Source organism: Nelumbo lutea, chromosome 1 (assembly GCF_056320005.1).
Source record: "Nelumbo lutea isolate HS-2025 chromosome 1, American lotus-T2T, whole genome shotgun sequence".
NCBI lineage: Eukaryota > Viridiplantae > Streptophyta > Magnoliopsida > Proteales > Nelumbonaceae > Nelumbo > Nelumbo lutea.
This window is the reverse complement of record NC_142684.1, coordinates 105,600,299-105,730,000: the sequence shown is the minus strand read 5'-3', so window position 1 is coordinate 105,730,000 and position 129,702 is coordinate 105,600,299. Positions and strand designations below refer to the sequence as shown.

The 129,702-nt window shown below is 38.9% G+C and overlaps 6 protein-coding genes across 15 annotated transcripts; 3 read left to right on the top strand and 3 right to left on the bottom strand.

Annotated features, from left to right (window-relative positions):
* Window positions 1-20,424: 20,424 nt before the first annotated feature.
* Window positions 20,425-24,438, top strand: LOC148876597 (uncharacterized). The gene is made up of 2 exons (XM_088971858.1): window positions 20,425-21,900; window positions 23,874-24,438. The coding sequence occupies exons 1-2, from the start codon at window positions 21,435-21,437 to the stop codon at window positions 23,921-23,923; spliced, it is 516 nt and encodes a 171-aa protein (XP_088827984.1). The 5' UTR covers window positions 20,425-21,434; the 3' UTR covers window positions 23,924-24,438.
* Window positions 24,439-27,995: 3,557 nt separating this feature from the next.
* Window positions 27,996-31,359, bottom strand: LOC148876596 (uncharacterized). Of its 2 annotated transcripts, XM_088965409.1 has the most exons (3): window positions 31,210-31,359; window positions 28,685-30,547; window positions 27,996-28,605 (listed from the first exon to the last, which is right to left on the bottom strand). In XM_088965409.1, exons 2-3 carry the CDS (start codon window positions 30,459-30,461, stop codon window positions 28,292-28,294), a joined length of 2,091 nt encoding a protein of 696 aa, XP_088821535.1. In that variant the 5' UTR covers window positions 30,462-30,547; window positions 31,210-31,359; the 3' UTR covers window positions 27,996-28,291. The 2 variants fall into 2 exon arrangements, with proteins under 2 accessions (XP_088821535.1, XP_088821534.1); XM_088965408.1 differs by having other exon boundaries at window positions 28,685-31,359.
* Window positions 31,360-42,516: 11,157 nt separating this feature from the next.
* LOC148876595 (protein NETWORKED 2D-like) lies at window positions 42,517-47,734 on the top strand. Of its 2 annotated transcripts, none has more exons than XM_088972209.1 (2): window positions 42,517-42,846; window positions 44,248-47,734. In XM_088972209.1, the coding sequence occupies exons 1-2, from the start codon at window positions 42,750-42,752 to the stop codon at window positions 47,505-47,507; spliced, it is 3,357 nt and encodes a 1,118-aa protein (XP_088828335.1). In that variant the 5' UTR covers window positions 42,517-42,749; the 3' UTR covers window positions 47,508-47,734. The 2 variants fall into 2 exon arrangements, with proteins under 2 accessions (XP_088828335.1, XP_088828267.1); XM_088972141.1 differs by having other exon boundaries at window positions 42,573-42,846; window positions 44,237-47,734.
* A 1,220-nt stretch (window positions 47,735-48,954) lies between these two features.
* On the bottom strand, window positions 48,955-51,708 carry NIC1 (nicotinamidase 1). Of its 5 annotated transcripts, none has more exons than XM_088972430.1 (6): window positions 51,563-51,708; window positions 51,028-51,180; window positions 50,441-50,624; window positions 50,217-50,350; window positions 49,898-50,083; window positions 48,955-49,228 (listed from the first exon to the last, which is right to left on the bottom strand). In XM_088972430.1, the coding sequence occupies exons 2-6, from the start codon at window positions 51,166-51,168 to the stop codon at window positions 49,136-49,138; spliced, it is 738 nt and encodes a 245-aa protein (XP_088828556.1). In that variant the 5' UTR covers window positions 51,169-51,180; window positions 51,563-51,708; the 3' UTR covers window positions 48,955-49,135. The 5 variants fall into 5 exon arrangements, with proteins under 5 accessions (XP_088828556.1, XP_088828429.1, XP_088828698.1 ...); XM_088972303.1 differs by having other exon boundaries at window positions 51,503-51,664; XM_088972572.1 differs by having other exon boundaries at window positions 50,441-50,768; window positions 51,563-51,637.
* Window positions 51,709-53,182: 1,474 nt separating this feature from the next.
* LOC148876593 (uncharacterized) lies at window positions 53,183-87,575 on the bottom strand. 2 transcript variants are annotated; one of them, XM_088972029.1, is made up of 6 exons: window positions 86,857-87,575; window positions 86,369-86,561; window positions 83,821-83,907; window positions 77,383-77,766; window positions 55,005-55,152; window positions 53,183-54,457 (listed from the first exon to the last, which is right to left on the bottom strand). In XM_088972029.1, the coding sequence occupies exons 1-6, from the start codon at window positions 86,925-86,927 to the stop codon at window positions 53,304-53,306; spliced, it is 2,037 nt and encodes a 678-aa protein (XP_088828155.1). In that variant the 5' UTR covers window positions 86,928-87,575; the 3' UTR covers window positions 53,183-53,303. The 2 variants fall into 2 exon arrangements, with proteins under 2 accessions (XP_088828155.1, XP_088828085.1); XM_088971959.1 differs by having other exon boundaries at window positions 77,383-77,940; window positions 86,857-87,569.
* Window positions 87,576-94,283: 6,708 nt separating this feature from the next.
* On the top strand, window positions 94,284-105,469 carry LOC148876592 (pentatricopeptide repeat-containing protein At3g16610-like). 3 transcript variants are annotated; one of them, XM_088979686.1, is made up of 4 exons: window positions 94,284-97,299; window positions 97,389-97,587; window positions 97,941-98,114; window positions 102,736-103,367. In XM_088979686.1, the coding sequence occupies exon 1, from the start codon at window positions 94,580-94,582 to the stop codon at window positions 97,052-97,054; it is 2,475 nt and encodes an 824-aa protein (XP_088835812.1). In that variant the 5' UTR covers window positions 94,284-94,579; the 3' UTR covers window positions 97,055-97,299; window positions 97,389-97,587; window positions 97,941-98,114; window positions 102,736-103,367. The 3 variants fall into 3 exon arrangements, with proteins under 3 accessions (XP_088835812.1, XP_088835799.1, XP_088835805.1); XM_088979673.1 differs by having other exon boundaries at window positions 94,289-97,299; window positions 97,941-98,117; window positions 102,736-105,469; XM_088979679.1 differs by having other exon boundaries at window positions 94,331-97,303; window positions 97,941-98,117; window positions 102,736-105,469.
* The last annotated feature ends 24,233 nt before the right edge of the window (window positions 105,470-129,702 follow it).

Genomic DNA, 129,702 nt, shown 5'->3' with positions numbered 1-129,702 from the left:
AAAGGAAGTAGGTAGTCGTCCTTCAAACGTGAACAACAAAATAATGCTTTCGTTTTCTACTGGAAGAAGGAGAACTTTCAATCGGAACAAGCCTACAACAACAAGAATAATCTTGTTCATTGTTTAATGTTTTTATTTTGACGTTCATTTCTTCTTTATTCTATTGGGAATTTTGCAGTGCAGATAGAAGTCATTATCCAATGTCGATTTCAGCTAGACTTGGACTAGATCAGGTGGTTGAACCGGTGAACCTATAACCAGACCAATGAGCTTTCCACATCCTGATTTATAGGAATTGGGATCTGCTCCTTACAGTATGTTCTGACCATACATGGGAAACATCTCCTGTACTTGTATTTATTATTCATGAGGAGATGCTCCCCTATACAGGGCGGGATGTGGCCATAAGGTTGGTGTGAGACATGTTTTGTGAGGAGCATATCATGGATAGGGGTGAGCATATTTCATTTAAAATTGAAAAACCCAATTGAAATCTTGGTTGATTTTTTTTGTTAACTTATTTTGGTTATTGCTTTTTGTTCTCATATTTGAAAATTTAATTAACCAAAAAAAATCTGAAAAACATGATTATATATAATTATATATTGAAATTCGTTTTAACTGAGATAACCAAATAAGAAATTTGGTTCGATTATTTCGGTATTCCCTTAATCATATCTGGTTCTTTTTCGGTTTCTCTTCTTAGAATTTTGATTAATTCTATTTTTTGCTTTAACCAAATAAATAAAATGCTCAATCCTACTTTGGGAGTGTATAAAAATAAACACTTATTTGAATAAGCATTTATTTACATTTAAAAAATAAACTCGAATAAGTGCTTATTCCTTTCTACCTGATTCCATCCCACCACAACATTTTGAAAATACCTTTACTTGCCCTTGTTTGAAATAAGTTTTTTTTTTCACCATATTCTTATAATCAATTATTAGAATAGGCACTTTTTTTGGTATAAATAATAAACAATTATTTTTACGCATTTATTCAAAAATCACTCCCAATTTCCACCTCATTTGTTGATGATTGAACTGACCGGCAGTAGTTAAACTGGTAAAACCATGACCGGGGTCCAAATCTGACAAGATTGAAATTTCTTTGCCAATAAGGAGAAATAAGTTTGAAGTTTGAACCAGTGGGGCTGAGTCAGATGACAACTGGTCATGAAGCAGAATTGTTAAGCTGACATATGGCAAGAAGCAGTTGCCACATAAAAGATACCCTTCCTTGTAAGGGTGGTAGCCGTTGAATTCTACGTTAGGCAGTTACGTTAGAGGCTTTGAGCTGGGTAGTCATCTCATACTCAACATATATACTGAATCTGTCATCCCATCAAATATTATATTATATCTGAACGCGCGTGCAATTAATGCACTGATATTTCGTTATTTTAATGTCCAAACTCCAAAGAAGAAAAGTCTGTTAGTTACTTAGTTAGTTCTGATATTAAACCAACTTTAAAAAACCGTGTTAACTCTGTAAATTAATATTATAATAATACTAGCATTAGCATATCTTATTTGAATTTGAGAAATGGAAATTCTGGCACATTTTCCTCCTTTATCTTTTTTTCTATTTTATGTAGATGACTGGAAATGGGTAAGGGAAGTGGTGTTTGATTTGATCTTTTCTTTCTTATAACCCATGTTTGGCACAACGAAAGAAAAGATCTCATTGATGTCCACATCACAAAGAAATCTGTGTTCTTACAGCAACTCAGATCCTCCTTTGTTTTCTTATTTATTATTTGGGTCTCTCTCTCTCTGCCTGCAGGTTGGCCGGAGGCATGGGAATTACTAGTGACGACAAGGTGGCTCAACACTATTGGGTCTAGACATGCCGACACTTCGAAAGATGGAATTCAACAAACAACTGCGGCTACCTAACAATCTTGCCTCTTGTACAAATTGGAATTTGCATAGACTCCCCACAGAGCGTGTCCATACATGCTCCACATGTACATCTAACCGTGCATTGGAAATATCTCCCATCATTTTGATGCGCCTGTGGAGAGCCCATCCTGTGGCTAATTTAATGGTGGTGCTGCTCCTCGGATTTGATAGCTAGCGGTTGAAATGTTGACACCTGTGATAATCTTGATACCTAGAATGACTTAATACAATGGGCCATGCAAAAAAAAACCCAAATTTCTAGAACCATCAATTAAACTATGTTCGGTTTGAAGAAAAAAATAGAAAAGAAAGGAAAAAGTAGGAAAACCTATAAAAAGTTTATAAAGGTTTTCCTATTTTTTCCTTCATTTCTTTACTTTTTCCTTCAAACCAAACACAGTCTTAGTGTTTTTTTGCTAGTGAACTACAGAGTATTTTTCCCATAAAACTAAATATGCATTTACAAATTAATTTTAATGCTATATACGTTCATTGGTGCTTGGACATCAAATAGACGGTGATTGTATGTTTCATGGTTTTTAAAACTGAACCAGTGACCGAATTGGTCAGGGGTCCAGTTATTGGTTTGAATGCTCCGGCCGTTTGACTCATTCTGACAAAAAATAAAAAAAAAAATTGAAAAACGGTCAAAACTATTTGAATGATTAACCAGCCAATTCAACAGTTTATTGACCAAAATCAATGATTTTAAGAAAAAAACAGTTTTAGAAAAAAATGAAATACGTAAATGACTGATTCCCGATTTTTCCAGTCCAACCATCCGGTCCGATCCGATTTTGAAAACCATGATATGCTTCTCATTTTGGAAAGTGACTCTCTCCAATCTCCATACAGAATTACAGAAACTGGGGAGAAGATCAATCACTGTACAGAAAAGATGGCTGATTAGTGATTAGCTTGGAGTTGCTTTTACCCATTGAATACATCTAGATCTATCCAAGGTGTTCAACTCCAATTTGGGATAGCTATTTACAATTTTTTATTCAACCACTTATTTTTACCTCAAGAATCTCCTTGACAAGTGGTGAATCAGACAAAAATGAAAAATAATTGGTCGGCCTCAAATCATTGTAGAGCTGAATAGTTGTTTTCTTGATGTAATACAATATGAATAAACAAATAGTGTATACTATCAGCCTTGTCTTTTTAGGCCCCTATAAGCTATATATCCCCACATTGGGCCAATTTGAGCCAGTTGAATAGAATTACTGTTTCACTGGGAATGATATAACTGTTGAAACCAATAATAAAGCTAGTTTGATTTGTAGGGAGGTTGGTCTGCAAAAGAGGGCATCTTGTTTTGTTCGTCAAAAAGCTGGAGCCTGGGGCAACAGCTCACAGGACCCATTAAGCTAGTTTGATTTGTAGGGAGGTTGGATCCCAGCTGGAGACTAACTGGGATGAGAAATCAGCTTTACAAATAATGCATAAATCAGGTGTTTATACGTTTAATTTTGTCAAAAGATTCAATTAATCTTGGTACTACTTTGGCATTTTATCAAACACGTTCATTTCTTGGGTCCTAAGCTGCCTTTGTTGAGTTGAGACTTGTCGAGACTTTCCGGCCGACCTCATATTTTGACCAAGATGGGCTTTGGCACAACAGAGAAGAAGAGAAAAGAAGGAAAACTTGATATCCAAGCAAAGTGTTTTAGGATCCGTTTGATTTGCAATTGGAATTGGAAATTAGAATGTTTTTTTATAGTTTGTTTGGTTCAGATAAGAATTGAAATGAAATTAAAATAAATTGAAATGAAATTTTATTTCTAAGGAGGAAATGCCATTGCACTAAAAATAAAAATGAAATTCGAATTTCATCCAACCAAAGAATTGAAATGTTGAATTTGTGGGAATTAGCCAGCAGAAGCAATGGTGAACAAGGCCCAACAGAACCTTCTGATAAAAGATTTGAAGGCAGCCTGGGATTGAATCCTGTTTTCAACTTGCCCACTCACAAATAACAATATAATAATCCATTTTATGATTAAATTATTTTACAAGAAAACTTGATCCAATTACAATAGCTCTTATGGTGGGACACCTAGCTCTTCCATAAGCTGTGCTATTATGAATCTTGTTAATTGTACCACGAAATCTTGAGGGTGCAATTTTGTCGTCTTGGTGGGACAGCTAATGTGTTGTGATTGGGACCCACCTTTTGATTAAGATAATATTTTTTAATTGGATTAAAAAATAGTTAATAAACCCAAGAGTTTGAAATCTTTGATGTTATGATGCCAAGATCCAATTTGTCAAATTGCTCACAATTTGCCAGCTTTTCCTTCATATTGTTCTCCCAGCAGCTTTCTAAGGGTTGAAGAATCATCAATTGTACACGTAAAAGGTCACTTGCATCATGATGAAAGCTGGTATTTTGACCCTAGTTAATCTCTGGGGTGGGTCCCAATCCTTTGCTTATGTGGCAAATTGTGGGCCCCAGTCTTGTTTAATTGTGAAACAGGTGAGATTTGCATACCCATGTCCAACCCTCTACTGCAATTTAAATTCAAACAGTTTGTTCATATTCCATGTATCAGTCTCATCTTAAAACTAAAAGATTGGATTATTTATTGAAAAGTTATAGTGGTTCAGATATTTTGATAACTAATATTTCCAAAAACCCATGAAAGATGTCTGAGAAAATGACCACGCCAGTAATCAAGTGAGAATCAAACACTGAAATTGATTGGTGAAGACGAGAACACTTCTTCACAAGTACATGTAATATAAATATAAGAAAACTGACCATTGCAACAGACTGGGCCCAAAGTAGCAGCCAAACAGCCAAAGTTCTCGGATGAATGTGTGGATGTTAAACAAATCAAGAACAACTATGGCCATGTTTGGCACTCTGGAGTCTAGACAAAGTTGGTTACTTATTGAATTAAGCTTTTTTGTTTTAGAATGATGATTTTGTCAGAGAGCTCTCGTTAAGTCATAAATAAGCAGATTCCTGTTCATCAATTCTTGCTTAAAACTTGGACAAAATAATTGTGTTCTTTTCCAGTTTGGGTCCAAGAGTGATGATTGATGCCCAGTGAGCGTGAGTGAGATCACTGTATTACTTGCATTAGTCAGACGCTACAGCCATGAATAATAATATATTCTCTTTTTTTTTTTTTTTTTTGGATATTTGGTGATATTCATCACCTAATAAATCCCCTCTCCAATTAATTACGGGAATGGAATCCATGTCTGTACCGGAAAGAATCAACTAACATACCAATTGAGCCCCACCCGTCAGTTGGCATGAACGACAATATATAAATACTATAGTAAATCCTGAACTACTACTAGTAAAATGCTTTATGTACCTAGTGGTGCTTATAAAAACCGAAAAACAAAATTAAACCAACTAGTATATATTTTATATATATTATATACATTTTTCATATGTTATGCATTATCTATATTTTACATATAAAATATATATGCATTATATATTTATATATTTATTTATAGTATATTATAAATATAAAACCAAAAAATCAAAGAATCAAACCAGTAAAAGCCAAACTGATCAATTGGTTTCGGTTCACAGTTTCTAAAAACTAAAAAACTGATTGATTTATATAAGAAGGCCCATGATGACCAAACCTTGAATACCCCTATCCACAAGATACTATAATCACACATGGGAAACATCTCTCATGAATGACAACATCAAGGTTCAAAATATCGATATGTCAGTTGTGTGTCGGGCAGTATTGTAATTCTTTTTTTATTTTTTATTTTTTTCGAATTTAGTTCAAAGAGACCGATTTAAAACCTGCCCACCCTCTGAATTGGTCAAAACCCCGAAACACCCCCTATAAAGACATATCAAGAAGCTCCCAATACAATTTATATCAATCAATACAACCCGATACATATCAATATTTTGAACCTTAAACAACATACAAGTACAAAATATATTCTCAATAAGCCACTGTAGTGTTTTGTGGATAATAGATTAGATCCGGGGTCCCTTCCATTAACCCAAAGTTGAAAGAGGTAAAGGGAGACAATAAAGAAGATTTGTAAATCAACTTTTCATCTTTCGGTGGTCTAGGGCACAGGGAAATGCCCCTAACCTAAGTGGAGACGAGACGTTCACTGAGACAAATCTAATTGGGCAAAGCAAGTGGGCAACGTATTGCTTTTGGAGTTTGGGTGGATTACTGGTGACTCTCCTGAGTCTGTGATGGAGTAAAAAAAAAATCTCCTTTTGTGAAATGGGCATCATTGATGTTGATTTTCCTTTTCTTTTCTTGTTGAACCACCAGATATAGATATAATGCTTTAGGGCATGATTCAATAAAAAAGGGAGCTCACAAAAGCAACTCCTTGTTCATGCTTAGTCATTTCTATTACAATCTCATAAGTCACGTGCATTGCACGTGCTGATGGTGGACAGAAAAAGGTAAGAAATCCCCCTTTTACATAGATCAATGGGGTATTCACTTCATAGTTGATATACTAATGGAATAATAGATAGAGAGATAGAATTAGAATTAAAGGGAATGTTATCAGAGAAGAGGGCATAAAATGAGAATTTCAACTTGATAACCATTATTTTACAATAATAATAAAATAATAATAAATTCTACCCATTCATAAGTAGGGTGTCAAATATTGGACTGGATTTGGTCCAATGGAGGCAATTATACACAACCTACACATAAAAGAAGAGATGAGACCCACATGGACCATTTCTCTTACCTCATTGTGAAGCATCAGATGGAGAGGGAGGGAGAGAGAGCCACATACATAAAATAAAATATCATAAAAAGAATGCAAGTGCGCAATACACCCACGTAAGAGAGCCCATTTGGCCACTTGTTCATGGGTCAGGGGCCAGTGCAACAGTCATGGACTTTGATGTCACTGGGTTGTTCTTGAATTATCGGTCTCTATTTTATTTAATTATTAATATATTGTTTAGCCTTGCCTCCTGGCATTGCATTACATTGGTCTTACGGATTCTGATCAAAGGCTGAGATCATCCAATGAACAAGCTTCACTGGCAAGCTTACAGTGGCGTCGCTACAGTTTTTTTTCTTAATTTGTCGAAGAAATAATTTGACGTGTAGTTTACCAAGTGAGAAAATTGAGGTGGGCCCCAACTAGAGAATGATAAAGCCCTTTCCCCCTCTGAAATTGTCCCTTTGTTCATTCATTCATTCAATTGAGGGCATTTAGTGTCATTTATGTCAAACCCTTCAAAATCCTCAAATGATGAACTTGGCGGGCACGTTTCGTTTGTGGTTTCTAACTTTGTATACTCTCTCTCTCTTTCAGCCTTTAGAAAGCGTTCCGTGTTGCTGTGGGGTTATTAATTATTTTCTTCTAACCAAGGATGGAGAGTAGTTCATGTCATATTGTCATCTAACAATTAACTACCCCGACTCTCCTGGAACCCGGCTTCATACTGAGAGAGTTGGGATCACCTGCTAAGTGCCAATAAAACAAGTTCTAATATTCTACCAACTTGATCTAACACCGTATGTCTTGCTATAAAACTGTTAAACTGGGGCCATTATAAAAGTGGAATCTATTGTATATGAGATGTGCGGTGTTAAATATTATTGGTAAAGATGTAACGTATTTTGTTGGCAAGTGATTCGCACTCAGACTTTGACAAAAAGTGGGACCAATCCGCAAATTCGATCTGACCCGAAAAACGAGTTAGGGTCTCCTATGTACTGATAGTGACTTGGGCTACAGGTGACATGACCCGACCTGACCCGAAAATGATTTGGATGGGGTTGGATCACAGGTCATTGTTGGGTCACATCTTCTTATACCAACATTTTTAAACCGATATTGATCTACACGGTTGAACTCTACGAATTGAATGGTTAAGCCTCTATTTTTCATAAAAAAATCATTGACTTGGTCAATGAACAGCCAAATAGTGTTGTTAAATGATTGACCTGTATGATCAAGTGTTTTTGAATCGTCGTTGATTTAGACGATCAGATTGTTCAGCCTGAGAATTATTTAGGCAATCAGCTCTGTTTTATCCTAAAATTATTTTTTGGCCAAAATTCATTGAATTAGTTAGCAATGAGAATTATCTAGGCATGCAGCTCCGTTTTACCCTAAAACCATTTCTTGGCGAAAAATTATTGAATTAGTTAGCAACCCGCTGATTCGGGTGATTGAATCATCAACTCATTCGACCCGCTCAACAGTTTGACCATTTTTTGTTTTAATTAATTTTTAGTTTCTTTTATTTTTTAATTTATAAGTTGAAATGAATCGTTCATTCAAACTGGACAATCAAACCATCGATTCAGAAATTGATAGCTAGAACGTTTCAATTCTAGGTCGGTTTTTAAAACTTGGTGATGTATCAATTTTTTGTGCTAAGTATCTCGTCATTTGGTCTGCTTCCAAGGGGTTGATGACTCAGAGGCCGAAGTGAACTTTTGCTGGATGAGGACCTAGATGCCGAGCTGACCAGGCCGAGCTGGGGGCAGATTAGGTGCCGAGTTAACTGGGTCGAGTTGGGCAGGTTAGGTGCCGAACTGACTGGGCCTGTTGCATTTGGACCTGAATGGCCCGAACGCAGTGCACCAGGTCGTCAAGCTGGGATTGCCCGACTCCAGGGGGAACCACAGATGATTCAACGAATGTCGCGCCGACTACAGGAAGGAGTGGCGCGTTCACTTGTGCAGTCGCTTGGGGCATGGTTAGCGTTAGGACCCCAGTAGCAATAAGCGGTATGGTGAATTGACCTATGCAAACAGATGGGATCTGAGACTGCCCCCCAGAGATGTTTGCCTCATTGTTTTGTCTGGCGTTGCTGGAAGATGTCATTGCTGTTGTTATTGGTGGAAAAGGCTTTTCTGTAACGTTTTCCACAGACGGCGCCAAATGTCGTAGCGTGATCTAGCTGCTCCCCGCTGGAGGTGACCTGGCTTCCAGTCAGACGACGGACGAGGTTGATATGCAAGGAGACGATCAGAGAACCCAGGTTGACTAGCCCGGCGAGGTCGCTCCGATGCTTAAGTTACTTGTTGCGAGCTGAAATAGTTTGAGAATATAGAGAGCTAGAGAGCAGAGAAATCACGCGTACCTTGTGCCCTCGGGGTTGGAGCCTTTAAATAGTGAAGTCCTCGCGGGTTTTTCGGAGTAGTTCCGGGATCCTCGTTACGACGAGATCGGTTTCCGCATTAATTGGGAGATAACGTTGCCAACTGATAAGGCTTATCTATTCCACCCAAACTGGGCGGGGAGGAAGATAAGGCTTTCCGTTACAAGGTGTGATCCCGTAAGGTTCGGAATCTGATGGTGAAGTTTCTGGGGTCATCGAGTAGTGGTTTGAGTCGATATCCCCGAATTGATGCTCTTTAGTCCCGAATTGGAGTAAAACCCCGAAGTGTCTTGGGACTGAGGTGGTTCTGATGCAACCTTGTACTGAGGTGACCCATGCCGAGGTAATTTGATTATCCGAGTTTGATCTGTTGCGGTCTTAATATATCGGACTGAGCTGTCATCTATTAGTCAGGTCGTATCCACATGTCCCCCTATTACTAAGTCGGGACAAATCATCCTTCGTCACCTGCTATAACCTGATTCCAACCTGAATATTTAGGATTAGGGTCTAATGTTTATCGACCCCAAAACCAGCCCAGCCGTACCCGATCCAATTACAAAGTCTAATTTTAATGGAAGACTTTTTTACGCACTTGAAATTGAAAATAAACAAACAAACAAATAAAAAAACCCTTAAATGTTGTTTCAAAGTGTGACCACATACGCCTTACCTATTGTAGAGAATCATTGACAATTTGTATTTAAATACTCTGAACGATGATAACATTAAAGGAATTCTTTAACAAAGATACATGCACCATGACCATGTATTGAACAAAGCATCCTCATTTGATTTTTTTGTCGTTTTGTACTTTGCATACCTCTATAGCTTCAATCGTTTGTGCTTGAGCCTCCAACTAAGCGTCATGTAGGGTTTTTTTTTTCGGCTTTATCAAACCATAAGGATGTTTTGTTGGGCGGATATGAATTTAATTGTTTGCATTATCAGTTATGTGCAAGTTACTTTTGAAGGAAGCACTTTTTTTAATTTTTCTTATTCACTTGGGGGGTTTTCACTTCTGATGTCTTATGTGGCACCCAATGGTGTTGACAAAATTAGGTGGCTACGTTGTGTTTGGTACCATTTCTATTTTTAGTTCACACGTTGTTTGATTGTTTGAGGTATATTAATACAAAATTTTGAAAAATTTGCCTTGTAGCATCATATAAGATAGCTACTTGCACCATAAAAATATATAAATATATACATGGGATTGATCGTTAGTATTTATGATGGAGACATCTTTTCATTGTATTAATCAATACAAAACACTTGGGGTGGAAAAAAAGTCCTTTCACAAATTTGTATTGACCAATCCAAATATTGTGGGCGGAAATGACAATGGTACCAAACAAAACCCTTAATTTACTGATGTGGTTCAAGCTGAGTGGACAAGCATTGGAAGAGAACATTCTAGGCCAAGCAGGTGGAGTTAAGCCCGTCATAGCTGAGCAAGTGAATTTGATGATTTCAAATCAGCCCCCACAAGATTGATCCCACAGCACATCCTCACTGTGTATTGAAAATATTTCTAAATGATATAATCATTTCTGGTACTATTATCTGAAAATATTTCTAATACATGACAGGGATGTGCTGTGAAACATTGTGGGGCACAGTCTTGTGGGGGCTGATTTGAACTCGAATTTGATAAGCAATATAGAAGCAACAGAGGGCAGAGGAGCAAAAGTTTTCAAAGAACAAGTTCACATCTCCGCCCCACAGCACATTTCTGCTGTATATTGAGAATATTTCCTGATGATGAAATCATTGATTCTGATATATCATCCGTAGATGTTTCCAATTCATGGCAGGGATGCACTGTGGGGCGTTGTGGGCTGGCCCCGGGTGGAGATGTAACCTCTCAAAGAACATAGAAGAATCTTTTTACCTTGGGCGGCATGCCCTTTAGGGAGTGAACTGCACACCACAGGACAAGGAGTTTGAGGGCAATTGGTGCCCAGCTTTGCGGAGGAATGGAATCTACTCCTCACACTTGGGCGCCTCACATGTACATCCACTGTGCATTGGGAACATCTCCCGTGAAAAATAACTTATAAGTACGGGAGATGTTCTCAATGTACGGTAGGATTTGCGTGTGAGGCAGGTGTAAGGCGCCATAAGTGAGGAGCAGATCCGGTTTCCTTTGCGGAATCTGGGCTACGTGCGTTAACATTCACCGTGTGTCCTTATACGTCAGTAACATGCAATGTTCACAAATGTGGGGTCACACACTATGTCGATGTGGCTTCGCTTGTTTGAGGCAAGGGTACATATCAGTCCTCAACCTAATGAGAGTCTTCAGATTTATGCAGATTTATTCACGTACCGATCAACCCAAGCCCGAAGGGATACAAATGCAAATATATAGAGTATAAAACTTTATATTTTGTACATGATTTTCAAAACTGGATTGGACTAGACGGTTATACTGGAAAATCAGGAACTGGTCAACGATTGGTTCTGTTTTACCCTAGAATCGTTATTTTGCTAAAAACTATTGATTTAATCAGTAAATCGCTAATTCGGGCTTTTGAACCGTTCAATAGTTTTAGTCATTTTTTAAATTTTTTTATTTTTTTCAGAATGGACCGTCTATTCAGTTCGAACAACTGGACCGGAATCGAACCCCTAACCAGTTTATTATCCAATTCGGTTTTAAAACCTTAAGTTTGTATTATTTTATATGTATATACATTGTATATATTTGTACTTAAAGGAGCCTTATCTCAATTGATTGGGGTCAGTGTTTATGGAAATGTTCTAAAAATGTAAAACCAAGAGGGGCAACTCTCGAATCAAAGGGAATTGGTAGGCAACAAGTTCTTCAGGGATTCACTTCTTAATCCCACAAAGTTCATCAGGTTACCATTCGGGATTATTTTATTTTTCTGCAGGGTTTGTTTTACTTTATCTACATTACAAACAAACCAAAGCAAAAATAAACGTATTTTCATGTTTTTTTTATCAGTGTAAATGAAATTGCATTTCAATCAAACCAGCGGATCTTACAAACAAGATTTTCATTACTAAAACCCCTAGGCCTAATTCATTAGTGCAATGCAAATTCATTTGCAATGTTACAAAAAACATGAGAGTGCAAACGACTTGAATGCAACTTATATTTTTAGTTTTGTTTTAAATTTTATTTTGATTTGTTTGCTTGCAATTAAAATGAAATAAACAAAATCTTAAACAATGTGAAATAAAATACAACATAAAAACAAGCCAAAATCAAAAGTTATGCTCTCTTAATTTGCAATCCCCTATATTTGTATTAATGCAAATAAAATTGCATTACAATTTATAAATGGAGCCATAATTTTGCTCTTCAAACGAGAGCCAAAGAAATTATTTTCTTTAAGACTGCGTTTTGATTGAGGTGTAAATGAGAACCGAGATAAATTTTACACCCCGCTCCAATTTTATAGGCATTTGGTAGAGGTGTTAATATACCTGGTAAGGTGTAAAAGTCCATTCATGTTAATATTTTTCTCGAAAAATCAATGAAAAGTTTACATAGATAAAATCGATGTAAACTTAACATTCTTCTCCATCCAACAGTCTCCTCTACCTTCTTCTCTTTGTCCTGCAACAGTCTCCTCTCTTCTATGATCTGATTCGGGATGGCACACCTTGCATCTACCTTCCCTTACCTCAAGATGCTAAAAGTGGGGGTTTTATTGAGTTTGAACTTGTTTCCAACAGCAACAAGCTGATGGAGGCTGCCAGTGAAGCCAATGGAATCTCTTCCTTCATTCACACTTACATGGGTATCTCTGCATTTTTCGTATCTCCTTAAGGCTGTGTTGGAAACAATGCAAATAAGTGTGAATGCAAATTTATAGTGTAAAAGGTTCATATAAATTGTAAAATTGGGTTAGTTTTGCACTAACAAATTTATCTTTTGACTTTTAGCTGTAATGGATGCAAATATGAATTCCAATAAAAACATATGCTTTTTTTTTTATCAAAAACACACTTGAATGCAAATTTACTTCTTTCTTATTGATGTATTTTTACATATTATTATCAATATAAATATGCATTAATCTATCACTTGTCAATGCATAAATATAATGTTGTCAAGCACAGATAAAAGCAAATCAGAGTACAAATTTATCCTGAACCAGGATTTACACTCCATTTGCATTATTTCCAAACGCAACCTAAGTCATTACCATTTCGGGCAATGCATCTTTGAGAGTTGCAATTTATGATCATAAATCAAGTCCATTGTTGGTTAACAGAAGCCTTTCATCAGGGTACATTCGGAATCCATTTGGGTTCAACGGAAGGGAGAATTTTTACAGTGTGACAACCAACAGCTTAAAATTCAAAAACAACCCCGTTCCATTTTCTATCAATCACTGAATCAGAACTTCCTTTTTCAACGATGTAAAAATGAATTCACACCTAAAATAGCCTATGAGTGTTGCTGTATTGATTTAATTCAAGTGAAAAAAAATATACAACAAAAAAGAGAGCCACGAGGAGAAACACGTGGGCCCAAGGATAAAAATGGGACCAGATCTAGTAGGCATGATAAAGTGCTCATTCAACGTGATAAAAATACCTTCATCTATCTATATCTATATATAATTATATATTAAAGTAAACCTTGCCATGTCAGTAGTTTGGTTATCTAAACCTATCAATTCTAGAGGAGGTGCAAGATTCTCTCTAAAAGCATTAGCCATTAGGGGTTACCACCTAACATGCCTTATCTTCTTTTTTTCCTCTCCTTTTAATTAGGAAACTAACTATCCACTTTCTCCTAAATTATCTTTATCCCTCCCTAATTCTTATTTATCTCCTAAATTATCTCTAATTCCTATTTATCCTCTCCCCAAATTTTCATCTATATCTATCTAAAGAAAGTTTGAATTAAAACATTTAACAATTATTTAAATATTATAATGAAATTATGTTAATAATTTTAAAATATTTATTAAAAATACAAAAAAATATAATAGAATTAATAATTTTCATATTATTAATAATTTTATATTTTTATGAAATTCATAATGAAATTATATAATAACAATATAAATTATAATTTTATGGATTATTCAATTTAATAACTAAATAATATTTTAAAAACATAAATAAAAATTATTTAAATGACAAAATATTAAAATAGCTAAATAATTATGTAACAAAATATTTAAAATTACATAATAACTTTAAAGAAATAAAATTTAAATAAAAAAAGATTAAACATTTTATATATTATTTAAATATATAAATAATGAAATATTTAACATAATTAAATTTTAAATAGTTAAAATAATGAAATCATGTAATAATAGTATAAATTATAATTTCATGGATTATTAAATTTAATAAATAATTAATATTTTAAAATTTTAAATAATGATATTATTTAAATAATTAAATAATATTAATAACTAAATCATATCATATTAATAGCAAAATTATGTTATAACTTTAAAAATTTATTAAAAGCACAAAAGTATTTGTAAATGGCGGGGCCCCATGTGATGCACGGGATGTGGCACCCCTCCCTATCCCTCGCTATTGTAGTCAATAAACTCTACCCCGTCCTTGGTGGCTAGGCGGGTTGGAGGCAAGGCACCCATTCCTCGTTGGATGGAGAATCCCCAACTTTTCCCAACCTCAAGGCAATCACCTAAAAATAATCTAATTTGTGGATATTTTACAAATAGGATAATGGGAATTTTGGGTATTTTAGAAATTGAATTATGACAAATTGGGAGCATATTATAAATGGAATTGTGGGATCCTAGGATTATAAGAACATGAGGAAAAACTTAGAGATATTTTAAAAGTTACTATTAAATCTACTGATATCTTACTAATTTATCATCGGGTTTGGGGAATTATATGCAAACCCCGTCTCTTCCCCGTCCCTGACTTGGAGCAAAAATATTTTCCCCATCCCCACCCAGTCTCTTCCCCATCTCTATTTAAGATTCGAGAAACTTGCTCCGTTCGGGGTGGGGCAGGGTATTTTTATGTTTTATATATTATTTTTTAATAATTATTTATGTTTTATATACTATTTTTAAATAAAATTTAAATGTTTTCAATATAAAAAAAATTGAGTACTAAATAATATTTTAAACATTATTTAAAAACAAAAAAGGTAGAGTAAATAACAAAATTTTGTAGTAACGTTAATAAGAATATGAGATATAAATAAATGAAAAAATAAATATTATTGAAATAGTGGAAGTAGATTAAATAACTAAGAGGTATTAAAGCTTTTTATTAGTTATTTATTGTATTTTCATTATAAATATATTTTCAACAATTGTGTATTTTTGCTATAAATTTTCAATAATTATTGGACATTAAACTATTGTTATTTGTTAGAGATTAGACCATTAATTTAGCTGAAATTAGGAGTATTAACTAGGCAATTCAGTTTGGTTGGTGTTTGTTTGGCTAGCCAAACTGATTTGGTTGGGTTAGGGAGTTGGTCACTCGAAACCGACCAACCATTAGTGAAAACTAACCTTTGGTTAATTAATAAATGTTCAAATTTTTAATGTCTAGCGTAATTTACATTAATCATTTTAATTTGATAAAATTTCATTAAATTTTTACAACAATTATTTATTCAAAAATATATTACTAATTAGCATAATTTACTAATTTTTATAAAGAATAATTATAGTTAAAATTATCAAATAATTCAAGGAAACTCTTTAACTAATAATCCATAATTTTTAAATAAATAATAATTAAAAATTGGGAAATTAATCTACAAAAAAACATTATCCAAAACTATTTAAATAATAGTCCATTATTATTATTCTACTAAATAATTATTAAAAAATTGGAAATTAATCTATCAGGAATTATTTCATATTTATTTAATTAAAAATCCAAAATTATTATTTTAATAAATAATTATGAAATAATTTAGGAAAATTATTAAATCTATCCACACCGGTCTAGACCACTTGGTTGACTTCAACCACTCTTGGTTTTACATTAATTAACAATAAATGATTTACTTTTAATTAAAATTAATGTAATTAACCTAATTACATTAATTTACTATAATTACATCATATTGATTAATAGTAAATAATTTAGGATTAAAAGTAAATAATTTACATGAATTCATATTAATTTATTGTTATTATAAATAACTAATTCACTGTACATGTTTGTTAATCAACAACAATTTCAATAATTTTTGAAAACTATCATAAAATATTGTTATTTAATTCACTATTAGTTAATTAGTTATAGAAAATTATTAGAATCGTAGGGATGGAAATTTTCCCTATAAAACTAGGGCCCTACCCTACCCCACCCGAATGGGGCAAGTTTTCTCGAATTTTAAATAGGGATGGTGAAGAGATAGAGTGGGGACGGGAAAAATAGTTTTTCTCCAAATCAGGGACGGGGTTTGCGTATAAATCCCCAAACCTGATGGTAACTTAGTAAAATATCTATAGATTTAATGTTGATTTTTAAAATATCTCTACATTTTCCTCATATTCTTATAATCCTATGATGCCACAATTTCATTTAAAAAATACCGATAAATTTCCATAATCCTATTTGTAAAATATCCACAAATTAGATTATTTTTAGGTGGTTGCATTAGGGTGGGAAAATTTTGGGGATTCCCTATCCCCAATAGGGAATGGATGCCTCGTCTCAAACCCACCCCACTACCGAGGATGGGGCAGGGATGGGGTAGAGTGTCTTGACCACGGGGGCGAGGGACAAGTAGAAATGCCCCATCCCGTGCGATAGTATATATTAAAGTAGAACATGCTCCGCTGGATGGCCTCTCCTTGCTCTATTACCTTAATGAAGAAATTCTAGAGGGGGATCAAAATTGCCTTTAGAAGCCCATAGAGTTGCCACCTTAGCATGGCTTATCTCCCTTTTTCCTCTCCTTTTTATTTGGAAACTAACTATCCCCCAATTTCTAACAAATTATCTCTATCACTAACTCCTATTTATCTCCTAAATGATCTCTAATTCCTATTTATCCTCTCCTCTACTTTTCATTTATATCTATCTAAAGAAAGTTTCAATTAAAAATTTTAATAATTATTTAAATTTTATAATGAAATTATATAATAATTCTAAAATATTTATTAGAAACACAAAAGTAATTATAATATATTTAATAATACTCATATTATTAATAATTTTATATTTTTATGAAATCCATAAATATGTAATAACAATATAAATTATAATTTTATGAATTGTTCAATTTAATAACTAAAATATTTAAAATATAGATAAATAATTATTTAAGTTATTCAAATAATAAAAATTAAAATTAGAAAATAAAATACTATTTAATTATTTCAATAACTAAATATTTTACATAACAACATACTAAAAATATCTAAATAATTTTATAACAAAATATTTAAAATTACATAGTAAATTTAAAGGAATTAAAATTTAAATAACAAAAAAATTAAATATACTACATATTACTAAAATATTTAACACAACTAAATTTTAAATAGTTAAAATAACGAAATTATGTAATAAATTTAAAAATTTTCTTAAGAGTAGAAAAATAATTATAATAGATTTAATAATATTTGAATTTATAATAATCTTATATTTTACAAAATTAATAACGAAATTATGTATTGATAGTACAAATTATAATTTTATGGATTATTACATTTAATAAATAATTAATATTTTAAAAATTAAATAATGGTTTTATTTGAATAATTAAATAATATTGTAAATAAATAATTCTCAAATACTTTAAATATCAAACAATTAATAGCTAAATTATATTTTATATATTATTTCAAAAACAAAAAAAAAAAGATTAAATAATGACATCATTTTATAACTTTAAAAAATTATCCAAAACACAAAAATGATTGTAATAGATTTAATAATATTTTTTAATAAGAATATATAATATAAATAGTTTAAAAAATTACTAAATAATATTTTAAATAACTTATTTTTAAATGTTTTAAATATATGAAATTTATTATGAAATTATATTTTAAACATTATTTAAAAACACAAAATATATTAAATAGTGAAATTATGTTATAACTTTAAAAATTTATCAAAGACACAAAATTAATTATAATAGATTTAATAATATTCGACAATGAGAATTTAAAATATAAATAATTGATAAAATTTAAATATTATTGAAATAGTGAAGGTAGATTAAATAACTTAAAGGTATCGAAGCTTTATTAGTTATTTATTGTATTTTTACTATAAATTTTAAATAATTATTAGAGATTAAACTATTGTTATTTGTTAGAGATTGGACTATCAATTTAATTGAAATTATGAGTGTTCACTAGGCGGTTTAGATCGGTTGCAAATTGTTTGGCCAGCCAAACTGATTTGGTCGGGTTGGGGATTGGTTACTAAATGACCAACTCGAGTTGTATTGGTAAATGTCCTAAAAACCAACCTGAAGACCAACCTGCTTTTGCATATGGATTGTGGTCACCGGTTCAACCATCCTGGTCAAACAGGTCTGACCATTCCACGTCTACACTATATATTTAAATAAATATATATTTATATACATATATTTATGTGTATATACGTACATATGTGTGAAAATACATATTTTATATATAAATAGTGTATAATTGTGTTTAACATATAATATATGTATTATTTTATATTTTATTTATATTTTAATTTGATTTTATAAAAAATGTTAAAAATTGAATTTAAGGACAAAAAAGGGTCTTTTCGCAAAAATAGCAAGGCAAGGCACCTACAACACCTTAGGACATAGATCTTGAAAAGTTACGTAAAATAAAAAAAAATCACCTCATTCAAATATCGGAGTGCAAAGTTATGGCCTCCGGAAGTTTGCACATGCATTAGGTATGCAACCTATAACCCAGTGACCGAGTCAAATGGGTCAATAGTTGAACCCTCCAAGTTGGGTTGCTTTTTACCAAGTCAACGGTTTTTTACCAAAGGGCAGTTTTCAAGGTCGGGTGGCAATTCAAATGGTTCAACCTGTCGGGTCAATGGCGGGTTGAAAACATTCGTATCGATTTTGGCTGATTTTCAATTTGATTGGTCGGTTCAAAAGATTTAAACTTAAAAAATCAAATTACATTTAAAAAATATAATGATATTATTGAAAGAATAATTTAGAATTTTAAGTTTACAATATAAAAAATTGTATTTGAAATATAAAATATTAATATATATATTTATATTTATTTATTTATTTATAATTGGTTTGGTTCAATTTTGATTGATTTACAAATGACCAAACCAAAACTAATCTAATTTGGTTGGGTTGGAAAATTGCTGAACCAAAGTTAGCCAAAAATACTAAAAAATAACCAACTCGGGTCATGTTGGGTCAATTGCATCAGTTAGATGAACATCCTTAAATGAATTCAGTTTGATGGACATCTTTAAAAATATTAAATATAATATATAAAAATATTAATAATTATTAATTATTTAAAATTAAATTATAAAACAATTGTTCATTCTTATCTATTTCTATTATTTAACTTTTGTTTAATATAATTTCTGCATCGCACGAGTCCTCCCTAATTTACAATAATAAAACTAGGGCAATATAAATGAATATTGTCCTCTCTTTAAAAGGAGTTTTGACGATAAATGCCATCACGAAGGGAGGTTACGTGACTAATCCCATCCTTCTATTAAGCAATAAATGAGATCACATCTGTGCCCCCACAGAGGGCGCCCCACATGCACATCTTGACCATCTCCCAAAATTGTCAATGGGAGATGTTTTCAATACACGGCTGGTATATGCTATAGGGCGTTGGAGCGGAGATGTGAATTCGCAATAAATTTACCTTTTTAAACACATATAATAAGTTAATTAAATCCTCATACAAAAATTTTAAATATACGGTAATATCAAGCTATTTCAAGTGGGTTCCAACTGCCAACTGTCAACTGCCGTTAATCTGGGCCCCGTGCACAATATTCTAAATATACGGTATGAGATGGATTTGTAAAGCTCAGGATTTACCCAAAAGGAGCACCAGGTTCTTACTGAGTGGAAGGCAGATAAGATTGTCACCCAGGAAAAAAAAAAAAGAGGAACTCTGGGAACCAAAAACTAACGGCCGATGTACCGTACTATACACGTGGCATTTACTTGCACCGCACACACGCAATGATTGGGCACGGGTAACCCCACGTCAGCAAATCCTCGTGGCAGATATAATTTCCTTCTTTTTCCTTTTATTTTCTCCCAATAATCCAAATAAATAAATTCCGTATGAAATAAAATGTCCAGTATTGGAGAATCGTGGAACTATCAGAGGGTTCCAAATGTCAGATCTGGAGTACGAACGATCTCAGCCGTTCGATGTGCCTTGATGAAAATCCAAAATAACAGGGCCTATAAATCATATTTAGTCAAGTCGACGAGCTGTCAACTGATAGAAAAGATCAGAGATAGAACAGGTTCAACAGAAACCAGAGAGCGAGAGGAAGGGGGGAAGGAGCAAAACTAGGGTTTCGACTTTCGATCTCTCTGTGATTGTATACTTTTCGGATAAATGTTACTGTTTGGTGATTTCGAGGACGAGATCACCATTGCGCCTTGGAGAAACTCTCCGTTAGTCCCGGTTTCAGCTTGAACATCGCCGGGTTCAAGCATTCATTTTTTGCTTCGATCTTCGCATCTCGTTCGAAGTTCTTTGGAACGAGCCAAAGAGGAAGTAGAGTGTTTTGCTACCTGGATTTGGGCAGTTTTTAGGGAGGGAATGATTTGAGGACCTCAAGGGTTCCGTTTCTAAGAAGAAACGCAAAAGTTTTGATTTTTTATATTTATGGGTTGTCTTTACGAGTTCGTTCCGAGGATTTTAGGATTGTCTTGATCAGTAGCATCGAGAGAACTAGTTTTCGTATATCTTTCCTGGTTTGTTGAAGGATATTCGTGTTTGAGCTCTTCCTTGGTTTCTTCCCTTCAGTTCTGTTCAATATATTTTTAGCTTTTGAGGTTCTTTTTACGGTGAAGCTGCGTTTGCTTATTTTGAGAAAAAAAGGTAGGTCTTTATTAGTTCTAACGAGTTGGATTTATAGACTTTTTAGGCCGATGTTTTTTTGGGGGATCGGATAAATCCTTAGAAACTCTTATTGTTTCATTTATGATGGTTTGATTATTTCGCTTTTGGGTTTAGAGTTTTCTAAATACAGGTTTTTTGCTGCTCTACGGTCATCTCTGTTTTTTCCATCCATCTTCTCTATTCCTGCCTCGATTTATATGTTATATCATCCCATTTGTTCATTAGTTGTTTCCACCTAATTTGTTTGCTTCAAACAAGCTGGAATTATTTACATTCTTTCTCAATAAATCCTTGTTCTCGGGCTTCCCGTTCCGAATCGCTTCATAGCTTTGCCAGTTTTTTGTTTTCTTTGCACCCCACTGGCTCCGTAAAATGGCTGTAGCCTTCACTCGGTTTTCTTGGTGGTTGTGGGGTGGGAAGGATCATGAGCCCACTGTATCTTCTGGCTCTTCTTTGAATTCTTCATCGGATTTAGGGATGCGGGAACCGGATACGGTGAAGTTTCCCTCTGTTATGGGCGGAAAGATACCATCCACACCGAGGAGGACTAAACGGAAATGGCACAGCCGAGAAGAACGGAGAATTGACAGGGAATATGACGTGGTTTTGGTTCCATCCGATGGTGGATGCTTGTCGGGATCTGAATCAGACGATTCAGACTGGTCTATTGGGTGGTTGGAGCCACATGCCCCTGATTTCCTGAGTGACGATGAAGCAGAGAGCAGCTTTGCTGTCCTTGTTCCCTGCTATGGACGTGGTCGTAGTAAGGAGATAGTGGACAATTCAAAGAATCAGATTTTGGGTGCTCTGGTGAACCTTTCTAACGGGTATTCTGCTGGTAAGAGGCCTTCTGCTTGGACTTTGGAATCCTTAATTCTTTACCCTCTTAATTTGGTTTGATGCAACTCCTGTAGTTTTCAATCATTTTTTCTTTTTCCTGTTGTCACTGCTGTCTCCACTTTTGAGGCTTTATACAGAGTAAATATTTCTTGCTTTGTTATTTTCTTTTTATAAAGCATGAGCATGAAATATTAATTCTAGATTTGGATTTGATTTGGTTAATAAACCACTGGAGTTGTTCTCTTGTTTTGGCGGGCCTTTGTGCTGTCAATTCTGGTGACTGTTCATTCTTGAGCCTTTGTAGTTGGTTCAAATTTCATGGTTAAGAGGGGGGGGGTATCAACAGTAACCAAAATTTTACATCCTAAATGCATATTGAAGTCTGATATTACTTCAGATCTTTGCGGAGTTATCCACAGGCCATGCAAAGTAAGGGGCAAAAGAAGCTCATATGCTTTTTAATTCCACCTTCCTTTGTCATCATCATCTTTGTTTGTATTTTGTTTTCGTTTTTAGCACTTTCTCTGGCTTGCGATCCCAGTTTTTGGGTTCTTCTATTGTGTCCTTGTTTTCTATGTTTTTGCTATAGAAATAGGAACGTAGAAGTAAATCTTGATTCTTTTATTATTTCTTTCTTTGGTTTTTCCATGGGCATTCATCACTTGCAAAATCCTTTCTGTGATCCCAGTACTTGGGCCCCTCTCTGTGTCCTGTTGTTCCTATCTTTTAACTATAGAAATAGGAATCACCATCATCATCTAAGCTTTATCCCAACTATATGGGGTCGGCTAAATGGGCATTGTTCCTATCTTTTCCATGGGCATTCACCATTTGGCAAAAACCTTTCTTTTCTCACTGTTCTTTTTCCATGGGCATTGGTACTTTTAAGAGATCCATGGATGATTTCTCTTGCAAATTTTTGTTGGACCTTGCAGCTATTTTCAGTCATTTTAACTCCCTTTTTTTTGGTTGGGGAGGAAAGGGATAGGGTCAGAGCAGGGTGCACGTGAAGTCCACTGACTTTACCATGGAGAGACTGCAGATATGTGGGTTTGATCCTGTGCCTCCATATTATGGAGGGATGCCAAGTGACCATCTCAGCTACTGGGTCATCGGCATTTAAATTCCCTAGTTTCAATTCCTTCCATGGTTTGTATCATTATTGTTATGAGGTGTTGCTATCTTTTTGCTTTTCTACTTATTTTAGTTTTGATCTGTACCCTTATCTATTGTTGTATTTAGTGTTGTAGAAGGGGGGGGGGTGTTGTTTTGGAAAAAGATGAGTTCTATTGTATCGAAATTCTACATTCAATGCTCCACTAGATTGGTTGGCTAGCAACCAGCTATTTGTGGCATTTCTACAATTCTTTTTCTTATCAAATTCCTTTTATGTAGCTCTTGAAATGGGATCATCTTCCCACACTAAAGTGTTCCTTGGTTACTAGTTCTACTAAACAATAAGTAATCTTACATGTGGCAAATTACTGTGGAGCTTAAAAGCAGAATCCAAGCTCCTTTCTTCATGGAAAAAATTGTCCTAGAACACCTATCCTCTATGCAAAATAAGCCAATTTTATAGGTAACAATTATATTCAAAAATTAAAACTTTGAACAGCAAACTTAATTATGAAAACTACCAATCTAAGGTGGTGAATCCTGGGATTGAACATGTTACCAATCCAATAGGCTTCCTATGATGGATGTGGTGTGGATTGGCCGTAAGATCCCTACACATGGCAGGAATGGGTGGGTTCGTGAGCGAAGCTCCTTATTTGACCCCACTAGTGAACCTTTTTTCCATATCTTATTTTCGTGATTAATGTATCCTTGGAGATTTTCTTTTTTCCTGTGCTTATTTATTATTACCGCTGAATGGTTTCTAAATCTTACTGCTGCATGAACTATGGACTTGTCTTCAACCGTTTTATTTGCAGATGCTAAGTCATGCCTTGCATCTTGGTTTATTTGCAGATGGCAAAAAGTATATAGAACAGTGGCTTTCTTCTCTACAAAACAACTGAGATCAAGGGATATCAGATTGGCCCTATGCTTCTGCTGCTGCTACTACCACTATTTAGCTTGAGGACTATCTTGTTTAGATGAAAGAAAATATATAAAAAGAGGAGCAGAAAGTAGTAAAGAACGGGGAGAGTAGCTTATCAGATCAGCTGGTTTTGTGAATGGAAGCTTAGGAGGGTGCCCAGTGCCCACCGAAGGGGGGGAAAAAGGAAGATTGGAAGGATCAGCTTTTGTGGAGACAGCAATTCACGAGGGCATGAAAACGGAAACAAAGTGGCGAACATGGGAGAGTCTCTCAGGGCATCACGCCCCAATTTCCTCATTTGGTGTCTTCTGCTCCTGCATCCTGCCTTGCTCTCTTTTCAAAATGGGGGACATAAATGGTGAAAGGATGTTTTCGTTTTTTTTTTTTCTGTATATACATGCAAATTCTTTAATGTAAATAGCCATGTTGTACATATGAAAACTTATTATTACTGTAAATAATACAAACTTCTTTTTTGTTTATGACATCAAAGGTCAAGCTGTTTAAGTTTAAGTTAAGTATTAGTTTGTTTTATCTGCCTGCCTGAAGGGACTTGAAATCTTTTAGTACATGTTAGTAGAAGCTCATCTGCAAGTTGTCAGTCATGGCTAGGAGCCAAGAGCTAACAGATATAGATAGATATGCATGATAAGTTATTAAAAGTAAAATGGAGGATAAGAAGTGCAAGGGGAAAGAGGTAGAACTTTTAACTTAATTGACCAGTTAAGGATTCATTCACAGATGACTGACTTGTAGTCCAACTCGTTCATCATCTGAAAATGACCACCCGTATGGAGAAACTTTTTGTATTATTTTGTTTGAGAATTGAGTTTCACCGTTAATGGGGTAATCTGAATTGCGAAATTAATCATAGTTGATGACGTATTGGGACCGAAAGTCTTTTATGGAGTATCTTTTTAATTTAGTTAGGAAACCGAATTACAAAGGTTAGTATGATCTCACATCATTGTTATAGGTAACCATGGGCAATTAAATCATAAGGGCTATGCTGAGTATTCAACCAAGCTGGTTCAATTGTTTTGAGGCGCTCCAGATAGGCTATATACAGCTTGAAAAATCACCTGACTGATGTCTATTTTGGAAAAAAAAAAAAGACTTTTATTGTTTGGTCCACTTAGCCCCTAATTTGTCTTTTTAATTAAAAGAAAATTGATTGTAATTATTCTTTTACCATACACCCATGCTAACAATTCATGCACTAAGCTTTAAAACAGCATAAGCTGCTTTCTCAAACAGCCAAAGTTTGGGTTCTTCGGATTTTTTTTTATTTTTTTACTATACATAGATTAAAAGGCTGTCTGTGTATAGCCTAACTCAGAAAGTCAGAATCCACTGTGCCTCAGCTCTCCCAAATGAGCATCAATGGCCTAATTGATAGGGCTTCTATATTGATTGAGCTGTATCGACTGAGCCACTTTGGAGAAGCTACCTGATCTAGATTTATCCTAAACTCAATTTCTGGATTTTTTACTAAACATAGCTTCGCGCAAAAACCCTCCCAAACGGGCACTAAATGTAACGCCTGTTGTGTCTCTTGATCACACTCGATCGTATCGTGACCGTTGATCTCATCAACGGTGATCAACGGTCAGCAACGCACCAAAACCAAAGCCTACGCCACACCCGCGTGTAAACCGACTAAATTTACTTACTGCAAATGCAATATCAGATCTGGTACAAAGCATAGCATACGTCAAGCTTCCTGCTGCACTAGCATACTCAAATTGTGCAATTGCTCTACTAGTATTTTCTACTAGCTTTATACTAGAATCATATGGCGTGCTATATTCTTTAAACCCTAAATGCTTAAATTTCTCAATTACTTTCTCAATATAATCTTTCATCTTTCATATAAGTATTTCAAAGTGCGCCTCATTGCACCGCACACATGCGTGCGCGCGTGTTACGCGGTATCAAATCTCCATACTTTCCTCTACTAATTCTAAGGAGTGTAAATCAGCTCCTATTGAAATGCTAAAAACAAAACTTATAATTATCCAATGTGGGACAAATTCAAAACTGAGTTTTGTAAGAGAAAAACAGATTTTCAATCAAGTGTGTAGATGCAATTTCTCATGTAATTGATCAATCAAACCCATTGGATTTAATCTCTTATGAGATTAAAATCCAACAAGAAATCTCTAGCTTAGCTTCATCATTAATGAGGGATTCTTTCAAAGGTTTATATAAATACATATAAAAACTAGCTAGTCACCCAATGAGCTTTAGAGAGGTGTGTATCTTTTAAGACTCCAATTTTTCTTAAAGAATAAGCTTCCAATCTTTATTAGAGGTTTTAGGGGTGGTAATTCGTGTTTTTGTGCCTTGTTCATGTCGAATCAATATAGAGAATTAGAGATATTCAAATATATGGATGGACATGAATATGACATGATTAATTTAATCATGCCAAAATTTTAAATGCAAACACAATTTGTTTATCACACGGGTAATGTGAATTAACACAATTAATCTGTTTAAATTAAAAAATAACAAAATTTATATAGTAAAATAAACATTCAATCATCCATTATCTAAACAAATTCATAAAAATCATTTAATGCTATCCTCACTTACTATAATAGTATTTCATCCAAATATAAACATATGATTTAATTGAAACTTTGGGTTATAAACTAATTACTTTTGACTTAAGTGGGTTAATCCAAAATTGGCACATTCATTAATTGTGTTAATTTGTTAAATGGATTGACATAATTTTTGACATGAACACAATTAAAACAAACTCAAACCCACTAATTTTGTGTCGTGTTTGATTCGTATTCATATATAGTGTCAAATATTGCTAGTGATTCAAATGATCAACACTTTCAAATTTTCAATAAATTATGATTGATTAAAAACTAACCATGCAACTTGTTGAAATTATATACACGCACAAAGGTCTCTACTTGTTGAAATCTTGGGTAAACTTTAGATTAGGCTCAGTTAGGAAAGAGTACAAATACAAATATGTACAGGGAAAATACATACAAAATAATATAAAAATACATGATTTTGCACTCTACATATTTGTATTTGTACTCCTTCCAAACTGAGCCTTATCGGGTAGTGAGAAATGACAGTTAGCCCCCTAAGTTTTCATTTTCCACAAACACCCCCTCAATTTTCATATTCTGACACTTCACCCCTATTCTGCTAATAGAATTTATGGAAAAGATAGAATTACTAAACTGCCCATTTGAGATTACTGTATTTTCAAACCATGTCCAAGAAATCCTCGCTTCCAGTTTCACATAGGAGTGTCAATGCATCAGTTTTGGGTTGGACCCCATCCAAATCAAAATCAATTTGGACGGATTTGGACCTGCCAATAAGACACATTGAATTGGATTAATTCAGACTTAATGGTCCAAAGTATACTGGATTAGATTGGACCTGTCCATCCTTAATAAATTTATATTGGATTGAGCCGGATTGAACCAATATCCAGTCCGTTGATAGAAGATAAGAATACATGTGTCGATGGATGATGTTTGGGTTGGGACCAATCTAAATTAAAATCAATTTGAATAGATTGGACATTCAAACGTTGAATTTGACCAGTCTAAAATGGTCCAAAGTATTCATCGGATTGAATTGGACCTTATCCGGTTCAATTGACACCCCTACTTCCAAACCATCAATTCCCACTGACGGAAGCATTTGCCTCTATTAACCTCATTAATTTAATACATATGGCACTACATGATACCCATTCAAGTCAAGTCGGTATGATGGTGGAGAGAACTATTCCTGCATTTCATATCAGCTTATCATTTACCTGTATTCAGATCACATGGCAGTCTACTAAAGCATTAACAAAAGCATCTAAAGTTCAATTCTAATGGACCTAGAAAAAGGAATTAATCCATACAACTGACTGGTCCTTGAAATGTTTACAAAAATGTTGTTTCCCATAAATATTTTTGATTTCCATCCACAAAAGATGGCTGAAGCATTGAGAAGTTGTGTTATCCTGCTTTAGTTTCTGAATCACAAGCAAGCAAATAAGAAGACTTCTCCAGGAATGGAATGAAAGGAATCATATATATACAGTTGGTAGCAATGGGGCTTGTAGAGACAGAGTACTGAAATAGATAGAATTGTTATTACTATTGTCTTCTTTTCATTAATAGAGTTCATGAAAGCATGAGTAAAATGAAGAAAACTAGAACTTAAATCAGCAATGAGTTACAGAAGAAAACAAGTTTGGTGCATACATTATGTTTTCATGGTAGATGGAAGTAATTTACCCATCGTTGATGAATGTTTGGGACGTAGCTGACAGCTACTCTTACCATTAAGTAAATCCCCATTGCACTTATCTGCCTTTGGCATTGAACAGCATTTTCTGCACATTCTTCATATTTGGCCTCACTTCTGGTGAGACACTAATACAAGCTAGAGCAATCTTTAGGACTGATAGCATTTGACCTCGAACTCTAGCTGATGTTTTGCTGATATTAGGATCAAGGATCTTATCCCAGGTCTCACGTTGTGTTGAATTACTCAATACCCACCTAGCCAACTCAATCCCTTCATTAACTGCTGGTTTTCCAGTCAGCAACTCCAGAAGGACAACACCAAAGTTGTAGACATTCCCAGGCATTGTCACCCTCTTTGTGTAGGCGTACTCTGAAAACCATGACAGAATTAGTCAAACAAACAATGAAAACAAGTGATGAAGGTAATAAAATGTTAAAGAGTGCTTCACCTGGAGGAATGTACCCAACAGAACAATCATCTGTTGAAAGACTCCCCATGCTGTTTGAAGGATCAATAACATGACATAGCTCAATATCCCCAATCTGGGGCTCCAGGCATTTCAGTAGGATGTTTTTAGTTGAAAGGTCAAGCATGATAATCGGCCCAGGAGTGGCACAACTATGGAGATAACCCAGACCCTGAGCTACACCAATAGCTATACTGTAACGGCTTGCCCAATCCAAAGAACTTCCCGAGCTTCCATGAAGAAGATTGAAGAGAGTTTCCTTCTGAAAATATTCATAGATGAGATAAGCACAATTATCAGTCAAAACAAAGGCCAGAGGGATCATGATATTTGAGTTGCTTAGCCTCCCTAGGACCTCTAGCTTTTCTTCAAACATTTCACGTCTCCCCAGTTGGGATAAGAATCCACTCCAGTTGAGCTTCTTCACATAATAACTTGTCCCATTAGGCATAATGGCCCTATAATAGGTACAGAATCTGCTCTTCAACAAGATGTTGGCAGGACTAACAACTGCTCCCATGGCTGCACTGAAGTCAATACATGATCTGTGAATCACACTTGTTGTCATCATATGATAGCTGATTACCCGGGGGAAGGGGAATTGGTTTTCAGGTATTGGGCTCTCATTATGGATTCTATAGCAGCGTCTTGCGACTAATATAAGAATCACTCCAATAATCCCAACAGCAACTACAGCACTGCCAACTGAAACAACAATTATGACTGTATCTGAATTTCTTCTCGTCTGCAAAGTATGGGTAGGGCTCAAGTTTGTTGGGTTCAAAGGTGTTGGAGTTGTTATTAAATCCTTATTTCCAGTAGTGTTGAGCAAGATCCCTGGTTGAGTAAAATTTGGACAGGTTCCTGAGAGATTATTATTGGAAAGCAACAACTTTGAAAGACTCCCTAGATGAGTCAGATATATTGGGATCTCACCAGAAAAGTTGTTGTTTGACAGATCTAGAACCTCTAAACCATGTAGTCGGTTAAGAGTTACAGGGATGGGTCCTTCAAAGAGGTTGCTGCTGAGGTTGAGTGTTTGTAGGTGGTCATTTTGCATCATTGGAATATTCCCATTTATCCTGTTGTTTCCCAGCTGGAGTTCCAGCAGATGTTCCAGAACCCCGACTGAATCAGGTATTGAACCACTGAACTTGTTGTCATTTAAGATGAATCTTTCGAGTCTCTTAGAGCTAGAAACTACTGATGGGATTGAACCAAAAAATGAATTTTTGCTTATGTTCAATTCCAACAAGTTCTGTAACCGGGAGAATTGATCAGGAATTTCTCCAACCAGGCTGTTGGATTGTAGCTTAAGAACCTCAAGATGTTGAAGATTACCCAATTCTTTTGGAAATGGACCTATCAGCTTATTGTGTGCAAGGTTCAACAACAATAAACTATTGCAGCTTCCCAATTCTGGGGGAATTGCCCCACTTAATGTATTATTGTCGAGCTCAAGATAGGTTAATTTCCTGAGTGATCCACCAGCTAAAGAAGGGATGCTTCCATTGAGAAAATTGCTCCCTAGTCGCAATCTGGTCAGACTATGGGAAACATTTGTTGGAATTGCCCCCTCTAGCGAATTGTAAGATAGATCAACAAACTGCAAATTTGGAGGTGACAGAAAATCTGAGGGAATCGACCCATTTAACCCATTATAGCTAAGGTCCAATTGCCTCACATACCTTGAAATTCCATGAGGAATTGTACCTGAAAACCGGTTTTGATTTGCACCAAGCCACCGTAGGGTCTCCATTCTAGATATATTCTCAGGAATAACTCCACTCAGATTATTGTCAGACAGGAGGAGCGTTTCCAACCTGGAGAGCTTCCCTATCCTATCTGTAACAGGCCCAGAAAGCTTATTAATACTGAGATCAAGTAAAGTAAGATTTCTGTAATCCATAAGTTTCTTAGGTATTCCACCAATGAATTTATTGGAAGAGAGCTGCAATTCCTCCAAAACCATGGAATTACCAAGGTTGGTTGGAAGAAACCCAGTAAATGTGTTTTTGCTTAGGTTCAGGCTTCTGAGTCCAATCAATCCATCAAACTGAGAAGTAATATTTCCTCCCAACGAATTAGAAGACAAGTCCAAGGTCTGCAACCCACCAAAACCATCAAAAGAAGGTAATATACCAGACAAAGAGTTGCTACTAAAATTCAATGCCTTTAAGCCAGTAAGCCTTCTGCAATTTCTGAGAAACTCTTGTGGGATGGAGCTCAGAAGATTGTTGGAGACATCAAGAAGCTGTAGAGAATAAATCTGGCATACACCATTTGGGAAATCAGAAGTGGAAAGGCTCAAAGCAGATAGGGAAATATGGGTTATGGACCTATTGTCTTTGGTACAAGTGACTCGCTTCCATGAGCAAGGGTCTTGGTTTTCTTCATTAAACAGAGTGGAGAGATTGGCTATGGCTTTCCTCTGGGTTGGAGGGAGTTGACACAACACAATAGTAAAGAATGAGAAAATGAGGAGCACAGAAGACCCATGAACGTACCTGCTCATCTTATAGCCTAACTTGCTCTACTCCACGTATCGACACAACAGAGAAGAAGAAGAAAAAGCATATAAAGGAGGGCAAAAATGTATTGGGACTTGTGGTCTTTAATTTGTTGGAATTTGGATACGTTATAGAATTGAAGGTGTCGTTGACCGGACAAATATAGTTGACTGACTGACTAACACAGAGTTCGTTATCTTCCTTATCTGTCTGCCTAAGGACTTTGGCGATCGTTGCGTTTTTGCTGGGCACCAAGACTGTGAGTTCCACCGCTTGACTCCCACTAACTGAAAGGTTCTGTTTAGGCTGCGTTTGGTTGCATTGCAATCTTATTTGCACTAGTACAAATGTAAATGTATAAGAGTGTAAATGAAAAGAATGCAAATTCTGGTTTAATTTTGTTTTGGATTTTACTTTATTCTGTTCTAGGTCTTATCTTACTTCTTTTGTATTGCAATTAAACAAAATAAGATAAAATTTGAAACAAAAATAAATCAAAATTACACCCAAATCATTTACACCAGTGCAAATATATTTATAACCAAATATGGCCTTAGGCTCAGTTTGGAAATAGTGCAAATACAAATATGTACAAGTAAAGCTTTGTATTTTGTATGTATTTACACTTTACATTTGCATTTGTACTCTTCCCAAACTGAGCCCTATAGTAATTCTTTACTTGTAAATAAAAATAATTAATTATTAAATTTATAATAATGGTAAAAGCCTAATTTTATTTCGGTAGAGAAATATGTTTGAAAAAGTGAAATGATAATTATTCAACTTTTAATCAACAAGTTCAAAGTTCAAATTTCAATGGATAAAATGGATACAAAAGACACAATTATTATTTCAAACAAGTGATCGAATTATGTCAAATAGAACTTTTATGAATCACTCATATATTTTACAGACTCTACTTCAAAATCAATTTAACTATACTTGCAAAAAGGCTTTTATCTTTTTGAAGTTTTAAGTTCTCAAGTCAAAAAGGATGTAAATAAATTATAACAGGTCATATCATATGTTCTCTCAAATTGATCATGATATTAAACAACTAAGTCTTTTCTTTAATATATACAAGCTTTAACAAATGTATGAAACAACCATCTCCAGACTCTAGTTATAGACAAAAAATAATCTCTCCTTGTAGGGCTGTTAATGGGTCAGGTCCGACCCGACATCCGACCCGACAGACCCAAATCGATTGGGTCAGTTTTAGTTTTAGGAACTAGAATCAACGAGTCATTTTAGATCTTGATATAGGGTCCCCATTAATATCAATTCGGAATCAGTTCCACCTAGTGTCGAATCGATTCAGACCAAATATGATATATATATATATATACTAGTAAAAGTGTATGCGCGTTGCACGTGGCAATATCAAATGATGATGACGATGATAGTCAGCAACCATATGACCTTATTGGTTGAACCATTAACCTAGTTAACCAGGAAAATGGACTATGATTAAGACATTAATTCATTTTTTTTCTTCATATTTTAGCCATTTCCATCTTTACTAACAATAATACAATAATTCTTATTTCTTCAAACATATTTTTGTTTAATATGAAGAATATATAATATTAATGCATGTTCAAATTTTTCTATAAAATTTATAAAAAAAGATATTTTTTATTTATTATTATTTAATTTATGAGATAATAAAAATCACTTATTTACCAAGAGAAAATGCAATTTCAATATATTGTTTGAATATTGGTTTTTAATATTGTGGTCAAATCAATTATTTATATAAATATATCATTTATATATAATATATATGTTATTTATTGTTTGTTTATAAATATATTATTTATATTGCATTTTTGTAAACTTCTTATATGATGAAAATGGTTGAAAAAATCCTTATATTTTGTTTTTTTTTTTTATTTTAACTATTATATTTTCTTTTCGTTTTAATAATTTATTGTTTTTTTTTTAATTAAATTGGATCATATCAGATTCGGATATCCCACATCTTGATCAGATTCAGATTCGAATCAGTATTTATGAGATCTGATCAGATGTTCAAATCGAATCAAATTCCTATAATGACCTAGCTAATTAAACCATTGAACCATTTGACATGATTAGTGAGATCATGTGTTAGACATTAATGCTCTTTATTTTTTACCCTAATTCAAATATGATCTAATTTGTTTGCATCCCTACCAAACCACTTGCCTACAATGACCTAGCTAATTAAATTATTGAACCATTTGATATGGTTAGTTGGGTCATGTGTTAGTTCCCAATAGATTTTTGAAATGTCATGTGTTCCCACTTATAATTGATGACAATGCTATTTTTGTATTATTTTATATAACTCTCTTTAACACTTGATGGTTTCTATCTAGTTTGAGAGTATTCTACCATCTCTCTCCCACTTTTTCCCTACAATATTTCTTTCCTCGAGAATGCATGACATCCCTCACTTATATCAACCATCATTTCTTTCTCATTTCTTCCTCTCTTAACCCTTATCTCTCTTAGTTTAGAAGAATCCATAGGCTTTTTATCCTTATTACTTGCAATGTTTTGGAAAAGTTGTTTGAATTAGTTATGTGGTTTATTTGATTTGCTTTTCATTGTAATGACACTAATGTTTCCATTTTCTTTTTTTTTCAGGTTTTCCTTCTTTTTAGGGTGTTCCTTGAAGTATTCTTCAAGTTTGGGTTACAATGGTGGTTTGATTTGAGTTTAGGGTTTTAGTTGTTTTTCATTTTACTTGTCTTTTTATCATTTAACTTGATCTCCTTTGCTATTTGTTTTGTCTTTTTCTGTTCACATGCTTCTTTGTCTATTTTGTAGGTTTTCCTTTTGTTCATTCTATGTTTGCAAGATTCCCTTTCATTCTCTGGTATAGATGGAGTTCAAGGGTGGCTCCTGTGACCATAGAGCATGTGGGTAATTTCTTCATTCTATGTTTGTAGGTTTCCCTTTTGTTTGTGGTACAAATGTAGTTGAAGGGTGGGAACTGATTAGTGATGGGCCTAGAAAACAAGTATGCTTTTTCCTTATGTTTGCTCGGTTTCATGAATGTGTGTTTTAGGGTTCTTCCTTTGTTTGTCTTCCTTCTGCATTTCTATTCAAGTTGATTTGACGCATGTGTTTCTCTTGGTGTTTTGTAGGTCTCCTCTTGTTTTTGCATTTTTATTCAAGTTCATATGTTTGTCTGATTTAAGATTGTCGATTAGGATAGATGGCTTTTCGTATGTTATTTTTCTTTTCCAAATTACTTTGTTTTTTCCCAGCTTGATGATAGCTATGATTATAACCCTAGCAAGTGCACTAGTTATCAAGTAGTATAAAAATATCGTTCCCACGAGGATTTAACAAAATAAGTATTAGAACTACAACATTCCCTAATTATTTGGACAATCGAATTTCAGATTTAAGAGTAAAAGCTACTGAAAAACAGAAAAAGAAAACAAGAGTAAGAGTACCAATGCTGAAGTATGCAACGATTGACTGAATTCGCTAGGACCTTTGGTCCGCCTAACCATTCCAATGAATAGTAATAGATGAGATTATCCAAGATAATTTGTCATTCCCATAAGCTGAAGTCTTTCCAATTTTATTTAATATTTTCTCTCGAGATATACTAAAACTACTTCTATCAGGTAACCCTTCGATCTCTCGACTAGAGTTCTCAAGGTAGAAGTGCATTAAGTTCAAGGAAAAACTATTACATTCAGATGAATCATGTGTATATACCCCTATATACCATTCAATTCACACCATGAATTATGTGGTCTGCTATATGAATTCCTCTCTCGATTCATTCACATAAACCTAATCAATTAAGAGATGGTCACTCCTAATAGCATTAAGCAAGATAACTCATAGACTATATGGAAATCACGATCTTGGATAAATCAAAATAAAAATATATTCATTGTTATGGTTAGGCTTTCCATAGTTCTACCTACAAATAAATCAGTTCATACTAGATGAAATAAAATAAACAAGAGGAAAGAAAGAACTCATGGTGTTGCCCTTAGAGTTGAGGTCTCCTCTTCTCCTTGCCGCCACCTTCTTCTTGCAGTCTTCTTGCTTTCTTGACTGATTGCTCCTCTGCTTCTTGATCCCTCTCTAGTCCGCCCCCCGTCCCTTTATATAGCTTAAAGGGGAGGGGGTGGTCTCCAACTCCTTCTTAGAGTTTATCTTTCAAAAATAGAAAGTCCTAGTCTAATCCTACTCTTATCTCTTTATCTTTCTAAGATTACATCACAAATTTAAATCTGGTAGAACTCTTCTCAGTTTCTTGTTCTTGCATTCGTATTAGGCTTCCTCTCCGAATTAGGCTGCTGTAAAGCTTTTCTGCAAGTTGGGCTTCAGCTGCGAATTGGGCCTTTCTGTGAATTTTCCCCGACTTCGGGCCCGGATTTGACTTCGATGCTGGCCGAATCTGCGAAATCCCAAAACATGAAAGTTGTAGCTTCCTCTCTAATATTTCCGGTGAGTCTTGAATCAGCCTAATCGGATATCGGATACGAGAGTTAGGCCCAGATTACTGAACGGTGCCGAAACTGTGAAAAATCATCCGATTTGCTTTGCTTTTCTCCTGATGACTTTTTTCATGCCCTGAACCGAAATACAAGAAATATGAGTCCAAATAAGTACTAATTCAGTATAAAAGACTGAATATTTGGGGATAAAAATATGATAAATTTTATTCTCATCACTTGATGTGATCTATTTCTCTTTTTTTATGTTTATTCTTTTACAAGATTCGATTCCCTCTGTTTTGCAATTTAAGTATTATTGACTATTGAGGTTGTCTTCATTGTGCCTACTCTATTGTACTTCTGTATTTTCTTTTTCCTTTTTATTTCGATAGTTTCTGGAGGTGTTGAGGTTTGATTTTGTTTCTTCTATATTTGTTTGCAATTGGAATGGAGATTGGTGTGAGATGGTGGTGCTCTTCTCTATTTTATTTTTTATTTAGAATACAATGAGTAACTATTAGGGAGGGAGAACCAGAACTCTCCTTTATCAATCGGTTTATTCTCCTTCAACTTTTATCTTGACTTCTCAGCTTTTCTTCCCACAAGAATTACATCATGATGAACGAACTACGAAGACTGCAACTAGAGTCTAACGATGATATGTAGGAATGTACAAGTTTTGACCAAAGGGAAGACTTTGCAAGATTAGTTGGCTTCTTTCTTAACAATCATATTCTATTGGGTGTAGCCATGTAGGTTGTAGCTGACTAGCCGTATGATGGGGACTTGAGGTCAGTGGGGTGGATATTATTTTCTTATCTAGGAAGAGTGGGATGCACTTCGGATCTAATGTGTTTGGACTCGAAGCCAATCACATTTCAACACGTCACTAGGTGCTAAATTGGAGTAAACCTGAGTTGGATCCTGAGTGTGGGCTGTCAGTGTACCTTTATTTGTATGGCATTGTTATTTTAAATGTATAATTAATTTTATTTGCTGTCTTTCAAATATCTTATCTGTAAATAAAAATTAATAAATGAAAAATTAATTAAAATAGTTTTGACTACAAAGATAGTGTGATAAAAAACTTGAATCATTTTTATCATTTTAGTGAAACTATTAAATTTTTTCCCTTTCAAAGCAAATAGTTTACATTCGACTTTCACAATTCCACTAGGCCTGTAAATAAAAATTAATAAATGAAAAATGAGTTAAAATAGTTTTGACTACAAAGATAGTGATAAAAACTTAGATCATTTTTATAATTTTACTGAAACTATTAAAAAATTTTCCCTCACCCTTTTAAAGCAAATAGTTTACATTGAACTTTCACAATTCCACTAGCCTCTGCAACACAGGGGCCCCTCTGCTAGTTTATCATTAATGAAAATAATTCTCATTAATCACACTTTTTTTAAATGATGAATATATAATATTATAGAATGTGCACGAAATTATTGACAAATTTCTACATTTTCTAGAAATTTATGTATTTTCTTATTTATTAATAACATCCATTTGACATGGATCGTTTAACCACTAACCCACCACTTGGATTGAAAAACCATTTTGCTTTTTCAATTGATTTTTAAATCGTGTATTCTATTTTCTCATAGATAAAAGTAATTCTTATTTTCATATTTATTTTTGTTTAATATGGTGAATATATATGTATGTATGTATGTATGTATGTATGTATTTAATATTCGTTACTTAGTTATGACATCATAGATTGACCCATTTGTCCCAGAATGTAAGATTATTGACCTACCTACCATCTAGATATGGAAATGGTTTCATTTTCAAAGTGCTTTTAAATTTTGTATTTCATTTATATCATTGATAAAATAATTATTATTTATCATACTTATTTTTGTTTATATTATTAGTATATAATATTATAGGTGTGCCCAAATTTGTTACATATTTTTGTACTATTCTATTTAAAAAAAAAATATTTTTAACCTATTTGACCTAAAAGGTTGAACCACTAACCCACCCCCTAGATAGGAAGATGGTTTAATTTCCTATCGGTTTTAAATTGTGTAGTTGATGTCCATCATTAATAAAATTATGTTTATTTTATCATAGTTATGTTTTAATATGAAAAATACATAATAATAGAAACATGTCCATTTTTTTTCAAATTTTATTTTTTTTTCTATGTTTTTTGTATTTTTTATATTTCTAAATTTATTTTATTTACTTATGACAACATGAAATTATCCATTTGCAAATGGTTGAAGTACTTACCCACGACCTAGATGGAAAATATGATTTCATTTTTAGGTTTATTTTAGAAATATAAAATTTCATTCTATTAATAATTATTGTGTATGAATTTGTTAGTGGAATTTAATGATGATAAACAAAAGTATTTTTTATATTTATAAATTTGTATTATTTATTTATGACATCATGGAATTATCCATTTGACACAAATGGTTGAACTAATTACCTATCCCTAGATGAAAAATATGATTTCATTTCTATGTTTATTTTAAAAATATAAAATTCCATTCTGTTAATAATTATTGTGTATGGAATTATGATTTATTAGTGGAATTTAATGATGATAAACAAAAGTATAAATGTCGGATACAATGAGAGATAATGTGATTTATTTAATGACTTAAATGTGAGGCTTAATGAGAGGTAATTGAATGTACTTAATGGTATTCTTTTAATCACATTTTCTTCCCTTTCAATGGAGATGGACTAAATTCAAGAGGAGGGGTATTTCAATAAAGAAAATTTCCAAAAGCCAATACCTCCCCATTCGCACTTTTTTAAGTAGTATATATATTTATTATAACCGGGTTTGTTGGGTTAGACCTGATTGTCTCAAGAACCTATTGATTCAGTTCTAGGTCAAAAAATTACAGACCCTATTGGGTCTGGGTCTGGGTCAAATGTTGGGTCGGTTCCAGTTATCGCTGGTTCCAATCTAGATTCAACCCATTGACAACCCTAATGACATAGAAGGTGTTTCCCGTGAGCATCTAAAGCAGCCAACTTAAATTTGTTTTTAATTGTTTTGTTTTGTTTTACCCCTAAAATAGTATCTGATTCTCAGCTCATAGATCATCACCCCTGACCTTGCTTTCTATACACTGGTTTCACAAACTAAATCTTGGTCTCGAATATATGAAATTGGCCCCTTCACTTCATTGTGGTTGTGAGCAGAGGGGAATCATGGTTGCCTTGGTCTTTCTAGTGTTTAATCTTGTTGTAGGAAATGGTGAATCAAAATGGTGTACAAATACAAGTTCCTTAATTCAGACTCTTGGCTTTGTATTCTAAGATATGTGGTTGGGAATTGATTCTTAGGCTCGTTCACTTTTAGGGAAGTTACTTATCCAGTAACTGTAATATGACAATTACTATTTTAATCATAAAAAAATCTATTATTAAAAGGGACAATTTTGTCCTGCCTAAATATTGTCAACTTTTCCCCCTAGGTGGGAAGGTTATCCACCTAGGGGATGGGTATCACTTAATCGGGTAAGTGATACTTAGGGAAAATAAATTTTCCATGGACCTCACATAAATCTGAAAAAAGAACATGGATTTCTTGGTTTTTAGTAATCCCATTGACCAACTTTCCCCCTCTCAAAATCCAAAAAATGACAGATCTTTTTGGATATGAACATAGCTTTGTTTTTAGTACCAATGTTTTTGAACTGTTGTTGACCCGGATGGTTAGACCGTTTGGCCCAGGGACCATCTAGGCAACTGGTTCCATTTTACCCCAAACCCAATCTCTGGCCAAAAACCATTGAATTGGTCAATGACTCATTGACCCAGGTGATCAAACCACCAACCCATTTGACCTGTTCAATGATTTTTTGCCTTTTTATTATTTTAATAATTGTTTTTAAATTCAATTGGAATGGAGTATGAAGAGCCAGAGTCTCGATGAATCTCTTGGATATTCCGTGGCCTAGGGCATTGATGTTAGGAACAGCAACTGGGTGGGTTTGGGGCAGAGCACCCCCTCCCCATCACTGCCCCATCCCTGGTGGTGGGGTGGGTTTAGGATGAAGAATTCCCAAAATTTCCTCATCCAAACAACCACCTAAAATGCATCTAATTTGGGGGTATTTAGAAATAAAATTATAGGAATTTAAGATTATTTTAATATTATAAAAATTTCATGATATTTTAAAAATGGAATTATGGGATCCTAGGGTTTTAGGAATTTAGGGAAAATTCAAGAATATTTTAAAAATGGATGATTCTCCTATGAATTTTATTGGATTTGTCATATTCTCAGAGACTTATAGTTTTTCTTTCTTTCTTTCTTTCTTTTTTTTTTGGCAACGCCTTTCATAGACTCACATTTGGTTACTTGGGCATCCATGATCTATTTATTCTTAGGGTTTTAAAAGAACCGAAGTTGCTGGGTTTTCATAAATTGGAGGTCATACCAGATTCAGGGAATGTAACCAATTGCTTAATCCCAACTATAAATGCTTAAACATCATCCAATTATTATAATGATAAATGACTAGCATACACTTGTTATCTATAGAAAGATTTATAACCATTTTTAGCAGTTTAGTACTCATGTTATTTAACAAATCCATTGAATATGAACTGTTTTTCTTGTTGTAAATTTTAAAAATAAATTAAAACCATCTGGTTTCAAAATAAATTGGTTCTTAAGGCTTAGTTTGGAAGGAGTATGAATATAAATATGTAGAGTACAAAACCTTGAATTTTGTATATATACTCTTTTCAAACTGAGCCTAAACAAAAATGTGGAAAACATGTTCTTTTTTATTTTCAAAACGAAAAAAAAAAACATATTCTTGAATTTCTTGATTTGAAAAATATATTTTCATCTAATGATATCTCTTCATCTTTCATAGCCCAAGGCCTGGCCCAATTCCAGGCCAATCCAAGTCCAGACTGAGGCAAACGCTCTAACACAACTCCTGCTAAGTTTGGACAGGTTCTAGGACTGAATAATGGATGGTTAGTCTTTATGTAAGTTATTAAGTTGCATTGCATTCAAACCGAATCCTTGGGATAAAATTGAACACTGGAAAATGAATTGATGTGAAACAAATTAGCTGTGTACGCAAAATAAGCATACTTATATATAGATGTTTTATATTGGAAATTTTAAAATTATGAACAGATGACATTAGTTGTGAAAAGTGAAAACCATTAACGCAAAGATCTGGTTTATGACTAAATGGACCTTGGATTAACATGTGACCAATCCAGTGGGCTCCCCTTATCTAATTGATGGTGCAGATTGGCTTCTATATGACCTTAAATAGCTGGGTTCACGGGTTCACAGACAGAAGCTTTCCGACTTGACCCATTTATATATAAAGGATCGGGCTAGAATCTAGATGGGCTGGGTTGAAGCAACATAAAGGCTAAAGCCTCAACCCATGCCAAATCCAAGCTTTATCCACATCTCTGCTAGGACTATCCAACTAACTACCAATTGAACCACCACTCAGTTGTGGGTGGGACAATTGAGCCTCTTTCTCTCTCTCTCTCTCTCTCTCTCTCTCATTTGGTGGGGAACATCTTAACTTAACGTTGAAGAAGCCCTCAATGTCCTTTCGACTTTTGTGAAATCACTCTGTTGAGTCATCATTCTACTCCTATTATAAAAGAAAAAAAGGAAAGATATTTGCTCCTCTCTCTCTCTCTCTCTCTCTCTCTCGTTTGGAGGTGGGGAAGGCACTGCTAGTACCTTTCCTTTTTCTTTTATAATTGGAGTAAAATGATGACTCAAGTGATTTGGCAAAAGCCAAAAGGACATTGAGGGCTTCTTCATTAAGATGCCTTCCGCACCTTCAAATCAGAGAGAGAGAGAGAGAGAGAGAGAGAGAGGCAATAAAACAACATGCCAGATTCAATTTCATGCAGTAAATAGTGGGTGCCGTAACTTTTTGTTTGAAAATTTGAAGAATTAGCAAGGGTAAAAGAGACTTTTGATAATTCTGTTAGACATAATTTTGACCCCGGAGGACTTGGTCCAATTTGAAAAGAGAGAAGAGGATTCAATAATTACAAGGGGAGATTTAAGTCTTTTATCCGGGCTCCATTTAGGGGCCATTGGGTAACAGCTGAAATTGCTGAATTAAAAGACTTCTCATTTTATCTTTTAATTGTTAAAATAATTAAATAATAAAATTTTCAAGGATATAATAATCAACCCAAAATCTTATTCATTAGAAGACAACGACAAGCTTTTCAATTCAGCATTTTTCAGCTGTTGTCAAACCTGTTCCTCTTGACCAGCCATGCACATGCTGAATTTTATGGGTGTACCCAGACCCGATCCAACAATAGCCAATCCGGTCGGGTGATGTTGAAGCAAACGGATCGGATCCTTCCCAATCCAATATCCAAGGCGCAACGAGTAAAAATCTGTAAATGCAGACTGCCGAGGCGAAGGATGAAGGAGAAAATATCCTTTCTTTATTTCTAAAGTGCCCCTCACGTTAGAATTACTTTTTATTTCTTTATTCCTAAAGTGCCCCTCACGTTAGAATTACTTTTTATTTCTTTATTCCTAAAGTGCCCCTCACGTTAGAATTACTTTTTATTTATTTATTCCTAAAGTGCCCCTCATGTGCTCCAGAACTACTTTTTTTTATAACAGAAATACCTGTTATAAAGAACTACTTTCTTTATCATCGATACAACGTAAATAATAATAAAAAGAAGAAAATGGGATCGTCGGCGAGTCGGTGACTTTATGAGAAACTTTTTTGTCAGAAAGAAGAAAAAGAGGAAAACATGCTCTCCTTTATATTTCCTACTACTGCCACCCTGGCAAAATAATTATTAGCCACGTGGACCATCTTAGGTGGTACTTCACTGCTTCCCAAAGGAAACCAGGTATCCCTAGTCTGTAAGCCTAGACTTTCCCTTCCATATGCCAGTAAGTGTTAGTCCAGAGTCCATACTCCAGAGAATCCCATGTTTAAAGCCCAAATGAGTTGTTGATGACGGAGATCTCAGAAAGCTGTCCACAGAAACCCAACCCTTCTTTTTCATTATAGTTCATGTCAACAACCTCAGTCTTTAGATCTTCTGTAGAGAGAGATGATGTTGCAGAGAGCTGCAAGCAATGCATATTCATGGTGGTGGGCGAGCCACATCAGGACAAAGCAGTCAAAATGGCTCGAACAGAACCTTCAAGGTATTATCCTGGTCTGCCAGACAATTGGTTTTGATTGATTTGGTTAATCTGCTATCTGTAATTCAATTTAGATCACATTCAGACACGAACTGTTTGTATTATAAGTTCCAGGTGTTTCACAGTTGCCAGTTATTGGTTTTCTTTCTTCATTGCAAATGAAGCTCTTTAATCAAATCTGAATGGAATTTTTCTTCTTGTCCACCAAAAAGAGAGAATGCATATATACCAGGAATAAGTTTCTTCCCATGATTTTGATGCCGGTTATTGAAAATTGGTTGATTTGGAGATATTGGTCTTGGTGTTCTCTTCTTTTATTCATCTACAAATTTCAAATGGATCACTAACTAGTGAACTTGGACTCCCTGCTATATCTCAAAAGAATTTCCATGTGTTTTTTTCTCATACAATGCTAGTTTTTAGACTGTGGAAATTGATTTTGGTTAATCAGAATCCCCAAAGAAACTCATTCACATGAATGGCCAGTGAGTGGAAAACAAAAACTTGGGAATGAAAACAGGAGATGAGAATCATACCCCTCAACTAATAAGACTTGTCCCAACTATATGAGTTCAGCTACACAAATCCTGTTCTGTCATTCCATTTAGTATTGTCAGGGACAGGACGGTAGAACTCGTGACCTGGTGACTGAACTTATCTGGGTCCCGCTTAATTGATGGTTCCATCTGATTTAACCAGTAAAATCATGGTCCAGTGCGCATTCCAGTTTTCTGTTTGGTCCAACTCTAACATCGGTTTCACTCTATTTATTTCTATATCCATTGTTAAATTATGGACCCTGAATCATTTCTCACTACTTCAATCCATGTCATTTTTGCTTGCCCCTAGCTCTTCTGGCCTTTCGATTTGCAACAGATCATTCTAATTAATGTTGTGGAAAGTCTTTCTGTATGTAACCAAATCATCTTGGTCTATGCTCCCTCATTTTCTTATTGGGTGTACTAAGTTTAATATGAGTGTTCATTTTTTATCCCATCCTTTCTAGTTTTCTCCCTCTTTCTCCTCAACATTAACATTGCTACAATACTAATTTTCTAGACATGTTTCTGAACTCTCCAACACTCCATCCCATACAACATTGTTTACTTCAAAGTTTTGCCTTTAGCCTAAGTTGTATTCTCCTATCACAATGGACTCTACGTGCATCCCTTCATTTTGCCCATCTTGTTAATTCTATGAATGACATCATCAATCTCTTCCTTGTTATGGATTATTGGAGCAAAGTGATGAAAGAAAACCGGAGTATCAGACCATTATATACAAAGAAAAAATGGTAACGTGGATACCTGGCAATTGACTTATTTACATAATATATATGACTCCACCACATATAAGTGATGCTAATTTATATCACCAATTTTTAAATTTGGAGAATATTGGCAGATATGGAGGAGAAGGTGAAATACATTGTTAAACTCATCGAAGAGGATGGAGACTCTTTTGCAAAGAGGGCAGAGATGTATTACAGAAAGAGACCTGAACTCATAAAATTTGTGGAAGAATCTTATCGGGCATACAGAGCCTTAGCTGAGAGGTATGACCACATATCTGGAGAGCTGCAAAATGCCAACAACACTATTGCAACTGTTTTTCCTGAGCAAGTTCAGTTTGCAATGGATGAAGAAGATGAGGATGAATATCTGAAAATATCCAATTCATCACTAAATCCCACTAAACTACCCATGGATTTACCTGAAGTCCCAAAACCAAATATTCCAAAGGTTCCTATGATTCCAAAGAAAGAGCAAAACAGCCCACCCACATTGCTTGCAAAGAAATCACTGCCTAAGAAGACAACTGCATCTACTACTATCACTAGTAGTCCTCGAATGAGCAAAGCTGAGGCACTAGAAGAAGTGGATAGACTCCAAAAAGGAATCTTGGCCCTACAGACTGAGAAAGAGTTCTTTAAGAGCTCATATGAGAGAAGTCATACCAAGTATTGGGAAATTGAGAAGCAGATAACAGAGATGCAGGAGGAGATTTGTAGCTTACAAGATGAATTTAATATTGGAACAGTCATTGAGGATGATGAGGCTCGAACTCTGATGGCTGCTACAGCTCTGAAATCATGCCAGGAGACCTTGATCCAGTTGCAGGAGAAACAAGAGCGATCAGCTGAAGAAGCAAAAATAGAATGCCAACGGGTCAAGGATGCCCATGAAAAGTTGAAAACCCTCAGGTGTGAATTTCTCGGTGATCAGATTGACCAGAAAATACTTTCTGATGAAAAAGAATCTATTAATTTAAATCCAAACCTGAACTTGGCGCAAGAAGAAATCAGTTTGAAACAGGATAGGCTTGAATTGGGGTCAATATGTAACAAGATCATGGACCATTTTGAGGTGAAACCTGGTACATCCCTCACTATGTCAGAATTGGTAGAAAAGATTGATGAACTGGCAAATAAAGTCATCGACTTGGAAGTTGCAGTTTCATGTCAGACTGCTTTGATCATGAGATTAAAGTCAGAAACTGATGAACTTCAGGCACATCTCAGGACCTTGGAAGAGGATAAGTCTACTCTGATCAAAGGTTCAAATAATTTGATAGACAGACTAAGAGAATTGGATTCCCAGTTGCAAGGAATACGGGATCTCAACCGGAATGTTGAAGACCAAAACAACAACCTCAAGAAACATTTTACTGAGTTACACTGTGACCTCAATCATCTTTCTAAAAAGCTGCAGAGTGTGAAGCCTGACGAGGAGGTTGAAATGGCTAGTTCGTTCAAAGAAGTTGGAACTTTTCCCAATGATCAATCAACTAAAAGCTTGGAAGAACAAGAAAAAGTTGTAACTCCTGCTCATGGTTTGATCAATTTAGGGAACAGGATGGAAGTGGAAGAGATAAAAGATGAGGTTCAAAATTCCAGTCACCAAGATGAAGATGTAGTTCAACCAAATTTGATCACCATCACTAGTGATATTTCAGAAAAACATAGTGATGAAAAAGAGCAGGGCAAAGTTGAGAAGCAGGACCCATCACAAACAGAAAACATTGTTGTCAATGTTGAATCACAAGAAGGGGACATTCGGCATGATGATCAACCAAACTGTCAGCAGTTGAAAAGGGTCATTGAACAAAGTGTGAAGCCTGACGAGGAAGTTGAAATGACTAGTTCATTCAAAGAAGTAGGCACTTTTCCCAATGACCAATCAACCAAAAGCTTGGAAGAACAAGAAAAAGTTGTAATTCCTGCTCATGGTTTGGTCAATCTACAGAACAGGATGGAAGTGGAAGAGAAGAAAGATGGGGTTCAAAATTCCAGTTACCAAGATGAGTATGTAGTTCAACCAAAGTTGAACACCATCACTAGTGATATTTTAGAAAAACATAGTGATGAAAAAGAGCAGGGCAAAGTTGAGAAGAAGGATCCATCCCAAGCAGAAGATATTGTTGTCGATGTTAAATCACAAGAAGGCAGCATTCAGCATGATGTTCAACCAAACTGGCAGCAGTTGTTCTTAAATGGATTAGAAGATAGAGAAAAGATTCTATTGACGGAGTACACTTCAATTCTTCAAAACTATAAGGAATTAAAGAAGAAGCTATCTGAAGTAGAGAAGAAAAACCGAGATAGTCAGTTTGAAACAATGATGCAACTAAGAGAACTAAAAACTGCTAATGCCATGAAGGATGAGGAAATCAAATCTTTGCATCAGAAACTAAGTTTTCTGCAAACAAGTTCTGATAAAAACTCAAATATCGACCCCAACGATTTTGATGATTCAAAGCTGGAAATGCCCCATGATGCCATGACAGGAGGAGCCACCTCCCAGTTTACCAATATTCCAACTGTGACTCCAGACCACCAGCCTACAATTGGCAGATCCATTGCAACCAAAACTGCAAAAATCCAGACGACACAAGATGAAGAAGATGATGATGATGATGAAATCAAAGTGATTTTTGTTAATGAACCTCACACTGTTTCAGCCATTGAAGAGAAATTCCGAATGGGCGTTGATAAACTCTTGGAGGAGAACCTGGAGTTCTGGTTGAGGTTCAGCACATCATTCCATAAGATACAGAAGTTCCAGACCATAATACAGGATCTACAAGCTGAGTTCTCAAAGTTGAAGGAAAACAAAAGGAAAGAGGGCAATACAGAGAGGTCTCTAAAATCAGATGCCCGGCCTATATACAAACACTTGAGAGAAATACAAACTGAATTGACAGTCTGGTTGGAGCAGAATGCACTATTAAAAGATGAATTACAGTATAGATTCTCATCTCTGTGCAACATGCAAGAAGAAATATCAAGAGTTTCCAAGGCATGTTCTGAAGCTGAAGAAGTTGAGTTTACCAGTTATCAAGCTGCCAAGTTCCAAGGGGAGGTTCTGAACATGCAACAAGAGAACAATAAAGTTGCAGAAGAACTGCAAGCAGGTCTAGATCATGTGAGAGGACTACGGTTTGAAATTGAGAAAACTCTGTCAAAGTTGAATGAGGAATTTGATCTGTCAGGATCAAAAAACCATCATTCACACATTAAGCATACAACTAGTCGGCCTCGAGTTCCTTTGCGCTCATTCATTTTTGGCGACAAACCAAAAAAGCAGAAGCCATCAATATTCTCATGCATGAATCCAGCATTGCGTAAACAACACAGTAATCTGAGAACCGGACTTCCTATATAAATTGAATTTATTCCAGGTTCTTTATTCTACTAGTTCATTTTATTTTATTCTTTGAGAGAGTATCCTTTTTTCTTGTTTCTGATAGTTTGAAGTTTGAAAAGTTCTAAGATGGACGGAACTTGGAGAGTGTTTTCTTAACTGCTTTTTTTCATATGGGAAATGTAATTCTCTACTTTTAGTTGATTTTTCTGATGAGTATATGAATCTTTTGATCATATGCCATGCCATCTCATTCCCCGTTTTTAATTAACAAGATAAACAGAAATCCCTCGAAGGAAATATCATGATTTTTCATATCTTTCCTCTTGATTTATTTTTTGTTTCAATCCAAAACAAATATAAACTAACCTATTATTTTGAACCTCACTATGATATCAGATACTATTTTGTTAAGAGAGCTTATCTCTCCCTTTACAGACTCCAATTTGGACTAGGATGACCCAAAACAACTCCTCATTGTTTTAAAACTAAGACAAATCCATAACTAACCCATTAGGACAGTTAAATAAGGCTTCCAACTCCCAAACAAGTCTAATAAGATTTTTCAAATCCTACTAAAACTAACTACTTTAAAGACTCTGGAAATTACTAAACATAGTAATTACGTGAGTTACTATAATAGTAAGTCCAAGAGTTACCATAAATAGTAATTTTGAAACAGTGGTAAAACTCTAAAACGTCATTATTAAGACAGAAACAACTTGAAAATAAAAGAACTAAAAAGAGTACCAATATGGAAATATCCTATAACTCAATTTCCAAAATTGGTATAGGAATTGGAGAATTGGTTTGTTTCCCCATGAATTCTCCACTTGCTTCTACATCTGCATCATACAAGCTTGTTAATAAACAATAGCACCAGAAATTTTTCATGGAGGAACTCATAAATGCCAAAAGAGCAGAGAAGGAGATGTGGCAAAAGAATCTTCCATCTGCCATCATCCTAGTAAATGCCCATTTGAATGGTAGCCTGCTTATTTTGCTGGCAGTTTCCCTGAATCTTTTCATACAATATCTTTAATCCTTTTACACAGCTTATATATGTTTATGACTACTTGCAAATCTTAATTATGCTGCCATAAAGCCTTCTGATGCTCAAAGAAGCTAATGACTGATGCAAGTTGTTGTTTTTCATTTGGATTTATTTTTGGGGAATGGGAAAAAAGATATCCCATGCAGGACAGTTTAGCCAAAGACATGCAGTTGGTTGAGAAGAATACTTGGTCATGCTGACCTCACTGTTGCATATTTTCATCGATATGCCCCCCTGGCTTTCCCTTCCAGAAGGAGATTATTTGCATAGCTGGAGGACGGAAAGAATAAATACATAGTTATGAAATGGACCTATGCTGGGAATGGAAGCTAATTGCATAGAAATACTTAAATGCATGGAAGATATTCTTTCTATCACCTATCTGAATTATTAATTAATAGGCCAGTTATGAACTTAGATAATTGGCATCATGTTGCGGATGATTGCTCTTATTATTACTCCAACAAAGTATCCTACATACATTTTGTGAAGTCTCAAACAAAGATTTAGATTTAATTGGCTTACATCACCTCAGTTATCCCTGGATACCAGAAGAGGTATAAAAGCAAAATTGACAGCTAAACCTGGCAGTATATCATGGCTTTTCATGTGGACCTACTAACACTTCCCATGCTATCTTGGCTCCTCTTCCCTTAGCCATGTAAAGGCCAATGTGATGCATAAGCTCCTGCCAAAAAAACAGGGGAGAAGAGGAAAAGGGTTTATGTTTCTATACATATACAACATCACCTAATTAACATGGGAAAAATGAATCACATCCTCGAACTTTCTATTAGAAGAACTGCAGTAAAAACTGAGTCTGAAAAACAACTTGGATTGCATTGAAGAGTTAATAGAAAGGAAGGAAGAAACAAGGAGACAAGATAGTAAGTTTACTTTTTCCTTCTGTATCCTTAAGTTTTCCTTTATGCCTTCTGTCCTTTTTGGGATCCAAAGCTCAGAATAAGACTGAAGTTTTTTATTATTATTAGGAAAAGGTAATGTACTGTATTATATTAAATCATAATAGAACATGTAAAGCATTTCCTTTGCACATAATTGAAGTATTGAATAAATTCTGAAAGTATGATGGTACAACCATTATATTAATTCAATAATTATGAATGGAGATGATTTTGGTTGTTGTAGAGTTGACAGTAGAAACAGGAGAATGAACAACCATATCCTTAAAAAAACAAAGCAATCCACAGCATAATGTGTCAAAAGAATAAACAGTCAGACGCTTTATGACTGAGGTGAAAGCACATATCATGACCACTAGAAATGAACAAACGTAGACATTCTACCAGATTGTCACAAGCATACTCCAAGATCATTTATTGAGACTTGAAAGTACCTGTGGATGAGCTACAACTTCATTATTGCTTTTTGCAACATGAGATGGAATATCATATGTTGCACAACCACGGGAGTACACCACCACATCCTCTAGAGGGGCAAGAAAACCACGATTTCTTGCAGATAATGCAGTGGCCACAAAATCTAGCACACAGATATCCGTGCATATCCCTACTACAAGTATCTTCACAAACACAAAGTTAGTTAGCTACCAGAACCCTTTTTCTCCACTAATTTGCTATCACAGAATAAATAAAATTATAAACAGACTATGCTTCAGATTATAAGGAAGAAGTTCTAGTTGCAGAAACACTTACAACTTTGATCTTGTTGGTCCCCACCCAATCCACAAAAATATTTGAGCCATCTTTCTCAATTGAACCAAGAAACCCATTAATGCAATCCTTGCGTCTAATTGTTACATTTGTTTCCTTTTCCAACCATTGCAGAGCTGCAGATTGGACAAACACTACATCTTTACTCCTTAACACTCAGCTGGTTGACATATCAGAAAAATGTGAATAGGAAGACGAATAAGCACCTGGGACTAGCTCTGATTCTTCTGTTCCAATCAAACAATGAGGAGGATATGGGTGCTCGGGTTTATCAGGATGATGAGAATCAAGGAAAGCCAGAACAGGCCATTTATTCTCGCAGAACACTTTGGCCAACTTCACCGACTCCTCCACCATTCCAGAGATCTGTTTGTCGGTCTCTTTTGGAGCCTGTAAACAAGCATAAAGCCACAAAACCAAAAAGTCGAAAACTGAACCAACAATCATTGTAGACCAAATGAAAAAGTTGGGTCCTTCTTTAACATTTCTTCTTTTTCTCAACAGTAACATTATCCAGGAAGAAGTTAGCTAGAGCTGCACCACAACTGTGAGTTTGTGAGTTCGATCTCATCTCACCAATACGGGGGAGAAAAATCAGGAAACAGAACCACAAAGAAAAGAAAGAGGACAAAAACCCAAAAGTGTTTCTTCATGTTGTATGCAAACAGAATTTGCTTGGGTAGCTAAATATACAGAAGAAAAAAAAAACAACTAAGAAGGAAAACAAAAGAAAAAGAAAAACTCAAAGGAGCCCCACAAAAAGCAATAACAATGTGGGGATAGATATTGTTACCAAATTCCCAGCTCCAACAGTACAGAAACCATTGACGATATCCACGAGAACAAGACCAGTCACAACATCGTCAGACAGAACCAGAGTTTCCTGCTCAACGGGAAGCTCATTCTTCAGGAGATCAGACGTCTGCAGTACCATCACTTCTCCTTCCTTTAAATTGTAGACAAGAAAATAACAAACCCAATTAAATGAAGCAATGGAAATGGAGATGGGTAAATAACAGATGCAGATGAAGTAAGAACTTCTAAATATATTAAAGACAGAGTGGACAGTATCCAAATCAAGGAGGTTAATACCAACTCTCTCTCTCTCTCTCTCTCTCTCTCTCTCTCTCTCTCTCTCTCTCTCTCTCTCTCTCTCTCTCTCCGTAGGAAAATAGACAAATTAATTATCCCAGCCTTTTGCAGAAATCAGGTTTCGCCATCGTTTGTAAAGTTTGAAACAGTTTAGAACTCAAGAATGATTGACGAACCGATTCCAGATCCAACAGAGTGATTCCTTTCTGTCAAACAGTTTAGAACTCAAGAATCACCTCCTAATTTGTTCTCTGTTCTTTTTGATGAAGTTGATTTTCTCTTTATGGTCTCCTGAATCCTGATAAATACGAGCTCAGAGTCTCCGTCTCTCTGACTACAATTTGAATGGATATCTGCTCCTTACAAATCGCTCCTCACAACAACATCCCACCGTGTACTGGGAACATCTCCCATATAATAAATACAATTACGGGAGATATTCCCATGTGCGGCCAGGACGTGCGGTGTGGAGCAGATCCGGACTCCTTCCAGGCAGATTCCGTTTTGAGTTTTGACTTTGACCGGTTGACCCCCAACCTATTTTATCCCCTAAAGGCTAAAAGCTTAAAAGAAAGACTGAAAGAGCTATAAAAAAACGGTACCAAAACTACTCATTTGGTTGGTAGATTCTAATCCGACGTCAGAGGAGGGCCCTTATTGAAATTCAAGCATTCCTGATTCCTTTTAATAAAGGCGTGTTGAGTAGGTGAAGGAAAGGAGTGAAATAGGATATATTAGTATATTCTAATCTGACGTCAGAAGACTACCCCATGCGTGGGACCCATTTTAAAAATCAAGTTTACAATACAACACTAATCAACAAAAAGACAGGGATTGTAACATGATATCTCCTCCCCTTTTTTATTCTTTTTCGATTTTTTCAGATTTTCTTGTCATTTCATATTTATATAATGTTTATAATTGATAAATTTAATATTTATATTTATATCAAAATTAAAAATAATTAAGTTTCTATAATATATATATATATTTTTTATTTTGTAATCATTTGAAATATAACAAGAGATGAACTAAAAAAAATACAAGATAATTATGGATTAAATCTGAAATCCTACATAATAATAAGATAAAAATGTGAATTTAAAAGATTAAATCATCAAGAACCTGTGGGAGTGTGGTTTACATCATCTATCTCATACGTATAGACTACAGATTGCCTTTAAAATTCAAATCTCAGACCAAAGAATTGTTAGCCACACACTCGTAAATCTGCAATTATCTCCCTGTGATATTTTTATGTTGGACGTGTTCTTGTTCTTGGTTTTTTGTTCCCTTTTTTTCGACAGACAAAATAAACCATTCATTAAAGTAGAATCCTAAACCAAGACCCCATCTTTGCCACGTGGTTAAATAATTCCTCAGAAAAAGCATATAATAACTTTTTTTAATTTAAAATAATAAAACATGGCTATTTGGCTAAGCTTCTTTTCAAAAATATTACAAATGAAGTAAAAAAGAATAAAACATGTCTAATTTGGTTTCCTTAAGCCTCTCCTCAAAAATAACCCAGGCCCAATATAGTTTCTTGATACAAATAAATCAAGACTTTGTTGCAACCCATATAAATCCGTGGACCTATGCAGCACTGGACCACGAAGAGGAGCGACCGAGACCGTGATATCACAAGATCCCAACTCCAAATGCTTGTAAGGGTGTGACCCAACCAACCAGTCAACCGGTTATTTTCTTATTTTTTTTTCCTTTCTTGACCTGTCCAAGCAGATTTTCAGCTAAGCAAATGATTCAAAATTCAACCCCTTTGTTTTATTCGGTTTTAGGTTGAAGAAGCAGCAGCTCTCAATTGAGATAGAAATCAGGATAATGGAGATGGACAATAATGCAAACAAGGAAATTGAATTGAACTATAATTATATTTTCCAAACCATGATTCGTTTCAACCACCCTAATCTTAAACATCAACGCGTACACCATTCCTAACTTCTCAACATGATTCCCTCACACCCTCGCCCTATGGCTAATTGGATACTTCTCATCGGATGGCTTATGGCCTACCATCTCTGGGCTTATATCAGTCTGCTCTTTACTATCCTCAATTGGCGTCACACTCTTCGTATTTATCTGTTTCTCATGGACACTCTGCTTCTCACCACTCGTATCATCCATTGATCGACTGTCGGGTCCTCCCACCACTGTTGAGCATACCATCTTTTCACTAGAATTTTGGCTCTCATCATTCTGGGTGTTGACAACAGCTGTTCGTCCATTCCCACCTGCCTCCATTTTTGTTGAATCCCCCTCATTTTCAACCACTGATGTTTCATTTTCACGTTTCGCCTCCAACTTTGGTAGAGCTGCTTCATCATATTGAACGGGTTCCTTGGACACATTGGCAGAGCCAAATGCTTTCGTCTCTTCCCCAGACTTTAACTCTTCCCTGGGCATGAGTCCAGCACCATTTGAGATCTTTCCCTCATCAGCACCACATGGAGTCACACCTAAATAAGACACCGATGTCTGTTGGGCTGATAAATTTGATGAGGCGGTAAGACTGACCAGAGGAGGTTGACCTGTGACTACTGCTGATCTCACAGAATTGCCAAATGCTTGTTGAGTGCCACCAGGACGAGGGGCACTTTGCATCATTCCGGAATAGGTTGGCGGCTGTGGTGATGCAAGGCCAGTACAAATATAGTGCACATTAGGATGAGGCCCTGCATGGCTAGTAGTCAATGGTTTTGTATTACCTCCAACTGATGCTTTCATCAAAGAACCTCCTCCAGGTCTAATATGAACAGCATTCTTTGACTGAGCAGCTTTAAGTAGTGAGGCAGCAGTTGAAGGGTTGGCAATGCGAGCCCCAGCAGCAACTGCTGCAGCTTGTACCATAGGGTTTGGACCCAACGTTGATTTGACAGGAGTTGATGATTTCTTTGTGGTTGCCCGAGATCTTGGTGCTGCATTTGATGTTGCTGTCCGAGACGCTGCCACTGTCTGGTTGGCAGACTGTTGAGACTGATGCACCTGGGAGAAACTACTACCAACTGCAGGCTTTATGCTGGATTCAGACGGTGTAGTTGAAGTGAGTGAAGCTTCTATTGGGGTTGCAGGTTGTGTAGAGGAAGTGGATGGGAGGGTTGAAAGTGTTGCAGCTGTTTTAATTTCAGACAAAGGTTAATCAGCATCATATCCAATAAAGTTGATCAAATAGGTATTAAGTCAAAAATAAAATCCAATTTGAACAATAATCAGCTCAAGAATTTGGCAATTTACTGAATGTAATAAATTACTAAATATATTTTCTCCCATTTGGAAATAAATTTTTTAACCCTGACTATTCAACCAAGAGACCACCATATTATGATTTTTGCAGAGTATGCATAAGTAGCATAAACATTTGATGGCAATGTCACTCAAATATAGACTTGAAAATGAGCAATTAGACATCTGGTTGGCAATCAAGAAGTTCGTCAGTTAGGATTTCCTAGTTACTAAACCTTTTTCAGGCTAGGATCCACCGAATAGACAACCCAGAGACAGAAGAATCCATATCGTTTGCATGTATGAACCGTACAGTATGGACCGCGTATCACAGTGGGGTGGGGGGTGTTGTCTATCCCACCGGAAGAACATAAAACATAGTTTGAATGTGAAGTACAACACAATGGGAATAAAGAAATGAAAAAAGACAATCAGTACCAGTTGAGCAAGCAGCCGAAATGCCATCGAGAGCTAGGGAAACAGCCCGACGAGCAGCCAACTGTGCCTCAGAGAGTTGTGTACTCGTTGAGTTGCCAACTCCTCCCAGATTTAAGTTGGCCTGGCGCTTCCTTATGATAGCCCACCTCTGCAGATATCAGAACATGCCAAAGTACAATTAATAGAGAAGAAAAAGGTGTACCATACCATTTTATAAACAATGCAAAGAGATGTGAACCTAGGAAACAAATGAATATTTCTATTGACATCAAAATTGTAATCCAACCAATCATTGTGTTCACTCTGAATCAGGTTTAAAGAAAAACAAAGATGACAATTATCTGTTAAACTGAAAAAAAAAAATCCGTTGCCGGGATTTGAACCCCGGTCATCTGGGCCAGACCCAGATATCCTGACCAGACTAGATGACAACAGAGCAGCATGGTATAGCCATAACTTCGCCTTGATGAAGTCACCAAAATGAATCAAGACAATACCGTTCTACCCTCAAAGGCATTCACTGTTCAGCATTCTAAACTGTACTTTTTGCATCATAAGAATCATAATTACATGACATTAACTAGTAATGAACAAGAATTACGTCTCTGTCTAACATGCATCTGCCAATTATAGGATGTTGAACACAAAGAAGACAAAGGCGTGCTTCTTGCTTTCAGTAGAGTAGTGGTTCCAGTGCACAAGTTACAAGTACCCAAAAGACACAACCAACCCTAGTCCTTGTAAAACAGAAAACAATTCAGCATGAGTGGAATTATCATTTCCAATTGAACCAGACCAGGAATTGGCGGGAGCCTCATGCACTGGGCTGCCCTTTTTAATTGAACCAGTGCAAATTGTTAAAGATCTCACCTAAAGAGTTTCTGAAAATCCCTAGAATTCCTGAGTTTCAAGAGTTACCATTACCAAAGCTACACCCATCAAGATGAGCTTCATTTGCCCCTCTTGGCCCAGCTAATAGAAATCAAGTTAACATTCAGGTAAAGGATTTAATAAACCAGGATTGTACAGGGATAGAGCTAAAATTCTGGACCTGTTTCCATGACAGTTGGCTCAGGATATTTTTGATACCCCATCTTCAGATAAAATCATTTGGCATGGATCTCAAAGAGGAAGTTTTCTGTCAAACAATTCTCTGTCTGAATAGAACCCTTGGATACAAATATTCGGCAATATTTGAAGAAAATCTAGAAATTAAGAATTTTTCCTCATATAGAATTATTATTATGGAGATTGTGCAGGGGTTTTATTGTTAAAAGAATGCTTTTTTCTTAGCAGAGGATTGGCTATAGAGAATTTATGGTTTTGTGGATTCAAAGAGAAATCATCAATTCATGTCTTTTTTTATTGCCCTTTTGCTCAGGCAATTCTTTTTGCGAGCCAATGGTGTTTAACTATCCCAGATGATCATTCTAGGATTATTCTGGATTTAATCCTTTTTATTCTACCTTCTATTCAAAATAAATCTGATGGTATGGGAATTTTGAGCTCATTAGTTATAGGTTCTTATTACATCCAATGGCAAGAAATTATTTGTTATTCAATAACAAATCTCATCTTGTGCATGGGTGTTAGATAACACATGTAAAAGTTTTTTTTTCTTTTGATAGATAACACAGGTAAAATTTTAAACCCTCCCAAAATGCAAAGACAAATTTCAGAATATCTCAGTCTTTAAATCATTCTCCTAATTATAACTTATTGGATTCTGTAAGTATTCCTAGAGGTACTTATCTGATTCACTGTGATGCAGGTTTGTTGAAGAATAATGTTGATTTGTTTGGTCGTGTTTGTGTTATTAAGAATGATTGCTTTCCGGTGGCAACAGGTGGATATCTGGGACAGGTCTAAGATGTGGTGCAAGCAGGATTGGGAGCAACCCTTCAGGCTTTATCTTTTGCAAAGAATCACCAGTGGTGTATGTGGATGTGGTAGTGCAATCAACCTCTTTTGAAGTAGACACTATTTGTGGTCATGATAGCAGGGTGCCTTGGTTATGTCTTCCCCTTTTGGACCTAGTTAACGACTTTTTTGAATCTTTTAAATTTGTTTATATGTCTAGATTTGTAGATGTTGTGGCTCATGCCATAGCTAATGATACAAATTTTTTGTTCACTTCTGAGTGCTGGTGGGACACTCCCCCTCCCTGGTGAACAGTTTGTAAATATTTCATCTGTTTAATATAATTAATATTTACCTAGCCAAAAAAAGGATAAGCTTCATTGTATGAAACACAGACAGTTCCCAACCTTGATGGATAATGGTTCAATGTTCATATTATATGCAAGAAGAGGATATAAGTCATCCCCTCAAGAAAGGTATTAATTCTTCTCTTGTTTGTAGCCAAAGCACCATTCTTGATTAGATCAAATCTATCATTCCTTCTACGTGTAGAGAGACTGGGCCAAATGGGCCCTAGCCCATTACTATCTTATTGATTAGTTCTTTCTTGTAATTTGTTCTTAATGGGCCTTTTCTTTATGGGCCTTTAATTCTATTTATGTTTTCTAAGTATGCTGATGAGGTAGACACCCACTTAAGGGCAGACTTGTAATTTATGTAATCTTAGTAAGATTAATAAAAGATTAGAGTGGAGAAAGAGGAGATTATTGAACTCCTTCTTCTTTCTCCCTTCTCCATTCTTCCTTCTTCTTCCCTTCCTCTTCTGCTACAATCTGAAATATTTTTACTATTTTTTATTGGTCTGAATCACATCTCTACGGATTGTAGTTTTCTTTGAAGATTCTGGAACTCTTCTCTTCCTGTACTGTCTATAGAGTAGCTGCTCTGAGACACCTCCACATAATCTTGCCTCTTCTCCTTAGGAGGGCAAGCAAAATGGGTTTTAAACAAGCTTTCAACATCCTTCAGGGGTAACCGCATTAACACCAAATATACTGACAAAACTGCAGCACTAAATAAAGAGGGAAAAACCAAATTCCAGATAAAATGACAAGAAATTATTAAATGATAGGGATCTTCACCATTCATCTTACAGAGTGCATCTATGGGGATGCAAAGACCAAGTGGGACTTCTCCTTGGGACTCTGGATTATCTCATAAACCAATTTTCAAAATTTCAACAGAAACACTCGAGGCTTTCTGTGTGTGTGTGTGTGTGCATGCCTATAATTGGGGGGTAAGAAGACCATGAAAAAAGAAGTACAAGAGAAGGATACACTAGAGCCAAAAGCCCAAATTCTTGTCAATTTCTCCATTAAGCAGAAGTATCCCATTTGGGAGATCAAGTAACCTAACCACTTCTTTTGATTGACCTTAATCTTCTTCTAAAACCAAATTTCCAAGAAAAAACGGCAAAGGAACTTGGGTTTTTGGCCAAATTCTTTTCATTTTCTCTATCCAGGAGAAGTACCCCATGTGGGAGATCAAGTAATCAAACAACTTCTTTTGGTTCTCAAACCTTTAACCCTCTTCTAAAACCAAAATTTCAAGAGCAAACAGCCAAGGAATTGGAAGCCCAGAAGGCAATGGGTGAATTTTAAAGGACAGATAAGGGAAACAGTTAAGGAAAAGATTGACACAAAAGAGTGTCTCCCCACCAAAGGCTGTCCAGAATTTAATACCACAACAGGTTGAGTAATATCCAAAGAACCGCGGGAAAAAAAGACTCCAGTAGAGAAATTATTGATTTCCATGGAGAGATCCAAGTTGTGGTCCTTGCAAGTCCATTTGCATGTAATTTCCAGTTTAGAAATTCTTGATGACAGAGTACTGGCTACCCTGTTAATGTGAAATTTCGTGTTTAGAAACCCTAAATATGATCCCAACACTAATTAACTTAACCTTCCACCCCAATTTGACTTAATTCACTTTCCTTAACATCCTACTATGCTACCTTCTCATGCGTATAAACCTTATTCCTAAAAATTCCCAAACTTTGCCCAATAAAATTGTGATAACGTTTCTATGGCCTAACTGAACTGTCAAACCCAAAGCAACTTATATAAAACTAGATTTCTCTTCCTAAACATTCTATCACAATCCTAAATGTTCACTTTGTACTAAGTCCATCAATCTTAACTCTAAATAATCTCCAAAAATCCAGAACCCTACTCCTAATCACCTTTCCTACCTGCCCTATGCCAGAATGGTAATTGTGTTAGTTCTTAGCTGTTATCTGCCAGTGTCCTGTCTTCAAATAAGTTGGTAAAAGTAACTTGAAGATATTAATTGGCAATAATGTAAGACTAGGTAGATCACTCAAGAACAAAAGCAACAGCCATGCTGCCTTCAAAAAATAAAATAGTGACACAGAGCACAAAAGCCCAAACACCCCTTGGTAAGGATGATCAAGTTGACCAAATCCAAGCATCCTTCCACTTTAGTACCACTTCTTGTTTTTAGAACAATGAGATTTCCAAAGTTTTGGTTATCCTCCCTAGCAGATTGCCCAACCAGATCAAAGAGAGAAGCAAGTAATTCTAGAATATTTCTGAAAGATCTACCAGCACAGTTATAAAATAGCAATTTTCTTGATTTGACTTAAAAAATGAATCTTGCAAGTAGTAGAATTGCAAACCCACACAATGAGGAAAACTTATAGTGAAATGGACAATGGTAGAAACACCTAATTTTGGAATTTGAAGATCTCTTGATCATCTTGTAGAGGAGCTTTTCATGTAGCAATAAAAATTGCTATAACGTTTGGTTGCTTTCTCATTTTTAGGGGTGGCAATTTTAGACCCAACGCACTAAATCCGCCCACCCATCCATTTATTTAGCAGGTTGGAAATGGGTTGAATCTACTGTTAGGTTAACATAAATGGGTTGGGTCAGGTCAGATTGTGGGTACCCATCAGATTACCTGCATATGAATGATACAAGTTAAAGTTGCCTAGCCATTTTCTCATTAATTGATTTATCAAAAAAAAATCGTTAATTACCATTGTCCCTTCATTTAAATTCAAATAACTCACTGACTTAATTAATAATTAACTGTTATGATTAATTCTCAATCCATAATTTTTTATAAATAATTTTCAATCCATAATTAATACGTTAACTTATGATTAATTGCTGGAAATAATTATTAACTCAAACTAGTTATTTTGCAAGGTGGATTTTGAGAAGGCAATACAATTATGTTAACTGGCAATTTTTGGATTAAGTACTAAGGAGGAATTTTGCCTTATTGATAAAAAAAAATAAAGGATGAATTTTTGCTCTAGATGGAGGAATTGGATGGAGGTGCGTGTTTCTCAGTTTTGGTGAATGGAGTGGCTTGCAGGTGGTTTAAGAGATCTATGGGACCAAGGCAAGGGCACCTGTCATCCCCTTCCCTGTTCATTTGCCTGACAGAACAGAAATTCCCAGTAGAATGATGAAAATGGCCACTTAGGGGGGATTTATAGAAGGTTTTGCAGTGGGAAATGAAAGAGTGGAAGTATAAATGTTTCATTATGCCAATGACAAACTTGTATTTTGGTGATGCATTGCATGAACAACTTCTATATGTTATGGCAGTACTCAGATGGTTTGAAGTTGTCAAGATTTCAGCTAAACATGCACAAGATTATGCTGGTTGCTGTGGGGGAGGTCCAGGAGCTAGATAATTGGGCAGAAAACAGAAGAGCGGGGGTGCAGAGTGGAAAACTGACATTGATTTTACCTATCTCTCTTACATAGGTAAAATCACTTTATTAAAAAGTGTGTTGTCTTCTATCCCCTTGTATTTTCTTTCAATGTCCCAGCTGGAATGGCATCTCTCATTGAAAAGATAATAAGAAAATTCTGTTGGAGAGAGTGGAAGGAAGCAAAGAAATATAACTTGTTTAGTTTGAAATAATGGAAATTGATTTGTATAGGGCTGGAGGAACTAAAAAAAGGAAGGAGTCACAGAGAGCTGTTGCAGCCAAAATGAGTGCGAGCGGGGCAAAGATCTATTTCAGACATTGGATGGAAAGGATGTAGAGAAGGAAGAGGATGCTTATTGTATCAGGAAGAGGGGAAAAAAAGGAAAAAAGAAGAAAAGAAGAACTTAAGTGGAAAGGCTAATCTCGGACATTGAGGGAGATTTAGAATTTAGTGGTAGAGGGGATAGGAGGAAGGGCCTAAAATAAGGAGACAAAGGCTTCTTCATGGGTGTTTTGCTATTTTTGTCTTGATGAAAATTATTAGCTGGAATGTAGGTCTAGGGAGTGCAAAAAAAGAGAAGGGTGATCAAAGACCTACTCCAAATGGGAAAAAACCCAACATTGTGCTTTTACAAGAATCCAAACTGATGGAATTAGATGGGAAATGGGTTAGGAGTTTTCTAGAGGTCTTGTAACACTATGGAGGGAGCAGTGTTTTAAAAGCGCATGGCGCAAGGGCCAATTTGTGCTTGAGGCACAAGGCGCAAAGCGAGGCACGCACCTTTTTAAGAAAGGCGTAAAATTACAAAAAAAAGGCTAAAGCATCAAAAAAAAAGTCAGAAAATTCAAAAAAAAATCAAAAAATATTAAACATAATGTTAAGTGGTGTTTTTTCTAAATTAATAAATTTCTTCATTCATAAAAAAAATATATATATAAACTTAAATTTTAAAATAAATTTTTTAAAAAACCTAGTATCTAAAATTAAAATACATAAACATATCATGTAAAGCGTATTCAAATGAAAATTTAAAAATAAAAGCAAACATATAAAGCATTTTCAAGCATGTAAAACCCACAATCACTTTTTCTCCTTAATTGCATTGCTTGAAGTAGCTAATGTGATGTAAAACATATTGCATTATTGATTCTATGAGTCACCTTTGTACCACGCCCCTCAAGGCAAGCCCGAACAAGTCTATGTTAGGGTCTGAAATTCTTATTTCTCACATAAAAATAATGATTTTATAACTTTCATTGCCCTTTAAGAAGATATTTTATTGCAATGGATGAATAAACAACATTAGCAAATAGGGGGTGCACTTAGGACCTGGGCTGAAACGCATCAGGCACACGCCTAGGCACCCCAGGCGTGTGCCTAGGACCTAGGTGAGGCGCATACCCCAAAATGCGCCTCGCTTGTGCACCTAGGCACGCCTTTTAAATCACTAGGAGGGAGGACGTGGTTGAACCAGTGAAAGAATTGATAGGAAGATTCTCCATTTCCATTAAGTTCAAGAATGTAAAGGATGTGTGTGTATGGGTTCTAACCAATGTTTATGGCCCTAACTCCTATAGAGAGAAATGAAATGTGGGAAGAATTATATGCAATCAAGGGGCTATGGGATGGTCCTTGGTGCCTGGGTGGGGATTTTAACGTCATTAGATTCTCTAAAGAAACCAGTAATCCCCAACAGATAATCACAACAAGCATGAGGAAATTTAATGGTTTTATTGAAGATTGTGAGTTGAAGGAAATACCTCTGTTGCAAACCAGTTATACTTGGTCCAACCTTCAGGAAACCCTTTTATGCTCAAAGTTAGACAGGTTTTTATTTAATGTAGCCAGGGAGAACAGTTTGGAAAACTTGGTTGCTAGAGCATTTACCTAGGGTCACCTCTGGTCACAGTCCTATCTAGATAGGCACTAAGTCTTTTCCTACTGGACCCAAACCTTTTAGATTTGAAAATATGTGGCTTGCCCATCCAGATTTTGTGAAAAAAGTGAAGGAGTGGTGAGGTAAGGAGGTGAGGGAGGTAACATGGAAGGGGGTCAAGTTTCATAAGAAGTTAAAGAGGTTGAGAGTCAAAATAAAAGAGTGGAATGGAGATCAAGTTGGCAAAATTGAGGAGTAAAAAATGAGCATAATCTCTCGAATAGAAAACTTGGATGTAAAAGACTCCCAAAATGGTTTGAGTGAGGATGACAGAGTGTTAAGGAGACAATTGAAAAGGGATCCGGAAGAAGTGTTATTGAGGGAAGAAATCAGTTGGAGACAAACATCTAAACATAAGTGGATTAAGGAAGGCGATGGGAACACTAGATTTTTCTATGACTTGGCAAATGGGAGACGAAGAAAGAATTTTGTGACCAAGCTAGAGATAGAAGAGGAGGTGATTACCAACCAGGATAACATAGCCAAAAAACATGTGGACCACTTCAAATCGATCTTAGAAGACCTTTGAGCGAGAGAGCAGTCGTAGGAGGGGTGGAATGGCCAAGACTTAAGGACGGAATGGCAAGGTGGTTGGAAAGGAATTTCAAGGAAGAAGAGATTAAGAAAGTTGTCTATCTATCCAAGGCTCCAGGTCCAGATGGCTTTCCAATGGTTTTTTATCAAGATTCTTGGGAGGTGCTAAAAGAAGATTTAGTTGAAGTCTTTAAGGAATTTGCAAACAATCATTTAATAAGCCCTGGAATCAATGCCACTTTTTTGGCCTTGATCCCTAAGAAGATTGATGCCAACCACCCAAAGATTTTAGGCCTATTAGTCTGGTGACAAGCATCTTTAAAATTCTAGCTACAGTGCTTTCTTTGAGGATCAAAACAGTTCTCCCTTCTATCATCAGTGAAACTCAATGGGCCTTTATTCAAGGGCAACAATTAACAGATCATATTCTAATTATGAATGAGTGTGTGGAGGAAATGAAAAGGTCTAGCCAAAGAGGTTTTGTTTGTAAATTGGATCCTGAAAACGCCTATGACTTGGTGGACTGGAGTTTTTATTAGAAGTGGTGAGGAACTGTGGATTTGGGGATAAGTGGTGTAGTTGGATATTTGGGTGTATTAGTACCTGTCACTACTCTTTTCAGGTAAATGGTGTGGTGAAAGATTTTTTTCCAGCTTGCAAGGGCGTCAGGCAGGGGATCCACTCTCTCCCTTCCTTTTTACCTTGGTAGCTAATGTGTTTAGTAGGATCATTACTAAGGCCGATAGAGAAGATGCCATTAGGGATTGGAGAATAAGGAGACACCAAATCCCAGTCACCCACCTTCAGTTTGCAAATGACCTAATGATCTTTTGTGAAGGAGGTTTTAACAAGAAGGTAGCAAGCCTTAAGGAGATAATCAAAGGATTTGAAAGGGTTTCTAGTTTGAAAATAAATTTGGAGAAGAGTTGCATATCAGGTATAAACTTGAAGGTTGGGGAGATTGAGGTTATTGCAGAGTGTCTTGAGTGTTCCATCTCTTCTTGGCCAATCTCCTACTTAGGGCTTCCATTAGGGGTAAATCCTCGGGAAAGCAGATTTTGGACCCCAATGCTAGAAAGGTTTGAGAAGAAATTAGCTTCATGGAAGAAGCATTACATCTCTTTGGGAGGAAGAATCACCTTAATAAGAGCTACTTTGTCTAACTTACCTACTTACTTTCTATTTGTTTTTAGGATACCACCTAGGGAAGCTAGGAAGTTGGAGAAATTGATGAGAGACTTCCTGTGGGAACCGAAACAAGAAAAAAAGGATCATTTGGTTAAATGGGAAATTGTTTGCAAAAGTAAAGAAGAGTGGGTTTGGGACTTGGGAGGGTGATTAAAAAAATCAAGCTCTGTTAGGGAAATGGTTGTGGCAATGGCCATTGGAAAGTGAGAGGCTATGGCATGAGATGGTGAGAAACATTCATGGGAGTTCTGAGAATGGATGGGATGTTGGTGTATCAAGGCAGGCTAACCTGGCAACACATTGGAAGGCCATTCACAACACCCTTCCTCAATTTCTCGATTTTATCAGGTATGATTTTTGTTCTGGCAATGTTGTTCGCTTTTGGGATGATATTTAGGTAGGAGACACCCCTCTAAAGGACCTTTTTCCCTTTGTTATTTTTTGTTTCTTTGTATAAAAAAGAGGTGGTCTCAAAATTTGTCTCACCCTCGAGAACACCCTTCGCTCCTAATTGGGATTTTGGGTTTCATAGGGGACAAAGGGATGATGAAATTGAATCTCTATCTGACTTGCTATGTTGCCTTTACTTGTGCTTCTTATTTCAAGTCCATTTCTCAGTCTTCTGCTCAACAACCCTTTTCGTCAAAGGAAATTTGGTGTAGGCAAGTTCCCCCAAAGATTATGGCATTTTGTTGGGAAGTATTCAATGGAAAAGTAAACACTCTAGATAACCTACAAAAGAGAAGACCTTTCCTCTGTATTTCTCCCAACTGGTGTATCCTCTACAGAGCTCACGAGGAGGATTGTTACCACCTACTAATATCTTGTCCATTTTCTGCAGACCTTTAGGCTTGGCTACTTTCGTTGTTTGGGAGTAATTGGAGCTTACCAACAGAAGTCCGCATGATCTTTGACCATTCTACCTTCTCTTGGCATACAAAAAGAGGGAGGCTTATGTGGAGATGCGCTCACGCTGCCCTGATCTGGACTCTTTAGGAAGAAAGGAATGCTAGAATTTTTCAAGAAAAGGAAAGTAGCAGTCAGGAACTGAAAGACTATGTGTTGCATAGGGCAATCCTTTGGATGAAGACTTTGGAAATCTTTCATCAATTCACTTTTAATGACTTTTGGAGAAACTAGTCAATAGTAGCAAGGTGATCACACTTAAAAGACAAGTTAATTACAAGCCAGTCTCCACCATCTGAAGGCTCATTGAAGGTAAACTTTGATGGGAATAGCATGGGTAATCCATGATTATCCAGAATGGGGGGGTATTCTGAGAAATGAGAATGGAGAGATTGTCTTGCTTTACTCGGGTCCTTTAGGAGTTGGAGATTCTATCAGGGCAGAGCTATTAGCTGCTGTACAAGGGGCACAATTTGCAAACCAGCTAGGGGTATAGAATCTAATAATTGAAGGGGATTCGAAGGTGGTGGTGGGCTGGTTGAAAAATCATGAAGATGCTACAAGAACAAAATGGATAAATTCAATTGGTTGACAAGGAATGTGTTGGTCTCTTTACAGTGGGTGGAGAGATCAGCAAATACTTTATCCGATGTGTTAGCCAAGCAAGGGGTAAATAGGGAAGAATTGTTTTGGGCTCAGTTGTGATTCCTGTATTGTTTTCCTAGTTTAATTGCAAGATTCTAGGAGGGGCTGCAGCTCGCGCCTCTCCCTTGGATATTGTATGAAATCACAACTCTAAATCAGTTTTTGAATTAATAAAATTTTACTATTACTCATCAAAAAAATAAGGTGTAAGACAAGTTGCCAAGGAGGTTTGGGTGTGGGAACTGGGAAGGGTGAAAAATATGAAGATTGCTCAATTGGGAAAGTGGTTTTAGAGATTTGGTGAGAATCAAGGAGGACTATTAAACTATAAAGAAGGGTGTCAGTGACTAAATATGGATCTAGAAACCTGGGGTGGGACCCAGGGGTACCAAAATCCCATGGATGTTCAGTTTGGGAGGTTATTAGGAAACATTTGATCTATTCTCAAAGGGTGCAAGATTCAATGCTGGATATGGGCTTGGCATGAAATTCTGGAGGGATTTTTAGTGTCAAAATAGGGCATAGATGGATAGCTTCCCTATTCTTTTTGAGATGGCTGCTGACAAAGAAGCTCAAATGCCAGATTGTACGCAGATGCTGAATGGAAATTCCATTTGGGTTTCCCTCAATTTAGAAAAAATTTGAATGGGGAAGTATGGTGGAAATGCTACATAAACTACACAACACTAAGTGGACATTAGGAGAAATGATATTAGAACTTGGAAATGAGAGAAACCTGAAAATTTCACAGTCAAACCATTTTACAGTTCCATTACCAGATATCAGGACATGTCAATCCCTGTTAAGACGTTTGGTGCAAGAATGTTCCTACAAAGATATATTTTCTTTTTTCTGTGGACTGCTAATTTGAACAGAATTTTAACAAAGGACAACTTGCTAAGGAAGAGTATGATGCTGGACTCTACTGTGTTCTCTGTGATGAGCAACTAGAATCAATAAATCATCTATAGCTTCACTGCAACTTCTCATTCAATATTTGGTCTAAAATCTGGAATCTGTTTGAGGTGAAAAGTCACTGTGCCAGTAACAGTGGTGGAGTTCGTAAAGAGCTGGAAGATTAGTGGTTTAACTAAGAGAGGGGAAAATGGCTTGGAATATCATTCCTGCCGTGGTTTCTTGGTGCATATAGCAGGAGAGAAATGCAAGGATCAAGAGCAAAAGCGGTTCTATAAACTCAAGTTATGTTTGGATAAGCTTTTGCTTTTGTGTTATTTGAGAGTACAAAAGCACAAAGTATCTTTAATGCTTTTACTTTGTGCTTTTGTAGTTTGGTAATTATTGCTATCAAAACATGCTTTTGAGATTAAAAGCATAAATAAGTTTTTGGTTATGCCATGTTGTTACCACGCTGGACATGATGAATTTCATGTGTCAACTTGTTATTTATTAACATTTATAATATAAAAATGTCACATGACCCATAAGTGTGCCATGTGGTACAAATTAGCACCATGTTGTTACGGTTCAAAACAGGCTTAGCCTTGCCTACGCTTGGCAGGCTTACGTTAGGGACATGCCCGTCATTTTCGCCTGTAAGATTTTTGGGAGAACTGATGTCATCTTCAGGCAGACCACCAAAAGCTTAACGTACTCTTTGAGGAGGGGTGGTCGACCTCCTTGGGTGCCTAACCTTGGCACTCCTAGACCATCATCCCCTTGCGGGGTGGCCCTGGTTAACGGCTAGCATGGCTACCAGGGTTCCTCATGGGCGCACACTTGCTCATGGGGACAGTGTTGGACCGGCACTGCGCTACCGATACTCAAGGGAGGCTTGGCATGCGGGCTTGGCTCAAGCATGACCCTTCACCACGCCAGCCCCTTGCCCAAGCTGAGTGAGCTATCCCGTTGCCTCTAGTGCATGGGTGTGTTTCGGCCCAAGCGGTTGCCTATCATCATGGCACACAGGTGCCTATCATTATCGGCATACAGGAGACCCTTCACATCGGTGCCAAGTCACCTCATCGGCGCATGGTCGCCTTGCATTATGGTTGTCCCCCTTTAGCACGTAAGCGGCGCCTCCCATGGACCGGTCTGAGCTAGGAGAGTGCCCCGGCCATTGGACTTGAGGTCATGATCCAGTGCTACTGACGTTGGTGGAGCCATCACATCGGGCAACTCCTAGCCTCAAGCGCATAAAGGCTTGTCCTGGCCTACCTCGGCCTGGACGCCGCACGGGTTTCTTCCGCTGTAGAACTACCCCCGTGACAGTTGGTATCAGAGCAAGTTGGCCAATTGCAGCCGCAGTTGGTTTTCAGTAGATTAGCCCAGAGCCAGTTGAAGCGATCATTACGACAAGCAGCATTTTGTGGGGTGCGGTCCCTAGGCACTTCCACCCCGGAACGAGCAGATTTCAAATCAGGCCTGGCAAGAGGCCATTTCATAGTTCGTGTCCCCATTCCAATGACATTAAAACAGCTTCCCTTGCGGGGGCAGACGCATTGGTTGTTGTCCTCATGCGGGGGCAGACGCGTGAGCCTTGATAGGGATGTGGGTACACTGTCTGAGCAGATTGCTTATCAGGCCTAGAAAGAGGCCATTCATTGTTCGCGTTCCCATTCCAATGACCCTAAAACAGCTTCCCTTGCGGGTGCAGACGCATTGGTTGTTGTCCTCATGCGAGGGCAGACGCGTGGGCCTTGTTAGGAATGTGGTTACGCTAGCCGTTGGAGCATGGCGGCCCTACACCGGCAAAGTATCAGGTGGACATGCTCAGTTTTCAGGTGGATCACTTGCAGCAACGAAAGCGCATCACCAGGCGAGTGCATGTTCGGCAACTCATGGGTAAAAGTTGCCACACTCGCGTTTGAAGCGGTCAAGTCTCCTTGAGGCAACAGCAGTGGGGGCCCCCTCAGAGTGAAGATGTAGCCCGAGTCGGCGAGGCAAAGCATAGTTTCGAGGGCCCTGAGAGCATAAGCCATGGCTAGGTTTGAGTAACTCGAATCGGCGAGGTGAAGTTTGCAGGCCAACATGGTGAAAGGGTACCCAGGTCATCGCCAACAGGAGGAGTAGACCTATCAGTGTGTTCGGTAGCATCAATGAAAAGCTACCAAGAAGACGGTTGAGCCTTGAGGTAAGATGATACATGGGGCGGACCTCCGCGAAGCACCACACATATTTCTTCGAGGGCCCTTCTTTCACAGTTCAACGGCATAGCCATTGCACGGTTTGAGTAACCTCAACAGTGGGGGTGAAGTCCAGGCAGGCCGTCATGGTGAAATGGTTCCGTCCCCATAAATGGACACCAACATAGGCAAGACCCGGGTTGACCAGGTGAGCCCTGGAACTGGTGGGGAAGTGGATGGCGCGGGAACAGACACCCATTCACAAGAAGACCATTGTCGAGGACGACAATGGATTGAGTGGGGGAGCCTATTACGGTTCAAAACAGGCTTAGCCTTGCCTATGCTTGGCAGGCTTACGTTAGGGACATGCCCGTCATTTTCGCATGTAAGATTTTTGGGAGAACTGATGTCATCTTCAGACAGACCACCAAAAGCTTAACGTACTCTTTGAGGAGGGGTGGTCGACCTCCTTGGGTACCTAACCTTGGCACTCCTAGACCATCATCCCCTTGCGGGGCGGCCCTGGTTAACGGCTAGCATGGCTACCAAGGTTCCTCATGGGCGCACACTTGCTCATGGGGACAGTGTTGGACCGGCACTGCGCTACCGATACTCAAGAGAGGCTTGGCATGCGGGATTGGCTCAAGCATGACCCTTCACCACGCCAGCCCCTTGCCCAAGCTGAGTGAGCTATCCCGTTGCCTCTAGCGCATGGGTGTTTTTCGGCCCAAGCGGTTGCCTACAATCATGGCACACAGGTGCCTGTCATCATCGGCATACAGGAGACCCTTCACATCGGTGCCAAGTCACCTCATCGGCGCATGGTCGCCTTGCATTATGGTTGTCCCCCTTTAGCACGTAAGCGGCGCCTCCCATGGACCGGTCTGAGCCAGGAGAGTGCCCCGGCCATTGGACTTGAGGTCATGATCCAGTGCTACTGACGTTGGTGGAGCCATCCCATCAGGCAACTCCTAGGCTCTAAGCGCATAAAGGCTTGTCCTGGCCTACCTCGGCCTAGACGCCGCACGGGTTTCTTCCGTTGTAGAACTACCCCCGTGACAATGTGGCATATATTTTGCCATGTGTCACTAATGTGACATGGCATATATTTTGCCATATTTACAAATTTGCCATGTGCCATATATTATGGTATGTGTCATATATTTATGGGCATCATGGTATATATCTTGACATGTGTTGCTAATTTTGCTACATGACATATATATTGTCATATTAATAAATTTGCCACATGTCATATATTTTGCCAAGTGGCATATATTATGCCACATTATATATTTATAGGCATCATGACATGTATCTCGCCGTATGTTGAAAATTTTTCCACATGGCACATATTTGGCCATATTCATAAATTTGCCTTGTGGCATATATTTATGGGCATCATGACTGATAGTTGTGTCATGTGAGACATATGGCCCAAATATGCTTTCGAAGAATGAAGTAATAAAGCATGACTTTGTGCTTTTTGTTGCACAAGTATAACAAGTATTTCTGCTTCAGGTGTTTTTGCTTTAAACACACTTTACCAAACTCCGAAGCATAATTTTTGCTGTTGGAACACATAAGTACTTCTGGCTTTGCTATAAACAAAATGTTCAGACAAAGCACAGCTACTAATTTGTACATGATAATCTTTTTGTCAAACAGGGTCTGGGGGTATAGTGTTGTATGGGCAGTTATTGACTTATTGTATAATCCTTGTATACAGCAACATGTTGTGCATGTTTTTTTAAATAATGATACTATATGTTATCTTTTCTCAAAGTTATTAACTAAAACTACTACTACCTAGCATCAAGATACAAGGATAACCCCCTTGTACAATGAGATTCTGTATAAGGGAAAACTGAAGTGGCCCAATTACAAAAAGACCAATACCAACAAAAAAAAAATCTTACAAATTCCTGACAAAGAGAAACCCCAATCAAAAAAAGAATGTGTTTTTGAACAGAGTGATTTTCCAACCAAGAGAACACCATCCCAATGCTTTTTGAAAACCACTCAAAAATTCTGCTATTTCTTTCACACCAGACCGCCCTGAAGACCAAACGGGATTTCCTGCTCACTACTAAGGGTGTCAATGGACCGGTTTTGGATTGGACAGTGTCCAATCCAAAATCAATTTGGACAGATTGGGCAGACCAACAAGACATTGGATTGGACCAATCCAGTCCAAAATATTTATTAGATTGAATTGGACCTGGTCCGTCCATAATAAATTTATATTGGATTGAGTTGGATCAAGCCAATATCTGGTCCATTAATATAAGATAAGAATATAGGTGTCAATGGACTGGGTTTGGGTTGAAATCAATCTAAATTAAAACGAATTTGAACAGATTGAACAGTCCAGACATTGGATTGAATCGGTCCAAAATGGTCCAAAATACATTGGATTGGATTGGGCCTGATCCATTTGTAATGGATTCACATTGGACTGGATTGCATTGGACAAAATCCAGTCCAATTGACACCCCTACTCACTACTCTGTACCCACACTCTACCTGCCGTGAATTGCAGTCACACATCTCTATTATGTAATTCCCAGAAGACTGCTGTAGGGATGATGCTCCAAGCTACCCTGCCAGCCTTGCTTAACCCCTTTCGCAACCAAGAACCAATGAATCCCATCACATCAGCCAGAAAGCACATTTTAACCCCTAACATAACCAACAATCATCCCCAATCCCATCACATCATCTGTGGTTTCCACACTTCTATTACACATGATGCAACTTTAATCCGTCACTGCTATACCTCTTCTGACTAAGTTATCCATTGTCAGAATTTTTTCAAGAACTGCAGACCAAACAGAGAAACTTAGATGACACTCCTCTTCTGATTGTCAGAATCTTATCAAGAACTGCAGACCAAACAAAGAAATTTAGATGATTTCTGATCCACATCCATTCACTTGGGAAGTTCGAGGCATCCTCCCTTGTCAAACTGTTGTAAAAAGAATTAACAAAAATTCCCCAGATTTCTCAAAAATCCACTTCCTTTTGTCTTCCCATGCACAATTCGTCCCTGAGATATACAAAACCCATACCTGATCTGCATTAGCTCAAGCCCCACCCAATCAAATGGTTTAGCAGTCCAATTGTCCAATTTATAGGGAAATTGACAGGACGGGCCGGTCTGAACATCTGGTTAAACATGACAGACATTTGGTCGATCCAAGTTATCCAACCAACCAATGTACAAAGGTGTTGACAAAGTCAAGTGGTCCGATCTAGTCAGTTTCCCAGACTGCTAACAGGTCCAATTTGCCAGTTCAACCATGGGTTGAAACACACCTCAAGACACCCCATCTGTCTTCTTAGGGCTGTCAACAGGTTGGGTCTGGTTCGGGACAGCCTGTATCAGTCCCGTCCAGATTATTAATTGGGACAAATCATAGGGCCAAAACTTTCTCGGTAACAATCAGGTAACAGGTCTTACCCAATTAGTCCTTATTATACTGCCAGTAATAATTATTTAAATAAATAACAACCTAAAACTTGGTTTTTGATAATATAATCTCAATAACAATGACATAGAATAATAAATTATTTATATGTAAATACATCAAGTGTTTAAAATCAAAATTGTCTTATATATTATCTATCAAATTTACACTTTTACACGTAAAGCATAATAACAATTACAAAACTAGGAAACCTTTATGTATTATTAACAAAATAATCGGTTCAGATCTAAGTCAGTTCAAAACAAGCAAGAACTAGAACCAACCCAATTATTAATCAGGACAAAACCACAGAACCAGAACCGATATAATCAGTTAGGTCAGTTTGGATCTGTCAGGTAGAACCAACCCATTGACATCCCTATTATCTATCCTCTTTCTCTTTGAATTTAATGTTATTTCATTAATTCCTAGTCCTCCATTTAAATTCAAATGCATTAACTATAACCATTCAGTCTAAGTAATTATTAATCCAAATTATCAAAATCCCCATGTAAAAATTTATTTATTAAGTGATGTGATTTGAACCTAAAAAAGTTGATTTCAACATTCAAGTTGCTTTCATAAAACTACAGTTGTTACAAGGTTGATGGTGGGTTAGATGCTTTAAGTTGAAGCTCAACCCAATTTCCACCCCTGCTCACTTTGGTCTTTCATGTACATTTCTTGTGTTCATTAAAATACCTTATCTTCTTCAAGCAAAAGAAATAAAAAAAAAAAAAAAAAACTTTTGTATGTTTTGACAACATGGGAATTCATTTGTACATGAAGCATGCTGAAGAAATAAGTCATGAGTGTGGGGTTCCATACCCACACTCAAACTCTAGTGTGTGTGGTTCCATACCCACACCTACTTTCCTAATTGTTTTTATTTTCTTTTAAGATTGGGCCAGCTGGCCTTTTCATGTTTATCTATATTATATTTTGTCTTACTAGGATTAGGACTTGAGTATTTCTATCCTATTATTGTAAGGAATTAAGGTTATAAATAAGAAAGAATTTGGGGCGGCAGATATAAATCATCGAACCCCTTTCTTCTCTCTTCTCTTCTTCTTCTTCTCCTGTACTCTTCTTTTCTCTTCTTCTCTTTTCTGAATTACAGTAGAACAGAAATCTACTTGCTTTATTCAAGTTGGTATCAGAGCCTGGGAGGCGAAAGAAACTAGGTTTTTTATGTAAGCCTGATATGGTCGGCTACATGAGAAACCATTAGATCAAGACCTCTGCAGAAGTTGCCTGGTTCTTGGAGGTTACTGCAGTGCTGAAGACTGCCCAAGAAAGATTCTTGGAGAATTACTCAGTGACCAGGAAGAATCAGATATCAGACTCGATCAAGGTTAGGGTTTCAAACCTGAGAAGACAATCAGAATTCTTTTTCTGAGAAAGAATTCAGATTCGATCAGAGTTGTTTTTCTGAAGTGGACGATCAAAGTTCCATTTTCTGAAGTGGACGACCAGGATTTCAAACCAAAGAGTTTTTTTTCCTGAGAAAGGTACAATCTTTAAGCTAATTCGACCTTAGATAGAAGTTATCAAGAATTCTTTTTACAGCAGCATAATAAATCTGAGAATATCTTGTTGTTTTGAGAATACCTTGCTGTCGACTCCTTGGCATTAAACCCTTCGATCCCTTTTTTGAGGAATCAGGATCTGTTTTTTACTGATATTAATCTAGGGCTCTGATTTTACAAAAGTTACAGTTTTGAGAGAAAACTGTCGACTGAAATTAAGTTCTAGGTACCTATTCTTTGCTGAAGATCAACTTCTGGATTGCTTTTCTGTTCCTCTCTTAGTGTTTCAGCAAAAAAAGGACTTTTCTTCTTGAAGTTTTGTGACCATTTTTCAATCTACATAGTATGGAAAGGGTTGGAAGTGAAGTAAAAGCTCAAGGGGAAGTTTTTGGGACTGGTAATATGACTGAAAATATGTTCCAGATAACCACTGTTAGGTTTGATGGAACAAATTACTTGGAATGGGCCCAATCGGCAATGATGGCCATTGGGGGCAGAGGAAAATTAGGGTATGTAACTGGAGACACAAAAGAATCAGCCAAGGAGGATATATCTCACCCAAGATGGGTTCAAGAGAACTACTTGGTGATGACCTGGCTATGCAACTCTATACAGCCCCACATCAGCCGAAATTATCTCTAGGCTAAAACAGCCAAGGAGATTTGGGACAGCATTAAGGAGACCTATTCCCAACCCCTCAATGTTGCTAGAGCATATGAGATAAAATGTGAGGTGAAAAACCTCAAGCAAGGAGAGAGGCCAGTCGAAGTATACTTTTCTACCCTAAAATCCATTTGGCATGAGATTGATCACTTAGAAACCATTGAATGGGAAAGCCAGAAGGATGCAGCAACACATAGAAAACTGCTTGAAATAAACAGGGTTTTCAAGTTCTTAGTCGGCCTAAACTCAGATTTTGACATTACAAGACAGCAACTTCTCACTAGGGAGAGTGTGACCCTATCTCATGCCTACTCATTAGTCCACAGTGAAGAGAGTAGGAGGAAGATAATGCTATCCTTCCAGCCCACAGAAGCAGCCTTGTTAGCAACAAAATTCAAAGCTGGAGGACAAAAGGAAAAAGAAGTTAAGAAGGAAGACAAAAAAAGATATTTTTTGTGATCATTGCAAGAAGACCAAACACACTAGGGAGACATGTTGAAAGTTGGATCCGCACCTAATGCCAACTAGACTCAAAAACAAGAAGGGAATTGCTAATACAGCAACTAATACTGGATAACACATCCTCCTCCAGCACAAGGACCACATCCTTGGATGCCTTGGCAGCTGTCCGAGCTGCACTAACACAATTAGAAAAGGAAGCTGGTATTTTTGGATCTTCAATACTACACCAGCTCAATCTACTTCAGCCCTTGCTCATACAGGTACAAGAGCTACTGCATGCCATGCTTCCATCCCAAGTAATACTAGACCTTCCTGGATAATAGATTCAAGTGCTTCAAACCATATGATCAGCATATCTACTTTATTCAGCACCTATTGTTTATCCTCTAGGAGAGACAAAGTTTCCATTGTTGATGACTCTCTTGTATCAATTTCTGTCAAGGGAGACATCAAATTGTCAGATACCATCACCCTATCCTCAGGTTTGCATGTTCTTAAGTTTAGTGCTAACTTACTTTTAGTTAGTAGTATTACTATAAATCAAAACTGTTCAATAACCTTTTTCCCTGATTGGTGTATTTTTCAGGATCTGGAAATGAAGAAGGTGATTGGGACTGGCCGTGAGATGAATGTAGTCTACCTACTTGATCATTCATAGGGGGAGCAGAGGAAAGTAGGGAAATTATTTGTTTCACAGTCTTATAGTAAGATTATACTTTGGCACAACCGCTTAGGTCATTTGTCTTTTGGGTCTTTGAAGAGTCTTTTTCCAAAGTTGTTTGATTCAGTACAAGTGTCTAAGTTAAAATGTGAAAGCAATGTATTAAAACGTGAAGGCGTGACGCAAGGCGTTCCACTACCTAGAGGCGTGAAGCGTAGTTCAGAACGCAAGAGGCGTAAGCCTCCTTGAGAGGAGGGGGGTTAGGAGGAGGATGAAGGAGAAAGGGGGATCTCATTTTTTCTTTATTTTTAATAAAAATCTTTTATATTAAGAAGAATAAAAATGCATAACATTAGTTGAATGTTCTGGATTTATTGGAAGAAACTGAAAAGTTAGGAGTGAAACCTGCTGATACTCACATTGAGCCTAACCATAAGATAAGTGCAAAAAGTGAACTCCTTAAGGACATGGCTATATACCAAAGGCTGATTGAATAACTTCTTTATCTCTGCCTAACTCGGCCAGATATTTCTTATGTTGTTAGTATTGTCAGTCAATACATGCATTCTCCCAGGACCACCCACCTCCTTGCAGTAGAAAGGATTCTTTCCTACTTAAAGAGATGTCCAGGGAGAGGTATACTCTTCAAGAATAATGGTCATATGAAACTAAAAGTGTACACAAATGTGGATTGGGCTGGATGTGTTGATGACAGTAGATCTACCTCTGGATATTGTGCATTTGTGGGGGGAAACCTTGTTTCCTGGAGAAGTAAGAAACAGAATGTTGTTGCTCGCTCCAGTGCAAAAGCAGAATACAGATCTATGGCTAATGGTGTCGCAGAAGTGTTATGGCTGAAATCCTTGCTTAGTGAGTTGGAGATTGATTATGAGCAGCCTCCAATGCTATATTGTGATAATCAAACTGCAATTAATATTGCCTACAACCCAATACAGCATGACAGGACTAAGCATATTGAGGTTGACAGACATTTTATCCGAGAGCGAGTTGCATCTCAAGAAGTATGCCTTCCTTACGTTGCCTCAAACATGCAGTTAGTTGATCTCTTCACCAAAGCAGTCACAAAAATCAAATTGGAGATAGATTTACGCAAGTTGGGCATGACAAATATCTACTCCCAACTTGAAGGGGAGTGAAGAAATAAGTCACAAGTGTGGGGTTCCATACCCACACTCAAGCTCTAGTGTGTGTGGTTCCATACCCACACCCAGTTTCTTAATTGTTTTTATTTTTCTTTTAAGATTGGGCCGGCTGGCCTTTTTGTGTTTATCTATATTATATTTTGTCTTAACAGGATTAGGACTTAAGTATTTCTGTCCTATTACTGTAAGGAATTAAAGGTTATAAATAAGAAAGAATTTGGGGTGGCAGATATCAATCACCAAACCCCTTTCTTCTCTCTTCTCCTCTCTTCTCTTCTTCTCTCTTCTCCTCTCTTCTCTTCTTCTTCTTCTTCTCCTGTACTCTTCTTTTCTCTTCTTCTCTTTTCTGAATTACAGTAGAACAGAAATCTACTTGCTTTATTCAAGTCATGCATCATAGGGTTGTGATCCAGCAACTAACAACTAGATTTCCGACATTAAACTGCATATATGTATGAATTTATCAACCCAAAGAAAAGAAAATAACCTAATGAAGCTGCAGATTAGTGGATTAAACAAGAAAACCTGAGATAGCTGTGAAGCAGTTCTGTCACCCTTGTAGTCTCCTTTGAGGATGTTTGACCAATTCCCTTCCCCAAATTTCTGCACAGCAGCAATCAGTTCCATATCCTCCTCTGCAGTCCATAGTTTCCTTTTCCTTCGTGCAGGCAGCCCACCACTTGTAGATCCACCTCCATCCAATCCCTCTACAGATGTTGTTGTTGGCAAAGGTTGTTTCTGGACTGAAACTGGAATAGTAATGTTTGTCCCTTGTGAAGAAGAAGCCAGTTGTTTCTCTGATGGAGTACGAAATGCCTGACCATTGGGTATATTTATGGTCAATGGAGCCTCTACAGTTGAGTGGTTGAGAAGACCAGAATCACTTGGCAAACCGGAAGCAATGAGTACCTGGCCAGAGGAAAGGCAATGCAATATAAAATAAATAAATAAATAAAACAAATAGCAGTAACAAACAAACGAAAGAAGAGTCCTGATGTACACTTCCTTTCTCTCAGTATAATATGGATAAAGGAGCAGCACCCATGAATAGACAGTCACTAAGAATGACCTCAGGCACGATTGCTATAAATAAAGCATGGATAAATGATCAGCATGGATCCAACTGATCTGGACTATAAACTAGTACAAAGTAAGGTAGCATTTTCAATTGCATGGTTGCTTGGGCTACAAAATTGATCTGAGAGCCTCAGACAATATGACGCAAATCAGCTGCAATTACACATCACATTCACATTATGGATATTTTTTCAAAAGATAACATGTAAATGTATCTATTAAATAATTTATATCAAAATATATATACAAGCCCCTTGTACAAATAATCTATGTGCAGTAAAACCACAGGGCAAACTATGATTCCCTAAAGATCAACAGACAGAAAAGAGTGGCCAGACTTTCTCTTTATGAAAAAGGTTAAATATTGTATTAATCAAAGAAAAGAGACAATACAAAACAATACCTCGATCACAGCAAGCTGCTATTTCTACAAGCCTAGGCTGTACACCCAACAATAATTATAATAAAGAATGTCAGTGATGAAAAAATAACCATATTGGGTGCCTCTGAAACATCTATGTATTGCCACCTGTCACCAAGAAGTACACTCTGCCCCATTGGGCCTCTACAACTGAGTCCTCCAAGTTCAATTTGACTTAAAAAATTCTAGGACTTCTTTCCCTCCACAGTCCACACCAGAGCCAAAGGAACAACACCCCACACACCACTTTTCATTTTCTTCTTAAACAATCCAGCTGCCAGCTTTTCATGAAGTTTTCCTCATTCTCGGGAAAGCATAGCTGAACCCCAAAAAACGTCCAGCATCCTCGCCCCCAGACTTCCCACAGAATTACAATGCAAGAACAAGTGATCCACTGATTCCATTCTCTTTCGCACATTATATAAACCTCATTATCTGTCACAAAACCCCTTCTTAGCAAGTTGACAGTGGCCAAATGCTTATTCAAAGCTGCAGTTCATAGCAGAAAAGCCGTTTTTCCTGAAGCAGCTGTGCACCAAATCCTAGCCCAAGGAAATTGGGCCTCTCCCTGATCAATCAGGCTATTATAAAATGATTTGATTGAGAATATACCATTCTTTCTCCGCCTCCAAACTCTCTTATCAGCCAATGATCTGCTTCGGATCACTGCTTCTATCTTGCACAATAAGCTTGTACATTGATTAAAAATAGGATTCCAAGCACCTCTCTCACTGTGACATTCATACATATCATCAACAAAGCTTCTTTATTGTGGACCATCTCAAACAAAAAGGGAAACAAAATCTGCAATGTTTTGATCCACACACCAAGAATACTTCCATCACCAATTTTATATCTAATGCCTTTCAAGAAACCAAATTTAGTTTGTTGGATTCCATTCCAAAGGGAGCAACCATAGCTATTATTAATATCACCTAGGTCCCAATTCCCATCTTCAGAGCTATGATTATCCATAATAATCTGCCTCCACAAGCTGTCCACTCTCAAAACAGTTTTAATAAGAGTAATCTTTCCACCTTTCAATAAATATTTGAATTTCCACCCCGCCAATTTTTTATTGAACCTTTCCACCACCAGCTCTCAAACAGCTTTGGAAACACATTGCTCTCCTAATGGCAGACCAAGGTATTTTGTAGGAAGCTTTTCAACCTTGGAACCAACAGATTCAGTCAACATCTCCACATCCACCCCTTCTCCCACAGCACATAGTTCACTCTTTTTCAATATTAACTTTCAGACCAGATATAGCTTCAAACCATTTCAAATAAATCTCAAATTTAACACTTCTTCCTGATCAACCTTATAAAAGAAGTGTCATAAGCAATTCAAAAGAGGCACTCCCTCCCTTTTACCCAACCTACATGCTTCAAGCAATCACCACTCCACCACTCAATTAGCTCCTACTAGGGGTGATCATGGGCCAGGCCGGGCCGAGCCAGGCTTTGCACTTATGATAAAGGCTATAGCTTAGGCCTGGGCCCAGCCCGGCCTGGGGTTCCGGGCCCGAAACATAAGCCCTAGCCCAGGTCTACACGGGCCCGGGCCGGGCCAGGCCTGATTCTTGGTCAATGTCTTTCATATATAAAACATTACATATCTATAATATTTTATATTAAATGACATAACATGCATATAAACTTATTTTCTACATTATATAATATAAAATATTACATATAATATAAATTATACATGTCATGTTATAATATTTATATATAAAAAATATATAGTATAATGTAAAATAACATGTATACATATGTATACATTATACACAAAATGTGTAAGTTTAAATATATGTGGGCCGGCCCGGGCCCGGGCCGGGCTTGAAGTATTAAGCCCAAGCCTGGTCCTAAAATTTGCTAACAGCCCCCTCACCATCAAATCTTTCCACTGCCATCACCGGCATCCCCTCATCTTCCATACAAAACAACAATGGCTTGTTTGCTTCCTTTGGCATTGACTCCGCCCACAATGATACAATCAGTAGCCTTTCCCCATCAATCACTCTCACCTTTAGAGGAATACCTTTCCAAAGTACTTTAATCATGATCCATTCCACCATCTATTTGGCTTTCACCAAGTTGTCTGTCTCAAAAGAGGAGCAAATCACTGCATCAACAGGACTCTTTTCATTTCAAACACTCTAGCATTTCTTTCTAACCAGATTGCCCAAATAATTGCCAAATGAAAAACAAACCACTAGCCAACAGATTCTATCTTTCTTGTTCATGCCTCTGATGTATCATTCTTTAAGAAGGTCAGGAACAGATGCTCACTAGAACCCAAGAAGCCAAATGGCCTGTTAAATGTGCTTATTCACATTATGAATTATGAATAACGAATACAGGTTGGAAAAAAGTAATACACAATGCATGCTTAGTTTTGCAATCGAATACTATAGTAACCTTGTAGTTGATATTAATGAAAATTAACCTCACAAATGGTTTGTCATGGGATATTGTACTTTTAGGGGTGGAAATTTTGTGTCATCAAGGAGCAAGAAGCAATCTATTGTTGCTCAACCTAGTGTTGTAAGAAGCATAAAGCAATAGGTCATGGTTCATCCAATCTGCTTTGGTTGAAAGACTTACTTGGTGATTTGGCTATTGAAGTTTCAGGTCCTATGAAGCTATTGTGATAATAAGGCAACTAAACACAAATTATGATCCAGTGTAACATGATAGAATTAAGCAAATTGAACTCAACATGCATTTTCATAGAGAGTAGCTTCCCAAGAGATGTGTCTTCATACTAAATATGAACTTGCTATTTTATTAAAAAAAATAAAGCATGTTTAAATCAAGTTTAAGTGCAATTGAATCTATGCTCCACTTGAGTGGATGGGTGGGAGGGGGAACGGTATAGAGTGATAAGTAACTAGAGAAATACAGTGAACAAGGTCAGTCAGACCTAAGATTTTTTTATCAGCAAGAAATTTGAAACTTACATTAAAATGAGAATCTGGATATTACAATGACAGGGTGTATCCACCCATAAGAATTAATTCCAATCCCAGCGAAGTTACAAAATTTACAATGGTGCCCAAAACAGTTGTTGCCTATATACCCTTTGCTTTGCTAGAGTATCAGCCATCCCATTTGTTGTCAGCCTAACCCACTTGAATCTCCCTCTACTTCCAAGTGCTGAAATCTTAGGTCAGTCAGCCCTAAGATTTCTTCTCTAGCCTAATGCTTCTTGCTTCTTCTCCTCCTCTAACTACTCCAGGTCCTTTAATTCCTAGCATATTGCTTTTCCAGTCAGAAAAACAGATAAGCATTTACATTAACAGGATGTACAAGGAGTATATCAAGGAAAATACAAGGAATATCCCATAAATCATGTGCCAGGGAATCAACCAGTGAGTTTGCTGATCTAGGCACCCAACAGATTTCTGCCTGTAGTCTTAGACATAGTGATCTTGATTCCCTTATTTTGTCCACCCTTCAGCCCAGTGTTTTAAAAGCGCAAGGCACAAGGGACATTTTGTGCCTGAGGCGCAAGGTACAAGGTGAGGTGTGCGCCTTTTTGAGGCAAGGTGCACAATTAAAAAAAAGGCTAAAGATTCAAAAAAAATTGCAAAAAGTTCAAAAAAATCAAAAAATTATAAAACATAATATTAATAAAAATATAAAGTTAAGTTTTAAAATAAATGTTTTAAAACTATTATCTAAAATTAAAATACATAAATATAATATGTAAAGCATATTCAAATGAGAATTTAAAAATGAAATCAAACATATAAAACATTTTCAAGCATATAAAACCCACAATCTCTTTTTTTCTCAATTGCATCAAGTAGCTAATGTGACATATTACATTCCTAATTCTACGAGCCGCCTTTGTGCCACGCCCCTCGAGTCCAGCCCAAACAAGTCCATGTTAGGGTCTTAAATTCTTAGAATTCACACAAAAAATTATAATCTTCGAGAATCTCCTATTTGGCAATGTTGTCGATTCATTCATCTTAAAAAAATATCTTCTTAAAAGCAATTAAACTATAAAATTATAATTTTTTGTGTGAAATCTAAGAATTTAAGACCCTAACATGGACTTGTGTGGGCTGGCCTCAAGGGGCGTGGCGGTCAGACTCAAAAAAAAAAAGGAAACAGCGGCAAATTTTCAAAAGGCGCACGCCTGGGCTAAGGCACAAGGCGCACCAAGTGCACGCCTAGGCGCACCAGGCGTGCGCCTTTTGAATCTGCGCCTAGGACCTGGGCGAGGCACCTACCCTAAAATGTGCCTCACCTGAGGTGCACCTTTTAAATCACTGCTTCAGCCATCCCAGTTTAAGGCACTATCCCTTGCTTTTGTATGCTCTCTCCCAATTCATTAATTACTTAGACATCTAATAATGTTTTAGACTCCTAGCATAGTTGTCAAGGCGACACCTAGGCGCCCACCCAGAGACTTAAGCGGGCGCCTACATACATCTAAGAAACTTTTTTTTTAATTTTTTATTTTGATATTTTATTGGATGTTTTATTATTTTAAAATAAAACTGGTCACATGCTATCATTTTATTATTAAGACAACAATACAACTAGTGCTTTTTCTTTTGTTTACGCATAAGGGAGGAGAACTGAAGACTTCATGCCCCAGCCCAACTCCATCGCACCTCAGCTTCAACAGGTAAGTTCTTCTTCCAGCCCAGCTTCAGTCATTTTTTGCTTTTTTTCGAAAAAACAGGGGCTCCGCCCCTATACTCCTCCCTTGCTCCACAGCTCCACTCATTCTTCCGCCCCTGACTGTTCTCAATCGATAGTCTCAGTCCCTTTTTTTCCGAAAAAAAACAGGGGCCTATACTCCTCCCTGCCCCTAATCCCCTATACTTCTTCTTCTTCCGCCCCTATACTCCTCTCCTCCCTTCCTAGTTCCTGCACTTATTTTTTTTTTCAGTTAATAGTTAGTGTACATGCTTGCTAGTTAGTGTACATGATTGCTAGTTATATGAAATTTATACTCATTGGAATGATTTATAGTGTTAATAGTTAGTGTACATGCTTGCTAGTTAGCAAACAAAACCAATAAAATAGCTTAGAAAAGCATACATAAAGTAAAAACTCAAGAAAACTAACATTTTAAAATTCCAACGCCTAGGTGCCTGGGCGCCCTGTGGTCGCAAAGCCTTGCCTTGGCGCCTTGAAAACTATGACTCCTAGTAGTTTAATAATATTAAGTTTCAGAAATAAATTTTAGCTTTTACTGATTGGCGTCAACTCTTCTTGCCAAGTCAAAGTACTTTGGCATGCTTTACCAGTAACCTCCTTAACTACACTGACCACTACTCCAGACTGATAAGGTGAGAAAATATAATTTCACAAGGAAAAGAAATGCTTAATTTTTGGAATTAAACAGAATGTAAATATGTCATAATAGCCAAAGGATTGAAGGCAGAAGCAATATCTTCCTGAGGCAAAGATGTACCATTTAGAGATGGCGTTTCCTACCTTCACACAGGCTGCAGCTTCTGTTGAGGCTTCACTGCCAACAGGAGGGAATGCTTCTAATTCAAGTTCTAAATCACTATCATCATCCTGAAAGCAGAATATAAAAATTATTTGATTTCTTTACACCGCTCAGAAAAAACCAACTACACCCCATCATATAAATTGATCTGGTAAAAGGAAGTAAAATATAAGCAGTCTCTGTTGTATCTTATAGACCTTAAAAATAGAATATATATGGGGCAATTTTCGTTTTGAAAGCTAATTAGAAATGGGAAAAAATCACCCCATCAAGAACTATGGGATTTGGTTGCACTATCAAAGCCAAACAGGTTATTACAACATGTACAAGGAATACAGACACCAATCTTAATGGTGCTGCTGAACAGATTACAGATGTACAACGAGATGGCTTCCTGCCACATGGCAAGGCACCCATGCATTCAAATCATCCAGGCAGCCACCATCCCTGACCCATTCTGCAAGAGGGAGAATATAAAGCAGTTCCAAAATGCAAAAATCAAGTTCCTCTTGACATTCAAGAAGGTTAGGCCTCCAACAAGGAAGCTGAAGACTGCATACAAAGCAACAGGCCCAATTTATTTATGGAATTTTGGGCATAGATAGTGGTTACTCCTTGACAATACCTCTTTGGATTAGTTGAACAAGAGAATATAAGATTAGGTTTAGAAATTTTGTTGTTCGAAATATTCTAATCACCAGATCTGGTAAGAGATTTTCTTTTGAGATAAATAAAATATAAAACTTTATTAAATAAAAGAGATTAAAATTGGGAAAGGTGATGGGAGATTACTGACCAAAGAAAAGAAAAAGATACATAAAGAAATTCTCCCAATCAAGTCCAAACAACACCAAAAAACAGCCCTAAAAGAATTCTTAGAATCCCTTCAAGTTCAGGAAGGATCAAGCCTATAAAGAATCAAAGTTTGATAGAAGCAAATTGATGCTGAGATGTACTGCTTTTTTTACAGTGCATTTCTGATTAGTAGTTGGTTTGTCAACTAGACAACCATCTTTCTGAGATGTACTGTTTTTTTTCAGTTTTAATGAAATTTCCTTTTTTTTATCCTTCAAAAAAAAATTTGTTTCACTTATTTCAATCACATATAATTTGTACAACCAAAAAAAATATTGCTGACAATAGAAAGGGCCACTACGCATTGTTGGTCCCATCTACCCAGGGTCTTGCAACTTGCAAGAAGTGAGCTGGATATGGATCTAACCTTTGGCATTTATTTGCAAAAGTGGGCATTCCCATACTCAAATCCACATTCTCACACCTGTCAGCCAAAGTTTTTACCATCGTACCAAGCAATGGACCCTTTTTCAAAATTTGTGTTGACAATATGGATCAATATTCATTAAATCTAGAGTGGTAACATCTTGTGCCTCCTCGTATGGTGAATGTACACATCCTTTCTTATTAATAAAATCATTATTCATTTATCAAAAAAATATATTCATAAAATCTGGAAGGAACCAGAATAACTTGAAATTGGCCCCTCTTGCCGCTTGAATGTCTACCAAACCAGTAGAAAACCTCAGACTGGCATGGTTAGAGAGTATTCCTAGCACCACAAAAAGAGAGGAGAAGGTAATGGATGCCGCATGCTAGTTTGCACTGGAAAACATTTTGAACACTTGTGTGTTTTCAAATGGGTCCCGACCAAAATCCCTAATTTTGACCATAAAAACTAAAAGAGATAAGCTAAAACAAAGAATCAGAGTCCAATGAAATCAATAAGGCATGTATATCTGATGAAACATGTGTGTGTGTGTGTGTGAGAGAGAGAGAGAGAGAGAGATTCAGGTCAATGTGGATGGGTAATGACAAGATTTGATCGGTGGAAGCATGAGAAAGAACAAGTTGGGAAAGATAGATTAGATTAAGGATAATTATTTCTTTCATAACTTCGCATATAAGTACAGATTAGATATATGTCCAACGATTTCCAGGTTCAGTAAAAAGGTTGGTTTTATAACTAGCATGGAAGTTAGTCTTTTCTATAGCCAACCTAGTGTTGCACTCTGACAATATTTACATTAATGTTGAAGTTTTTGCATTTCACCTTTTTCGTTCTTTAAGGTTGTAATTTAATTCACCTTTATACTATAAAAAAAGGAATTTGGAAAGCTAATCTACCTATTGTTGCACAATTCAACTGCAACCAATTCAGGAATATCAAACTAGAATCAGAATTTTACCACATCAATTAAGCTCCCATTATACTATGTTCAAACTTCAAACATGATACATTTACTCATATGTGAAATCCTAACAACATTGGAATTTGTATGCTCATTTTCTTAGGTAAGTGAAATATGAAACTCTGACTTTGAAAGGAAACTTGGTTAGTTTGGTGAGGGCCTGACTTAACTGCAAATTATTTAAATGAATTCAAACATCGCGGCTTTTATGATAAAATCAAAACACAGCCACCAGATTCAATGTATGGAAGAATTCCAATGGGCATAAGTACATGTCTGATCGACCAACACAACAGTTATACTTATGAAGCATGCAACTAACCAATGGTTCAGCTCCATCTTCTATTTTTTCTGCCATTGGGTGACGGTAGGCCAAATGCCGCCAGAGCATCTGATACTCCCGCGCATTAGAAATCCCCGTCGTGGTCTTCTTGACCAATGCATCCCAATCGATCTTGGTGTCAGCAAACTGAGCAACTTCCTGAAGTAAAGCAAGTATTGTTGTTGCCGTATACCTAATGGGTGAAGAGAAGCACATCACTATCACCACATGATACCATGAAGGCATGAACCACATGAAAATTCAACTAAACCTCAAATATAGCAATGAGTTCGTATTCTTTCAACGGATTCCTTAACCAAATTTTACAAGGAGCCCAACTCACTAAACATAATGACCCACTCGATGTGTCTTAATTCAAATGGAAAAATGCATACAAGCATACATATACCACAACAGAATGAAACAACTGAACTATTATCCACGGTTTAAACTTAATAAAAGATATACAGAAACAAACAGAAGAAAACCTTTGTAAAAGCACGGAGATATCCTCTTCGCTGATGGAACCTTTCTTCTTTTTCTTCTTCTTTTCGGTCATGGTACCTCCAAACCCCTGTGCATTAAAGAAAACCAAAAACCCTAAACCCTAAATCATTGAAAATCAGAAATAGGACTTAGGGAGAAGATTTTTATGATATTGAGAAAAATAAAGGAGTATTTTGGAAGAGAAAGGGGGCAAGGACGAAGGGTATGAATTGAAGAAGAGAGAGGTTTAAGGAACTAAAAGACTGTTCGTATTCGAACGAAGGAATCGACGGTGGAATAATGTTTCGAATTCGACCCCGCGCTTGAGTCAGTCAACTAGGTGAGGAGACCGGAGACCACAGGGAAAATTTGCTGAAAGCGAAGGAAATCTCGAGTCTGGACTCGATGCATTAAATCACGAAATTTTCTTGTTTAAATCACGAAATTACTGCCTTTATGAAGCAACAGGGGAAAGTGCTAGAGAAACTCGACCACTCGATCCAAGAGACAGCGACGGGGAAGAATGGTACATGGTGGCTGGTGGGACCCATGAAAGGTGGACCATAACTCAAAATGTAGCCATACGTCCCGCCATTTCCATGCAGGCGAAGCAATTTCAGATGCGTTTCAGATGCGTATTTTGCCATGTTAGTGCGATGAAGGCATCCCCTCTCTCGTTATTATTTGCTTGATCGTTATAACAACGAGGGTGTTTGGTTTCGTTTACGTTTATTGGTGGTGCTACATATACGACATTTCAGTATTTTCTCTCTCTTATTTTTTGTGCATTGTGGAATTTATGTTTTAAAGCTTTTACAAAAAGTCATAAGTACTATTATGTTGAATTGGCGCCTAGTTGTTATAAATAATTGTAATTATTGTATTTTTTTATTTTATAAACAAATAAAATACAAATGTTTATTCAATAAACATAAACGGAATCAAATACATACAATACGGTATGTTCATTTTACTTATTTGAATAAATATATTATACATCTACCCAGACAACTGTTTTCCATGTGTTCTATCCAAGTAAGTGAGATTCCAATATTCCATGTATGTGACAAGTTATTCGGGTAAAGAGAGCTATGGGAGGAAGAGAATGCTTATTGCCATGTGGATAAGTTGCCACCTTGCAAGAGGGTATCAATTACATGAATAATTGATACTCTTCAGTATCCTCGATTATTGTGGGACTCAATATAGTAGCAAATGAAAGTGAATATCATGATCAAGTTACCCCACTAAATACCGGCAAACTAACGGATCTATGCATAAAACCTATGGTTAATTTACAAAACTCTGAAAAAATGGCAATAATATACCAAACATCAACTATCATTTGCACTGGTTGTATAATAGTGCAAGCAAGTTGAGCACAAGGGGTTGACTATGATGTCAAAAAATGTGACAATTAAAAAAAAAAAACAAATTATAACCTATCAACCGGTTCCATAAAAAGTCATAAAAGTGGTAAGCAATGAGATAGCTTTCACCAAAATTCCTTGGAGGTGATTTGGCCAATGCCTGTTTGGTATTATACCTTTTTTGCATATTTTTCTCCCCAAGTTTCCGTTACAACCAGCAAAGGGTTATAAACTATTTGCATGTAGCTCTTATAAGCTAGATAAGCAAAAAAGATCGGGCTGTCTATAAAAACTTCTTGCTTTGTATTTTAGTGAATAAGTTTTTATAGAGGTTATAGGCTCCTTAATAGCTTGAATATTTTATATCTAATTAGTTTCCCACTAAAAACAAAATGAATAATTCATTCAATTCAACAACTTCAGTTGTTATCAAATGGCTATTTAGAGAGTGTTTGACATCATATGGTTGGTTTTGTTTTGAAAACAAAAATAACTAAAACATCAGCAAAAATATATTGCTTTTGTGGATGTGGCAAAAATAAAACCAATTATATTGTCAAACACTCCTTAAGTTTACACTTTGTTTTATTTGCTTATAGTACATATGAAGTAAAATAAACCTTAAGGCTATGTTTGGTTTGAAGGAAAATGTAGGGAAACCTTTACAAACCTTGTATTGGTTTCCCTGTTTTCCTTTCCTTTTCCTACCTTTTCCTCCAAACCAAACATAACCTAAGTAAAGTGAAATAGATGAAACTAAAAGCAAGATGAATTAGACTTTGCACTCCATTTTATAATTTTCATTGTTACCCCCATGCATTTGTATTGAGGCAAAATGAATGGAATCCAATGTTGCATTTTGATTGCAATGCAACATTTGAAATGGAATAAATGCATAGGAATGCAACTAGGTCCAATGTGAAGTAACTTAAGTCTGGTTTTATTTTGCTCCAGACTTGACATTGTCTTATTTGTTTGTGAAAAGTAAAATAAGGTGTAAAATGGTGTGGTCCAGCTCTCACCTTACACACGAGAGAATATGGTGGTAGGGGAGGATTATTTGTCTATGATGAGTGAGGTAGGAAGGAAAATGATGTGACCTCCACTTTATATGAGAGAAATCAGATATGAAGAAACTGCAAAATTTTCATCAATTTTTGAAGTGTAAAATTGACACTACTAGTGAGTGCAAATGAGACCAAACAAATGTACAAATGTTGTATCAGATAAGGGCAAATCATAGCTACAAACAACAAATGCAAAACTAAACTAGGTGCAAAATTTGTATCCCATTTTAGATTTGCACTACAACCAAACACAACCTCAGTAGCATATCCCAAGGTAAATAAATACTTATCCTTTTTGCCCCATTCATCTTTCGAGAAATAGGAGGGGGAAAAGTTGGACAACGGGAAAGTGATTCCCATTGACCAACTTTACATTGTTCTTTTTTCAATAAGCTCTTGGCCACATGATAAAGTTAGTTTCCCTAGGTACTCCCAAGTGGGCAAATAGCTTTCCCAATTGGAAGGAAAATTTACAAAGCATAATGGGACAAATTTGTCCTTCCTAACATTGGCTTGTTATGAATAAGAAAAGTTATTATATAACTTACATGGGAATCAAATGAACATGGGTAAGTGAACTTACTCAAGCAAGTGTTTCCCAATAAACATTTACCTAGATAAGTGCACTTACCCGAGTAAGTGACCTTTTAGAAAACAAACAAGGCCTTTGTATTTTGTGACAATCTCATGCATATCTATACTATTGTAAAGCTGATACTTGCTTTGGTTATGGTGTGAATCAAAAAAAAAAAATTAAATTCTATAGTGTCAAACTTATAACTTTACCATTTACTTACACATGTGCATAACATGTGTTCTTACACCAGTTGTCAAAAACAAGGTGTTTACAATATTAGACAAAACATGTTATCAATCCATGCTTGTTGTTGGATTATCAATGTACTCCAAAAGGCCATAACATAATCCAATTATTTCAGATTTAAATGTTAAAAACCATTCTTTTAACCCGTGTTGAGAAGCTTTCACAATATGTGACTCAACAACTTATTATTCATCGGTTGATCATGAAGGGATGAGAGATCCATCGTATGGACGCCCAAATCTTGCGGAATAAAGGGGCGAATTTCAAAAATTTTTCTCTCCCTTTCAACTGGGAATCACATTCCCTATTTAGAAAATCATATTTTCAAAGATCAATCTTGAACCATAAACTGAACCAAATCTGAACCAATAGGAGTAGGAGAGAATTATACCTGATACGGAGAAAAAGTATCTCCCAACAAAGGTGTTCACGCCCAAGGAATGATCCAAAGACTGCTCCCACTGAAGATGGCGCAGTGCAGGATGGAGTAGAATCAACAGTATTCTTCTCCAAGAATTCTGTCATTCACAAGAAACAACAGGATGGCACGTGAGCACAACTTCCTATCAATTCATTCTCAAAGAACTGATGTCAAGATCGAATCTTGACTTCTCCCACAACTGGAGATCGAACTGGATGTCTGGCGGCTGCAGGAAGGAGGCAGCCAGAACGATCTTTGCAGGGATTGCAGAAATCTTTCTTCTGTGATTTCAGCTCTGAAGAGGATCTGATTATGTGATTCTTCTAAAGGTCGCCCCCTCCTTCTTTTGTAACCCCAAAAGATCAGCTCCTAATCCAATTAGGAGCTGCTGATCCAAATCATATTTGGATAAGACCTCTCTTTAGGTGATAAGGACAAACCCTTATCTTATCTGAATCATATTCAGATTTGGACTCTCTGAGTGGATAGGGTTAAGACCCTATCCTATATGCTGATCTATCTTAGAATTCGCCCATATTTAACTTATTAAATTAGTCCAGTTCGAAATGGGCTTTAGGCCATTGATCTACACATCAATGGCCTTGTATGGCGTGGGACCCAAGCATTGATCTACACATCAGCCACATGGGTTCCTTGTATGGCGTGGGACCCAAGCATTGATCTACACATCAGCCACATGGGTTCGGCCCAGCCTTTGTTACAAGGCTTGGCCGAATACACTGTTATGGACAGTGCACCCCCTGAAACCCATCAAATGGGCTCTATGGGCCCAACACTTACCCTAAGTGGTCCCTGGGCCAAACCACCTTGTAACACCCAGGGACTGTGGATAGATGCAAGATTAGCCCATCAGGTATTATCCTCAATGGTCTTACACTTAACCTCTCAGCCCATAATGATCATACACTGCCCGACAAGAGAGGACCTCTCCCTCGGCTGCAAGGAACAATGTTGCACTCTCTACTTATATGGATCCCGGGAATTAAAACCTTTTGCAAACATTTTAGAAACCATAATGTATATACTTTTATATCTCATATAAAATATACTTTGCAAAACAAATCTCAACGATTGAAATCGGCTGCCGATAGTCTTGGTTTCCATCAGTGAGAGTGTATCCTCGATCATTACCTTTGTCCGACAAAGGGGCTGATCCTATCACTATGATCACCCACTCAGATGAATTCTCAGATTGTCCCAACATACCCAGGTTTTGACCCCCGCTAAGGATCTCACTGATTGGTACATCAAAGACAGCCCAATCCAACACCCAGTGCAGTATCATAATCGAGTCTAGGGGGCGGGTGTAACTTTCCAGTTTTGCCCATCAATCTCCAAGGTCCAGGGCAATACTGGAAATCTGGTTCAGTTCAAAGATTCAATTAATCCTACACGGTATGTGCCTAGGGTCTCACCCTGGCAGCTGAGACTGGCCACCCCAACCGACTTGGTGGCACAACAGTGTCAGCCTTATCAGGATAGGTCTCCCCAAACCGACCCATTGGCTGTGAACATTCTAAACTAACATGAGTCTCATTAAGTGTCAAGTTTAAGGGTATTACACAGAAACATACCAAGGGAACATGAATCAAATATGCACTTTTATTCATTTACAATAAACTCATAATGTACATCATTATGATTGAAGCTAAGGGCATACAAAACTGTCTAACAGATCATCATTTAAGTCCAATTCCAACCGTATGGGGTTAGCCACATGAATCATGTCCCACCATTCCTTATATCCAATTCAATGCCATATTTAATGTTAAACTGGAGGCTTTTAAATCATTTCTAACCAACTCATCCCATGTTCCTTTTGGTTTACCCCTAAAATTGTCCAACCCACATAAATCATTTGTTATATTTATATGGGCATTTCTTAAAAGAAACAACTTTTTTTTGAATGCATATTTACACATGGTTTTAAAAAACAACCCATAAATAGAACCGTTATGGCCATTGATTTTTGGGTCAATGGTTTGATCGTTTGATTCGAACGGATGACCTATTATGATAAAAAAATAAAAAATGGCCAAAAATCGTTGAACGGGTCGATGGTTTGACCATTTGGGTCAATGGGTCGTTAACTTTTTCAACGGTTTTTTGTCAATGACCAGGTTTGGGGTAAAACGGAACCGATTGCCTGGACGATTCCCAGGCCGAACGGCCCAACCGTCTGGGTCAACGACGATTTGGAAACCATATATTTACATAATACACATTACCCGATGGTGTCAGGAGTTGGAGACAGAGTGCACATGAGGTCCATTGACTTTACCATATAGAGCTTGCATTTATGTAGGTTAGTTCCAATACCTCCATATTCAGATGGATGTTGAGAGATCATTTAAGTTTTTGTTTTTCTTTTTTTTTTAATAAGAGATCATTTAAGTTATTGGGTCATGAAAAAATACAAATAATTGGGAGAAAAATACAAATACAAATTATATTTTAAATTTTTTATGTATGCATGCATTTGATATACTGTAAACCCATAATTTACATGTAAAGTATGCCATTTTTTTTAACACCATGCTTTGAAATGAAAAGCATATATATTAAACTCGGATTCATATTTGATTTTGTATACAATTTATATTCAAAAACAAAATGACAAAGCAAAGAGCCCCATGAGTAGTTGGGGCTGTTTGATAACAATTGAAGTGGTTAAACTAAAAAAAAAAGCTTAATACCTTGTCTTTTAGTGAATAGGTTTATAAGGAGGTTGTGGGACAAAATGACTGAAGTAGAAGTCTAATAGACTCAAACAATGAGAAAGACCTTGGCTGCAAAGGGTGGTTCTATTTATTCCATTCGAAAAGAAATTTGTAGTCTTGAGCATCAATTAACAATGTTTTTTACAAAATTATTGCTAAACCATACATGCAATAGATGATTGGTCCTTACCAAAATGATTTTAACCCTGGTCTCTATATAAATGACAATAAAGTGATAGCACAAGAGGTGAGGTAAGACTTCATACTTTCTTTTGAAGTTGGATTTATCAAATGCTTATGATCGGGTTGAATGATCCTTTATAATGAGGGTCCTAAAGAAGATGAGTACAAACTTTATAGATAAATCATGTTGCTAACATTGAATATGTTGAATATGCGAAAGGGAAATTGGTGCATATTTTTCTATCTTTTCGATGGAGAGAGAGGAAGGATGAACTGAGAATTACAAAATGTACCATTTTCAAAATGTACCTATCTGGTTGTTAAGTGGCATTTGAAAAGATATAAATGCCCATCAAATATCATCTAATTCTCTTTATCAATTATCCAAATGTTAATTAAAAAAAAAGGAACAGTCCCAAATCCTTGCTTCTATTCAAGAAAAACAATATTTAAATGGTTGATAAAGAGAATTAAATGATACTGAAAAGACATTTAGGCTTCATTTGGATCCAGTGTAAAACGTTATTAGTGTAAATGTATACTGATGACATTTTACACTGAACTATGTAATAGGTGACGTTATATTTTGAAAACTGTGATAAAAAAGTATAAAGTTTTACATTAATAAAATCGATGTAATATTTACATTAATAATTGATGCAAAACTTTATACTTGATATTTAAACCATAGTAAATTTTTACATAGATTTTCAATTACACTCCTTCCAAACGCCTGGTGTAAACTTTTACATCATCTTGATTTATACATATTCCAAACACAGCCTTACATCTTTTCAAATGCCACTTAACCGTTGGTTAATGTTAGACAAAGTTTATGTCTGAAATTTCGAAATTTCGCATTTTAGAATTCGAAGACCAAAGTGCACTAAGCCCAAAATTACAGGATACCGGAATTTTCTAAAACTTTCGGAGATTGGTGCCAACGGGGGAGCGAGCCAGGTTGACGCTTTCTCTGTCGGAATGTCAATGTCAGTTCAGCTTAAAGAAGAACGAGCCTGAGGTCGTCCTTCTGATTTCTAAAATGCTATTTTCAAACAAAAGATTGTGATGGCCTCCTCTTTTGGATATGGCAGTGGTTTTATTTTTGGTGTGATTCGTAATGGTAACAAGTAGAATCTTGTATTTAGATAGAGGGAAGAAATCCCTGCCAATGTTGTTTGCCAAAATCCCTCGTTTAGCAATCAAGGTTGGTCGGAAGCGAATTCCAATCATCTCCCGAAATTTTTGTCTTTCCATCACCTCGGCCAGCACATGGACGCATTTCTTGTCCGAAACTCACTCTCTCGAACAAGTTAAGCAAGCCCATGCTCTGGCTGTTCTCCATGGCGCACTTCAGAGTAGCGTTCGTATATGTGCTGTCCTCATGCGAAACTACGCTGCCTTCGAAGACTTTGTCACCCCTCGTGTACTCTTCGAGCAGAGCTGTCTCAAAAGCGAGGGTGCCTTCTTGTGGAATACCCTTATAAGGGTTTACTCAATTGCCGGCAGTCAGTATGATGCTTTTGACATCTATAATGGGCTGCTGCGGGCTGGCGTTCGACCTGATGATCACACCTTCCCCTTTGTTCTCACGGTCTGTGCGGATGATTCTGCATCTCAGAAGGGTGAGGAGATCCATGCCTTAATATTTAAATTGGGTTTTGATCGAGATGTCTTTGTGGCCAATACCCTATTGGCTTTCTATGCGAGTGTAAAGAATTTATCGGACACGCAGCGGGTGTTCAATGAAATGCATGAACGAGATATTGTATCTTGGAATTCGATCATTTCGGCATTTTCAGATAATGGATACTATCCAGAAGCACTCTGTTGGTTTTTTGAACTAAAGTTGACGTCTGGGCTTAGGCCCAATTCCGTTAGTGTTGTCAGTGTGTTGCCTGTGTGCGCTGGGCTTGAAGATGAGATAATGGCGAGTACAACCCATGGGTATGTGGTGAAATCTGGTATGGATTCCCAAGTTACTATCTGCAATGCACTGGTTGACGTTTATGGAAAATGTGGGATTTCGAGTGCTTCAAAGAAAGTTTTTGATGGAATGATTGGAAGGAACGTGGTTTCTTGGAATGCAATTATTTCTACTTTTGCCCATAACAAGCTTCATAAAGATGCCTTGTATATGTTTAGGCTAATGGTTGCTGCAGATGTGAAACCAAACTCCATCACCCTTTCAAGTATGCTGCCTGTGTTGGTAGAATTGGAATTTTTCAACATGGGAAAGGAAATTCATGGGTATGGTATAAGGATAGGTTTGGAATCTGATATTTTTGTGGCTAACTCATTGATCGACATGTATGCTAAATCGGGGCATTCAATGAAAGCATCTAATGTGTTTTGCAAAATGAATGTATGGAATGTTGTAACATGGAATACAATGGTGGCTGGTTTTGCTCAGAACAGGCTTGAGTTAGATGCCCTAAATCTGATAAAACAAATGCAGATGCACGGGGAATGCCCAAATTCTGTTACCTTCACAAACGCACTTCCTGCTTGTGGACGAATTGGTTTGCTTCGTCAAGGGAAGGAAATCCATGCCAGATCAATTCGGACTGGTTTCATCTTTGACTTATTTGTATCAAATGCTCTTACTGACATGTATGCCAAATGCAGGTGCTTAAACCTAGCAAGAAGTGTCTTTAACATTTCTCATAGAGATGAAATATCTTATAACATACTGATAGAGGGTTACTCTCTGAGTCAGCATTGCTCAGAATCTCTAAAGTTGTTCTCAGAAATGGGGCTCATAGGTCTGAAGCATGATACAGTTTCCTTTGTGGGAGTTCTCAAGGCATGTGCAAATATAAGTGCAATTAAACAAGGGAAGGAGATCCATGGATTGCTGATAAGAAAGCTTTTCCACTTCCATCTCTTTGTTGCTAACTCACTTTTGGATCTGTACACAAAATGTGGACGAGTAGACCTTGCAAGGCTGGTGTTTGATCGAATCCCATGCAAAGATGCAGCCTCATGGAATACAATGATCTTAGGTTATGGAATGCAAGGGCAGTTAGGGGTTGCAATTGAACTCTTTGATGCAATGAAGGAGAATGGAGTGGACTACGATTCAGTTTCCTATATAGCTGTTTTGTCTGTTTGTAGCCATGGTGGGATGGTTGAGAAAGGTCAGAGGTACTTTGAACAGATGTGTTCTCAAGATATTGAGCCAACACAGATGCATTATGCTTGTATGGTTGATCTTCTTGGACGAGCTGGCCTTATGAAAGAGGCTGAAGAGCTTATTAAGGGACTGCCAATAGTACCAGATGCCAATGTTTGGGGTGCATTGCTTGGGGCATGTCGAGCAACTGGAAATATAGAGTTGGGAACATGGGCAGCTGAGCATCTGTTTGAGCTTAAACCAGAAAACTGTGGTTACTACATACTTCTTTCAAATATGTATGCAGAAGCAGGAAAATGGGATGAGGCAAAAAAGGTAAGGGAATTGATGTGGTCAAGGGGAGTGAAGAAGAACCCTGGGTGTAGTTGGGTAGAGATTCACAATCAGTTCCATGCTTTTGTTGTTGGAGAGAGCTTAGAAAGGCCAGAATTAGGACACTGGATTGCCGAATCTGGTTAAAAATGTTGACAAAAAGTTTTTGATATCTCCAGAGATTTAGTTGAAAAGATATAATGGTTATTTGTCAACCACCTTCAATGCTCATCATGCCACCACCACTATACATCTTGAAGGTGAACCACTAATTTCCCAGGTCAATGAAACCTGCCTAGTCATTTAATGGGTGTGCTAAATCATCACCTCAGCAACATTATTGTTGAAGCTTTTGTCTCAACAATTTAGATGATCAAGTTGGGATCCTGCAGGCTAGTATGACTCTTGGTGCATATTCCATCGTCATTTTGTTTTGCTGATTCCATGGTTCACAGATGATTGGTGAATTTTAATGTTGCAGGAATGCATATTGACACATATGAGATAGCCTTGGTGAAGATGGTGACCATCAAATAAGCTTTTGGTCCTCCTATCAGAGGCCTAGTTTCAAAGCTCAATATGTCTCCTTTATTCCACTTCATTTCCAGTTACAATGTCAAGGGCACTGAATCTAAATTTATGCTCAAGATTGAATTAAAAAATCATCCTTGAGCTCAAAGGTATTTCAACTCTCTCTCTCTCTCTCTCTCTCTCTCTCTCTCTCTCTCTCTCTCTAATATGTCTCCATTTTAAATTTAACCAAGAATTTAAAAAAGTTGATACTATTGTAGAAACCCAGTCAGCTGATTATCTTTTTATGATGTATCTTTCCATCTATAATGCTTGGGAGCATTGTTGTAATATAGACTATATGTACTGTATCATAGATATAGAGCCGTGTTTGTATTAGTGAGAGAAGGATATAATTGTCCTTTCTCATTCTTTTATATCATTAATATATAAGTTCATTTTCTGGGTTGTGGTTTGACATTAAACGCACTCAAAAAATGTGTTTTCTCTCTTGTACAATCAGCTTCTGACATGGCACCAGAGCGGGTCACTGCATTGACTTTTCATTGAAGATCCAAGACCTGTGACACTTTAATCTATTTCACTGAGTTCAAGAGGACCTTTGTGCATCCTTTTTTGGAGCTGTCTGAAGCTATACAAGGGTTACTTTGATCAACCAAGAGTTCTTCTGTAAATCGTGGTATAGTTTCTATTCTTATTCTCTATTTTTTTTTTATGATAAAAAGAAAAATTTTATTAGAAGAAAGAAAAACTGAATACAACCACCAATAAGGTGCTAAGGCAACACCTTAGCCCAACACAAAGGAGACAAAAACACCAATACTACGAACAAAGTGAAAACATTTTAATCACTGTAGACAAAAAATCTTCTATGAAATCTCTCCCCTTACCACTAATGACCACACTTCAAAAGATAGACTTGGGAGAACTCCTTTAACCAAAAGCACCACCATTGTTCTTCCTCAACAAGCTCATCATCCGTCCCTTCAACTTCCTCATCCCAAACCTCTCCTTTCCCAGTAATAGTCTTCTTCATTCTCTCCTCCCCACACTTCCTCTTGAATTCAGCAAAAGCTCTACGAGCAAATGCCTCTCCACCTAGAAACCATAGACCTAAAGATTTTTCCAACCTCTACATCCCTCTCAGCCAATTTATCGATTTTCACACTACTAGTCTTCTCTTCTTTCCTTTCCATTGGATTCTCGCCACTTCTCTTTTCAAAATCTCCTCCAACCTCCCTTTCATCTCCCTCCAAGCCAACTCTGTTCTTAAACTTCTCAATGGTTCTTTTCTTTGTTTGGGTGCAAGTGGAACCCTTCGCCTAATGTACAAAGCCTATTTGCTTCTACTTTCCTAATTTTTTCAAAGAAGAGGGGAAGAATGCTTTGGAGATGCACAAGGGCAGCAGTGTGTTGGACAATTTGGGAGGAGAGGAGCTGGAGAATCTGTCTTGAAAAAGAAAGAAGTAGAGAAGCTGTCATTGAAGCTATTACCGTTAAGGTGGTTCACTGGGTTAAGTCGTTGAATCTTTTTAAGGACATTCATGGCATCAAAGTGATGAGAAAATGGAAAGAGGTAGCTGATTCTGCTCCAGGTAAGGAGGTGGTGAGGCCTGTTTTGTCCCCACCCTCTAGAGGTTTTATTAAGCTTAACTTTGATGGTTGCAGTGAAGGCAATCCAGGTCCTTTGGCATAGGAGAAGTTTTCAGAAATGAGGAATGAAATATTATTGCACTCTACTCAAGTCCAATTGGAATTGGGGACTTGTTAAAGGCTGAAAATCATAGTTGTTATTTGAAGGGATTCAAAAGTCTAAAGAGCTGAGTATCAGAAAGTTGTTAATTGAAGGTGATTTGAAGCTTGTCATTAGCTGGCTCCAAAAAGAGGAGTATGGATGGTGGTGTTACATATATGAGAAGAGGAAAGCTGTTAAATTGCTAAAAGGGGTAGACGCGATTTGTAATTGGGTCAAAAGAGACGCAAATGCCTTTGCTGATACACTTGCTAAACAAGGGGTGGGAAGGAATAGTTTATTTTGGGCTGTGTTGTAATTTTATCTTTTGTTGGGGAGGGCTAAGAGTGTTTATCCCTTCTCTTTTTCACTGTACTAAAGTTATTCCTTTTTAATGAATTCAATTATGTTATTGATAAAAAAAATGTCTATTCTTAAGGTTGTTTCAGTCTTACGATCCATCCCAACAGAAACAATATGACAAGAAGATTCAATTTTAATTCCTCTATCTTGTACCACCTTTTTGTATTTGTTAGTAGGACAAGCCCCAACTAGGCCTTCTTTTAAATGAGAAAAGACTATAGTAGCATGCACAATATGAGTTTTACTTGGATAACAGGATTTTTGCACCACCATCAACCTTAGCAACATTTAATTTGTTACCTATATCCCTCTGCCCCAAATCAACTCCTAACTTTCCAATTATCACCTCAGAACAAAGCTTCTCAGTGCCTTTAGCTACAGAATCCTTCAGAAAAATGTCTCCAGAGAAGGGAGAATTCTTGTCTATTTGGTTTAATAAAACAAACTATGCTCTTTGGAAGTTAAACTTCCAATTCTTTGTTGAAGGCAAAGGTCAATAAAGATATATTGATGGTTTAACCCATAAACCCAATGATCTGATGTTAAAGGTGTAAGTAATGTGGAGTGGACAATGCTAAGATTACATTGTGGGTTCTTGGATCATTAACAATTAATGTTGCTATTCCATGAGGAGCCTTAGAAATTGCACATGAGATCTTTGATTATTTGGAAAAGATGTACCAACAGTTCAACTTGTCACTACAGTATCAAATTGAAATAGAAATCTTCTATTATAGTCAAGAATAGAAGAAAAATACAAGATTATGCTGGCTTTGTCAACCTATGTATGGACTTAATATGAGCTTGTGCACCTGGGAAATTCCTTGTTTGATTGTTTCATCAAGTTCCTGAAACAACACTTTGATATCAGGAAAGTAATGCATCTTTTAATACATTTATGACTTGAATATGGGGTTATCAATGCTAACTTTCTTAGTGGGGGAATTGTACCTAAGGTTCAAAGTATCGATGCTTTCTTTTGATCAAAACTAATTTTTTACTGTTTTTTGGATCGATATTTTGACAGGGGACCTATGACATCAATTACTAACTTTTGAAATCATTGAACTAAAATTCATCTTCAATTATCAAAAAAAAATATCATTGAACTAACCTAACTTCTCTTATCTAGTGTACAAGTGACCCTGAAAACTGTTGCATATTGGTCTATACGTATTGATATGTTGTGATATTTGAACCTTGATTATACCCAGTCTTGCTGTTATTCTTGATGAACTACAAAGGGAGCAAATTGGATTAACCGCTCAATCTACTCTTGATGGGATGGCTATCCTTGACTTTGACATTGAGCCTAGGGTGGACATTAATGTTGTTGATGGGAATAGTGTAAGTGTGACAGTTGGCTTGGATCCTCTTGAAAGGATGGCTGCAGGTGGAAAGCTGAGAGAGGGAACTAGTTTGGTTTCAGAGAGGAGGTTGATGTTGGGGAGGGGATGAAAAGGGGATCTCAAGTGAGTAATGACAGGGACAACTTTGTGAAGTTTTAGGATGGGATTGAAGGAGAAGAACAAAGGTTCAAAGAGGAAGGGGGAAATGATGCCAAAAACTTATAAAAGAATTAGAAAATACAGAGCAAAACCATTACTGGAAGAGGCTATAGTCAAGGAGGTGAAGAACAAAGGTAGGGATTCTGATGATGAGGAAGTGATTTTTTTTATGAGACATGCAATTGAAGGGACGATTGATTTGGAAAAGGCGGTTGAGATAGATGTGGAAGTAAGCAAATCTTTGCGGATGCATATTATTGGAGAGGAAGTTTTTGCTAGGAAGATGTTTTAGGATCTGGAAGAAAGATATCCGTTGCCTTTAGAGGATAAAGTAAATTCTAGTTTGGACTCCGAAGAGGTTGTTATCAACTCAAGGTCAGAAATTAATCAGAAAAAGCCAAGTTCTTTTAAGAGAAAAGGGAAGTCAAATCAGTTTTTTGACAGGAACGTGGTCTTGGAGCTGGAAAGAATTAATGATGATCAAAGGGTTACAAGGGATTTGAAGAAGTCTAATGCTGTAAGAAGATTCAACAATCAAAAAACCCATAGAAAAGTTTAGGTTTCAAAAGTGTTTGCAATATTAAAAGGGGGTTTGTTTGGAATTAAGCCTACTAAGAATGTGAAGAAATTGAAGAAAGTCTATAGGGGAATTGGTGAAGTAAAGAGGGTTCTAAATAAGTGCTCGATCAATTCGGTAATTCTTTGGTTGTTTGTACTGTGCTGTTATTTCTTTTGTTTTGTGGCTGCCTTGATTTGGATTGTCAAGGGGTTTGCGGTTGGTCTTTGAAGATGAAGTTACGTCTCTTCTTTCTCTCAGGTGACTGCTTGTCACCTTCCTTTTTATTCTCTTTTCTTTAATGTTATTTTCTTTTACTAGAAAAAATCTACTCTTGATGGGATATGCCACTTGTTAATGCTGATTTTCTGGATAATAAGTCTAAGAAGAAGAAAAATTTCACATGTTTAGTGTTATGAGTACTAGGATTTTGGTCATGTTGTCACATGGGTAGAACAGATGCACTGGGCTCACATCTGGAGGCTGCTGCTTAGTTTTCAATCCTTTTCGCTTATTCATGTAAATAGACAGTTAAATCCAATGGCCCATCTTTTTACTTACTTTGCTTGTAAGGGTAAAGTCACTCTAGCATATCATTCTACTACCCACAATCATGTACAATTATTTTCTAATCAATGAAGCTGCTTTTGTGTGCCAAAAAAAATAGAATGATATTGTCCACCTTTTTTTAATTTTTTTTTTCTATTTTCTTGTTTTTTTTTCGCATTTTGCACTTATCATTTCACTTTCTTATAATATTAAAACTTTCCAAGTTTTTCCTATTCTTTGCCTCCATTGCACTTTTTAAATTGTTTATTAGTTAAAATTTTGATCACATAAATAATTTAGGACTTTTTGCAAAATAAATGACAAAGTTTGATAAATTTGCAAGTTCAGTTGGGTTTAGAAAATTATGACCAAATGAGTGAGCGAGACAAAATTTAAAAATTTTTGGAGAAAATTGCCCTTGATAAAAAAATAAAAAAAGAAAGCTAGACACTAACGCCAATACCCACCTTTACGTTTCCTGATCAAAACCCCTTTTCTTACTCTTTCTTTGTATTTGGTAAACAACTATAACAAGATTATATTTCCTGATCAAAACCCCTTTTCTTACTCTTTCTTTGTATTTGGTTAGGGATTTATAAAACAAAGACTTCCTGGAGAAGGCATGGACGATGATATCGTGTTGCTGTCACAAGTTCAGATATTAGAAACATTGCACTTTGTAATAATTGCTCCAAAGATATGTTTCTTTAATATATTTCCAACATTGGATAAAATCCCAGTTCAAGGTTCTCTGGCTTTTTTCACCACTGGTGGGGGAATCAGCAACCAAAACCGTAGCTGGAATTGGGGGAATCAACAATCATACTCTGTTTCGGTTTTAGGGTAGATGTAGTTCAGTTCTATTTTGTTTTGATTTTGGGTGGGGTTTGAACTTGGCCCTGGGTTAGTTGAGAAAATGGAAAGATGGGAAGGAGGAGCTGTCGAATTTGGGAATACTGACAGGTTGCTGATTAATAGGTTCAGGTACAAACAATGGGAGAGCATACCTAAATGGTTCCTGATGTGGTTCAAGGAGGAGACTTGGTATCTTCGCACAAGGGGGTTCTTATGACTCATGCAGATTTCTCCATTGCTTCAGATGGTAGTCCATGGAGAGAGAGAGAGAGAGAGAGAGAGAGAGAGAGTATTTCTAAACATATATGATTTTTTAGTTTTTTTTTTTGTAAAAAGCCCAATAATTTAAACATTTTTTAGTGCAAATGTCCAAGTTGAAGAGCAAAATCAGCCCTCATGGGAAACAGCCCCTTGCAACTTTGTGAATATCTCCCATGAAATAAGTTACATAACTACGGAGATATTCCCAACGCAAGGCTATAAATTCTGTTGGAACGAGCTTTGCCCTGACTAAGTCAGACTCAGCAAGGCCCCGCAAAGTAAAATTAAAAAATGTCTAAAATACCCATGAAATTATTATTGAGGCTGATTTTATGGAAAAACAATACAAACTTTATAAACAACAAAAAGAAGAAAATTTAAAGTTGCAGCTTTACCTTTGAGTGATTGATATAAAGGAAAATTTTGAAAAATAAATCTATTTCAAAAAAGAAATTGAAAGGATTTGTATGGGTATTTTGAACATTTTCATGCCTTTTTTAGAGAATTATAAGAAATGAGATCTAATTGCAACTATATTAGAAAGTTGAGGGAAGATGATTACATCTACCAAAACTTTAGTAGAGGTTTCAGCAACATCCAAAACAAATTTTAGGGGAGGTTTGAGCAATTTACCCCCTTAATATCAATAAAAATAATATTTTTTATATAATAATTAAAATGAAATATTTTTTTTTGAAAATATCAAATATGGGCATTCGTCTTCCTCCTCTGGTGGCTTCTTTCTTAACGTTTGGCGTTGATAACTCTTAGTCGAGTGAACATAACAGAGATTAGCGTTGGCTGGACTATTTCCCCTTTACTCATCAATCATCATTATTGCAACTAACCCTCCTTCGTATAGTGAACATAATAGAGACTAGCGTGGGCTGTGTGGTGTTACTGTCAATTTCTGCATCCAAGGGTAAAAGCCAGTCAATCCACCCTTAGCATCGTGATTGTTATTTGAGGATTTATATATCTTCAAATCGAAGGAGAATTCAAATGGTTTAAAAACAGCCAATCAGAGTTGAACAAGAGTGGCAAGAAGACTTCACAAAGTTTGGACGCCTGCGTCATAGCGTCAGCATCAGCAACACATCAAATCTTTCACTTTCTGCTTTTGGAGAGAGAAGAAAGACAAAGAAGTTGATCGTCCGATTAAACGAACGTTGTGTCTTGGGTCCGAGCGGCGCCTCAAGTTCCCGGTGTTTCAAGCTGGATGCAGGGTGTGCCTGAGGAAAAATATGGCTTTTGTTCAGATGAAGTATGTAATAGATTCGCTGCTGAAGCAGTTTGAGTTTGAGCCTACTTTTGTTCTACTCTTGATGGCACACATGGCTGATGGATCGAAGGTCCTGGTTAACGGCTAAAAACCCTTGATAAAATATGAACGACAATTCCATCCCGTCAATTTTATTCTCTGTTAAGTTGTTACAATGAAAACACCAGATGTTCTCCGTCTTCGACGTCCCGCTGAAATCAAACATTGCCTCTTCTCTATAATCCTTGGAAGAATAAATAACCATGGCTGATGGCTCCATTCTGATTCAGGTGGTCACGGGAACATTTTTGACAGCTTAGCAATGCAAACGGTTATTGATGAAAGGGCGATTAAATAAATTGGTAGCAAATAATAGAGGTGTTTTTAGTAAAAACGCAAATTATAGGTTACGTTTGTTCTCTGGTTGTTCCCATTTCTGCTCAGAATCTCCGCTTAGTTCTTCTATCGAGTTTTGGTAATTGTTTTGGCCAATTTAGGGTTTCCGGGATGTGATTGGATCAACAGCGCTTTCTTTTACTAGAAGATTTGATCCCGTGGAGATCTCAAACGGTGCAGGAGAATGCAGTAGCACAAGCTCTGAGAAGTCGTTTGGCTGAGACTGAAGCTCGGCTTGAACGGGCCAGAGCTCGAGAGGCAGAGCTCAATCGAAGGTCGGAAGAAATGAAGCGATTCATATCCGTCATGGAAATCCTCGAAACCTACCTGAAAAGGCGATTTCGCGAGCGACAGGCACAATTATCTAGTCAGATTCTCTCGGTACCTAAAAGCCAATGATCTTTTTATTTTCTCGCTTATGTAGTGTTTGTTAATAGCCTCTTCCCCCCCCCCCCCCCCCCCCCCCCCCCCCTTTTTTCTGTTTTTAATTTAATTTCAAGTATTTACGTGGTCTTCGAATGTTAATATTCAGGTAAATCATTTTCTCTCATTGAATTCCTGTTGAAGTGACTTTACTTCCTTATGGGGTTCAAGTTTTTAGGTAATTGTAGAAATACAACACAATGAAATTATACTCATAAATGGCGAAGATGAATGATATGTTTGACACATCGATTTTGGGTATCATTCTGATCTTTGTTGTAGTTATGGGAACTGCTTTACTAATGCACGCTACTGTGAATGGTATTTTGGTTGTTGAAGGGAGTACCCAGTTACCCATGATGATACCATGGTAGGCTTGCTGGGTTGGATTGATTATACTTTGAACTTTGAATAGCTACAGATAGGATGAGGAAGAGATGGTTTAACATGGGAGATATGAGGTTGGTTGAAGAGGATAAGCCATTGTCAGGTCTCTATAAAAGTACCAATCTGGTTGTAGTTAATGGGGTGGTTGTATGCCTGCTTTGCATTGGAATAAGTTGGGGGAGGTGTGGAGACTACAAGGATTGAAGTCATTTCATTTCAGTTTTTCATAGCATTTGAACCTACAACTTCATCTTCAGAAATTGAATCATGTCAAGAAGATGAATATTTTCTGAAATCCTAAAAGGACATTTCTGCTTTTACTATCATTCCTAACAAAAAAGCTCCATTTTAGATGATGATTAACACATGTTCTCACTTCTCTCAAACACGATGGAAAACTGAAATAATACGGTTTCAATCCAGTTGGTTTTTACTTTCCAGATGGTCCATTGGTTTTTTCTTTTGTTGCCTAAACCAGAGATTAGTAAAGTATGTTGGACAACATGGAAGTGAAAATGCTACTGTAATTGCTCTACTGGTGAGACTCATAAAAAAATTACTCTACAGGTGAGAATTTGTTAATTATTTGTCAAATATGATGGGAAATCAACATTACCTTGTAAGTTTTCACTTTCATGTTGTCCAACATACTTTTCTAAACTCTGGGTTTTGGGCATGAGCACTACCTTGGGCTGCTAAACCATGAAGGGAACTGTTGATCTGTTTTTGGTCTAAATTGCTGCCTTTGGTTGATGTGTTTTACAATGATGAAAATCTCAAGCATTGGAAAATATTTTTTCTAGAAATGGTGCCTCAATATAAACAAGGTTCAGACTTAAGGTTCTCTTTCTCTCTCTTGATGATAATAAAAACATTCACTGTTTTCTTCAATGTAGCATTTTATCCTCTTGTGATATGCACCTCATTTGTTCCAACTTCAAATATATGATGTTGATCAACTGACTTAAGTTCAATCATTGGAACATCTTGCTACATTGGGATGACAACTTGTCCTTGTCAGTAGATAAACAACTGAAAATATGAACTTGGTACTTTCTCAAAAAGAAAATATGATCTTGGTTGTTTTTTCTCTACATGGTCATAACTACCTTTATACCCTCCGATCTGGTTCTACAAGAGGTCATTTAAAGAAGTTTGAGGTTAGTACCATGTAGTTATCTAATTATGGACTGGCCTGTGCAACCATGTTTTTCTCCCAGCGTGTAAACAAAGAACTTGCCACTTTATGGCTGCAGCACATAACATGAAATATCTTCCCAGTACACTTGACATTGCTTTGTTTTTTTTTTTTTGATAAATAACAAGATAAGTTTCATTAATAAAAAACTAATGCAGTTACAAGCTTCCCATGGAGAGGCACGAGCTGCATCCTCTCCTAACAGCAGGTAGAAAGACAAATAGAAAACAGATTCAGTCTACAATTGAGCCCAATACAAACTTTCCCTGTTTACCCCTTGCTTTGAAAGACCATCAGCCATAAGAGTTTGCTGAATTTTTTAATTTCATTGTCAGGCAGTTGAATTTTTAATTTCATTCTCACTGTCAAGCTGCTTGTCAGGCAGTTGAATTTTTTAATTTCATTCTCACTGTCAAGCTCCTTGTCAGGCAGTTGAATTTTTTAATTTCATTCCTAAAACAGTACACTGTCAAGCTACTTGACATTGCTTTGTTGAGTAATATTTTTCTGTCGTTCTGTTTAATTTTTCTGTTCCATATCTAAACTTGCATGAAACAGCACCTCAAGTTTCAGTAAACACAGGTGACCATTCAATGGAGCTATGGTTTAATGTAGTTAAATGCCTACTGCCTTGTTATAGAATAAAAAGGGGAAAGGAGAAATTTATTAAGAAATGAAATACAGCAATTTTCTACCAACCTCAACATGACATAGTTCAGCTGGAGCCTGGAGCTTATCCAGAAGAAGCGTACAATCCACTTAAACATAAACGGAGATTTTCTACTAGGATTCTCTAAGTAAAGGTGCTAGTTTGACATATCTTGATTGATATGCTGTAGTCAGCTCTAAGATGTATGTTTACTGTAAGTACATCATCATCATCCAAGCCTTATCCCAACTATATGGGGTCGGCTACTATATATATTTGCTCTCAGAAAGGTTATATCTTCAGTTAGGAAGAAGAATGAATTACTATTTATAATGATCTCGAGGATAAAGGAGCCATCACCCAATGATGGTCCCGGCTATCTGGGGTCTTGTGAAGGGTAGACTAGATACACATCCAACTCTGACGTTTTTATTTTTTGCATTTGCCCTCAGACTCGAACCTGCCTTCCCATGTTTGTCAACCCTAGATTTAACTATTGCAACCAAGCAATAATCCGTAGGTTATACACACTGAATGATGAATAGGGATTTCAGGTATCACCTATTCACTTTTGCCTTTGAGATGCTAATTTCTTGGTAAAATGACATGGGATGTCCAGTAGTTATGCTAAGCTTTTGGGGGTTGTAACCACCATGCATTGTGGGGTTGAGCTTTTAATGTTTAGTTTAAAGCTGATTTAGAAATGAAAGAAAATAAATGATTATGTTAAAGATTTGGTATACAAATGGTTTGGCTGGCCGGAAGAATTGTATACTATTTTTTTTTTTTTTTTTTTGTGTTTTTGGGAATAAAGTTATTGAATTCAGAAAATAGGGAATGTTGATTTGATGCTTCATTTCTTTTGAGCATCAGAGCCCAGAACTTGGAAGAAGATAGTCTCTCTCTCTCTCTCTCTCACATGCATATCACTGCACTTGCTTTCTGCTAGTGTAGGCTTTGTAAAAGCAACCTTATCTAGCATCGTGTAAATGTTCTTTTAACAAAAAGGGAGACCTTATTCGGTGGAGATATCTCTAAATATTCCTTCTTATGTGCATGGATTTACTATCCTTTTAGGAAATAAAAGAAAGATCAATGTTGTGTAAAAGTTGACCACATATTTGCAACAGCTCCTTGTAGCCATTCATCTCTTGTTCTCTCGCACATTGGAATATATATTCTAATGCAAGGGATCCCTCATTCCCTCCCACCTAATTCATCTAGTCATCTACGCATATACACACACCAAAAATCCAAAATTCCAGCGTGGTTGGATTGTTTTAAACTCTCTGAACTTTTGCATTTTGTAGGAATCCTATAGCTCTGCTGAATGCTTTTCTATCTTACAAATGAAAAGGTGGAGATGGATTTGTTTAAATTCAGCAGCCTTTTAGCAACATTACTTGAAAGAAAAATAAAAACAAAGTTGGCCATTTCTTCAGCAGTTAATTGTAATTGGAACATTTTTGTCGTCCATGACCGCAGATGGGTCTAAACTCTGTAAAGGGCCCACGTGTGCCACCTCAAATCTACTTCACCTTCTTAGGAACCTTTTGCAACTTGGTGAAAAAGAGTTTCTTTTATTTCCCACTTTGTGCCAGTGGTTGTAGCACCATATCTCCTTGTGAGAGGTCAGGATGTCAATTTTTCCAGGCGGTTGAGGGAAAATTCTTATGGAATTCAACCCAAACACAGCCTACAAGATGATAAGGTTCTCTGACATTTGGAAGGGCTGATAGTTGAGTGTGGGATCCAAACAACAACTGGGTATAATGAGTTTTAATTCTGAAACTGATGACCTTGTCCATATCGAACACAACACAGTCTACACTCCAATTATCTTCAAGTCTATAGGTAAAGCAAAGGCTGAGTGTTGGTGGTTGCAACATGTCACATGGAATGACGAAAGAGGTTGGTACATTCTGATAGATATCAAAACGATTTGCAAGAAGTGGGATTCCGTGTTTATTTTATGTAATCAATGAATCTGACATCTCCTAGAAATGTTCATGGGAGAAGTGGTTTCCAGGTTCACCAATATCTACGTCCAAAACTGCAAACCATCAATCTATTCATCTCAAAGTGGACACTCAGTCTGTTCAAGATTAAATTGATCCTGTTCAAGAGTTGTTTAAAAATTTAAAACTTTTAAATATTATGTAGGACTCTTTAATACATATAAAATAAAATAAGAAAAAAAAGATCAATGACATGGGTCATATTGATATACACCGATACCCACTTAAGGATATAAAGGTATCACGGTATTAATATTTTAATCCTTGATTATTCATAAAAAAATATTTTAATCCTTGATATAGAGAATAGGGTAAATCAAACAAATCAAAAGGACCTAGTGACTTAACGAACTCTGGTTTTAAGAATTTAATGTCACAAATAAATAGAACTTGGTGTTAAAATGAATATAGGGTTCTTTTTCTTTTTGGCAGCAAACATTTAATGAGATACAAAATTGCACCTATTTCAGATTTGCATGTGTTTGTAATCATGATTCACATTCTCACCTGATGCAAAATTTGTAACTTTTGCTTTACAGTACAAATATAGCACCGGTTTATTTTGTTTCTCAAAAATTGATGCAAAATTTACATTATTTTCCTTTGACCTTTATTCTCTGTTTCATAAAGTGGATGCCACATTATTTAACTTCCTATTTTACACTACAAATAAATAACCCTTCCTCTTGCTTTCATTTTCTGTCATGTAAAGTTGAGACCACATCATTTTACCTTTTATTTTTTTTTCCATTTTACTTCAAATATTACTCCCAAGCAAAACTGACAAAATAAGACATTAAGACATGAAAACAACTAAATCAAAATTTACACTTAAACCCATTTGCACTCCTACTGCAACTACAAACAAATAGAAGCTAAGTAATTGGATCTGAATCCGTTTGGCTCCCACACTAACAAATCTAGGGATTATGATGTGTGAGTCTGAGCATAAAATACAGAGTACATCACAAGGACCCCTTCTCCTTGTACACTTTAAGGGGGATTTGACAGTTGGGCTCCCTATGCTATTGTTTCTGTGACACTTTTTTTTTTGATAAGTTATTGTTTGTAACACTTGGTCCCTTATACTTTTATTTCATGATAAAGTGACAAACAACCCCTTACTTCACTATTCTATTAAGGAGGTATTTTTTGGCTTCTATTAAGGAGTTGTGTATTCCCATTTTGCATGTCATGTGCAATTGTGCATTGTTAGACATGTCTAAAATCCTACAATGCCGTTGTCTACTTTAGAGGATAATTTTGCTTTTTGTTTTTTGTTTTTAATTTTCATTTATATCCCCTTAAAATTGCTAAAGGAGACATTTCTAATAATGATTTTTCTAACCAAAGATCTAAACCATTGAACACATGCCCTAAGATCAGTCTCGAAAATCAAAGTGATATCCAATGATTTCAAGTAATATGGGCCATATTACTATATAAGTGGTAAGGCAAATGATATACTAAATTATTCAAATTAAAAAAAAAAGCAATATAAATGATGTACTAAGATTTAAATAATCTGGGCCATCCAAACAACGCATGATGATTTTCAACCAATATTGTCCATTGAAGAAAATCACAAACTTTTCTGAAAAATCCGAACCAAATAAAGTGATGTATCAAATAACACCTGAGATCTACGTCATCAAAATGGCATCGTAGGACCAATCAATTAATTCCAACCATCCAAATGATGTATCAAGATTTCATTTGATCTGACTCATTTAAATAATGTCCAATCAACCCAAAGATCTAGGCCTTCAAAATGGTTTCTTAGATCAATGAATCTAATATCAACCACATCCTAGTGATGTAAAAAGAAAAAAAAATTCAACCTACATGGGCTGTCCAAGCAATGTACTTGATGTAGCGTGATCCGGTCACTCCTACCTGGCACTCACGTGGCTCCTGAGAGGTACCTGAAACGAAGAGGAAGAAGAAGAACTCCCGGGGTTTTGCCCGGCGGGAACACTCCGATGATTAAGTCAGTATTTTGTGCAAGAAGCAAAGGGAAAACGAAGGCTAAGAGTGAAGATTGCACAGGTGATTCGAAGATACCTTGTTCCTTGAGAATGATCCCCTTATAACCGAATTCCATTGCTTCAGGCCCTCTGACTTCTGACAGGGCAGGTATAACCGCCACTGTCAGCCTGCCACAGCCGTTACAGACAAGGCTGAGGTGGCACGCGCGGGGCCGTCGTTGCAGGGTACGTGCCTGTCAGGCGCGAGACACCTTTCTGAAGGTGACAGGCGCGACGCTATCTGATGAGGGACATGTCTGCTATCCACAGATTTGTTGGGTACGGCGGTCGAGCAGGAAGCTTTCCTGTGGTATACCGAACTGCCCTTCCGCGAATCACCCTGAGCTGGGCTGTCTCTTGAGTGACGAGCTGCTTGTAGCAGGTTATGCCGAGCTGGCTGACCCGAGGTGTCCAGAGACGGATCGGTGCATTCTTGCCTGGGAGTGGCCCGAGGTCCATTAGGGGGAGCTTGGGCCTTAAGAGAGGTCAGGATGTCCCGAACTCGAGACGTCCCGAAGTGCCTTAACCCCGGGGAGGAGGTGCGGGTAAGGCGGCTCCCGACGAGTAGTTTACCCGCCGAGTTGCCGAGCTGTACTCTGTGGGACTTTCCCTCCGAGTTGTGTTCACGCTCGTTGCGCTGTCATGTTGAGTCACTGTTTGAGCAAGGTCATGCCCACGTGTACCCGTGCTGCGAGGTCGGGCCAAATCACCCTCCATCATGACACGCCGGGTGGATTTGGCGTTGGTATTCATGCCGCTTTGTCGCGCACTCCGTCCAGCTAGATCGGTTTAGCGCCCGGTTTGATCAAAAGAAGACCCGAGTCGCATTTGGATTACGCGTGGATCTCACGCAATTTGGACTTTGCAGACGTCAAAAACGCGCTAAACCGTTTTCGCCTCGAGGAACCCGCAGCTGCGGCTATAAATAGAGGGACCCATGGCCATTTCCTTCGCCACAAAGCTCTTGTCATTAGCGTTTGAGCTCGTGTCGGAGGTCTCTTAGTTCGGGTCTTCCAATTTGTCCCGTTCTCCCAGTCCGGTTGCGTTTCCTTGGTGAGTCCCCCCGAACTTCTTTTCTCTTTTCAAATTGTTTCTTCCCTTCAGTTCACTATGTCGTCTAGTGTAGACAGTCTTATCGACGAGCCCGAGGTGGGTACCTCGGCTCGGGGTGGCTCCTCTGTTGCACAGCCATCCGAAGTACGGGTGGCTTTGGGTCATCTGGCGTCCGCCTCTCACTGAGGTCGGGAGCCAGATCAATTCAGCCCTTCCATAATGACCTCGGAGAGGCTTTAGGACCTCATACAGAGGTTTCGCCTCCCTCTCACCGGCAACTTCCCATGGGAGCATGGTCCTAACGAGATCGTGATCTTCAGGGAGCAACTGATAGTCGGGCTCCGACTTCCTCTTCATCCTTTGATCGTTGAGGTGTTGGTACACTTCAACATTACCCTGGACCAACTCCACCCAAACTCCATACGGAATGTGGTGGGGTCCATCTCTCTTTGCTTTGACCGTTCCCTCTCCCTAGATTTAGATATTCTCAGCACCATCTTGGCCATAAAGAAGAGCGCTTCGGGTGCTCTCCCCGGGCACAGGCGATTCTACTACTTATCCCCCCGCCCGGGTTTTAAACTCATGCACAAGCTCCCGAGCAAAGTCCCAGCTTGGAAGCGGGACTACTTTGTAGTCTGGAGCAGTCCGGGGTGGCCCTTCCCCACCGATTGGAGGATAGCCGTTCAAGACCTTGGTGTCATCCTGGACGGGAAGACCAAGAAGGTGCTCCAGTCACTGGCTCAGCTCGGGTTGGATTATAAAGACTTCACTTCTGAGGAGAAGCTCGTCCAGGCGAGCTTGAGCCCGGGTAGGTTTTCCTTCACTTCGGCTTTTTGTTCGTATGTTTACTTCGGGTTACTGATGTCATGTTTTGCTGCAGGTCCCATGGAGGTGGAGAGAATAGACAACCAGAAGCTCTTCCGCCAGATGAAGAGAAAGAAACACATAGCCAAGAAGGCGCGCGTTGAGTTCCCGCGAGCTTCAGCCGAGGCCCAACCTCCACAGACTTCAGCTCTGGGGCCTGAGGTGGCAGCGAAGCCTGTCATCGATTTGGAAGGAGAGGCGGTGCCTCAGGGGCCCGAGGCAGTAGCGGAGCCTGCTGTTAGGCCCACCGAACCTGATGCCAAGCCTACTGAGCCTGCTGCTGAGAGCGCTGCCGAGGCTGCTGTCGGGGCTCGTCCTGCCGAGGTGGCCACCGAGGCCTCTGAGAGTTCCACTCACAACGTGGAGATGATGGCATCCAGCTCGGAGGGCCAGGGGAGTCAAACTGTTATGAACCCCCAGTGCAGCCTGGACAAGAGCAAGCTGGCTGCATACCCGGGGGAGGTCAGCGAGTGGGCCAAACTCACTCCTGGTCAGCTCGGTGCCCGAGCTGCCACTCATACTATGGTGGTGAGTCTCTCTTTTCTTTTCTTTTTCTCTTTCTTCTTTCTTCTTTTTTTTTCTTGGTTTCCCTTTTGACCGGTTTCCCTTTTGCAGGTGAACACCGCCATTCGCGCCTTGACTCTTCAATCAGATCGGCACCTAAGGCGGGCTCTGGAGGCTGAGAGGTCATATCATGCAGCCCATACCGAGTTGAGGGCGACTTGCTGCCAGGTCCACCGCCTGAAGAGTGACACCTTGGCTCAAAAGAGCTTCATCGAGGTGTTAATGGCAGAGAAGGGAAAGCTGGCCCGAGACAAAGACAAGCTGAGGGCCGAGGTGAACGGTCTCAAGGTCGGTCAGGAGGCCTTAGGGCTCGAGGTGAACAGCCTCAACGCTGAGTGGGACGCCTTGAAGCTCAAGGTGCAAGGCCTCAAGGAGGCGAAGGGGAAGCTGGAGCATGAAGTGGAGTACCTCCAGGAAGACATAAGAGAGAAGGCTGCAATCTTCGAGGGTGCTTTCGAGGAGGCCAAGACTCAGGCCGTCCTTGACTACGTCAATTTTTCAAGGTTCGACGATGTGATGATGGAGGCCTACCGTAAGGGCTTCAAGCTTAGTCGGTGGCTGATCAGGCATCTCTACCCCGACTTGGATACGAGCGCCATCACCACTTCCCGGATCACTGACGACATCGTGCGTCAGTTCGAAGATGATCCGGACTTTGAAGATGAGGGCGCTGAAGATGAGGCAGAGGATGTTGGCCCAGTTACTGCCCCCAAGGAGGTTTCTAACAGAGGCGATGAGCTTCCAAAGTAGTTTGCTCCCATATTTGTAAACTTAATCTTCCCCCTTTTTCTTTCTTGAAACCAACGCGTTCCTTAATGGAGTTTATGTAATGGATCCTCTGCAATGAAAATATTTTTTCTTTTTGCCAAAAGTTTGTGCAATTTATTTTGTCGAAGTGGTCATTCACTCCGAGCTGTTAGCCTACCGTATTGAACTTCCGAAGTGGGTGTTCCTTAATCGGCCATCGTGGCCCCGAACTGTTTAGTAGGGGTAGCCTTGTGTACATCGGGGTGAGGGACATAGTAGGGTGCATGCCCGACCTGTCTGCACCCGAGGTAGGTTGCCGTCTATTATCCTTAATGGGTCCAACTCTTTGCGCGCCAGGGCGGGCTATTTGTTGTAAGGTTCGTGCCCGAGCCGCCTACACCTCAGGCGCTGCAAGTACTTAGTTCATGCTGATGGGGTAACTCATTTTTGTATGCTGCTGAGGTTTCTTCATTAACTCGGCGTTTCAGCTCTTAGGCTGGAGGAGCGGCTCGTGGCTCATTCTCGGAGTCTGCCCATGCCATAGAGGCGACTGGGTCCTGTTGTGCCGATGTCATATTAGCTCGGTATTTTGGCCCTTAGGCTTTGGGAGTGGCTCGTGGCTCACTCTCGAAGTCTGCCCATGCCATAGAGGCGACTGGGTCCTGTTGTGTCGAGGTCATATTAGCTCGACATTCTGGCCCTTAGGCTTTGGGAGTGGCTCATGGCCTACTCGATTCTTACAGATAGTATTGTCTTAGGTTGACAATATTCCATGCCCGATGTACTTGTTTCCCTTCGAGGGTCTCGAGCTCGTATGTTCCTTCCCCGAGCACTCGTTTCACTCGGTAAGGGCCTTCCCAGTTGGACCCGAGCTTTCCAGCGCCGGGCTCAGGCACCATAACTTAACGAAGGACCAGGTCGCCAACGCAGAGATTCCGCTTCTTGACCCTGGCGTTATAGTACCGAGCTACTCTTTGCTGGTAGGCTGCTGTCCTGATGTACGCGAGGTCCCTTACTTTGTCGAGTAGATCGATGTTGGTACATAGCTCATCTTCGTTTGTCTGATCACTGTATGCCTCTAATCATAGCGTAGGCACTTCGATCTCTGCGTGAATCACTGCTTCAGTGCCGTAGGCGAGATTGAAGGGTGTTTCTCCCGTGGCGGTCTTCTCCAAGGTCCGATATGCCCATAGGACACTGGGTAGTTCATCTGCCCACAATCCTTTAGTCCGGTTCAACCGTGCCTTTAATCCGCGGAGGATGGCTCTGTTTGTGACCTCTGCCTGACCGTTTGCTTGAGGGTGTGCGACTGAAGTAAAGTTCTGCCGGATTCCCATGTCTCGGCACCAGTCTTGAAATTTGATGTCGTCGAACTGCTTACCGTTGTCAGAAATCAATACTCGAGGTAATCCGAAGCGGCACACGATGTTCTTCCAAAAGAAGTTTTGAACATTTCGGGCTGTTATCGTCACGAGGGGTTCGACTTTTACCCACTTGGTAAAATAGTCCACTGCTACTACTAAAAACTTCCTTCCACCCGTTGCTGGTGGGAATGACCCGAGTAGATCGATGCCCCACTGTGCAAAGGGCCACGGGCTGGTGAGATACTTGAGGTCGGCAGCGGGTTGGTGGTGAATATTGGCATGTCTCTGGCATTTGTGACATTTTCTAACGAGCTCAATAGCATCTGCCTTCGATGTTGGCCAATAATACCCCTGTCGAAGTGCCTTCTAGGCGAGGGCCCTGCCCCCCAAGTGTCCGCCGCACAATCCCTCATGAGTGTCGCGGAGTACAAGCTCGACTTCGGTAGGTCGCAAGCAACGCAGATAGGGGAGCGTGTAGGATCTCCTGTACAGTCGTTCGTCTATCATGATGTATTTGGCTGCCTGGCGCTTCACCCTTCTGGCTGCATTGCGATCTGCAGGGAGGGTCCCGTGTAGCAGGAAGCTCGTGAGTGGGTCAATCCAGTTCGACTTTGCTTGAACGACGGGAGCGACCTCCTCTGCCCCCCAAGAATGCTAGGCCGGGGCAAGTCCTCTATATGCACGGTCCTCATGGTGACGTCGCTGGCGCTGGCCAGTTTGGACAGGACGTCGGCCTCAGCGTTCTCTGACCTTGGTATTTGCCTGATGAAATGTGATTGGAAGTTGAGCAGGGCCTCTCTGACTTTGGTCAAGTAGGCAATCATGGTTGGCTCATGAGCTTCGTATTCGCCGGTGACCTGGTTGACCACGAGCTGGGAGTCGCTGCAGATAACAATGTGCTTTGCTTTTACTTCTCTGGCTAGGGATAGTCCAGCTATCAATGCCTCGTACTTCGCTTCATTGTTAGATGCCGCGAACTCGAAGCGTAGTGCATACTCCAGTTTTGTGCCACTTGGGCCGTGCAGAATTATTCTGGCTTTGCTGCCCTTTTGGTTCGAGGAGCCATCTACGTGAAGGATCCATGGCTCCTCATCCCAGCTCAGGCTTGGCCGAACTAGGAGAGATGCCACACTGGTTGCTGCCTCACGGGGCTCGGACTCGACCGGCGTGGGAGCTTCGGGCTCACCCGAGTTGGGAGCCTCGTGCTCAACTGGCCTGGGGGCTTTGGAGCTGAATGTGCACTCGGCGATGAAATCTACTAAGGCTTGGGCCTTAATGGCAGTTCGCGGCTTGTACTGGAGATCATACTCGCTGAGCTCAATGGCCCACTTCGTCAGCCGACCAGACACCTCGGGCTTAAGTAAGACTTGCCTCAGAGGTTTGTCGCCTTAAAGAACTGACAGTCTTTGGGTCCACTCGAACCCTTTGCTCTTGATCGCCTTAAAGAACGGCAGACAGCGGTCCGCCGATTTGGACATGAAGCGGCTCAGGGCGGCTATGCGGCCATTGAACCTCTGAACCTCCTTCAACTTACGGGGTGGTCTCATGTCTAAGATGGCCTTAATCTTATCCGGGTTGGCCTCACTGCCACGCGGGTTAACGATGTATCCTAGGAACTTGCCCGAGGTCACACCAAATACACACTTGTTTGGGTTCAGTCTCATATTAAACTTACGCGAAATTTCAAAAACAGAATGCAAATCTTGTATTAATTCATGTGAGAATTGAGTTTTGACGACCGTGTCGTCTACATAGCATTCTACTTTTCTACCGATTAACGGCGCAAACAATTTATTTACAAGCCTTTGAAAGGTTGCCCCTGCGTTTTTCAACCCGAAGGGCATAACCTTGTAATAGTACAGGCCGAATTCCGTGATGAAGGCAGTCTTTTCTTCGTCCGCCGGGTCCATCTTGATTTGGTTATAGCCCGAATAGGCGTCTAAGAAACTTAGAAACTCATGCCTTGAGGTCGCATCCACCAAACGGTCAATTCTGGGGAGCGAGAAGCAGTCTTTTGGGCAAGCCCGATTCAGGTCGGTGTAGTCGACGCACATGCGCCACTTGCCGTTGGCTTTCTTTACTAGGACGGGGTTGGCTACCCAGCTCGGGTAGTGGACTTCTCTTATGAAGTCAGCTGTGAGGAGCTTCTCGACCTCCTCGTTGACCGCTTTCCACCGCTCCAGGGCTAGGTTGTGTTTCTTTTGTCTAACGGGCCTAATAGTTCGGATCGTAGAGGTTCCTGGACGGAAGCACCGATTTGAAGCGTCCGAGCTGGGTCTGCCGCTGAGGTCGGGACTGCGACAGTTTCTTCTGTGGGCACGGCTCGTTCTTCGCCTTGCTCCGTAGGTCGCTCCAGTTCGAGGTTGTCGGCTACCTTGGTTTTTCCCTTCAGAGTGGCGACATAGCACTTGCGGGACTCGAGCTGGTCACCCCGCGCTACCCCCACACCGAAGTCTGTAGGGAACTTCATAGCCAGATGGTAGGTGGAAACCACCGCCCGCAGGACATGGGTGATCGGTCGACCTATTATGGCATTGTAGGGGGAGGGGGTCGCGACCACCAGGAAGTCGTGTTTGAATCTGACCACACAAGGCCATGTGCTGACTTCCACAGGTACTATTATTTTCCCAAGGGGCCGGACTTCTTCTCCGCTGAAACCCACCAAAGGAGTGTCTGTTGGCTTCAGGTCGCCTTTCTGCAACTGAAGCTGGTCAAACGCAGCTTTGAAGAGGATGTCGGCTGAGCTGCCTGAGTCGACGAGTATGCGCCTGACCTCGAAGTCGTTGATTCTTAGCTTTATTACGAGCGCGTCATCATGGGGATAGTGGACCCCTTGCGCATCATCTTCTGTGAAGAAAATTGGCTCTTCTGTTCTCGGCCACTTTGGGGGGTTCTGCTCCTCCTGGGTGGCCTCACGAGCTGACGTCCGAGCTGCTGCTGAAGTGCAACCCGCAACGATCGATCCTCCCACTATCATGTGGATGGTCCCCCGAACTAGCCTCTCCTCCGGAGGTTGCCTCTGCCGTTGATCGGCCGGCCTGCTGTTGGACTCGGGAGCATCCTTACCGTGCTCCCCTTGCTGACCTGTTTTATTACTATTGTTATTATTATTTTGTACAAAGTTTCTCAAATATCCGCGACGGATGAGCTCCTCTATCTCATCGCGGAGGTTTTTACAACTCTCAGTACTGTGACCGTGATCTTTGTGAAAACTGCAATACAGATTCTTATTGCTTTCATTGGGATTCCCCCTCAGACGGGGTGGCCACTTCACGTACAGGGTGTCCTTGATCGCCATCAGGATTTCGGCCCGCTTCGCGTTTAGTGGGGTGTAATAAGCTCGGTCCGCCACAGGAGCTCAGAATAATTGACCCGACTTTGCCCCCCGAGCTGCATCCTTTTTCTTTCGGCTGTTCCCCTGACTGGAAAGTTCTCCTTCCCTCTTTCTTTTTTCGGGCGCGCCCTCGCCCTTTTGGTTGATCTCCTCTTCGGTGGCTATGAACCTGTCCGCGAGCTTCAGAAACTCGGTTATGGTCGCTAGTTGGTTGACGACCATGTGCCATTTGAACTCTTTATGTGTCACGCCCTTCTTGGCTGCTGCAAGGCGTACGACGGGGTCCAGGCGTGGTATCTGCATACAGGCATCGTTGAACCGCTTGATATAGCCCCTGATGGATTCTCCCTCTCTCTGCACTATGCTGAGGAGGCTTTCTTCAGTTCGCGGGCACCGTTTGCTGGTGACGAAGTGGGACGTGAAGGTTTGTGCGAACTGCGCCCAACTCCTTATCAACCCTGGTGCTAAGTTCGGGTACCACGTGCGGGCTGCTCCTCTAAAAGTAGTGGAGAAGGCCACGCGCATGCACGACTCACTATCTCTCGCCAGGTGCATCTGTGACTGAAAGACATCTACATGATCATTCGGGTCAAACGACCCATCATACTTGTCAAGAGGGGGGAGCTTGAAGTCTTTGGGCATTGGGATTGCCAGGAGTTCGGAAGACAGGGGGGATGGAACTGAGAGGAGGGGGGCTTTGACTTCGGCCGAGCTTACCTCTTCTTTGCCTCCGAGCTTAGGCAAATCACGGGTAACAGATCGGCGAGCTCGACGGCGGCGTCTCTGCTTCTTGGTGGGCTCGGCGTTCGTGTTGCTCACCTTTGCGCTGTCCGGAATGGTTTGTGCAGGAAGTAGCCCAGTCTGCTGGTGATGGCTGTGGACAGAGGGGTCCTGCTTCGAGTCTGTTGCCAGGATCTCGAACCGGTTCTCAAGGGTCGGGGTTTCAAACTTAGACTGCCGAGGTGATGTAGACCTGGCGAGCTGGGGTCCTCCCGACCTGTTCGCCCGCGGCGAGACCGGGGCAGCCGGTCTCTCTCGTCTGCCACGGGGGGAGGCTTGGTTTTTTGGGAGGTTTTGGGGGGCCTCACCCTGGCCAGAGGGGCGCTCGTCCTGGCGGCGAGACCTAGCTTGCTGCGAGGCTGGGTGCCGAGGCGGGAACTGCGGCTGCTGAAGCTGAGGTTGAGGCAGCTGGGGGAACTGCTGCTGATACTGATACTGGGAGACCTGGTGCAGCACATGTTGTTGATAGAGTTGAAATTGCTGGAACTGTTGCATTTGGGCCTGCATGGCCCGCATGCACTGCATCAAGTCCTCTAGTTGATTCGGGCCGGCCGCCGGGGGCACGACCGAAGGTTCAGTGAACGTCGCACCGACGGTAGCAGGGAGTGGGGCGATGACCGGTGCCACTGTGAGAGGCACATTCAAGTTGAGATTCCGTCCGCCGAGAGGGGGACGGTGAACTGTCCGATACAGACAGTAGGAAGCTGGGGTTGTTCCCTGGAGTTATCCATTTTCGCGCTTCGTCCAACATTGCTAGAGGAAGACATGAGTGCTGAATTTTTTCAAGGAAGAAGAGAACTGTGAGAGTTTAGAGAGAAAGGCCTTTTGAAGCGTTTCCCACAAACGGCGCCAAATGATGTAACGCGATCCGGTGACTCCTAGCTGGCACTCACATGGCTCCTGAGAGGTACTTGAAACGAAGAGGAAGAAGAAGAACACCTGGGGTTTTGCCTGGCGGGAACACTCCGATGATTAAGTCAGTATTTTGTGCAAGAAGCAAAGGGAAAACGAAGGCTAAGAGTGAAGATTGCGCAGGTGATTCGAAGATACCTTGTTACTTGAGAATGATCCCCATATAACCGAATTCCATTGCTTCAGGCCCTCTGACTTCTGACAGGGCAGGTATAACCGTCACTGTCAGCCTGCCACAGCCGTTACAGGCAAGGCTGAGGTGGCACGCGCGGGGCCGTCGTTGCAGGGTACATGCCTGTCAGGCGCGAGACACCTTTCTGAAGGTGACAGGCGCGGCGCTATCTGACGAGGAACATGTCTGCTATCCACAGATTTGTCAGGTACGGCGGTCGAGCAGGAAACTTTCCTGTGGTATACCGAATTGCCCTTCCGCGAATCACCCTGAACTGGGCTGTCTCTTGAGTGACGAGTTGCCTGTAGCAGGTTATGCCGAGCTGGCTGACTCGAGGTGTCCATGCCTCGGGGTGTCTAGAGACGGATCGGTGCGTTCTTGCCTTAGAGTGGCCCGAGGTCCATTAGGGGGAGCTCGGGCCTTAAGAGAGGTCAGGACGTCCCGAACTCGAGACGTCCCGAAGTGACTTAACCCTGGGGAGGAGGTGCGAGTAAGGCGGCTCCCGACGTGTAGCTTACCCGCCAAGTTGCCGAGCTGTACTCAGTTGGACTTTCCCTCCGAGTTGTGTTCACGCTCGTTGCGCTGTCATGCTGAGTCACTGTTTGAGCAAGGTCATGCCCACGTGTAGCCGTGCTGTGAGGTCGGGCCAAATCACCCTCCATCAGTACTAAAACGGCCCCAAAATCTAAGCTGTCAAAGTGGTTTCCTAATAGCAAAGAATTAATTTTAAGTATCCAAACAATGTAAAAAATTTCAACCAATCTTGGCTATTCAACTAAAACACCAAAGATAAAGTGGTGCATAAAATATGCTTAGACACCCATACCGTCAAAATGACCTCTTAAAATAAATTAATTAATGTCATCCATCCAAATTATGTCCCACTTAGACCTGTTCATGGGCCGGGTGGCCTGACGGGCAGGCCCGGCCCGGCCCATCCCCCGAACGGGCTTGAACAGGTATATAGGCATGCGGGCTTAACCTCGGGCCAAAAAGCTCAGCCTGCAATAAATTCGAACCGGGCTCGGGATTTGCCAAAATAGCCCAGCCCGAGCCCGGCCCGGTCCGACCTATAACTAAACCTAAAAGCCCTAGTTGAATACCCCTCTTTTTTTCACCTCTTTCCCTTCTTTTTCCAACAGAATTCTTCTTCTCCACATCATCTTTCCCTTCTTTATATTCTTTTTTTAATATAAATAAATTTTGAATTTATATATATTTTTAATGTAAATAAATTCTGATTTATATTAATTATTGAATAGGGAAAATTTCTATTTTTTTTATTAGGTCGGGCTTCGGGCTCGGGCTCGGGCCTAACATATTTCTATTAATGAAGAGTAAAAGCCCGGCCCGACCCATGAACAGGTCTAGTCCCACTCAAATGAGATACCACAAAGCTAGCCCAAGCCTTATGGTCTTCTAAGGTCAATAGATCAATCTCAACCATCAAAGTGATGCTAATATTTCAAGTAATCAAGGCCATTGGACTGGTCTCCTAATTTGGTCTTACCCATCCAAGTGATGCATCAAATTAAACCAAAGACCTGAATTATCCGTAAATAGACCAATTGATACGAATTATCTAAGTGATGTGTCAAAACTCTCATATGGTAGTTAATCAACATCAAACATATCATCCATATTGATTTTTTTTTAAGGGGTAAAAATCATACTTATTCTTGTAAGGCCATAAAAGTTTTTTTAGACACTAAGCCAAAATCGATTGAGCTAAAACTTGGTTACAAATCATTGGTCACATGAGAAGAAATGAAGGCCGAATTGACCAAGAGGAGCGAGAGAGAGAGAGAGACTATATTTTTCTAGAAAGTGGACAACTTTTGTTTCCTTTTTAGTATACATGAATAACTAAAGCAGTAAAGGTAGGGTTTGCAATTTTAACCCCAATCCATTTGACCCATTCAATCCACCCAATTGAAAGCTCACCCATACCCATCCATTCAAGTGGCGGGTCAATATGGGTCAAGGAACCCATTAGGGGTCAGGGTGGGCTTGGGTCGAGGGACCCATTGGGTCATTGATGAGTGAGGATAACCATTTTGGAATCGAAGCTTTCTCGCTAGTCAGAGTGGGATTGGAAAGGTTTCTTTGCAGCCTTTCACCTCTGCCGTTTTTAGTGAGGGTAAACACTCCATTGCTCTGTTTTCATTCTATTTGAAGTTAAAGGTTGTATCTGAGTAGGGGAGAAAAAGGTTACAAGTTGTAGTGGAGAGAAGAGAAGAAAGAAAAAGAAAAGGAAGAAGAAGGAGAATAAGAATAGAAGAAGCATGAGAAAAATTGGGAGAGGGAGAGGGATAGAAAAGGTGGGAATTCCTCATATGCAAGTTCAATCTTCGAAGGAAGAAGACGATGAGCAATATCTTGAATTAATTTAAATTTGGAACCCTGGTTGTATATAATAAGGGCATTTTTATATATATATTTTTTAAAAACTTAGGGGATCATATTGAATGGATTAGAGTGGATTGTGACCCACTAACATACTTACAGTATCAAATTGAGGTCACATCTATGCCCCACATGCACATCTCAGTGTGCATTGGAAACATCTCCTGATGTTTGTTAGTGGAAGATGTTCTCAATTCACACTTGGGATATATTGTGGGACACCCTTTGTGGGGCGTAGATGTAAATTTTGTCAAATGGATCAATGAATAATATGAATGACTTGGTATTTGATAGAGGGTGATTTGGCCCGACCTCGTAGTACGGGGACACGTGTGCGTGACTTGGCTCAAGGAACATATCAGCCTGACAGCACAACCACGACTCGGTGGAAGAGACACGCCGAGTCCTACGCTATCCACTCAGCGGGTTAAGCAACTCGCCGAGGACTAACACCCGACTAACCTTGACTTTCACCAAGTGTGGGAGGTCCCGGGCTCCTCCCAGGGCCCGAGCTCCCCTCGAGGCCCGAGCTCTTCCTAAGGGGCTCTGAGCTCTCCCTCCCTAAGAAGGGAGCACCCCGGTTTTCGGCTAAGTATCCCGAGGGAGAAGCACCTCGGGGCAGCACCGCCCCCAACGTAGGCACCTTGGCACCTCGGTGCCAAAACAAACCTGCCCCAGGTAGTCCGGTGCACAGTAGCTCGGCAGGCTGTGGGGAGGCCTGCCTGACATCCGTACCTGCCGGACCCAGTGGCAGGGCTCTGATCCCTTGCCAGGCGGCGTTCTGTTTGCCGTCTCTGAAAAGCATGGCACTTCAGTCAAGTCCATACCTGGCGATAGTACTCTGTAGTAGCAACCTACGCCTGCCACACCTGCCCTGGCAGTAACGGCTAGGGCAGTGGTGGTTATGCCAGGTATGACCGAGCTCCGACATAAAAGAACCCCAACTCTCACGAAGTAAAGGTATTGAAGCTTAAGCACTTTGAGCACTCTTACTCTCGACTCTCTCTTTGAGATTTTCTCCAGTTCTAACTTAGCCATTGGAGTGTTCCCACCGGGATAACTCCCTGGGAACCCTTCACTTTCTCCTTCCTCTCAGGTGCCGTTCGTTCCAGTCAGAAGCCAGGTCACAGCTAGCTAGGAGTGCCCAGACTGTCCAGCATCATTTGGTGCCGTCTGTGGGAAACGCTTCGAAAAGCCTCCCTTTAATCTCTGCGAAACTTCCCTCTCTGCTCACCAACACCACCGACACCCATGGCTTCTTCTAGCAACTTCGAATGCCGGAGCACCCCAGAGGAGCAGCTCCAACTACCCACCGTTTGCATCGGGCAGTTCACCGTCCCCCTCTATGCGGACGGGATTCCTAGCCTGAACGTGCCTGTAACGGTAGCACCCGTAACTGTCCCGCTGCCCCTGCAGTCGGGATGACCTCCGTTGAACCTGTCATTCTCCCTCCGGTGGCCGACCAAGGCCAACTTGAAGACTTGATGTAGTGCATGCGGGCCATGCAGGCCCAGATGCAGTAGTTTCAACAACTCCAGCTTCACCAGCAGCAAGTGTTGCACCAAGTATCTCAGTACCAATACCAACAACAGTTCCCTTCACTCCCTCACTGACATCCGGCGGCGCAGCCAGCCAAGCCTCAGCGCCGCAGTGAACTCCCTTCCCGGCGGGGAGAGACTTCGGCATCAACTCACGGAAGGAAGGGAAGACTCCCTACCCCCACCACGCGGCCCGCGGTCAGGGTGGGGGCTTCCTAGCCGGTTAGGCCGGCGTCACCCCAACACTCGCAGTTCGAGCCTCTGCTCGTGGAGAACAGGTTCAAGGTGCTAACCGACGACCTGGAGCAAGGTTCTTCTGTCCGCAGCTACCGACAGCCATCCCTGCCTCCCGCTGGGCCCATCGAACTCAGCAATATAGAGGCCAACAACACCAATGCCGAGCCGGCCAAGAAGCAGCGAAGACGTCGCCGGGCCCGCTGAACTACCACCGTCCCCAACTTGCCCGAGCTCAAGGGCAAAATAAAAATAAGTCCGGGAGAGGTGAGAGCTACACCACTTCTCTTGGTCCCCTCTCCTCTATCTCCGGAGATCCTCGCAATCCCCATGTCCAAGGACTTCAACCTCCCACCGTTGGACAAATACGATGGGTCCTTCGACCCCAATGACCACATCGACGCCTTCCAGTCCTAGATGCATCTGGCCAGGGCAAGCGAATCTTGCATGTGCATGGCCTTCTCCACTACGTTCAAAAGGGTGGCCCGCACCTGGTATCGAAACCTCTTGCCGGGCTCGATAAGGAGTTGGGCACAATTCGTGGAGGTCTTTACCTCCCACTTCGTCACTAGCAAGAGATGCCCGAGGACCCAAGAAAGCCTCCTCAGCATAGTCCAAAGAGAGGGGGAGTCCATCCGGAGCTATATCAAGCGGTTTAATGACGCTTGCTTACAAATACCCGACCTGGACCCTGCAGTTCGGCTTATGACGGCAAAACGAGGTATCACCCACAGAGAGTTCAGATGGCACGTGGTCGTCAACCAGCCCAAAACCGTGACTGAGTTCCTCGAGCTTGCAGATCGGTTCATAGGAACAGAGGAGGAGATCAACCAGAAGGGAAAGCACGCCCCCGAAAAAAGAAAGAGGGAACTGGAACCCCTGGCTCCTAATGACTACAAGAAGAAGAAGGATCAAGCTCGGGGGGCACAGCCAGTTCAGCCTTTCCGAGCTCTAGCAGCAGAAACGGTGTTTACACCCCTCAACACGAAGCGGCCCGAGATCCTCATGGCGATCAAGGACACCCCGTATGTAAAGTGGCCACCTTGGCTCAAGGCCGATCCTAGTGTTAGGAACAAGAACTTGTACTGTAGTTTCCATAGAGATCACGGTCATAGCACCGAAAATTGTAATAACCTCCGCGATTAGATAGAAGAGATCATCTGTCGCGGATATTTGAGAAATTTTGTACATCATGGCAATAATAATAATAAAGCAGGTCGGCACGGGGGGCAGAATAAAGAAACCCCCAAGTCCAGCAGACAGGCGGAGCAACCGCAGGGACAGCCTCCTGACGAGAGACCAGTCCGAGGGACCATCAACGTAATTGTTGGAGGATCAATTGTCGCGGGCTGCACCTCGGCAGCAGCTCGGTCATTAGCTCGTGAAACCGCCAAAGAAGAGTTAAACCCCCCGAAGCAGCCAAGCATGGAGGAGCCGATCTTCTTCACTAAAGACGACGCGCGAGGAGTCCACTACCCCCACGATGACGCGCTCGTCATCAAGATCAAGGTCAATGACTTCGAAGTCAAACGTGTCCTGGTAGATTCGGGTAGCTCGGCAGACATCCTTTTCAAGGCAGCCTTCAATCAGCTTCAGATCCCAGAGGGTGACCTGAAGCCCGCAAGCACTCCACTGGTGGGATTCAGCGGCGAGGAGGTCAGGCCGTTAGGGAAAGTCACTGTGCCAGTGGAGGTCGGTACGTGGCCCAGTGTGATAAGGCTCAATCACGAGTTCCTGGTGGTTGCAACCCCCTCTCCATACAACGTGATAGTGGGCCGACCCATCACCCACATCCTGCGAGCAGTAGTCTCCACCTACCACCTAGCGATGAAGTTCCCTACAGGCTTCGGAGTCGGAGTGGCGTGGGGCAATCAGCTCGAATCCCGCAAATGCTACGTAGCCGCCCTCAAAGGAAAGGCCAAGGTAGCTGACGACCTCGAGCTGGGATGACCCGCAGAGCAGTTCGCAAAGCGGGCCACACTTACTGAAGAGACCATCCCCGTCCCGACCTCGATTGACAATCCAACACGGGTACTTCAGATCGACGCTTCTGTTGAGGAGCCCCTACGGTCTCAACTGGTGTTCTTACTCAAAAATTTAGATGTTTTTGCATGGTTGGCGGCAGAAATGCCCGGCATAGACCCCAACATTATCACTCACAGACTTAACACTGATCCTTCAGTTAGGCCCGTTAGACAAAAGAAGCGCAACCTAGCCCCAGAACGATGGAGGGCATTCGACGAGGAGGTCGGGAAACTCCTTGCAGCCGATTTTATCAGGGAAGTCCATTACCCGAGCTGGGTAGCCAACCTCGTTCTGGTGAAAAAGGCAAACGGTAAGTGGCGCATGTGCGTTGACTACATCGACCTGAACTGGGCTTGCCCAAAAGACTGCTTCCCACTTCCTAGGATCGACCGCCTAGTGGATGCAACCTTGGGGCACGAGTTGCTGCACTTCTTGGACGCCTATTCAGGCTATAACCAAATAAAAATGGACCCAGCAGACGAGGAGAAGACCGCCTTCATAACCGAATTTGGCATGTACTGCTACAAGGTCATGCCCTTCGGGCTGAAGAACGCTAGGGCTACTTTTCAGAGACTTGTAAATAAGCTGTTTGAACCACTTGTTGGCACAAAAGTAGAGTGTTATGTTGACGACATGGTCGTCAAAACCCAATTTTCACATGAATTAGTACAAGATTTACACTCAGTCTTTGAAATCTTGCGTAGATTTAATATGAAGTTAAATCCGAATAAGTGCGTCTTTGGTGTCACCTCGGGTAAATTACTGGGGTTCATCGTCAACCGGCAAGGCATTGAGGCCAATCTGGACAAAATCGAGGCCATCCTAGAAATGAGACCACCTCGAAAGTTAAAAGAGGTCCAGAAGCTGAATGGCCGGTTGGCCGCCCTAAGTCGCTTTTTGTCCAAGTCCGCGGATCGCTGTCTGCCTTTCTTTAAAGCATAAAAGGCAAAGGCTTTGAATGGACTGAAGAGTGCCAGCTCGCGTTCGACGAGCTCAAAAGGCACCTCGCCAGCATCCCAGTCTTGACCCAGCCCGAAGTAGGTGATGTTTTAGAACTATACCTCTCGGCGAGTGACGAGGTGGTCAGCTCGGTACTAATAAGAGAAGTAGATCGGGTCCAACGACCCGTCTATTATGTTAGTAAAATGTTGTAGGGAGCAGAGACGAGGTACCCGGAGATAGAAAAGTTAGCCTATGCGCTGGTTATAACAGCCCGAAAGCTCTGCCCATACTTCCAAGCTCACACCATCGTTGTCCTTACCAATTAACCTCTGAGGCAAGTTTTACTCAAGCTCGAGGTCTCGGGAAGGTTGACAAAATGGGCCATCGAGTTCAGCGAGTATGAGCTTCAGTACAAACCGCGAACCGCTATCAAGGCCCAAGCCTTGGCAGATTTCATCGCAGAATTCACCTTTAGCTCCGAAGTCCCCAGGCCGGTAGAACACGAGGCCCCCAGTATGGGAGAGCTCAGAGTTCCTGGACCGATTGAACTCGAGCACCGTGAAGTAGCAACCAGCGTTGCATCTCTCCTAGTTAGGCCAAGCCCGAACTGGAATGATGAACCCTGGATCCTTCACGTAGATGGCTTGTCAAATCGGCAAGGCAGCGGAGCTGGGATCGTTCTGTATGGACCAAGCGGTGTGAAATTGGAGTACGCGCTACGCTTTGAGTTCGTGGCATCCAACAATGAAGCAGAATACGAGGCGCTGCTAGCCGGGCTGGACCTTGCAAAGGAGGTGAAAGCCAAGCACATTGTCGTCTGCAGTGACTCTCAGCTCGTGGTGAATCAAGTCCTGGATGAGTACGAAGCTCGCGAACCAACTATGGTAGCATACTTAGCCAAAGTGTGAGAGACTCTGCTTAGCCTCCGGTCACACTTCATCCGACAAATCCCGAGACCAAAGAACACTGAGGCCGATGCCCTGTCATGGTTAGCCAGCACGGGAGACAACACCATGAGGACTGTGTATATAGAAAACTTACCTCGGCCTAGCATTCTCAGGGGGGCAGAGGAGGTCGCTCCCGTCGTTCAAGCAGAGCCGAGCTGGATTGATCCACTCATGAGCTTTCTGCTACATTGGGCCCTCC

Excerpts from the sequence above, each read along its gene's own strand:
- LOC148876597 (XM_088971858.1), top strand. The coding sequence starts at position 21,435 with ATGGCTGTAGCCTTCACTCGGTTTTCTTGGTGGTTGTGGGGTGGGAAG. Across the intron at positions 21,901-23,873 it reads TTCTAACGGGTATTCTGCTG|ATGGCAAAAAGTATATAGAA; the intron begins GTAAGAGGCCTT and ends GTTTATTTGCAG.
- LOC148876596 (XM_088965408.1), bottom strand. The coding sequence starts at position 31,217 with ATGAGCAGGTACGTTCATGGGTCTTCTGTGCTCCTCATTTTCTCATTC. Across the intron at positions 28,606-28,684 it reads TGTTGGGTACATTCCTCCAG|AGTACGCCTACACAAAGAGG; the intron begins GTGAAGCACTCT and ends CATGGTTTTCAG.
- LOC148876595 (XM_088972141.1), top strand. The coding sequence starts at position 42,710 with ATGTCAACAACCTCAGTCTTTAGATCTTCTGTAGAGAGAGATGATGTT. Across the intron at positions 42,847-44,236 it reads GCTCGAACAGAACCTTCAAG|AATATTGGCAGATATGGAGG; the intron begins GTATTATCCTGG and ends TTAAATTTGGAG.
- NIC1 (XM_088972430.1), bottom strand. The coding sequence starts at position 51,168 with ATGGTACTGCAGACGTCTGATCTCCTGAAGAATGAGCTTCCCGTTGAG. Across the intron at positions 50,625-51,027 it reads CTGTTGGAGCTGGGAATTTG|GCTCCAAAAGAGACCGACAA; the intron begins GTAACAATATCT and ends GCTTGTTTACAG. Across the intron at positions 50,084-50,216 it reads GGACCAACAAGATCAAAGTT|ATACTTGTAGTAGGGATATG; the intron begins GTAAGTGTTTCT and ends GTGTTTGTGAAG.
- LOC148876593 (XM_088971959.1), bottom strand. The coding sequence starts at position 86,927 with ATGACCGAAAAGAAGAAGAAAAAGAAGAAAGGTTCCATCAGCGAAGAG. Across the intron at positions 86,562-86,856 it reads ATCTCCGTGCTTTTACAAAG|GTATACGGCAACAACAATAC; the intron begins GTTTTCTTCTGT and ends TTCACCCATTAG. Across the intron at positions 54,458-55,004 it reads TTCGGCTGCTTGCTCAACTG|CTGCAACACTTTCAACCCTC; the intron begins GTACTGATTGTC and ends AAATTAAAACAG.
- LOC148876592 (XM_088979673.1), top strand. The coding sequence starts at position 94,580 with ATGGTAACAAGTAGAATCTTGTATTTAGATAGAGGGAAGAAATCCCTG.